The sequence below is a fragment of the Terrapene carolina genome, unplaced genomic scaffold (assembly GCF_002925995.2).
Source record: "Terrapene carolina triunguis isolate 2854851 unplaced genomic scaffold, T_m_triunguis-2.0 Scaffold790, whole genome shotgun sequence".
Taxonomy (NCBI): domain Eukaryota; kingdom Metazoa; phylum Chordata; order Testudines; family Emydidae; genus Terrapene; species Terrapene triunguis.
Genome location: NW_020665141.1, coordinates 1,159,674 through 1,299,002, shown reverse-complemented (window position 1 = coordinate 1,299,002; position 139,329 = coordinate 1,159,674). Strand labels below are relative to the sequence as shown.

Here is a 139,329-nt window from a genome sequence, read left to right as displayed (position 1 = left end):
ACACACACACACACACACACACACACACACACACACACACACACACACACACACACACACACACACACACTCTCTCTCTCTCTCTCTCTCCATAAAATGACACTTGCACGTGAACGAAGTAACCGAACACAGTAAATGGGATAAATCTTTAAATGTCTTGACTATGTTCAAGGGCTCTTCCTAGAGCCTGTCTTACCAGGTATTTGCACTTTAACACCACCCGTCTTTTAGGAATTGCAACAATACTTCTTGTGTTGGCAAGAGATTGTTCCTTGCTGTGTGGGGCCTGCCATATGCAATTCACTCTCCCTTCCTAGCTGTATCAGTCCTCCCAACTGTTTAACATCTATAAACCTTCCATTTTCAAAGGTGCTTATTACTGTCACCCCATAGTTAGATGTCTCTTCCTCTTTATCCTCCACCTTGCTTAAAGGTCTTTTTTGGTCTTATTTCTTTGCCATTTTTTCAGAGGGACTTTATTATATGGTGCTTTTTGTGTGTTTGTAATTACTACAAGATTATGGTACAGTGCTCGGAGCACCTTAGTATTCATTAAATGAGCTTGTTTATTACCTGCAGAGTGTTTTCATTTAAGAAAGTTATTTTTTTAATATTCATGTATTTGCTTTGTGTTCATGCTAAGGAACGTATCTGTAGAGAAGAAGGATGGTCTTGTGGTTAAGGCTCTGGTCTAGGAGATCTGGGTTTAGTACTCAGCTGAGGTGTAAATCTACCCCACACTAATGTGCCGTGCACTAAGTATCCGGGTGGACCCTGCTGCTGCACACTTTGAAATGGGGTTAGATTAAAGCACATGGCAGCAGGATCCACACAGATAGTGCACTTAGACAAGCCCCCGTGACTGTACAGCATCTAATCCAATCATCTAATCCAAAGTACAAATAATAAAAATGTGAGAAAGTCTAATGTCCTGTGGTACACATGATCACAATGGTCCCTTCTGGCCTTAGAATCTATGAATGAGACATAAGTAGTATAGTTGCTTATTGAATGTCTGTATCTAAAACCTCTTAAAAGTAGGTAAAAATAAAGCTGCTTAATAGGAATGTTTCTTTGAGCCACAGAATGTAGAAACACCCTCTTTCTCCGTTGTTTTTCCTCTTAGGGTTGCCGAGAGAGAGAGCATCAACAAGATGTCCCTGCACAACCTGGCAACTGTCTTTGGACCAACGCTGCTCAGACCCTCAGAGAAGGACAGTAAGATTCCTGCTAACCCAACCCAGCCTATAACAATGACTGATAGCTGGTCACTAGAAGTCATGTCCCAGGTAAAAAACTAAATATTTTAATTAATCTGATAGAGACAATATCTTAGCCTCTTTGTCCAGAACTGGGCTACCTGCAGTCATTCCAAGAGGCTTTGGCAGAACCATCCTTAATAGTTGTTTTCCAAGTTGTGTGATGTAATATCTTTTATTGGACGAACTTCTGTTAGTGAGAGAGAAGCTTTTGAGCTATACAGAGCTCTCCTTCCGGCTTTCCAGCACAGTTTACCTAGAACAGCATGTTCAGTGTGAATGAGGATTATTTTTAAAAAATCATGGTAGCAAAATCAGTGCTATAAACTACCCTGCTAACAAGCCATAGGGTTAATCTACAGAGCAACTTTCAACCATGGGAGGCTCAACACCATCTTTAAACCAAGTCTGGCAGTGTTTGCTCAGACAGTTCAGCATATATCTGTACCAACTTGGTTGTCAGCACTAACATTTTGGTGCACCCACATCAACTGTGCATCCCAGCTCTGTGTGTACTTAGGTGACAAGAATCCCCATAACACACATCTCACAGTGGCTTAGTAACTGGTTCTAGGGCTAATGGATTATTGCTACAACTGGATGACATTTTTCAGGTAAATAGTTTATCTCATGAAAAATGCTGTTTGAATTGACCTGAAACTGTTTGCAAATTTGAGACAGATATTTTCACCCAGTCATAAAATGGTGACAGAAAGAAAACAAGAAGGGGGAGGAAGTGCTGTGGCAACTCCTTCTAACCTTTAGCTCGGTGGTTAGGACACTCCCCTGGGATGTGGGAGACCCAGGTTTGAATCCCGGCTCTGGAACAGACCCAAAATGGACTTTTTTGATTCACCAGAAATTCCAAAATATTTGATTTGGTTCAAACCAACTCAGATTTTATTTTCAATTTTTCAAAACTGCCACCAAACCAAAAAATCAGTTATTCAATCAGCTCTAATTGTTGGTGTTTTCCACGATGCTTCTTTTTCTTCCACTCTACCATGTGTACCAACCTTCAGAGAGACTTTTTGCTGGTTCCAGAATTTTGTCCACAGATACCTGCCAAAAGGCAGTGTCGGCATTTCCAGTATGCATGCTAGTTAAGCAGGTTACACTGTTGGATTCTCTGGCTTTGGTAAAGGTGAGTTAGTAATCAGAAAGATTTCAAAACTGGGCTGATCTGAAATATTGACAGCTTCACCGTACCTCAGTTTAACATGTAGGATGAAGAGAGAGCCATTGAAACATTGAAGTTGACTAAATATTCATGATCACGCTGTGCACTGCAATATAAGACTGATTTACGATTTCATCTCCCTTCCTTTTTCCAGGTTCAAGTTCTTCTTTACTTCCTGCAGTTGGAGACTATCCCCACCCCAGACAGCAAAAGGCAAAGCATCCTCTTTTCCACAGAGGTATAGGAGTCTGGTCACAACAAGGGGGCTTGTAGAACTGTTCTTGGTGTGAACCTGCCACTCTGAGAACAGGAGGACTGTTTCTTCTTCAGACATTACTGGCCTGCTCCTGTCATGAGGAAGCATAGCCTTCAGTGCTTCTGCTGTTTGTCAAACAGAGCTAAGCTGAAGAGAAAGGAGAAACTCCCTCTAGTTTTGATCTGTAGAATAGGGAAGAATTGGACTGGACATGGAGCTGTGCTGAAAGGCTCCACTAGAAGGAACAACAGACACTTTAACAAATGCAACACAGAGTGCGGTTGTTGCTCTTGGGAAGGTGAGAAGGTATTCCTCATTTTTATGGATGAAATTGATCATCAAGAAGCTTCAAGCTTTCTACACGAACACTTGTCAGAATGCCCTTCTGGGGTGAGAGGAGAATTAAAGGCTATATCACAAGTGTGTCTTTAATAACTGCTGTTTTAAAGTACTGTTCTGGGCCACAGAGAATAGTATCATTCAGCAAGGGGATCTTTGATTCCTCCACTGAGAAATTCAAGTCTTGATTTGAACAGGGTTTTTAAAAAATAAACTAGAAGTTTTGTGTACAACTGGACCTGTTGTTTTTTTGTCTCTCTCCTACCCCTTCCCTTGTAAATGTTTGTACAAACTCTAGGAAAGGGGGTATCCTTTTCTTGCCTCTTTGTTGCACTTCTGACCTTTTCTTTTGGTGTCAAAGGAGCCAGACCCACTTGCATTATACAACAAATAAGTACAGTACATGAAAGAAAAGCAGGGAGAACTAGGCTGAGCACTTTAATTCTATTATCTGAAACAAACAAGCTCACTTAGTTGTTTATAAAGCAGAGGCAGTGTTGTCCAAAAATGGTTGCTAAATTCTTTGGGACCTTCAAAATTGAAGGGAAACTCCTAGCTCTCCACACAAACAGATGTTAATACCTGTGCTAAAATAAGCACTACAAACATGTACTGAAGTATCTTCAAGTGTCTGGGGACAAAAAATCAACAGCTGTCTTTCTTGCTGGCTGCTTAATCGAAACTTTTATCAAAATGACATTTTTGATACTTGAATTTTTTGAAGCTTTGTATGTTGCTTCTACAAGAGTCTTTTTCTGATAGATACAAATACTTTGATAAGATGTGTCAGAATGTACTGTATGGACAATCTGCTAACAGGTAGCATTTTGTATTCTTCAGAAATTCCGACCCTGTTTGAATTAAGAGCAGTGCAGAAATTTCTATAAAGCTACACATAGCAGTACAAAAGGTGGGACCTAATACCCACTCCACTTACACCTGTGCAGCCACACTGATGTCAGTAGAGTTACATGGGTGTAAGTGGGAGCAGTATTTGCCTTGGGAATTGTAAGCATAAGCTAACTGCATGGTCTCACAACCAGAGGAGGCTATTCAGGTCATGAAACAGATGTGCCAAGCATCTGGGGAGAGATTTCAGCTGCATCAGAGTCTCCCTTAGCCTGTACTACCCACCTCACTATGCAGTATCCACTTTAGTTGCAACCATCCATCAACACCCTGGCTTGAAGAAAAGGGCAGTCTGAAGACAAGAGAAAGAAGGGGGAGAAAAGCAAATTTTAAAATTAACGATCTGCGTAGTTGAATCATAAGCAGCATTTGGGGGGTGGGAATACTAAAGAGAAAAAACAAATCTTGTTATGCCGAATTTTCTGAAGGTCTCCAAACTCTCCGCTCAGAAAAATAAGAGGAATCTTCCAAACAAGAGGGAGGAAAAAAAACAAAAATAAAAAAAAACAAGGGAAACTATTTAGCAGTCAACATAATTGACTGCTGCATAATAGATGTTGTTGTACTGTGAAGTGGGAAATTCAAAAGAAAAATATAAATTATTTCGATTTTGTGAGTATCTCAGCATTTTGCATGCTATTGTAAGGATTCTTATAGGCATTTACTATTGTTAGCACCCCTCTTTTCTTAGGTCTGGGAGCAAATCTCTGCGTGTTGTAATGTACAACTAGAAAATCTCTCGACTGTATTTCCGCTACATTCCAGTTTCCAAACCCCCTTGCTATTCGAACCCCTGAGACAGAAAAGTGTGTGTATTAGGAGGTGCTTGCAGGGGGAGGGTGAAGGGAAACAATAACTTGGTTTAAAAATGGTTGGTTTGTTTTTTTAATTTTTGGCCTTTTGTAAAACTAAAGGTAAAAACTAGGCAATCCTGAAAGATAGTGTCTCAAGAAAAGGTTACAGACCAGTAACACACTCCATCGTTTTCTGCTTTTATGTACTTGTTTTGGTTTTTAAATAGCAGCTCTGTAACAATCCTCTTAGTCAGCTGCACAACCACCCACTCCTTTACAAAATGCAAATGTATGTTTGATATTTTTGAGGCGGCAGCACTGCAGGTTTTTCTAGTTCAAAAATTCGACTCCAGTCAGTGGTGATCATTTGCCCCTTTTGGTGTTTGTAATCTGTGGGTGCAGTTTGCAGTGTTTAAACTGGAAAGCAATACCATAATGACTGTGCCAATTTACTTTTGCCTGACTTTTTTATTTTTATTTATATAGGAAGTATAATTTTAATATTAAGTTACCAATTTATATTGTGTAACAATAAGAAAATTGCTTCTGCTTTGGTTACTGTTACAGGTTGTTGCTTTTAGTTTTTCAGTACAATACAATGCTTGATTCTGCTGTAACCCTATCTAACATGCAGGCATGTGGATGAGAAGAATTTTTGTAGTTAATTTAACATAACACACAAATTATTTCGGTTGAGTATGAGTGTACGTTTTCCCCAAAGCTGGTAATTTTGGGCTGGAGAAATAGCACATCCTATGATGAGGGTGAGACCGTTGATTTATTTGAAATGTGAGAATGGAGTAGTTGAGCTTCCCCTAGAGTTGTAAGCTTTACAAATGGACGGTGCTTTCAGAAATTCAGAATTCACAAGAGGATTTTTATTTCCTCTGCCTAGTGATCCATTAAGATTCTTAAGCCACACTAAACAAAAAGTGATGGGCACAACCTAGCTTGGGCCAAAGTCCCTTCTGATTACCACAGCTTCATATTTCTGGCTGAACTTCTTGAGAAAACCAGGCTCTCCCATTTTACATTTAAGAAGATGCAACACAGATGGTGTGACCGAGAAAACTGGCAAGAATTTCCCCCTAAAGTTGATTGTGACACGTGTTGGGAACTAATACTTTTTTGGATATCAGCATATTTACCAGACCCTTCCAAGCCTGTAGCTTTCAGCTACTTTAATTTGAAACCTTAGAACATTCATGTAGGATTTTCCAGATGATTTGAGCATTGTCTGTATATCACCATTTGTTTAAAAAAAGCAACAGTCTCCTTTCATTCAGAAATAGCTTTGTTTTTGTTCCTTTCGATTTTATTTTATATGTTGAGTAGGCTTTTAAACCAGCAAAGTAAAGTAATATTGAGTAAAACGGGCAAATAAACCATGAAAAGTAGCTTTTGAGGATTGATAAAAATTACTTAGATCTGTTTCATCTTTGTGTTCGTGTGTCATTTTATATTGGGGAAAGTGTTTTAGTTGAAACCAAATTGAAACATATTCATTGAAATGCTGCTGGTGAATTTTACTCTTGCACAATTTAAAGAGGTGAGGTAGTGGTTAGGCTAAATCAGGCTGTACTTTTATATGCTGCTAACTTTCATGTATCAGCTAAGGGCAAAATACAGCAATGCTTGATTACCTTCACTGATGCTCGCTGCCTGCCTTCATTCTGAGCTTCAGTTGCTAAGTGAAGTACAGGGCAATCAATATGTAGCATGTGATGTGAAACTGCAACATTTCTGTAGGCCACTAGGTGGTGCAACCACGGAATCTGTTAATGGGAGATGCAGTATTTTTACACTACTTACTCATTTTAACTGTTCCCTAATCTGATCCACTGATATACTGTTATGTTCACTTTCTGTATAGGTTCATTTAAACAAATGTGATGTTCTGTAAAGTGTATAAAGGATCTCCTAACTTGCTCATTATCCACTGCAACACTTACAGGCATTATGGTATGTGTTCACTTCTCTCAACTGTGCCATTCCTTGAAAATGCATAAGTGTAAATTGATCACTATGGCCTTTGAAGGTGCTTAAAACCTGCATCTTAATAATGGGAAAATAACACCCTCCTATCCATCATTTATTTCAGTGCCTACTTATGTACTAAGGTGACATTATTTTGGGGGCAGCAGTCCTACTTTGGAAACTTTTTAAAAAAGAATTTGAAATGTTCAAATGAACTCTGCCCTTTCCTTTTTCCACTTGGAATTTCAAAGGAGGAAGAATTTTATTACAGGAAGACAGAAGCGTTCACACTGTGCTTATGTGCCTTGAAGAAATATGTCTTCTAAATCAGTTACTTAGCATTAAGACACTGATCCATACTAAGCTAGAATGAAAAGTGAGTGTTAAGGCTCAGTATATAAAAGTTCTCATTGAGTGTACCTAGGTTGACCTCAAAATCAAAGGGAATCTCCTTTAAAGGAAGCTCTTACAGCGGAATAATAATTAATATCCACCCTCACGCCCCACCGATTTTTGAGTAAGAAAAATAAAAATATGAAAGAAGCATGATTAGGAATCACACAAATCACATGGTCTGGCAAAAGAGAAAACAACCCCCTCTCCTTAAAAGTCATAGAAAAAGCCTATGCACCCAGATGTACGCTGAGCTAAGACTGTATTGTCAGTAAACTAAAACGTGATTGTATTCAGCACTTAGTCTGCCACTTATGATGTGCTGTAATCCTTTTTTCTCGCTACTGAAAGCTGTTACATTCCAATGATAGGTATTCTGTCAGGTCACTTGTCCTCAAATATGGTTTTCTTTTGTTGGGGGGGTGGAAGCTCTACACATTAGTGGTTGTAACAACAAAAAAGGAAGGGAGGAAAAAAGCTCATAAAACCCAGTCCAGAACTAGAAAATCCCCTGGAAGTTGATTTAAAAAAAAAAAAAAAGAGCCAACCTCAACACTGTGAGCATAAAATGTCACAATATAAAATAATTGTGAAGTGGTCACAGCAGTAGGACCAAAACAACCTTGATATGGAGGCTAACTGAAACATCCTGAGTCATCTTCTCTCCTGGGCACGTCTCTAGGAAGTCCAGTCTGCCTTTCTAGGGCACACAAACCATAGCAATGGAACTGCCAACAAGCAGAAAATATGGAAGTGACTCATGCTATTCCCCCCCATCCCTGTTGCTGAGTCTCTGTGCACTACTGTACTGTACTGAAATCTTAGGTGAGGCCATTGTAAAATAATGCCTATGCAGGTGATCTATGCCTATACTTTCCATGTCCTTGGCTTTCCTTCTACCCCGGAAGGAGAAAGAAGCATCTCTTTTCTAGCAGTAATCTGAGCGACTTAATGTCCATGTACAGTGTATAAACTGTCCTATTGGCAGACCCAGTTATAGTATGGCTGTTCCCGGATATGTCTGAGACAGTTTAGACTTTGAGTGTACACTGGACCAACTGTGCTACCGCTTTGGACTTGCAAGGCTGCACCATTGTTTAGAGACCTGATTAAAACAGTTTGGTTGCATTTACACCCTTAAGGATCCATGTTTTAAACATATCTGAAAATTACAGTACTTCAACAAAGTGCCCCAGCATAGGAGTAGTGTCTTAGGCCCTGTCTGCTCTACAGCTTGATATGTACTAACTACAGTTATGTTCAAATACTGTTGTCAAAAACATTCCACATGGATTTGCCAGTATGACGGCTGTTAGAACAGCTATAGCAGTTTCTCAGTCCAGTGGAGACAGGCTATTTTTTAAGTCATATTAGCCCAAGATGTGCTCCAGATTAACCATCTAGCTACTCCATAGCCCGGATTCTGAAAGCAGTTGTATCACAGGGCCTAGTCTTATCTCCTAATTTATGTGTGGAGGGGATCTTGTGTGTGTGGAACATACCTTCTTGCATGGAAGGGGAGTTGAGTTGTCTAAGTGGCAGGACCCCTCTGCTTATCCCAGATGCAATGGAAGATGCTCTGTGAGTCTGGGGTTCCTGCACGGATAATGGACAGGGCTTCCACGAATATTGATCGCCTATTGATTCCCCAGATCCCCACTGCTCCAAAGGGATGCATGGAGTTTAAGTGTGGGCCTCACCGCCTGTTCAGTAGAGGAGCAAATCCACCTCTTCCTCCACCCCCAGTGGAATCATCAAGCATCAATCTTTGCAAAGAGAACCTCACATTTCCTCCCTTTTAGGCCCATTGAGGAAGCAACTGGGCCTGCAGTAATGAATTTGGGTGCAGACATAAACTGTGTCAGTCATGGTAAACTAAAACCATATTTGAAAACGGTTTCAAATACTTAATGCAGAAAGAGCCATAACAAATCCTTCACCGCAGTACTTCCTAGCCTATCCCCTACCTGATCCCTTCTTAAGATACTCACAGCCTGATATCTTGGATTGGGCTTCTCATCAACTTTTAAATGCTTGGGGGCTTGTCTTCACTACCCGCCTGGATCGGCGGGTAGAAATCGATCTCTCGGGGATCGAATTATCGCGTCTCGTCGGGACGCGACAATCGATCCCCGAATCGACGCGCGTACTCCACCAGCCCAGGTAGGAGTAAGCGCCGTCGACAAGGGAGCCGCGGCGGTCAATTTGCCGCCGTCCTCACAGCGGGGTAAGTCGGATCGGATACGTCGAATTCAGCTACGCTATTTGCATAGCTGAATTTGCGTATCTTAAATCTATTTCCTCCCCCCCCCCCCCCCCCCCCAGTGTAGACCTAGACTGAGAATGCTGCACAACAACTGCAACTTGGGAGCATTGGGTAAAAACCAGAGTAGATGTTTCCAATTATGAGTATCCAAGCTAAGATCTTAATACTAAAAGTGACTATGAAATACTAAAACTGGAAAAGAAGGATGTTGGATAACTGAGGAAGTCCGAATGAAACAGTGAATTTAAAAAGAAAATCTCAGAATGGGACATTGTGAAATGTATGTCCTTTCTGTGTCTGTTTAGCAAAAAAATAAAATAAAAACCAAGCCTTCTCTTGCCTATGTAACTTGTGTAGTTTGTTCTTATCTCTACTGTTGCAAGTGTTTATAATCCATGCAGAGTTCAAAGGAAAGCAGATAATAAAACTATTTATTTAAATATAAATACAATTAAATTATATAATTAGTGCTAAAGTATGAGGTGTAGAAGAAACTTGTTCATTGTTGGTGGGTAATTTGAGTTTCACCGTAGAGCTAATATTGTCTGCATTGTTTAATACCACCATGTTTCATGTTAAAGACTCTGCTTTGACATTTTATACCGCTATTGTTAGTGCTTCAATACCCAATTAGTGCTCTGTTTTCAAAAATTGAATAAATGCCCTAATCCTAAAAGGTGGTGAGCACACGTAACTCCCATTGAAATTAATGAGACTTGCAGGGCTCAATAGCTCTCAGGATTAGGCCCAAAGAATGCAGCAGAGAAAAAGTTAAAAAATGGTCATGCTGGATTTTTTTAATTTTCTGAAGATAAATGGCATAAAAAAGGATCCAAAAACTGTATTTGGAAATAAAAATCTAAGGCTTTTTTAGCCGTTGTTTGTATACAAGGTTAAATAAAATCTCCTGTATCTGTGTTTGCCAGGTTCCATTGGTCTTATTCAAATACACACTGGGCCGTGGAGGCTGGACTGAATGCGTGAATGGCATTTGATAATGTGTGAATGGCATTTGTTAAAAGTTTATGACGTACAATTTAATCTTTGGATTTTTATCAAGTGCTATCTTGTGGACACTTCTTATCTGCAAGATGATAATAGGATGCTGGGTTAAATGAACTCCATGACCCAGGTTACAATTACTGCTGAGTTAAATGGAAGCTGCTGTGAGATGTACATGCAGACAGTGGCAGGTGCAGAAGAGTTTATTTTAGGGCGATGCCAATCTTGTTATAGATTGCCTCAAAACTAAACCAGCCATAAATTTCGTCATTTAACACTACTATGTAGAGCAGTTAGGTGCACGTGGTACTTTGCAGAGAGAATAAAGACGTGGTCCCTGACCTGAGGCTCTTGCACGTTACACTGAGACAGCCATGGTTTGTGGGCATACGGATGGCAATATTTAATCAAAGTGGAGGGATTTGCAGCTTGGCTGTACAGTGACTGAAGTACAATGAATCAGGAAGGGGAGCTCCCAACACACCAGTCAAGAAGGTGGGGAACTCTGGATGAGTACTGCTTGCTTACCTAAGCCAGGAAGAGGAGGGGAAACTCCCCTCTGCTTTTAATAAAGGAAGGGGATGTGCTCCCCCTTCCAGGTCTATCCTGTGTACAGGAATTGAAAGTACAGTTTTGACTGGGAATTCCTGTGCACTGACTGGCCCTGAGCCAATCAGAGAGCATCTCTTTGCAGTTCAGTAACCATAGAACAATGCTTCCCAAACTGTGCGCGATGGCTCCCTTGGGGAGCTATGAGTGTTTGGGGGGGGGGATTTAATCAATATGCCATTTCCCCCCCCCCATTTCTAGGCCTAAAAATCACCTATATCTTACCTGTAAGTCTGCATCTTATCCTGGTACTGGGGATGGGAGCATCTTGGTGCCCTCTGCTCCTGTAGGGGGCCTTCAACAAAGGAACTTCCTCTTGGGGGAAGCATTCAGCAGGAAGTCTCTCACCTGCAAGTCCTTGCTGGAGCAGAGGACAAAGAAAGGCTCCCAGTATTAGCAGCAGCACCAGGACTAGCAGATGGGGAGAGGGGGCTGAGGGAGAGACAGGTGCATCTTATCTTTATAATGGAAGAATTCTGACCAGGTGCTAAGCCTACATATAGCACAGATTCAGCGGAAGACGATACTGACTGGATTCTATACCCATTCTTGGTAACTGCTGCTGACTCCATTCCAAACTTAAGTATCTCAACACAAGAAAATCGCTTAGAATTGTCAAGTGATCACACACTAAAAACCACATTTCCAAATCTATCAAACCAGCCATTCTGTCTCTGTTAAAAGGAAGTGTAAAGAACTCAGAGATGAAGCTATGAAAATGCTGCTTTCATGTGCTTCCAGTTATTTCTGTGAGTCTGGGTTTTCAGAAATAATTTCTGTGAAAACTAAACACAGAAATAGTTAAACTTGGAAAACTATTTACATCTGGTGCTATTAGAAATTCAACCAAATACTGTACAACTATGGAGTCTGAAACAGGTCCATTCTTCTCACTAACATCTTAGGCTGTGAACACGCAAAAACATCCATATTTTCAAGTTACAGTTTTAAAAACCCAGCTTAGATCACATTATATAATTAAACAAACTGTATGCAGTTGAAAAGAAGTTGCAAAACCATTCAAACTCTAGTGTCCTGAATCAGTAAAAAACACAGAATTTGGTTGTGGGCTACCCCACAAATTTTAAAATATTCATAAGGGAGCAACAGTACTCAAAAGTTTGGGAATCACGGTCAAAGAGCATCCTCGTACTCTATGCCAGACCATTATATTTCAGTAGAATTTAAAATACACTAGTCAGCATTCTGGGACTAGTAAACCATCAAATATTCTTAGATTAGGTACAAACAATGTGGCATATGATGGGGTGTTTGGCATAACTGTGGAAAGATATGAAATACTTAATCTTAGATTTATAGTATATTTATATAAAAAAAGATTCTCAAGTACTTCCTTGTTTATCTCACAACTATGCCTCTAAATCCATTTCTGACGTGCTCTTTTGAAAAACTGGAGTTAACTTTTAACATCCTTTGCTGGTTTCTAACAGATTTCTAATGACTCTGGATATATTCTGCCTGCAAGACAACTGCAGGATTGAGCCCTGTTGTAACAATTGGACCTACGAATTTACCTGAATTGTGAGTTTAACTGTAAAAAGTATGTAAAAGTTCATAAGCTGTTACAATAACTTATAATAACCAATGTTAATGGGGAAAGTACAAAAGGGAGACAATAACTGAATTAGTCTAAACAAAAAAAGGCCATGTTAATATAATTAAAAGACTTAAAATTATGCTTGTTAAGAACAAAAAATGTAAAGCCAAAAGATATGTCAAATATTAAGCCTAATTAATAATTAAATAATGAGGGGACAGGCTATTCCACCTATCATTCCATTTGTGGATCCTTTAAAAGGAAAAGATTTTGTGGGGAAAGTATGAAAAAAAGAACAGACAAAGGCTACTAGAGCGAGCTTCACCATCACAGCTGTTACCCCCACTGTTTCCTGGGACTCCGGGCCTTCATCATCCTACTCTTGAGAAATGTCCTGACCAGACCGGGTGCGAGACAGGATGACAGATGGCATCGCCATCTCTACTGACTGCCGCTGAATCCCAAACACCACTTGGGATGCCAGTTATTACCATCTCTGATACCTCTAAGAAACTCAAACAAGGCCACTTTTCCATCTAAGATTGGACTTTAGCAGCAGCAGCAGCATCTCCTCCACCCCATCTCCACTAACTTCTTCTCCATTCCCAAAAAGGACAGTTATTGCCATAGTTGATACTGTTTTAAACTCTCCAGATAAAGGGAAAGGGCACAAGAAATGTTGTTAAAATGAAAGCCTGCGTTAAGAATTCACATTTCAAATGCTTTAACTGTTTTTTCCTTTTCGGTATCGTTAATAAAAAGTTTAAAAGATTTTTAAATAGTATCTTTGCCAAAATACTACGCAGGCCGAAGTCTCTGTATACCAAACCCCAGACCTCGTTTAATTAATACTGTTTAATTTAGGACAGTGACTGGGCTACATTAACACTTTTAGTTCATATACTCCATCTAAATTATTACAACAACCCTTTGTTAAGATTACCTCCAAGACCCTTTAATTCAACTGGAAAAGGATATGGCCTTGAGGGATTAGCTGAGTGGAAATAATAAAATTCCTATTGTTGTCAACAAAACAAGTATTTGGCTCTTAATGAATGCAAGCCTAGTCTTCTTAACTACTGATGCCTTTGATATTATTTACCTGTACCTTTTCCAGGCTTCTTCTATTATGGCACCAGAAATGGGCACACCTTTCCAGGTATGTTTAATAAATGCTCTGTACAAAGTAATTACAGGACATGATTCTCCACTGTCTTGCTCCTTGTATAGTAATTTATTCTTGTGCAAAGTGGGCGTAAAATATTGCTATTCTGGTTTGGTAACATTTTACACCCACTTCGCACAGATGTCTAGTTCTACACATGGGGCAAGGCCACCACACCACAATTTAATTAACTCAGTTGCCAGTTTGTTTTATAAGCATAAAAAAATTAAATGGCAAAAGGATATTAAACTCTAAGGAAATCCTATGAGCCAAGTTGAACAAACATTGGTTGAAAATCTAAATGACAGAAAATAAAATTCAAGTGTAAAACTCATTGTTACAAATGGATCAAAACTCAATGCCTAGATTATTGTATTGGTAAACAGAATTTAATAAGATTATATCTAAATATTTCAGATATATTGCTCTGAGATGTATGTGTTAGTGACATATTTTCCTTGCTTTGGGCATGATCTCTCTCTCTCTCTCTCTCTCTCTCATTGAAGGCAATGGAAAGACTCCCTTGATTTCAGCGAGAGTTTTGGATCAGGCCCTTTAGGAAGTTGTGATAAATAAAGTGGGGGGATAGCTCCCTTTGATGGACAGACAGACAGACAGCCAGTTAGCTTTAAAATTCCTCTTGGTAGCTGTTCTTTACTTGCTTTACCTGTAAAGGGTTAAAAAGTCCCCCAGGTAAAGGGGGGGAAAAAGTGGGCACCTGACCAAAAGAGCCAATGGGAAGGTAGAACTTTTTGAAATTGGGAAAGAAACTTTGCCTTTGTCTGTTATTCTCTGGGTTGGAGGGACAGAGCAGCCATGCTATAAACAGCTAAGTCAGGTATGATTATAAGTCATCAGATCATGCCTAGAACTACTTATCTGAACTCCAAATGTGTAAGTAGATCAGAATGTTTAGCTAGACGCGATTAGGGTTATTTCTTTTATTTCTTATTGGCTTGTGGACTCCTCTGTGCTAACGCCAGATGCTTTTGTTTGCTTGTAACCTTTAAGCTGAACCCCCAAGAAAGCTATTTTGGGGTGCTTGATTTTTGGAATTACTCTTTTAAAATCTAGCAAAATCCTAAGTTTCAGATGTATTTTCTTTCTTTTTGTTTTAAATAAAATTTACCTTTTTTAAGAACAGGATTGTCCACCTATACAGGGCCCCTTCACACGTGGGAGACAAAATCTGTGGGCTTTAATCCTGTCCATCCTACAATGGCCTAACCCCTCCCCCCCAAAAAAGAAGGATACAGCAGGACTCATAGATGGAACATCATCTCAGTATACTTGTCACTCTCCATGAGAATGTGCAAGTTGCGAGATGTGAGGCTAAAGCTCCATTTTCTGGCACAGTCCATGAAGGTTTCAGACCCTGGGGAGGCAAATTCCGGACTTCTACTAGCTTCATCCAGCATCCCACCTAGCAGACAAGCAACATTAAAGACCAGCACAAAATCCAGCACTGGCATCAAAGCCATCTTCAACATCATTGGCATCAAAGCTGGCACCAACACTTCTGGTATCAAAGAAGTATCTTCAAATACAGAGATTCCAGAGGGATCTCAGTTTCATCCCATAAGGACAGACGCCATAAAGCCTCCTGAGATAAATCCCACAATGACCCACATGGTGTCAAGGGTTGAGGAAAAGCAGCATACGATGTAGCAGACCACTCTAGCACCAACCCCAGCTACAATGACCCATTCACCGGAGTCAATGCTCACTTTGGAGGATGAGCCCAGAGAACCAAGACTGTCATCTGAGCTGAGACATTTATCGATTCTAATACCAAGAGTCCCATATACTTTGGCACAGCCCATGACAGTGGTCTACTCCTCACCATTACCAGGGCATACATTCTCCTCGTCTCCCAGTTAAGAACGCTCTCCTCTGAGGTCAGTTATTGACACTACGGATGTACCTCCCAGGTTACCCTACAGGGCTCAGCTGCCTCCAGTCTGTAAGGAATGGCAGTGGACTGGCCAATACCCAACAAGACAGCTGTATTCTTATGGCATGCCACAGTGTCCCTACTGGGGGTACAGGGGTCCACTATCTCAGGCACTGAGATGCCAGGCTCAACCACACTCAAGAGAAAGACGTCACTCCCCATTAGCATTCCTACACCAGACTACCAGGAAGAGCCAGATACAGGGACAGATCCAAAGCACCTTTTGTCTTTGTCACCTGATGAAGCAGTATCCCCAGCATTCAATACCAGCACCAGACATCATAACATTCCAGAAGTTCCTTGTGAGGATTGATTGGAGATAGAGATGTTAGTCATATCTGAGAAATCACACAAGCTATTTGTTGTCTTGTCAGCTTCTGATCCAGCCAGGATCATCTTCCCCATAAATGAGGGATTACTTGACCTCTCTAAGGCCCTATGGCATACACTGACCATGCTAACTTCCCCTGCAAAGTGAGTCAAGAAGAGGTACCAAGTACCTCCCTGGGGGTTTGACTACTTCTACATCCACCACAACCCAAGCTCCTTTTTCATATCAGCGATATACTAAAAGTTGAATATGAGTAAGGCAAGGGTCTGAGAAGGTTTGACCTTTTTGGATCATACTTCTCAGCTTCCCTACAACTGTGTGCGGCTAACTGCCTTCCTAACATAAGACAGAGTAACACGTACCTTGTGAAGATCCTGCAGCCAAGAGGAGCCTAAAGATATAAGGCTACATCTATGGCCACTGTGATAACAATGTGCCAGGCATCACAGCTACAGGCAGTGGGCATTCAGAGAAACATACAGGCCATGATTGAGAGTTTACTGCTTCAGGGCTCAGAGCTGCTCAGAAAGAGGACAGATGATACTCTGTACTCACCAAAGGACTCAAATACCACACTCCACTCTCTGGGTATTTCCTCATTTGAAAGAAGAAAGGAACCTACATCTGAGGAAACTAAACAAATACATATACTCTCTCAGATTCAGGATGGTAATACTTGCCTCCATCAGTCCATTTCTTCAAGCTCAAGGCTAGTTTGTAGCTCTTGACTTGCAGAATGCATACTTCCATGTAGCTATCCATCTGGCCCAGAGGAAATACCTGAGATTCACAGTGGGGCCCAACCATTACCAATACAGAGTTCTGCCTCTCATGCCATTGAGAGTATTCACTAAATGCCTGGCAGTGCATTTAAGGAAGCAGGGAATCTGTGTACCCACCTCACCTGGATGACTAGCTGATCAGAGGCAGGTCCCAATAAGAGACTGCAACAGCCTTAGAATAAGTCTTTTCCTTGTTCTCTCAACTAGTATTCACTGTGAACTATGAAAAATCATCACTCATGCCATCACAGACAATAGAGTTCATATGACTATGATTAACTCCCAATCAGCAAGGACCTACCACCTAGGAGACTGGTTCCAGTCTCTCCAGCATTGGCAAACAACCTAAGATTAAATCCCATATTCAGTCTTCATGAAGAAGAAAGAATGATTACTTGTCCTTCAGTAACTTTGATTCTTTGAGGTGTTGTAGAGTGTGCGTATCCCGTGACTTGCCCACTCTTCAGCCCTGTTTTTTGGAGTCCTCAGCAACACTGGCTTTGAATGGCAAGGGCACTGAGAAGCAGTCACAGATGATCCACCCTGTCTCCTTGTATGGTGCATAAGGAGCTACATGATGCACGCGCGGCCCAGCTAACAAAGCTTTCAAAAAAACTCTAATCTTGCATGCATGAGGTGCACGAGCATCTCAGTAGGATCCAGGCTGCCTATGACATCTTGAAGAACAATAGTTACTGTAGGATAAGTACCCATTCTTTTCTGACCAAGGATTATCACTTTACACTCATTGTTCCATATTATAATTCTGAGCTTCAGAATCAGCACCCATGATGGTGATTAATTTTTGTCATAAATGTAATGCTGAGTGGCATTTGAAGTGACCAAACTGAAGGATGCAAGAAAATGACAATAAATGTGAATGACAAATACTTTAGTAAAAGTGTGATGGCAACGATGTTCATCACATAGAAACAGATATACCTTTAGTAACAGAATGCTAAATTTCTGACTTTTGTATTGAAATTTTACACAGATTTTGCTTTGGTGACCTTTTTCATTTTTGAACTAGGACACTAGGCATTTGCATTGTCAGCTAGCAGCTTGCTCATTATTAATTTACTGAGCTGTACAATGTTGCTGTTGCTACAAACAGAAGGCACATTTCTCACCAGAACATTCCTCGACTAAAGTGAGAAATGTGTTATCTAAAATATTTTGCATTGCTATTAGATAACTTTAAAACAGTAACACAAATGCTGCTATTAGTTCATGTTGATGGAGCAGCAAATAGCTTGTTTTACTGAGATAATCATTGCCAGTTTTAAAAATCCATGTCCAAAATTAAAGCAAATTTATTTTCATTTTAATATAAAATTACCTTTTTGTAGAACATGATAGTGACTCAAAGTGGAGCTGGCAGAATACTACTAATAGTACTTTTACTAAGCTAACAATAAGGAATCTTGAGTGCAAGTATTGGATCTTACCAATACCAAACAGAGAACGTTTTTATGCTTGTATACAGACCTCTTGAGATTGCAAGTAGGGTACCATTTATGAGGGTGTTTCTTGTGATGTGGATACTTGGTATTGACACCTCATCAATTACTGGGAGTGGACTACATCCACTCTGATTGAATTGGCCCTGTCAACACTAGTTCTCCACTTGTAAGGTAACCCCTTCTCTTCATGTATAATAATGCCTGTATCTGTAATTTTCACTCCATGCCTCTGAAGAAATGGGTTATTTACCCACGGAAGCTTATGCCCAAATACATGAGTTAGTCTTTAAGATGCCACCGGACTCCTTGTTGTTTCTGTGGATACAGACTAACACAGCTACCCCGATACTGGACTCCATACAAACTCCCACTAATTTTTTTTTCCAATTCAAATGAAACATCCCTATGGATTACACCCTATAACCCTGCTCCTACTGAGCCCATCGCCAGGAGGGAAAGGACTGTAACCCAGCAAGGTTGTCAAGAACACATCAGCTTTTCCTTTCTCCTTCCCAGTAAGTGATGCTGTGGAGTTTGGCTGCTACTGGAGGTGGCACTGTAACCATTTCAAGGCGTCTCAGCGTGGGCTAGAGTGACCAGATAGGTACCAATTACCGCCTACTGCCTGACGTGATTTTTCACACTTGGGAGCTGGTCACCCCTGAATGAGCTGGCAGAGTAGGATGGGTCTCAGGACTACTCCCTCTCCTGTCTACCACTGGCTGACAAGCCCCCTTCAGTGCCTGCTGAGGGAGCTGGGGAGACGGGGGCGGAGGGTCATTTCCCGGTGCGATGGGATCAAGGACCCCGCTTGACCAGAGCAGCCGCCAAAACCGTTCTGCCATTTGCGGCAGTGGGTCCCCAGCGCAGCCGGGGCCCGAGCACGGCGGGGACCAGGCCAAACCGGTTCGAGGTCCTCGCTCGCCGGGCATCAGTAGGTGGGAGGAGCCAACACCATGGCGCCTTCTGTGGGCCTGGCTCCGCCCCTCACCGTGGACCAGAGAAACAGGCGGCGCGCGCTAACGTTCCAAGTGGTCCTCGCCGGACAGAGGGAGACGCCGCCGCCGCCGCCGCCGCGCATGCGCTTTTCCAACGCGCGTGCTGCGTAGTCTTGGCCTGGGCCCCGCCCCCATCCTAGCTCGGCGCTTGCGCAGTGTAGTGGCTCTGGTGAGGTGAGGGGAGGGCAGGGGAGGGGGAGTGACGACCGCCGTGACCACCCCTCCCTGCCCGGTCGCTGCTGTCGGGTCTCGGAGCGGCTTCCCCGGAGCCGGGCGTGTGACGAAGCGAGAGTGGAGGCGGCGCTGCCCGGTAAGGACCGAGCCCGGGAGCCACCCGCTTTCCCGGAGGGGGCTCCGCGCCGTGCCGGCCACAGGCCCTGCCAGGCCCCGGGCAACTGACCCCTTCTCTGTCCCGCCCGCCGCTGGGCTGGGGCCCCTCCGTGACCTCCCTCTTCTCTGCTCCCCGCCCCGCCGCCTCGCAGCCTGCGCCCCGCTCCGGGAGCCACCCGGCCGCCCCTCATCTTTGTCTCCTCGCTCTAGCATGTCCCCTCCCCCTCGGTCCGTGCCCAGCCCTCCCCCTAGGGCTGTCCTCCACCATGGCGCTGACAGGCGCCAGCCAGGGCTAAACCTGCCGCTGCCCGAGTTCCCTTCCTGCCGGCACCGGCCCCAGCACCCCCTGGCCCGCCCTAGCCTCACCGCCCCTGCCTGGCTGTCATCCTCACCTGGCCCGGCAGACACGCGGCGAGCTCCCGCTGCCCGGGACAGGCATTCTGCACCGGGTAGGGCGTAAATAAACCATGCACCGATTATTATAAACCATGCACCCATAAAGCCGGGTTCTCTACCTGTGGCAGTGCTTGTGTACACGGTCATGCCAGTCAAGGTAGTGAACTCTCCCCTTCCACTCTGTGCCCGACTTCCTCCCCCTAAACGCTCTCTGGCTGCCCTCGCTATTTCCTTACTCCTTCCACCCATCTCTTGTTTACTTTCTTCCCTCGAGATCTTTCCCTGTCCCCTTACTCCTTTTCCCTTATCTGTTTCTTCTCTGTCCTGTCCTTACTGCTCTTCCCTGTACCCCCCATGCCCGGGTATGACTCCTTTCCTTTCCATCTAGGGTGACCAGATGTCCCGATTTTATAGGGACAGTCCCGATTTTGGGGGCTTTTTCTTATATAGGCTCCCATTACCCCCCAACCCCGTCCTGATTTTTCACCCTTGCTATCTGGTCACCCTATTTCCATCTTCCCCTCGCCTCTTCTGTACAGCTATTCCCAGGGGACCTGCTGCCTAACAGCGTGTGGGCTCTAGAACACTTAACTCGCACATCACACTGTTTAAAAAAAAAAGGACATTAAATGAAAAAAGGTTCCTTAGTTATTAACTAAACAAAATTGACATACCCCATTGGCTACTTGTGACTTGATGGAAATAGTTATTACAGTTCTATTTAAATATTTTAATTAAGCAGCATTGTTTCCCCCAGGTATTGTTTTTCCCCCCAAAGAGGCAAAGTTAGCTGAATATGTTTCCAAGAAGAGCAGTATGTCCTAATTCTACCCTATTTGTAGTGGGATTACTGTGTAATGAAGTGAAATCATCACTACCAGGACTCTAATTTTGTGTGTGTGTGTGGCTGCCTTTGCATATTTTTGCAGATGGGGATTCCTAAACTTTTCATGCTGGCTGGGCAACAAATATAGAGAGCAGCCTTACACACACAAATGGCAAAGAACGTACACTCTAAAGCTCAGTCTCACTGTATTCTCTACTCCCGCCACATTATCAGAGAAGAAATCAAGATGGTGGGGATTCAGCACCTGCTAAGCACACTGCACTGAACTCCCTTCTCCTTACCAAAAAGCCTGGAACAGGTTGTGGATGAAGCATTCTGTCTGTGCTGGTGGTTGAAATGGTTGGCACCCTCAAAGAGAACCTTTCTGCTAGAATGGAACTAGTTATATTGTGAAGTGGTTTTACAGTGTGAATTTTGTTTGGACCGAACCCGGGAGCCACTCCCTTTCCCGGAAGGGGAAAAAGGCTAATGTAGTGCCCATCTCTTAAAAAAGGAAGGAGGAGGATCCAGGGAACTACAGGCCAGTCAGCCTCACCTCAGTCCCTGGAAAAATCATGGAGCAGGTCCTCAAGGAATCAATTATGAAGCACTTTGAGGAGAGGAAAGTGATCAGGAACAGTTAGCATGGATTCACCAAGGGCAAGTCATGCCTGACTAACCTAATTGCCTTCTATGATGAGATAACTGGCTCTGTGGATGAGGGGAAAGCAGTGGACGTGTTATTCCTTGATTTTAGCAAAGCTTTTGATGCGGTTTCCCACAGTATTCTTGCCAGCAACTTAAATAAGCATGGGCTGGAAGAACTGACTATAAGGTGGATAGAAAGCTGGCTAGATCATCGGGCTCAACGGGTAGTGATCAATGGCTCCATGTCTAGTTGGCAGCCGGTATCAAGCGGAGTGCCCCAAGGATCAGTCCTGGGGCTGGTTTTGTTCAATATCTTCATTAATGATCTGGAGGCAGGGCCTGCGCTTCCACTAGGCGACCCTAGGCGGTCGCCTAGGGCGGCAGGATTTGGGGGGCGGCATTTTGCCATCCTCGGCAGAAATTCGGCGGCGGGGGGTCCTTCCGCTCCGGGTCTTCGGCGGAAATTCGGCGATGGGTCCTTCACTCGCTCTGGGACCTGCCGCCGAAGTGCCCCAAAGACGCGGAGTAGAAGGACCCCCCGCCACCGAAGGCTCAGAGGAGTGCTGCTGCCTAGGGCGGCAAAAACCCTGGCGCCGCTCCTGTCTGGAGGATGGTGTGGATTGCACCCTCAGCAAGTTTGCAGATGACACTAAACTGAGAGGAGTGGTGGATAGGATACAGAGGGACCTAGACAAATTAGAGGATTGGGCCAAAAGAAATCTGATGAGGTTCAACAAGGACAAGTGCAGAGTCCTGCACTTAGGACGAAAGAATCCCTTGCACTGCTACAGACTAGGGACAGAGTGGCTAGGTAGCAGTTCTGCAGAAAAGGACCTAGGGGTTACAGTGGACAAGAAGCTAGATATGAGTCAACAGTGTGCCCTTGTTGCCAAGAAGGCTAACGGCATTTTGGGCTGTATAAGTAGAAGCATTGCCAGCAGATCGAGAGACGTGATCATTCGCCTCTATTCGACATTGGTGAGGCCTCATCTGGAGTACTGTGTCCAGTTTTGGGCCCCACAGTCAGGGCCAGCTCTAGGATTTTTGCCGCCCAAAGCAAAAACAATTTTGGCCGCCCCCCCTCCGTTTTTTAATTACCCCACCCCCGGCCCCGCCTCAACTCCTTCCCTTCCCCAAATCCCCAGCCCTGCCTCCTCCCCCCAGGCTCTCAAGCCTAGGAGGGAGGGAGGGGGAGAAGCGGCGCCCGCGCCGCGGCCACTCGGAGTCTCCCCCTCCCTCCCAGGATCTCAAGCCTGGGAGGGAGGGGGAGCAGCGGTGCGCGAATCGGCTGTTTCGCGCGCCGCGGCCGCTCGGGATCTCTCCCTCCCTCCCAGGTTTGAGAGCCTGGGAGGGAGGGCGAGTAGCGGCGCGCGAGCGGCAGCAGCAGCAGCGGAGGTGAGCTAGGGCGGCCGGGGCACATTTTTAGGGGCGGCATTCTGGCGCCGGCCATGCCGCCCCTAAAAATGTGCCGCCCCAAGCACCAGCTTGTTTTGCTGGTGCCTAGAGCCGGCCCTGCCCACAGTACAGGAAGGATGTGGAAAAATTGGAAAGAGTCTAGTGGAGGGCAACAAAAATGATTAGGGGGCTGGAGCACATGAGTTATGAGGAGAGGCTGAGGGAACTGGGATTATTTAGTCTGCAGAAGAGAAGAATGAGGGGGGATTTGATAGCTGCTTTCAACTATCTTAGAGGGAGTTCCAAAGAAGATGGATCTAGACTGTTCTCAGTGGTAGCAGATGACAGAACAAAGAGTAATGGTCTCAAGTTGCAGTGGGGGTGGTTTAGGTTGGATATTAGGGAAAAAAAATTCACTAGGAGGGTGGTGAATCACTGGAATGGGTTACCTAGGGAGGTGGTGGAATCTCCTTCCTTAGAGGTTTTTAAGGTCAGGCTTGACAAAGCCCTGGCTGGGATGATTTAATTGGTGTTGGTCCTGCTTTGAGCAGGGGGTTCGACTAGATGACCTCATGAGGTCCCTTCCAACCATGATATTCTATGATTAGGGCTCTTGAACATTTTTCTCTCCATGGTTGGTAACACCAGTTCTTCTTCACCAAAGTAAACAACTTTGGGAGACATAGTATAGACTGGCTATTGCTGGTGTTAACACCATGTTGATTATAAAATAGTCCTGAAAGTGGCTTCCCCACCCTTGCTTGTTTTTTTTTTTTTTTTTAACCTTAGCAACATAAGGAGTATCAAGTCTGGTCATCCTTGATTTTGTTGGAGGATCTTTGAGGTGTCTTGGGGATATTTGTGAATACCATAGGTGTTGTATCTCTAACAAAGTTTTCCTTTTTTCCAAAAAATTAATTATTGTAGATGTTAATAGAAAAACCCAAACCAGTTTTAAGTAGTTTGCCTAACAACCCCTCTCCTGCTCAGTTTTTACTCTCTTGGCTCTTGTAATGTCATCATTTCGTTATTTCTCCAGTCGCTTTAATCAGCAGCCTGGGATTTGAATTTCTGTGTAAAACAGAGTTGCATTGGGGTGCATTATATTTAAATTAATGGTTTTGGAATTATTATGAGACATGATTGCATGCAAATTTCCCAATTCTGGTTATGCAAAAACCCAGCCTTTTGAAGCAAATGCCCTGAGAAAAGGGTTTTTGCTGATTACCCGTTACCAAAAGCTAAGATCAAAGGCCCAAGCTGCATAAAGAAATGCCTGTTCTTCCCATCCTGTGTTCTGGATTTGAATCTGAGACAGTTATTAATTTATAACAATGGGAAAAACCCATTTGTGTGTTTTGAAGGACTGAAACCTACCAGAGCTAGGGGTTGCTGTTTGGGTGACCTCTGGTATGTATGTCTAAGGTTCTTTTATTGTTTTTAATGGTTCTCTGTAATGCATTAAGAATAAATGTGCTTGCTTATAAAGAGCTGTGTGATAACTTATATGTGAGGGTCACGATGCTGTTAGCCTTTGGAGAGAAAGTAAAGTGCAGATGCTGGCCTCTTTAGGCAGTCTGGCTTGCTGGGAACATCACAGTGTAGGCAGGGAACTGTGCAGACTGGAAATACCCAGGTCCGGAGGGAAAGAGACATGGGTCTCTAGCCAAGAGAGGTGATAGCTGGAGAGCCAGGAACCCAGAATGGGTGCCCTTGAGGGTCCATGGAGGGGGAATACAGGTTCAGTTACCGTGAACTGTGATGCCAGGATCTTTAATTTTTCATGGATTGCTTTTTGTGTTGTGCGGTGCTATTCACCTGCTCTGGAATTTATCCCCACCACTCCGGTGTGAAATAGCCCAAATTTTGTAATCTTCCAGGCACTTTGTAAAAGACATCTTTTTGATAGGGTTTGAGGAGAGGGCTGAAGGATGTGCTTCCCATAATGATGAAGGGTTGGAAATTAGTTTATGTATGTGCCTGGCAGGCCAAGTTCCTGTTGAAATGATTATTTTAGTTCTTCTGGAATTTCACTGTATTGTATAATGTGTTAGGGCACATAGAGCATTTTATAGGTCTCTGTTACCTTTTTAAGTTTAAATAAATAATAGTACTTGTAGGTGACCTGCTTTTTTGGCTGCTTTGTTTTCAAAAGAAGTTTTCAGGTTGCTTTTTACTTTTTAAAGCAAGGAATCCTTTACTATACTTCTGTTTAGAAATTCTGTTCTTTATTCGGCCTCTTGTTTGTACCTTTGGATTCTAACTAGCAAATATTGGCTCTAATCCTACAAATGCTTAAGCAAGTGTGTAACATTACTATTGTGAGTAAACCCATATGCTTCAATGGGAAAAAATCATGTGAATAATGTTAAGCATGTGCTTCAGTGTTTGTTTTTGATTACCCTAAAGATTTAATCTTTTTTAGTAATACACTTATAATGAAGAAAAAGATAATTGGCTGTAGAGATTGAATGAGTTTGAGGCTATGATTACGTGTATAGTCACAAGGAAAGTGTACTTATTTTGCTTTGATGGACTAATTTAAATTAAAATTACTTGAGAATTCACCATTGGGAGTACTTATTATTTAATACAACTTGCAGGTGGTGGTTGGCTGCTGCATCTGAGCAGACACTGCAAATAATGTGGTGTCTAAACTTTTTACACGCACACAATTACATTCCTCTTCATAAGTAAGAGGACAATTGTGTTAATCATATTTATTCTCCTATGTGGTAACAATAGTAACTTTGATTTTTATCTTTGTACCTAATGTCGGAATGCCTCAGAATTAATGTTGGTTATTTACAAGAAGTATGTTCCAAATAAACCACAGAGCAAACTACCCAGAAATTAAACAGGGAAAGAAATGTTGTATGGGTGTAAATTACAGGATCAGATCCTAGGTTTGCTCACTGCATAGAAAACAGGGAAGACTCTAGGATGAGGCACTTCTAACATCTTGTTAGGTGCTGTAAAGTAATCAGATCTTCTAGGAAGAATATTTAGGTGAAGCACACCCATGTTCCTTACATACTTCATCTTTTAAACTTGGCTTCATTGCTAAGACTTAGACAAAATTTACATCTGTTTTCATACTGAATATATGTCAATTTTGCAACTCTTCTTGCATCTTTTTGGAAAATTGCAGTCAAACTAGTGGACATCCTGGCACAAATTGGTGAGTGTGAGTGCATATAAATCAGCATGCACTCTTTTACTGTCCATTCCCTAGAGTTGAAATGCTAGATTGTCATATTTTGCTACATTCACATTTTTGATCATGTTAAAAAACCCTAGACATCTGAATAACTCTCAGAGGGGTAGCCGTGTTAGTCTGTATCCACAAAAACAACGAGGAGTCTGGTGTTAGTCATTAAGGTGTTACCGGACTTCTCGTTGTCTTTCTGAATAACTATGTATCTTGAAGCCAATTGAAATGGTTGTTGGTAATTTTGTAATTAGACATCAGTTATGTTAGTTTAATTTTCTTTGTGTTCCCTTTTTTAATCTAAAAGTTTACTTGACTTGGATCATTGCTTGAACCAATGTTCATTACAAATTAAGACATTCTGTAATCAATATAACATAGAGACTGATGGTTTCTTCATTAAACAATGAAAGGGAATTTATTTTTTCTTTCCTTTCTGCACTCTTGTACAGAGGAACTACTTTTTTGTCAGTGGAAAATAAACCTTGGCTGCTTGAAAACAGTCTTGAAAAGACTTTTGGCCAAGAGTTTGAAATTCTTAGAACTCTTTGTTTAAATGTATAGGAAAGTTTCATTCTTAATTAAAAGCAGACATTGGTGTTGACACATGGGGCATTCTTTAAAAACTGTGATATGGAATTTCCTCAGTATTTTGGGGGGGAATGGATGAGAGTCTTCAGCATATTTTCCTGTACAAAGGACAATGCTAAAACTTTGGCGATCTTAAAATTAACAAGCCTTAACTGAAATAGAAACGTCTGTAAAAATGATCCAGTAAAGTTTGACGTTTCTAGGGTTAGAGGTAACTGGTTTTACTTTTTCTTGCATTACTAAGTTCCAATGATCTTTTTTCAGCAAGCAGTCCCTGAAGTTTGACAGCAGTTACTTTAACTGTGTATCCATTGGGCAGGAGAATTCTCTTACCTTTTGTTCTTACCCTGTCAGCCGCACTCCCTTGCTCATTAGATATGGCTTTGCTTTTCCTAAACAAATATCCCTCTGTTTCTGTAATTCCCTACCTGTTGGACATCACAAAGTCATATGGTAAATATTGTCATCATATGGAGGGATTTGTTAGTGGAGTCCTTCAAGTTTTCTTTGGGAAAGCCCATGTGGTATGTTCTACTTTATGGGCATCATGGTCATGCTGTATTGCCACAAATTGATCAGAACAAGTTTGCTTGCTTGCTCTTCACTGTGATTTGAAGATGAAAAAAATAAGATGAGTTGACCTCTGTTTCTCCCTCTACCCCAAAAAAAAAGCAAATAGAATTTTACAAAGCAGCTTTATGTCTTGGCTTGATGAGAGTGGGTAAAGACTTAAATATGGGTCTTGAAGATGGTGTATTCGCTTTATTATGGATTCAGCTGTTGGAAGCTATACCATCAAATTCCCTTTGAACCATCTCATCTTAATGATGATGTAGCACTTAGACAAGATAAATATTAGATGGGGTGCACCTCTAGATTCTGTTATTCTTTTGCTCTTTTTGACAAAAATTAAGATATTACAATTGGCTTAATTCTCTTATGCACACCTTCCACTGCTGCCCCATTCTCTCCTGCTTATCTAGTACAGAATTAGCAGGGATGATTTTCTCAACTGTAAGGTCATCCTTTATTATTTCCTGTGAGAAGGATGAGCCTCCTTTTGGATTGAATAAAGTTTTAAAGGTGACCTTGCACTACTGCTGAAGAATGGAGGCATATATCATTATTCCACTTTACAAATGAAAACCAAAGCACAAAGAGATAGTGATTTGCCCAGGTTCTTAGAGAAACTCATAGCAGAGCTAGGAACAGAACCCTGTATTCTGCTGTAATAGTTTATATGTAACGATGGAATGCCTCATGTCTCATATGATAGTGCCTATGAGAAAAATTACTTCAATATATATGCTTAATTACACTAAATTTGGTCACTCAGGCCTACCCTCCTTTGTCCATTGCTTTGAATTTTACAGATGCGATAGTATAAAATATTAGGCCCATATTATAGAAAAGAGAATAGTCACTGAAAGGCTGACTGACTTGTCCTGTGGGATAGTGCATTTGGCCTCTGCCTATAAGCCAAAAGACATGTTCTACTCCTCAGTCTGGTGCTTACTTCCTGTATACTCTTGGGAACCTCTTACCCCATTTATAAAATGAAGATATTTTTATGAGCTGGATGAACCTTGTTAGTGGTTCTTAAAACCTTATTGAAGTTGATAAGTGTGAACTCGCCCTTCAATTAACTGTAAACATAAGCCCCACCTAGGACAAAAGGTGTGTGTGAACCTGCCTAGGAGCTTTTGGGCTGAGTATCATTTTGGGTAGGTGTGTTTGGGAATGTGAGAGAACACACAGATACTGAGGTCACAGACAAGAACAGAGAGAGAGGCATAGGAAAAAAGACAAGGAAAAGCCAAGCAGAAGTATGGAAGACACTAGGGAGAATGATTTTTGGGTCTGATGTTGGCTAAAGAGGCCTTGGGGGGCTGGTAATCTAAGAAACTGTTCTTCGTTGCTTCTGCATTCAGAGACTGAGGACTTTGAAATAGTCTTATATACAAGAACTGTACAAAGAAATACCTGGCTACCACCAATTTCTACACCTAACTGGAACATCCCCAGAGGCCCCAACTTTGACTAGCTGCTCAGGTCAAAATGGGTGTAACAATATTAATGCTTTACCAGGGTCTGAATATTAAATAGAAATATTTTATAGTTCTTAATAAATTCAGCAGTTACCTGCCCTCTACAGGTTGGAGGAGTACAGAACACCACATGGTATAGTACTGTACAAACATTCTTTAGCATGTCCTATGTCTGTTTCCTTCCACACAATCTGGAGGAGGTGGGAGATGTTTATGATACATAAATGAGAATAGATTAGGTTGCAGGAAGAGAGTGATTTTTTTTTTTTTTTAAGAAAATGAGAAGCTATCCATAGAAAAGGAGTGTTCAGGCCTTGTTGGAGGAGATTGTGTAGTGGTCTGAACATAAAGCTTGCAAAGCTACGGGGTTCCAAAGAGGATGGATCTAGACTGTTCTCGGTGGTAGCAGATGACAACAAGGAGTAATGGTCTCAAGTTGCAGTGGGGGTGGTTTAGGTTGGATATTAGGAAAAACTTTTTCACTAGGAGGGTGGTGAAGCACTGGAATGGGTTACCTAGGGAGGTGGTGGAATCTCCTTCCTTAGAGGTTTTTAAGGTCAGGCTTGACAAAGCCCTGGCTGGGATGCTTTAGTTGGGGATTGATCCTGCTTTGAGCAGAGGGTTGGACTAGGTGACCTCCTGAGGTCCCTTCAAACCCTGATATTCTACGATTCTAAATATTTACTCTCAATGAACCAGTCAATAAAGATATGATTTATGGGGATGCAAACTAAGCCCAGGAAGGGTTTACTTGCATTCTCAAGTTAGACACAGCAAGTTCCAGGCTGTTTACTATGTACATTTTTCAGATCAGGCTTTAAAATATGAAAGTCTGTTTGCTGTTTGTGAAGCATTCTGCAAGAATGGGGGGTTTGCTTTTGTCATTTCATGAAACTTTTTTCCTCTCCAACTGTTGTGTAGTATTCTGTGTGTCAGTTGCTGCTACTCCTAGAGTTTCATTGTACTGTATGTACACCTCTACCCCGATATAATGCGACCCGATATAACACGAATTCGAATAGAACGTGGTAAAGCAGTGCTCGGAGGGGGAGGGGCTGCGCACTCCAGCGGATCAAAGCAAGTTCGATATAACGCGGTTTCACCTATAACATGGTAAGATTTTTTGGCTCCCGAGGACAGCGTTCTATTGGGGTAGAGGTGTATATAACTTGTAAAGTGTTTTAGGAAGAAAGGTTCTATATATGTTTAAAATACACTTGCAGTATACTCCAGAAGAACAGAATACGTTAGGCAGCTGTTACAGCTTCTCCCCTCTCTCTCCAAGGAAACTCTTAGGCTAACGATAGTGATTAGTAATTACTAATTCTAAATTGGGGCAGTACTGGCATGAATGTAGCTAAAACAAAGCAAGTTACTGGTGAGTAACCAGACAAGGCCTGTGTCATGGGCAACTAGATTCCAGTGGCCTCGGTTAAGGATCATGTTCTTATGGAATCAGTAAAATAGTTCTAGAATATGGAATTCGCATACACTGTTGTCAGTTCTTTGCCAGCCAGAAATTCCAAAGTTCTGGAGACTGTGGCCTCTTCTTTTTTTTTTTTTTTTTTTTTTTTTAATGGAATTTCCTTTCACTTCCTTCTGCAGGGCAAGTTAGAGAGATGCTGGAGGAGGAGCTCAGTGGGTTTCTGTCAGCTCTGTAAGCAGCAGCAGGAGGGAGCAGGGAGCTCAGAGCTGGGTTCAGTAACCAATCTTGAGCCCCCCTACAGTGTTCACCCTCCCTTCTTTGCCATCTTTTTTTTTTTTTTTTGGGTGGTGGGTGTTTCTCCCCTATTCCCCAGTCTACACAAAAAATATACCTGCATGTCTGCATAGTGGTGGTGGTGATTTACAAATGCACCTTGCTAGACCTATTTCTCTCCCTTTCCCAATTCTGGGATGGGAGGAGATCATAGAATCATAGACTTTAAGGTCAGAAGGGACCATTATGATCATCTAGTCTGATCTCCTTCACAAAGCAAGCCACAGAATCTCACCCACCCACTCACTCCTGTAACAAACCCCTAACCTATGTCTGAGTTATTGAAGTCCTCAAATCGTGATTTAAAGACCTGAAGGTGCAGAGAATCCTCCAGCAAGTGACCCGTGCCCCACGCTTCCCATTCCCTCCAGACTGCTCCAGGTTTTGGGATTGGGGATGGCACAGGTTGTCCGTTTACCTGATAACTCTGTCACCTCTCCCTTGTCGCCCCTCTACAACCTGCATCAGATTATTTTTTTGGCACAGGTGCTCCTTTTACGTTGGCCTTAGGGCTGCAAAAGCCTGTTTAGGCAGCAATTGCTGCTCATGCTGGCTTTGCCCCTGCTGCTGATATAGGAGTCTGCCTGGATGGGGCTTCAGACTGGAGAAAGGAGAGATTCAGGTATGGGGCCCTTAAATACAGAAATAAAATTTCTTAAAAGTTAAACACTGGCCACTTACTCTGACCATTACTTTTGTGAGGAGTTATGTCAGTGAGTGAAAATCACACTGTAAAGGACATTGTCAGCTTGAAGTCTAGTCATTTAAAAAAACGAATTAAAGTTTTAGTTTTAAGTCCAGCACCTGCCCTTGAGTTATCCTGCCAGTTTTTGTGGTCTTACAATTGCATATTTTTATCTTTTAAAAAATGCTTCTCTTTCAGTTTTGCTGTGTAAAACACTCATACCTGCAGGGGGAACTGACAGCTGGTAAGTGGGGACATGACTATACACAAAGTGCAGTAAGCAATCAAATGAGCAAAAGTGGGGTGGGAGGGGGAGTACTTTTCTCTCTCCTGGTTACCTGATGCTCATCATCACTCATCTTAGGTGTTACTTGTAACAATAGAAAGAAAAAACATTTTCAGAGTGTAATTTTTAGGTTGACCAGGTCCTTTTATTAAATTAACAACTTTTGTAGCTAAAGCAGGCCAGTCAGTCATTGGTCAGATGTGTGTTAACATGCTAGAACTGGAACTCTTTTCTGCCCACCAGTGCTATTAACCCAGAAAACCCAGTCTTCAGAGTAATCATTGATTAATTTTCCATGAAAATACAGCCTAAGGCTCTTGCTGAGGACTACATTTTTTGTTGTCTGTGTAATACTTTTATGACCTGAAATGGAGCTGTAACTGATATTCTGAAACTGTGTGTATTATTTCAACTGCTGGCCCATGTTTGCTAGTTTGAATATAACTTAAATCTACCAATGGGATATGGAAAACAATAACATTAAACAGAGCCTTGTTTTGCTTGTTTAAGGTATGACAGAAACCTTAAAGGAGAAACATGCCGCACTTTACATTTCTTTCTTCTTGTTACTGTGGGTTTTTGACCGTTAAACTTTATTGTTTCAGTTTGCATTATAGTGGGCTTATATATGCATTCAAATACACCTACAAATCTGTATACTAGTATTGTACTGTGGACTGTATTCTAAGTCACTGGTGTAGCACTTTTGAGTAATAATTATTCCTTAGTTCCATTAACTTACTTGGAATTTTTTCCTCATCTCTAGTTTTAATTCCTGCAAGAAATGGATTTGTTAGTGTTCCCTATCAAATTTTCTTGGAAAATCCATTCAGAAACAAAAGGAAGCCTTCTGTAATAGTTTCTACTGGTGCACTTCCTATCTACAAAGGTGTTATAGGGATACAATCATCTTAAATTTGTTTTAAAATAATATACATTTGGAATCCTTGTGTGAGCATTCTGTATTTTGAAATTCAGTTTCCAGAAAAATTGGCTGAACTTTTTAATGGCAGTATTTGAGTTAACTAGAAGCAGTCACCGTTTTTTCTCCACAGTGTCTTGAAATACCTGCTAGTTAAATTATAATACCATCTTAAAAACAAGAATGAATTATTTTGTTTTATTAAAAGATAGAACACAGCTCATCATAAGCTAAGCAGTCCTTTTGTGAATGTTTCTATCACTTGTCTGGAATGCTAAGTATTAGCAGCCGTTAAACATTGCTCACAGCGACATGGGGCTTAAATTTTCTCCAAACAAGGAGTAGGGAAATCAGGATGCATAGCGTCTAGTTTTTGCGCAGTGATTATTCCACAATTTATAGAGAAATGTACTTTTTAGTTTGTGCCCCCAAAATAAGTAGGAATTCAGACACTTCATCCTTAATTTGTATTTTCTGAAGTCCTGGTTCCCTGTACAAACCCATTAAAAAGAAACTACATGAACTTCTAGGGAGCTCAGAAATGAGAGTTTCTTCCTTCCCTGTCTCTCTACCTAGAGGCAAGGTTCAAAGTACTTGTGGAGCTCATGGGCTGAAAATATAAGCTACATCTGCAACAGCACTAAAAGCTGGAATTCATTGCATCTGTGTGTAGTACATGCAGTCCTTGACTTTACTACATTCGATTTATGATGAACGGCACTTATGTTTCTGAATTGACCCCCTGATTCAACTTACAGCAATTGGTTTAGACCTTACAATGCTCGGTCCCAGATTGGAGTGTGTTGCAGTTCCAAGTTACAATGTTTCAACTTAAAACACAATTTTCAGGAACCAATTGTGTCATAAGTCCGAGGACTGCCTGTATATCAATTCACTGGGTAGCCCATAGTTTGCCCAGAAATTCCTGTCTATGCTCCTGCATGGGGAGTTTCAGCAGAATGTGGCTCTCTATTGTGAAGGGGGCTGCAAAACCTCCTGTGCCTAGACTTTCCTTCCCCCACCTCAGTGGCCTGCTGTGACTGCTCAGTTGGCCACAGTTTGTCCTTAATTGTTTATTTTGAAATTTTACACTGCTAGAGGTGAATGGCTTTTGGGGCAGGGAATGTGTGGATGTGCATATGAAATGACAATTACTCCTGGGGGAGTTCTGCGCCAGTGCACATATGCAGAATTCCTGTCCACTGCAGATTTCTTTGCTTCCCCGCAGAAAAATTACTTTCTGACGAGGAAACAAAGGGAAGCCGTAAGAGCGGTCACATGCCCCTCCCCAGCAGCGTGGGCAAGTCGTTTCAGGCACCTGAAGCAGCTGGCAGATAGGTAAATCACTGCTGGGCGGGCGGGGCTTGGGATGGCCCAGCCAGGGCTGAGTCAGACCCACTGGGAGCCAGGGCCAGGTCAGATCAATCCCTTTTCCCTCCTTGCCAACTTCCACCCCTTCATCGAGATCACCCCCTGCATCCGGACCTCCCCCTGCCGATTCCCACTGCCGCACCCAGGCCACCCTTGCTTAGCCTTCCGCACTCAAACTCCCACCCCGACGAGCCCTACCCCCTATGCATCTGGACCACCCCGATGAGCACCCTACTGAGCCCCAACCAGCTGCACCTGGACCCCCATCCCACCAAGCCCCACTCCCACAGCACCCAGACCCACCCCCGCTGAGTGAGTTCCCCCACACCCAGACCCCGCCCCCCATACTCAACCCTAACCACCTTCACCTGGACCCCCTGCAGATTCCCATTGCCCCTGTGCATCCAAATCGTCCCGGACTCCCCACTGAGCCACCTGCACCCAGATTGCCCCACATAGAACCCTCTCACCCCACACCTGGATCCTCCCCACACTTGGATCCTGCTGGGCTGAACCTGCCTGCCCACACCTGGTGTGCCTGGTGCAGAGAGCCAGGGCCCTGGGGTGTTTCTGGGGCAGGCCTGGCTCTTGCACTGTCAGGTGCAGCCTCACTGCTGAGTCTGTTTCGGGGGAGAGCAGGGAGCTGCAGGGTGATCTCCCACCTCCATGCAGCCAGTGGCCTGTGCTCCCCACTGCCATGCTGGAGCCTCCACATTTATTTATTGACAAAATTTGCAGAATTTTTATTTTTTTGGCGCAGATTTTTTTTGGCACAGAATTCCCTCAAGAGTCAACAGTATAGTGGGGCCAGCACCCTTAATGCCTTGGGAAGCTCTGTGACCCTTTGTATTTGGAGGTGTTTTATAATCTGTTTCTTCTTGGACTTTTCATAAGACACTGTTAATATAGTCACTGGAATTTGGGTGGTCTCTTTTTTTTTCTGCTGTGATTCATGGAATTCTCATGAAAAGGCCATTCTGCCCTTGTCTTAATGGTTCTTATGTAGCTAGAACTATTGTTCAATAACTTATTTCATTTCATACATAGAAGATGTGATATTTTGTTCACTAGGCAAAGGAATATCTCAGGCACTTTTTTCCAAGGTTCTCCTATAATGGCATGATTGACATGAGTAATCTTGTATAATAGAATGGATGAGATGTAGATTACGGCAGCAAAACCAAGAACTATTGAAATAAACCACTTGTTAAGCTATAAATAACATACTTTTAGTATTCATAGGGAAAGATGCCCCTCCCCTACTCATTTACAGATTTCTGGAATGGAACATTTTAATTGATGTCCAAACAGTAACTCTGAAAGAATCTCATGCTGTTGGGCAGCCTTACCATATCAGTTTGTAGTACAGAGTCGTGCCTTCTTATTGGGCAAAGCATTTTAAAAATGTTTCTGGAGTTTTATTTGCAGCTGATATAAAAGTGTAGAACTAACTGTTCTAGTGGAGACAGATGCAGAGAGAACACACTATTGGTTTTAGTTTTCTGCGGTATGTGTTCTGTTGAAAGAGAAAAGTCTGGCAAAGGGTACAGGTTAGAATGAATGTTCACATTCTGCTTATTGTGACTTGTTCTTTCCCTCTCTTGCTAACACTAACTTATTTGATGTGATTATTTTTGGCTTGTTTTAGTCCTCCTTTTTGTTGTGATTTATGCTCTAGTTCATAATTCATGCTTGGTGTTGACACTCTCTTAGTGCAACATTAACGAACAAACAAAAATCTCATCCTATAATGTCACTTTGGATTTAGCTATATACCTCTTGCCTCTCTCTCTCTCAGAGCATTTTTCATTCATTGCTAAATCCACACTAGATTCTCATTTACATCTAAAAGAATAAAAAATGGGTAAGTAGACATTTTTATTTTCAGTTCCCTTCATGAGAAGGGGATGTTACAAGTTTTGATCCTTAAAATATTGGCTATCTCTCTTACTTAATTCAAATCTAAAGCGAGTAAAAATAATTTCAGGTGCTTGTTTTAAGTATTTTTCTTTTTTTATGTTGAAAAAGGAATCTGTGCTTATCCAATGACATTTTTAATCTACATGCGATTTTTATCTACATAAAATGTTTTGAAACAGTTTTCATTAATACTCAGTGTTATAATAATAACCAGTGGTCCCAACTAGGACTGGGGCACCATTGTGCCATACACTGTATGATTATAGAAGCAGGCATGATCCCTGATCTGAAGGGTGTAATTTTTTGAGTCCTATCTGAAGGTATTTATTTTTTTGGGTGTAAAGTTCTCTTTCCAAATACTGTAGAAATATTTAGTTGCATTACCTTGGTCATGTGGTTGCTATTCTTGGAGCATATACTAGTAATTTTTTAATGAAAATTACAGCAATATGTTTTCTCTGAACTTCACTATGAATAAGGACCATCTGACGTTGAACAGATACTTTATTTTGTTATATTTGCTCTCATAGGGCTAGATCCTACGCCTATTGAAGTCAGTGACAAAGCTCCCATTTACTTTAGGGCAGGATTAAGCCATAATTCAAATTCAGAAAGTCTAAACTGCATCTTTCTGTGAAAATGTTTTGACAGCCTATATGCGTATCTTTTTTTAGTCTAGTCTGGTAACTTTATTTGCTATGTAATTATATACAAATAGTAAAATCCAGAAAGCTGTAAATCTGAAAGGGGCATTGGCTACAGAAAGACACACACAGTTTGGGATGGGAATACTAACACATTTTGAATAGGTATTCAAACTTTACATTTATTTTAATTTCAAAAGAGACTTCAGATTAACCAGGGTTTTTTTTAATAGATTAGCAGTCCCTTAAGGCTCATCCTGTCAGTTTCCTTGTTTTTAAATTGTTCACTTCTTCCTAACCATTCTTAGGAAAGGCTAATAACATGAAATTATATCTTTCACATGCTCTTTTGTTACCACCACAGAGGGTACTCTAGATTTCATTAGAGCAATGAGATATTGGCTGTATAAGGCGCTTGTCTTAAATCAAGATATAACTTGAATTTTGCCTGCAACCTGTTTTACAGGTACACAGGCGAAGCTTGTATGCTTCAGAACAGTAAACAAAATTATAAGAAGAGATCCCATACTTCATCATAATGCAAAAGCTTGCTCAAGAAATAATTATCCTCACACCTTGATTTTTGCCTGTGCCATATATTTTCCACAATTTAATAAAGCACAATCTTTTGTCATAAATGAAAGGATAAGAATATTTCTCATCTTGAATGTGTATATGTAGTTAATATTCGTCATATTTTAAATAGTTGCAAATTATTACTTGATAAATGACAAGTGTAGGTGTAATAACTTGATCTTAGCTCTGAGTATTTAAAGGGTAGGGTTTAATGCAGTCTGAGGAATTGGCAAGGTCCAAATGTCTTGGTTAACTTTGACTGTTGATTCAGATTAGTTTCAGTCTCCACCTACAGATCAAACAAGGCGCTTGTAGCAATTATAAATCACTGGTAAAAAATGTAAAGTTGAGAAGGCCGTAGTATCTGTAGGTTTTACCCTGAAATTGTAATTTTTAAAAAATATTTATGTCCCTTGAATTCTTCTATCTTGTGCATATTCATTCTGAAATGTCTTTCATTGATTACATAATGCTGTCTGTAAAACAGAGCAGAATTTGTGCACAAATGTGGTGGTAGTTGAAAGCTTTTTTGGCTTTCTGATCATTCAAAAATGGCCAAACTAAAATGTTCAAATTCAGGGATGGGAGAAGAATCTTGCTGTAATCAGCCATACCAAATAGTTGACCAGGAGGAAGCTTTAGTTTATAAACAACCATTTAGTTGCAAATTCCTCTTACTTTCTATTTGCTGATCACATGTAATTGCTATGGGAATAGAAGTACACTTCAGTCAGAATGGTCAGTTGTAGTAAATTTCAGTAGTTTAAAAATGAAAAGTGCTGCTGCTAACAGTATCTACAGATTTGAATGCATCCAAATAATATGTAAAGGTTTTTAAGTTGTAAGAAATTAAATTTAAAAAGTTGTTTGTGTGCATGTTGAGAGAGGGGAGTAGTGTAATGTTTTTAAACGTTGTTAGTAGTCCTGATCACTGTATTTATATGCAGCATTTCTCCACACTCTGAATCCCATCTAACCATTCATGTCTTTCAAATGCCCTTTTTTGTAGCAGGGGAGAAAGATGTTCTTGTTCCATATTTCCTGTAAGCACTAGATAATGAGACTCTGATAAATCTGAACACCTACTTCCCTTATTCCCTTGACTTTATGGCTGCCTGACGGGAGTGGAAGCTTTCTTTTCCTTCTCTTCTTCCATTCCAGAGTCTCTTGACTGGGAGAAATGAGTGGTAATAGCTATTTTTATCACTAATTGGCTCTTGAAAGAGTAAGAATGTTCCCTCCTTTTCTAATCCTCACCCAGCTCCCTGGCTGCTGAGAGTGGTGGATCTCCATTATTCTGCCTTTCCCTCTAGTCTCTATTTTGAGTTGTCAGCCCTTGTGAACAGCAGTAGTGCTCACCACCCCTGCTACTCATAGGTTTGTCATGCCCCAGAGGGTGAAATTGGAATTCTCATATGCTCTCAACGTATTGGGAATTGCAGTAGTGAAACTGATAGCTTTCACAAGCAACAAAAGACTATGAGCAGCGACAGAAGCATTGAAGTGGCCTATCTGTAAACTCAGGAAGACAGTAGTGCACTGTTTTATGTTTAGCTCCCATTCAGAAGGAATTCTTCCTAATCATAAGAGCTAGGAACATAATTTCTTCTAAATTCTACATGACTGGACCTCCACGCAAGCCAGAGACAACTTTCTCTTCACAACTGTTTAGAGGGAGAGTGGATTTTCAAGCACTGAATTTTATATATTAACACGTCTTTCCTCTCTAACTGCCAGAATTTTTGCAGCACTTTCCTTTCAGCTTGGCAGATAGAAAATTCTCTTTCCCTAAGGCCAGTGTTGGTAATCATTTATCAGGTGGTTGGTAGAGAGTACTCCTATTGTATTTTTCTTCCCTTCAGTCAGAGATCAAAAACATCACTATCCTGATGAGCCTTGTTTTTGCTGGTAAGGAGGCAGGATTATGTGGGTCATTTATAAAATGCCATCTGTTCAATGCTATTTGTGGGAAGAGACTTTGAAGATATTTTTTATATATAACCTGGGAGTCCAGTTGCTTTGAACACTTAATTTTTTGCAAAAATCTCTCTACTCTTCCTCAATCATGTGCATACCATTTGGCTCTGGCTTATGCTTGTTGTTATCATTGGGGTACTGATTTTAAACAAATCATTCAAAGAACTATATTACATCTTCCTTGTCTTGTATTTAACACTTCTCTAACTTGTTTTTGTGTTCACAGATTTGTTTGTAAATGCATCACAAAGAGGCAGCCCAGAATGAAGAAAGCAAGCAGGTCTGTTGGCTCAGTGCCCAAAGTGCCCGGGATAAATAAAACAATAGAAAAAATCAAACCAGAAAACGGCTCCTCAGTGTCTGCAGTAACAAAACTCTCAAAAACTGGAACATCAACATCCCTGCTGAAGGTAAGCTCTAATAGCCTTGATTTTTTTTGGACAGTAAAGGATTTGGAAGGATAGAATTTTAGAATAAGTATATTGATGCAGTGGAAAACTGGGATTCATAATCTCTCAGTGACTGAAGAGAATTTCAGTAGTTACACAATGCAGGACAGAATGAGAGATTACTAATGCTGTGGTCATTAAATATTGCTGCTTTTGATGTGTTTATATGTACCATGGTGGAAGGCAATGCACTTTGTGAAACTTAACTTTCCTGACTTCTCTGTAAAAAGGGCAGAGTGGGAACTGAGCTGCCTTCCACTGGGCGTCATTAATTGCTCTCTCAGACAGGGAGTGTCATGTGTTGCTCTTGAATGACTTTCTTTGACTGTGGTGGTAGGATGTGATAAGCTCTGTGTCAAGATTAAAAATTCCATCTGAAATTTCTCAAGAGGGATACTTCAGTGGGGAATTGAGACGACTATATTACTTTTAAGAGACTGCCTGATTGGCATACTTAACGTTGGTGACTGGTGTCCGATCCATGCAGCCACACGGTTCCTGTAGTTTTCCATGCTTTCTCCATTTTGTGTCTGGAGTGGAGCTTCAGCCCAACTGGTGTGTGCTGCTCCTACCTTCCATCTTCTTATTTGTCTTGTAGGTTTCTCCTTACTCTCAGCATAACAAGGCACCAGGCTTTGGAGCATATGTGCCCATCACATTGCACCTTTTACGTCCCCTGGGCCCTTTAAAATTGAATGGTGTAGTCTCAGGGAACATCACTGGGAGCAAGCATGTGACTTACAGGAAGCCAGGTATAATATTTCCTGCCTCTTAGATGGGTGGCAGACAGACGAGACCCATGATCAGGGAGATCCATGTCCAAGGGTCTCCAATTAACCAGACAGGATTACCAAAATCAAAGTGTGTTCCTCTCCCCTACCAGCTGATAGAAATTAGAAAAGTCTTGGATAGATACTACCCGGAATTTTGTGGTGTTTGTTTTGGGACGTTGTTTTGACAATAAAATGACCCTTGAATACAGGGACGTGTGAAGTGCCTTGTACTTGGGACTTTATTTTCTCTCCCCAGCTGGTGAATCTGCACATTATCTTATGTTTAGAAATAGATTCCTGACAAAACATTGTTTGTATCTTGCATCCTGTTTAATACAAAACCATCATGCCATACGCAACCATTCTGAGTAGTGTCCAGTGTCATCGACAACTGTCCTTTTAAGAGCTGACTGGCATGTACTTCTGACTGTGGTGTGTAGCTTACTCATCAAGAGTTTCCAGCTGTCATACCTCTAATGAAAACAAAGAAGAGAATGATCTATCTATCTCTGAAAGGATTTGGCCTACTGTGTGTTTACAGTTTTCTCTTTTTATCAGTAGCACTTCAGGCAACTCAAGTGTACAATTTTAAAAAGTATTATGTCAATTACACGCATCTTAGGCACAGCAAGAAATTCCCTTCTTAACTAGTAACTGAGAGTTGTCGCACCTTAAGGGTTTTAGCTAGCTTTTAGTGACATAGTTGAGTGACTCATTCTTGTGCGGTTGTCATCATGCCAGCTGTGTGAAATAAAACTACGTACATCTTTCAAGTGTTCCCATATGTAGGAGAAGTTGGAAGGGTGTAGTTTGTAGACTTAGGCACGCTGGCAATTTATATGTCTGAGGGAGTTAAAATATCAGTAAGCAACTGCCATTTTAAAAGGAACGTATCTATGTAATTTTATCATTTATGGTGTTGTCTATGAAGCCTCTGGCATGCTGTCGTCTTCACGTAGAAAATGTCATCTAACCTTTACATTTATTGGAGTCTGCTGTATTTTTTTGTGAATGTTAATACAGATTCCCAGACAAAAGTTGTTTAGCTGGACTTAAGATTGAGAACGTATCAGTAATTTAAGTTAAAGTTAGGGCTGTCAAGCAATTAAAAAAATTAATCATGTGATTAAAAAAATTAATTGCAATTAATTGCACAGTTAAACAATAATAGAATACCATAGTTAAATATTTTTGGATGTTTTCTACATTTTCAAATATATTGATTTCAGTTACAACACAGAATACAAAGTGTACAGTGGTCACTTTATATTTATTTTTGATTACAAGTATTTGCACTGTAAAAACACAAAAGAAATAGAATTTTTCAGTTCACCTAATACAAGTACTGTAGTGCAATCTCTTTATCATGAAAGTTGAACTTACAAATGTAGAATTAAGTAAAAATAAAAACTGCATTCAAAAATTAAATTTACATTAAAAAACTGCATTGAAAAATTGCTCAGACAAACAAGTTTGTTTACATTTGCAAGAGATAATGCTGCCCGCTTCTTGTTTACAATGTCACCAGAAAGTGAGAACAGGCGTTCTCATGGCACTGTTGTAGCCGGTGTCGCAAGATATTTACGTACCAGATGCGCTAAAGAGTCATATGTCCCTTCATGCTTCAACCACCATTCCAGGGGACGTGCGTCCATGCTGATGACAGGTTCTGCTTGATAATAATCCAGAGCAGTTCGGGCGACGCATGTTCATTTTCATCATCTGAGTCAGATGCCACCAGCAGAAGGTTGATTTTCTTTTTTGATAGTTCGGGTTCTGTAGTTTCCGCATCGAAGTGTTGCTCTTTTATGACTTCTGAAAGCATGCTCCACACCTCGTCCCTCTCAGATTTTGGAAGGCACTTCAGATTCTTATCTCTTGGGCCGGGTGCTGTAGCTATCTTTGTGTTTTGTCAAATCTGCAGTGAAAGTGTTCTTAAAATGAGCATGTGCTGAGTCATCAACTGAGATTGCTATAACATAAAATATATGGCAGAATGCAGGTAAAACAGAGCAGGAGACATACAATTCTCCCCCCAAGGAGTTCAGTCATAAATGTGATTAACACATTGTTTTTTTAATGAGCGTCATCAGCATGGAATCATGTCCTCTAGAATGGTGGCCGGAGCACGAAGGGGATACGAATGTTTAGCATATCTGACGCATAAATTCCTTGCAATGCCAGCTACAAAAGTGCCATGTTCTCACTTTCTGGTGACATTGTAAATAAGAAGAGGGCAGCATTATCTCCTGTAAATGTAAACAAACTTGTTTGTCTTAGCGATTGGCTGAACAAGAAGTAGGACTGAGTGGACTTGTAGGCTCTGACGTTTTACATTGTTTTGTTTTTGAGTGCAGTTACGTAACAAAAAAAAAAATCTACATTTGTAAGTTTCACTTTCACAACAAAGATTACACTACAGTACTTGTATTTTTCAATTCACCTCATACTATTTCTTTTATCATTTTTACAATGCAAATATTTATAATAAAAATAATATACACTTTGATTTCAATTACAACACAGAATACAATATATATGAAAATGTAGAAAAACATCTGAAATATTTAATAAATTTGCATTGATATTTGATTGCTTAATTATGTGATTAAAACTGCGCTTAATCGCGATTAATTTTTTGAGTTAATTGCATGAATTAACTGCGATTAATCGACAGCTCTAGTTAAAATACCTAAATAGAGGTGATTTAATTTATTATACATCATTATATAAACCCAGAACACTCAGTTAAAGTTAAACTTAAAGAAATCCAAACATATTAAGGTTTGGAAATGCACAGTTAGGGCACTAAAACACCAACCTGTAGTGACACCATGTAATTAATCATACAATTATTATGGTTCATAATTTTTTTGGTTCCAGATCAGACTGAACTCGTTAAGCTGATATTTAATGACACACCTCACCCACCTTGTGTCTCAAATAGTGGATTGACTAATAGTGCATGTTATCTAAGCAACAATGTATTGAATGTGTTTTTAGATCTTAAAATATATTTTGTTTAAAAATATTCACTTGTAATAACAGCAGCTTTGATTAGTTAACATTTCCGGTCCTGCACTTCATATCCAGTCATGTTAATATTCTTTTCCCTTTTCAGACAAAAAGTAATGATGACCTTTTAGCGGGAATGGCTGGTGGTGGGGTGACTATGACCAATGGTGTGAAGGCAAAGAAGAGCACCTGCACATCCACAGTATCTTCAGCTTCAGGGACCACCATGAACAACCTGGAGAATAAGCCCAAGACTATTACAGGTACAAGGAGATATTAGTCTCAAAGGGTTGTTTCCTTGGCTTTTTTTTGTTCTGTTAGGAAACCATTGCAACTCTTCCATAGGCAGGGTCCAAAGCACCTAACGAAGAGCTCAGCAAAGGCCAGGCCAAATAGAGCACTCTGCCAATGACCCGTCTCACACAGTTTGTATTGATAATCCTTCTATTGCAAATCCTTACATATACTATTTTTTATATTGGTCATTTAGCTTTTTCTGTAGTGGTATTCTCTGGGACCAACAGCTAGTGTAGACTTATGCTGCTAAAATAATCCCTACTTTGGGCATTAAAGGTTTTAGGTACGGGATGAATATCTTCAATACTGGGTGTTGTGTTAAAATAGTAATCTCTACTGATGTACGTAATTAAGGAGAGAGAATTTTGTAAAGCCTTCAGGCAGGTGTGACATTCCGTAGTGTTTATCACAACACAATTAGTAGAAATGTGTTTGTTATCCAATTGCTAGTTTTGGGACTTAGTAAAGTTAATAAAATTGTAAGTCACCTTGCAGTAAAGAAGTGATGATCCTGCTCTCTGCTTCAGCATTTCTGAGTGAGAATGGTGAGAAATTGAATTTGATGGTGAGAATATTTAAATACTCTGATTTCATTCTTGGATCAGAATATACATGTTTATAAAAAGTACTCAAATGGGAACTGTGTTCCCACACCTAAAAGTGAAGATGTATCTATGATCTGTGAACTTAGAGAGAATATCAAGTATCTTACATATAGTTACTCTTCATTTTTTATACAATTTATTAGAAACTTTGGGGGAGAATCTCTTTTCCTCTTGCAAACAGTAGGTTTTTTAATCCTTATTTTGAGGAGGGGACGGGGGGGGGGAGCTTAACACATCTTTAGACACTATAAAGAATGTTTAAACCTTATTTGAGACTCTCATAAATAGACTGTACATATTTCATTTTCAAAAGAGTGGTTTAGAATGGCAGCCATTTTATAATCATAGCAAAATATATAGTCTTATGTATGTAATTTCATACATGTACTCACTTTGCTGATTCTTTTAAATGAATTAAAATTAAATTTTTAAAAACATACAGGTACGAGCTCCACAGCCAAGCGTAGCACTTCATCTGGAAATAAAGAATCTAGCTCTTCTAGGGAAAGAATACGCGATCGTTCCCGTCTGAACCAAAGCAAAAAACTGCCTTTGACAGGACAGGGGACTAATGATACCATTCTGGCAAAACGCTCCCGTAGTCGTACTAATCCAGAGTCTGATGTTCGGATGAGTAAATCCAAATCGGACAATCAAATCAGTGACAAAGCTGCTTTGGAAGCTAAAGTGAAAGATCTTCTGACTTTAGCAAAAACTAAAGATGTGGAGATTTTACACTTGAGGAATGAACTCAGAGATATGCGTGCTCAGCTGGGCCTTAATGAAGATCAGCATGAGGGTGATGAGAAGTCTGAGGAAAAAGAGGCCATTATTGTTCACCAGCCAACTGATGTAGAGTCTACATTATTAGTGTTACAAGAGCAAAACACTGCCATCCGAGAAGAGCTCAACCAATTGAAGAATGAGAATCGAATGTTGAAGGACAGATTAAATGCATTGGGCTTTTCTTTGGAACAAAGGCTAGACAACTCTGAGAAACTCTTTGGCTACCAATCTTTGAGCCCAGAGATCACAACTGGTAACCACAGTGATGGTGGTGGCACTCTTACATCTTCAGTGGAAGGTTCTGCTCCTGGTTCAATGGAAGATTTGTTGAGTCAGGACGAAAACACCTTAATGGACAATCAGCATAGTAACTCCATGGATAATTTAGACAGTGAGTGCAGTGAAGTTTATCAGCCACTTACATCAAGTGATGATGCCTTAGATGCTCCATCGTCTTCAGAGTCTGAAGGAGTACCAAGCATAGAAAGATCTAGGAAAGGAAGCAGTGGCAATGCAAGTGAAGTTTCTGTAGCTTGTCTGACAGAACGGATACACCAGATGGAAGAGAACCAGCATAGTACAGCTGAGGAGCTTCAAGCAACACTTCAGGAACTTGCAGACTTACAACAAATAACTCAAGAGCTGAACAGTGAGAATGAAAGACTTGGAGAAGAAAAAGTAATTCTTATGGAATCCTTGTGCCAGCAGAGTGACAAGTTAGAACACTTCAGCCGACAGATTGAATATTTTCGCTCCCTTTTAGATGAACATCACATCTCATATGTTATTGATGAAGATATGAAAAGTGGGAGGTATATGGAGTTAGAGCAACGTTATATGGACCTTGCTGAGAATGCTCGTTTTGAACGAGAGCAACTGCTGGGTGTCCAGCAGCATCTGAGCAACACTTTGAAGATGGCAGAGCAAGATAACAAGGAGGCCCAAGAAATTATAGGGGCACTGAAAGAACGGAACCACCACATGGAACGAATTATTGAGTCAGAGCAGAAAAGTAAGGCAGCATTAGCAGCCACCTTAGAGGAGTACAAAGCCACAGTAGCCAGTGACCAGATTGAGATGAACAGGCTAAAGGCTCAGCTGGAGCATGAAAAGCAAAAAGTGGCTGAACTGTACTCTATACACAACTCTGGAGATAAATCAGATATACAAGATTTGCTGGAGAGTGTCAGGCTGGACAAGGAAAAAGCAGAGACTTTGGCCAGCAGTCTGCAGGAAGAGCTGGCTCTCACTCGCAATGATGCCAATCGATTGCAGGATGCCATTGCTAAGGTAGTGTTCAAACAATTATCATTCTGTATCTTATACGTATAAGCCTCCAAGCCTCCCTCTACTTGTTCATTACAGTTTTTCAATTTGTTCCTTGGAGGTATGTGACCAGTTATGAGCTTTGCCAGAATGTGCCTGTATTCAAGATTTTTCTATTGGAACTCATGTTCAAAAAAAGTGTATCCTTTTATGAAGCTTTTTACACCTAAACTCAGTTGTACCGGTTTACTCGTATAAATGACATGTTTTTAAGGGGAAAAAACCTTAGTTGGAATTAAGCAAATCATTGGTTTTTAAATATTGCTATTGTGGGACATCCTTAAGCAGGTGTAAATAATTTATAGCTGATTTACCGAGGCGGTGCCTCATGTATTGTACTATAATATTCTTTCTCAATAATTGGCATAAAATGATGAAAAGATTAGCTCAGGGCTTAAACCTTGTTCTTGCAATCACGTTTGTGTGTCGGGGGGGGGGTTGGGGAATATTACTCTTTTTTGGCTGCTTCTCATTTCAGCTTGTGATTCAGTATTATTCTGTTACTGCTTCACTTGTCATGTGGTGGGATGCTTGGTAGATTCTGAAATAAATTCAGCTCAGAAATAAGAGCTTAACTGTGAAAGTGGTCCAACTTGATAGTTGCAGTGCAGCCAAAAGTTACATATCACACCTTGGTCCAGATATAGCAACTTCTAATAAATTCACATAGAGCTGCTCAATTCACATAACACTTCTTGATATTAAATTTAGTTCTTATGAGATTTTAAAAAATATTTTAAGGATGATGGCTGTGGCAGTGAAATGCAACCAATTTTTATTTTGAGTTCATCTTTGTCCTGAATTCATTATGGTCATGTAATGATTTTTCTTCAGGTTGAAGATGAATACAGAGTCTTCCAAGAAGAAGCCAAGAAGCAAATTGAGGATCTCAATTTGACTCTAGAAAAGCTTCGGGCAGAGCTGGAAGAAAAAGAGACTGAAAGAAGTGACATGAAAGAAACCATCTTCGAGTTGGAAGATGAAGTAGAGCAGCATCGAGCTGTGAAACTTCATGACAACCTCATCATATCTGACTTAGAGAGTAAGTGATATGAGTTCCTCTTGATGCATCATATTTTAACTTGAAAACAGCTGAAACAGGATAGTAAAAGTATTTTAATTGTGGTTTGCACATGTGTGATTTGAAATCAGAATAAACTTTCAGAAAGAAAGAATGAATCTTAGAAAGAATGCACTCAGCTTGACTTTGGGCTTGCAGGACTAGTAGTTGGGGATGGGGCCGGACACACATAAATTAAGAAAATATGAACTGGCAATCTTGAGAATAAATACGAAGCCTCAATGCCATTTTGAGTCAATTTTCAAGCAGAACTGCATGTAGTTATAGATTCAGATTATGGCATATTACCTGTGATACACCTCTACCCTGATATAACGCTGTCCTCGGGAGCCAAAAAATCTTACCGCGTTATAGGTGAAACCGTGTTATATCGAACTTGCTTTGATCCGCCGGAGCGCGCAGCCCTGCCCCCCCTCCCCCGGAGCGCTGCTTTACCGCGTTATATCCAAATTCGTGTTATATCGGTTCGCGTTATATCGGAGTAGAGGTGTATTTGATTTAATTCTGTCTGGGAGAACCCAAGTTGTCTTATCTCTCCAGTACAGCAAAGCTATATAAACTTCCAAAAGTTAAATATATCTACATCTGTGGATAATTTGGTTGTTCCTAGACCAAGAAAAGTCTCCCTGTTGAAGAAAATGTATTTTCAATGGAGAAATTGGACAGGGACCCTAAATAATTTTGCATATACTGTTGTCTTCGTGGTCACCATCCATGTGTACTTGCTCAAACTGTGAAACTGAAAATGAATTTGGCAGCTCTGGTTGGGGAATTTGGCAGCTCTGGTTGGGAAAACTCAAGCAGGTTGGGAAAACTTTCTATCCTGCTGTCTCTTAGCGTCCATTTCCTGAATAGCGTGGCTCAAGACTCACTTGAAGCATCCAGCAAAAATCATGCCTGCCAGTCTTGCCTAGTAGTTCAGTGGGCAGTGTGTCTGTCTGAAAATCAGAATATAGACTGTCATGGTTACAGAGCTGCACCTCTGTCCCTCTTCTGGTCTTCCACAGTGCATTGCCGCAAGTGTCAGGCTTCATGCCTTTTACATATCTTGGTATGGAAGTCAGCATTTGCCCCACTCTGAGTCCAAGCCCTGGGCTACAGTACCTTGTGGATTAACCATGCTTACCTAGCACATCTGACTGAGTTCAGAGACCTGCAATTCTTCCCTTTGGGAGCCTGTGACCAGTAGTATACAGTGACAAAACATCCTTCTTAGCATCAAAATATATTTTGCTTCAACAGTAGGGACAAAGCACTTAAAGAATAAGGATTTTAAAATCAACATTCTATATGCATGTCTGTCTTACCTAAAGACTTAGTCTTGCGAGTGTAACATCAGCAGGCATAACATCTTTAGATGCCCCGGCAGGTATCTTCATATCAGTCTACTTTCCCTGAACTGCCATAGTTTTTTATTCTTCTGTGTTCTTGGTCTTTGGTCTTTCTGGATTAAATCAGTCCAGTAGGCTTAGCAGAAGATCATGCCAGAGTTCTCGCAGCCAATGGCTCGGCTGTTGTCACTTAACGTCCCTGAAATATTTCCTTAGTGGTAGCTTATCTTGAGCCATTCTTTATTTTCCTTCTTGTTTTGTCTTTACAGTCCCGCATTAAGCAAAATCGTATGGTAAACACTCCAATAATCAGGTTAATATACAGTATCCATATAATATTACCAAGCAGTTCCAATTTTGTCACACAGACCTGTCTCAAAAGGGCTGTGTGCAGTCATGAGGCTGCATACCTCAATTCAGTAAGTTAGCAGACCTATATCTTACTAGGCTCAAAGCTCCATGAGAAATTCCATATCTTCTTTGATCTGTCGTCTAGATACTAATCTGTTGTAGTTGAATTTTATGGATAGTAATCTGATGTAATAGCTTCAGGAAGCAACATGTATTGTAAGTATAGGCAGGAAGGAGAGTGACACCTTGAGGTAGCTGTAAAGTGTGGTAACCAAATAATAGTATAATTAAAACTTGCCTTTTTGTTAATATTCTTCTCATAAATCAGTACCTTTAAAAACTCTCAACTCTTCATGGCTTCAAAACTAAAATTCTTACAGTAGTTCTTTGGTGTCACTGCTTCCCATAGAAAAAAAAGAGCAACACCTTGAAGAGGAGGAACAAATCTCTTTAGGACTTGTGCTCAGAGCACGGATCTAGAACCTAAAAAATTTAACAGAGATGGTATTAAAGTGATAGAAAAATGCATCACAACAGCAAATTCTCTAATACTGATAGATTAAGCAATTCCTTTGGCCTTGAATTAGTCTGAGATGCATGGCCAGATACATGGTGTCCATGTTAATGGTTTTTAAATGTAGAGAATTCTCCATTACATGTTTCTGTATATAGCACCATTCAGAAAAAGCATGGTTCTCCACATTAAAACAACTAAACCATAGTAAAGAGTAATAAGAAAGAAAAGTCTTTGGTTTAGAATTAAAAAATAGGATAGAGTGACTGCTGTAGCTCTTTCAGGAGAGAATGTGCTGAGTGTCGAGCTAACTGTAAATGAAGGGGATGATGTGAGAAGCAATAAATAGTGGCAGAATATTAATGAACAATTGGAGAATTCACAGAAACAAGTCCATAAAAGTAGGAGGGTGTACTTCATAACTGAAATTAGTAGTAAGACCTTGAAATGAATTCAGTTTAATGAGTAGCCAGAATAAATAATGGAGTGACATATGAGGAAGCTCAAATGCAGGAAGTTAGGTGTCATTGCTTTGAATAGCTTCTAGAGACTAGAAAGACGAAACTGGGAATATAGCAAGAAGTGTATTACAACAGTCTGGGCATGAAATTCAAGCTTAGTTGCATGAGGAATTTAATTGTAGATAATGTTCAATAGCTTGCGAAACTAAATGATCTAATCAATATGAGCAGTAAAATTCAAATCGCTGTTGAAAAGGATTCTTACTATCCGTTCTTGTTTGAGAGGACCAAAGTTAGCACTAGGAGAAAGTGAGGACAAGGAAAAAGTCCCATGCCATCCTGTCTTTAAAAAACAAACTGTGTTTAATCATTGTGACATGACTTTTCCCTTCAACTTAAAAAAAAAAAAAAAAAAAAAAATCCTATTGTATAAATTACTTCAAAAGAATGTTAAGGTTCCCAGGTCACGCACTAAAACGTTAATAAATTTCAGAATAAAGATTGCATGTGTGTTTTTTTACACCAGTGCAGCACGTTTATACTAGGTGCAAAAATTCCCAGTATAGCTAAGCCTGTATTTTTAAGAAACATTACACTAGGTGGCGTTTTTGCTCTGGTTTTGGATGCTGGCTTTGAAAAATCAACTGAACTGAACTGAAAGACTTTTGGTAAAATAAGTATGCTAAATTGTCTAGTAGCCATTTGTTTTTAATGTAAAAAACAACCCCCCTATCTCTCTAAAACCCAGCCAATAAATGTTGAATGAACACTTGAAACACACGCTCTTGGTGAATTTTGTCTTTGTAACAGAGATTAACTATTTAAATTAGCACGTCAGTTGTCAGATTTTCTTCTTAAAATCAAGATGTTTGTATATACATTTAATGCAAGATATTTTGAAACACAGATGATGATGATCTCTAAAATCTCAGTGGAATTCAGTCTTCTTAACCCTTGCTGATGTTGGGTTATTTATACCACCTTTATTGTATGGCACACAAAATGATTCAATTCATTCAGCGCAAGTGAGTTTTACTAATAGTCACCTGTGTTAAAATCTCAAATTTTACTTTCTACTAAAATTTGACACTGAAAGTGTTAATCTCTGCCCAGTAAGACTGATCACATGGATTTAACACCTTTGTGTGACAATAACAGAAACTCAGACACAAAATGGATAAACAAAAAGCCTGTGCTTTGATGTATTTGTGATCCAACCCGTTTTCCTACTCTGGAAAGCTGTATTATTTAAACCATTATTTTATTATTATTTGTATTAATTTAGCACGTAGGAGTCCTGGTCTTGGATCTAGAAACCCATTGGGCTAGGCGCTGTTCAAACACAGAACAAAAGATTGACACACTTTGGACAGGCACTATCTTAGAATAAGACAAAAGACAGCAGATGGATACAGGCAGAGTACAAGGAAACAATAAGACCGTTTTGGTGAGCATAATAGACAAGTGGTCTTTGAACAACAGTGTTACAACTATTGTCAGGTTCACCAATATACCAACATAATTATACTGGTATAACTCTGCTAGTGTGATTGCAGTTATACTGGTATAAAGATACTCTATTTTAAGGGAAATAGCTATCCCAGTAAAAGGCTCCTTTATACTAGTATAATGCATGCACACTAGGCTTGTAGCAGTGTAAATATATTGGTAAAAAATCATATAACAGGCAGTTTCACCAGTACAACTTTCAAATATAGACCAAGCCTACACTGAACATCCACAATTCAAGAAAGCTGAAAAGCTTCAACCATGCTGTACTCCTCTGTCAGGGTTTGTGTTGACTGTATATCTTCTCTTGAAACACTTAGGCCTTGTCTACACTACAGGAGGGAGATTGATCTAAGTTGCCCAACTTCAGCTACATGAATAATGTAGCTGAAGTCGTTGTACTTAGATCTACTTACTGCGGGTTCCAAACTACGCTATGTCAACTGGAGATGCTCTCCTGTCGACTCGCCTTGCACTTCTCATTCAGGTGGAGTACAGGAGTCGACGGGAGAGCGATCGGCGGTCAATTTAGTGAGTCTTCAGTAGACCCACTAAATCGACCACCGATGCATCGATCACCTCACGTCAACCCCCCGGTAAGTGTAGATAAGCCCTAAATCTAGAAGACTACAGTCAGGTCTACAGTACAGACTTCTGCTGGTATAGCTATATCACTCAGGAGCTTGAAGAGGTATGGTCCCTGATTGACATAGCTGTGCCAGCAGAAGGCCCTAGTAGAGATGCAGTTATACTGGCAAATCTGCACTTTTGTTTCCTGTGTGGAGGGTGTATTTGCTATGTTGGTACTTGGCTGGTATAATCTGCTTCCACACTAGGAGCACTGTTCTAGTGTAATATTCTGGTGCTTCTATTGTAGGCATAGCATATGTGTCTTCAGAAACTGAGTGCCTGTGTGTGACTATAGAGGTGTGGTTTAAGTTTAACAGCAAGCCTACACTAGAACCTCATGAATTGAGGTTGTTTGTAACTCAGAAATGTTCATAACTTCGAACAAAACATTATGGTTATTCTTTCAAAAGTTTAGAACTGAACATTAACTTAATACAGCTTTGAAACTTTACTATGCAGAAGAAAAATGCTGCTTTCTCTTTATTTTTTTAATAGTTTACATTTAACACAGTACAGTATTTGCTTTTTTTGTTTGTTTGGTCTGTGTTGCTGCCTGATTGTGTACTTCTGGTTCCAAGTGAGGTGTGTGGTTGACTGGTCACTTCATAACTCTGAGGTTCTACTGTATTGTGTTACAGTAGCTACTGAGGGAAGTAATGTTTACTTGTGGGACAAGCATTTATCTTCAGTTGTTCATATTCATCTGTTCTACAATTGCTAGTGTTTCTCAAAGAGTGAGAGGAAGTAAATGCCATGTAATTTATTTTGTGATAAACAATGCAGCCAATATGGCTAAGATTAGGAAAGTTTTGCAAGAAAATACGTGACACATAACTGCACATATTTTAAAATTATTGTCAAAAGACTTGAAAAGAGCGAATATCATGACCCAAGAAGAAAGATGGAATGCTTTTGCAGATTGCCTATAAGATTTTGTTTTAGATTGGCCCAAGGGAATAAGAATAATTGACGCATACACAAGATATAGATGTGACCAGTTCCCCCCTCCTTGCCCCCTCAGGGTGCCACCTGATGTACTGACGTACCACTGAGCCCGCCTGTTCCACCAGCCTGGGCTCCCTTACACTGTCCTGCCGAGCCAGGCCCTCAAGGCTCCTCCAGCACACACACAGGTAGGGACACACCCAGCTGCAGAAAGACACAGACACTGAAATCAGCTCTGCCTGGGTAGGCTTCAGCTAGGGAATTGCCAGCACTCCAGTGTACACCCCCTCTGGAGTGTAAACCCAAAATTGTATTGTCTGGCGCTGCACAGAGAACTGTACAGTGTACGCTCGTGACATTCACCTCCTCCCCGAATGTGGAGGAAGATATGCACAGCTTTTGCCCCCCCAGTTATGAATTACACAAACTGGCTTTAGAGAAAACAAAAACAAGCTTATTAACTATAAAAGATAGATTTTAAGTGATTAAAAGGTTAGCAAACAGATCAAAGCAGATTACCTACAGGGCCGATTCCCCCAATTCCCCCGAATCGGGCCCCGCGCCCTAATTTTCTTTCTAATTTTTTTACTCACCTGGCAGCGGTCCGGGACTTCGGCGACGGATCCTTCACTCGCTCCGGGTCTTCGGCGGCATTTCGGCGGCGGGTCCTTCAGTGCCGCGGAAGACCCGGAGCGAGTGAAGGATCCGCCGCCGAAGTGCCGCCAAAGACCCGAACCGCCGCCGGGTATTCGAATCAGGCCTCACACTTCCTAAAGCCAGCCCTGTATCAAATGAAACAAACACGCAAACTAAGCTTAAGATACTAAAGAAACTGGTTACAAGTAGTAATTTCTCACCCTAAATGTTGTTTTAGGCAAATTGCACTGGTTCTTGAAGGCAAGCTGCTCTTGTTTGCAGATTAAAACTCCAGGTATTTTTCACAGGCCAGACACCTTTCCAGCCTGGGCTCAGCTCTTCTCCTCTCCTCTCCCCTCCCCTCCCCCTCCACCCCCCTTTGTTTCTTAGATGTTTCCAGCAGTCATCCTGGGCGGGGATTCAGTGAAGAATGAACGCTCTTTGTCACTCCCCTGCCTTAAATAGGTTTGGCATATGGCGGGAATCCTTTGTTTTCCGGTATCGGAGGGGTAGCCCTGTTAGTCTGTATCCACAAAAACAACAAGGAGTCCGGTGGCACCTTAAAGACTAACCGATTTATTTGGGCATAAGCTTTCGTGGGTAAAAACCCCCACTTCTTCAGATGCATGGAGTGAAAATTACAGATATTTATGCCTGCAATTGTAATTTTCACTCCATGCATCTGAAGAAATGGGAGTTTTTACCCACGAAAGCTTATGGCCAAATAAATTTATTAGTCTTTAAGGTGCCACCAGACTCCTCTTAGTTTTTGTTTTCCAGTGTGGTTCTTTCCCCCTCCCCCCTCCTCCCCCAGTGTAAAAATACTGGTATTCTGTTATGGAGTCCAGTACAGGCGACTTGATCACATGATCCTGCAGTGTCAAAGCATCCCTGGAAAGCTTCTCAGGAAGGTGGGAGCATCTTCAAAGACCTATTGTTCTCCCTAATGGTCCATTCATTGACTTGTTCACAGCTAGCTAGCCAGATAGACTGATTGCATTCTGTCTGGTGGGCAAATATATCAATTTCAATTACAACATAGAATACAAAGTGTACAGTGCTCACTTTATATTTGATTACAAATATATGCACTGTAAAAAACAAAATAAATAGTATTTTTCAATTCACATCATAAAAGTACTGTAGTGCAATCTCTTTATCATGAAAGTGCAACTTACAAATGTTGATTATTTTTGATATATAACTGCACTCCAAAACAAAACAGTGTAAAACTTTAGAACCTACAAGTCCACTCAGTCCTGCTTCTTGTTCAGCCAGTCACTAAGAGAAACAAGTTTGTTTACATTTACGGGAAATAATGCTGCCCACTTCTTAATTACAATGTCATCTGAAAGTAAGAACAGGTGTTCGCATGGCACTATTGTAGCTGGCATTGCAAGATACTTACATGCCAGATGTGCTAAAGATTCATATGCCTCTTCATGCTTCAGCCATCATTCCAGAGGACATGTTTCCATGCTGATACCACTCGTTAAAAAAATAATGCATTAATTAAATTTGTGACTGAACTCCTTGGGGGTGAACTGTATGTCTCCTGCTCTGTTTTACCTGCATTCTGCCATATATTTCATGTTATAGCAGTCTCGGATGATGACCCAGCACATGTTGTTTGTTTTAAGATTACTTTCACTGCAAATTTGACAACATGCAAAGAAGATACCAATGTGAAATTTCTAAAGATAACTAGTGTACTCGACCCAAGATATAAGAATCTGAAGTGCCTTCCAAAATCTGAGAGGGATGAGGTGTGGCGCCTGCTTTCAGAAGCCTTAAAAGAGCAACACTCTGATGCGGAAACTACAGAACCCAAACAACCAAAAAAGAAAATCAACCTTCTGCTGGTGGCATCTGACTCAGATGATGAAAATGAACATGCGTCGGTCTGCACTTCTTTGGATCATTATCAAGCAGAACACACCATCAGAATGGACACACCTTCTGGAATGATGGTTGAAGCATTAAGGGACATATGAATCTTTAGCGCATCTGGCATATAAATATCTTGCGACACCAGCTACAATAGTGCCATGCAAACACCTGTTCTCACTTTCAGGTGACATTGTGAACAAGAAGCGGGCAGCATTATCTCCTGCAAATGTAAACACTTGTTTGTCTGAGCGATTGTCTGAACAAGAAATAGGACTGAATGGACTTGTAGGCTCTAAAGTTTTACAGTGTTTTGTTTTGGAGTGCATTTTTTTGTACATGAATTCTACATTTGTAAGTTCGACTTTCATGATAAAGAGATTGCGCTACAGAACTTGTATTACGTGAATTGAAAAATGCTACAGGTGTATTTGTTTTTTACAGTGCAAATATTTGTAATAAAAATAAATATAAAGTGAGCACTGTACACTTTGTATTCTGTTATAATTGAAATCAATATATTTGAAAATGTAGAAAACATCCAAAAATATTTAAATAAATAGTATTCTATTATTGTTTAACAGTGCGATTAATTGCGATTAATTTTTTTAATCACTTGACAGCCCTAATTATGACACAATCATATCCTAATATTACTATAAAAATATGGGAAGCAGTGTCAATAGACTCCATGGTTTGTTAGAAGATGACAAATTGGTTTGAAGAAGCTTATTGAGTAATTGCTCCATATATCAAAGCCAGTAAAATAACCTTTGATTCTGAATTCATGTTGAAGCTGGTGAGGACTTAAAAAAAACAAATAAAAAAAACAACAACCCTGATTTGAAATTGCAGTTAAATGATGGCAAAATTGATGTTGAGAAAGCATTAGCTGGACATTATACCATGTCATTTTCCAGCATGTGATCAGTCATCACATGCTAGTTTCCAGTCACAACAGAGGAATCCGTACTTATTCTTCAATATGCAGAAGTTTATGTTGAAAGGGGGTTCTGCCATCAGTAATTCATCTGCAAGCCTTGTTTCCATTATTTCAAAGTCTTGTTTTCCAATGAAACACTGAAAAATGTAACCACTATTTAGTAGTGGAAATCTCAAGTAAACGTCCTGGGAGAAAACAAGGTTATGATCGTGACAATAGCTGGTGTAGAATTACTGTTTTCATCATGTGGCTTGGGGCATTCAAAACCTAGAAACCTGTATGCAAACAGATAAAACTTCAGAATTAGTTTCTTCAGCATCTTAATTTAGAAAGTCTTGAAAGTATCCTCGGTGGATCTGAATAGTTGGATTCGGTGGTAACTGAATTGTGATTGTTGTTCACAGATTGTAATTTGTTTAAAATGATGTATTATGAAATAATATGGATGTCTTAACACTGTAATATTTTTAACAAATTTGAAATGTATTAATGTATTGAAATTAATCAGATTGGGTGTTAACATTAAAAAACTTTGTTTATAGTGACAGTTTTTGTGCCAATTTGGATTTATAAAAGATTATAGATAAAAATACAGTTACGTATTTTTCAGTATTTTGTTCTTTACCTTCCACAGTTTTGTAAAATTCAAGTGAAATACTCTTAACACTGAAATAAGTCAATTCAAAACCCAGCATCTATAACCTAGTTCGTTAGAAATTGTAATCTAAAATTGCAATAGCACTTAATTTCCAGTTACATCATATCCTTGTACAACTGACTTACATATTTATTTATTAAAGCAAGTAATTAAAAATAGAAATAACCATCTCACATAGCGAAAAACGCAGGCAGCTCAGGAAGTTTGAGTGATCCAACTCCGGTTTCCCTTTTCTACCTCTAGAAGCTATAGCCGCTGCCTGCGTTATCACGAGGTCCCTATACTGCAGTAGTCCCTTTTTTGAGCTTGGCGGCAGCAGCAGCCTCACTCTCTCAAACCCTGGAGATTGTTGGGGGTCAGGGTGGGCTCTGGATAGTGCCTGGGGACAGAAGGGGGTTAGCCCAGAGTAGGTACACAGGGAAGTTGGTGCCTGTATATTTTATGTATTTAAATGATGCGCACGCATTTGGGATAGCTAAGGGGAGTACAAAAACCATGATTTTCTTTTCTTAAATTGCATGGTGTTTTAGAGTGCTCACTCCTGATTTTTGAATTTTGGGTGTTGGCAATTCTATGTTCTTCTCCCATCCCTTGATAGAATTTAGAAAAAACTGTTTATAGTAGCTGGAGAATATTCAGGCCATTGTTTTGAACTTCAAAGCACAAATGTACTAACATTTAATGGTGTGTCTCATATCTCACAAACAGCTCAAAACAATGGCATTACCCAACCTTTAACTCTAGGACGCATTTAGGTTTTCTGGTTTGTTGTGATTATTTTTCTATTTTTTGTTTATTTTTAGACAAATTATGACTCATTTTTAGGAGTAAAAAAACAATTGTTTTTAAAAATGAAACCCATTTCCCTTGAGTTGTCTAAAAAAATAAATGGCCCCCCACTGGAGTTCCACGCTCCTGGAATGTGCTGCAAACAAGTGTGGGGAGCTTGGTAGGGCTTGCTGGCTCCCTCAGTAGGCAACTTTCAATATTGAAGAAATTGTACATTTTAAGTAATCTTGAAAATTCTGTTCTCAAATTCTTCAGTTGTACTTTGTCACTTTTAACCTAAAACAGGCAACCTTGCATGTTAGCTTCAGCCTAATAAAAGAGTATCAATGCTAATTCCTCCTTTTGTACTAAGACTAGCAAAGGTTTCCATTTTTTTGTAGCTTAAGTAACATGGTACCATGTGATTTGAGTCACCCTCACTGTTAATTAGCTTACCACATCCAATGTTAAAAGGTCAGCTAGATGTGAATCTTAGAATATGTAGTCCTGTGAGATAACTATAGATGTAGAAAAATGTCTGGTTTGAAGTGTTTGAACTTTTCCAAGCCTGAAATATTGTTTTTCAAGCCACTTAGGGGCTTATGTCATTCTTACAAAGAAATTAGCTGTGGCATTAAAAGGGTCTGTAGTTAGGACTATTGGCATAACAAAGCTGATGAATCCAAAGTTGTCAGCCTCCAGAAGAACTATAGATCAATCTGTCTTTGCTCAAATAGTGTCTCCAAATTAGTATCCAGTTTAAATGATGTGAAATGGAATATCCTCATGTGAATAAGTGTGTGGTTTTGCTTGGCATTTTGATTTAGTCTACCGTACGCTATTTTAAAAATATCTCGTAATGTTAGAAAACAGCTCTCCGCCAAGAAATCAAGGGGATTGTTCTGGGTACCAAAATATAGCGTTCAATTTTAAAAATGGGGGGGAAGCAGGCAAGAGCATTGTTAGAATTTAAGGTTCTAAAAAGAATCCCGTGTTGCATAATTATCCCTGAAACTAATTGTAACTTATAACCAAATAAACACATTAGAAAGTTCAGTTTTACAACAGAACAAGAACCACACAATTTTACCTTCTGTCAATTTAGTTGTTTAAATTAATGTACATTAAGTGTTTGAATAATCAGAAAGCATGTGCCTACTACTCTGTAGTTTATGCCAAGGTTTTGGATTTTAAGCAGCTTAATACATTGGGTACCTGCAGCCTTCATGTGAGAAAAGTGCTGCCAATATACACAGAAGATATTTGCTTCACAACTGCTCCTAGTATAATGAACCTGAACTAAAAAACATAATTTATCACAGTTGGCCCTACAAATCAAGAGACCCTGAATCTTTACAGTTTACATATGCATACAGTACCATAGAAGTAGAATGCACCTAAGAGCCAAGGATCAGTGATGTGGTACTGAATGAGAAATGTATTCCATGTGCGTCTTCATCAGTTACTCAGTTATAGGAATGGAATAATCAATCATGCTGTTCTCTTGTGCATTGAATAATAATCACAGGAGTCAGTCTGTCAGGCGCCAGATTAGGAGTTGGTAGTGGTCAAGCTGCTGACCTATTTAAATGAACATCTTACTTCCATATTATGATCTCATTGAATATACTGTAATGTTTGCCCCTCATGCTTTAAATACGGCTTATCTCAAACAGTGCTGTGATACACAAGAATCGGAGCTTTTTCAGGGCTAGAATAGGAATCTTATTCCTGTTGAAATAACAAAGAAGGGAATCATTCCTGATGGCAGCTATCTTGGAGCAGGGAAGTGAAGTGTGAATCCGTAGGTGTGGTAACACAGCTTTTATTTTTATTTTTAAATGGGAAAATCCATTTAAACGCTGATGGCATCAAAACTTGTATTCAGCATCCTCTGATGTCACTGTGCTTACCTTGCAGGTAACATTTTAGTGACTAAGGTTTTTTTTGTTTTTTAATGTTGTGCATGGTAAGGCAGAGACTGGAATCCTAATACCCATCAAGTTAGTTTACACTAATTTCCCACTTTCAGGAGTGTGTGCTTTGTTAAATAACTTCATGCTTAGACATTCATTTAATAATTATATAATAAGTATAATTTGAAAAATATAAGTGGTGGTTTCAGGAAGTCTTAAAATTGCACAAGTGGCTTCAGTTGCTCTTTCGTAGACAAATCACTGAGTAAGATGTTATCTTAAAGTGGATTTGACTTATCTTTCCAGATACAGTTAAAAAACTTCAGGACCAAAAGCATGACATGGAAAGAGAAATAAAGACTCTTCACAGGAGGCTACGGGTAGGTTAACACCTACAACCCAGTGTGCAACTAAGCACTAAAAGAGGTGGGGGACACACCGTAAGAGTGGTACATGAGACATCACCCAGCAATAAAAATATATAGTACAGTCTGCCTGTCTTTCCCTGCACACTGCTCTAAAAATATTCCAGAAATGTTTCAAGGCTGTATAAGAGTGTTGGGATTTCAATATGTAGAGGTAGAAACTGGTCTTACTGGGCATTATTGGTGGTGTTAGATACCAAAGACAAAGCACATGGCAGACTTACTAATGGGCGGGAAAGTGAATATTACTGTGTTTAAAAGCGTTAGAATAATTCTGGGGAGAGGGGCATCAGCTCAAGGATGAAGTTAAATGCTTCATCTTGGGATAAATTTACTAAACCATTAAAGAATTAACTATATCTTTTCTTTTTTTAGAGAAAAGGAAATTTTAGGACCTCCCCAATGCTCCTGCTCCAAAACCCCAAAGCTGATTACTGATGAAATTATCTTCATATTTAAGATTTGTAACTTTAGTGTTTTACTTTTGGACTGTCAAATATGAGTACTTTTACCACCCACTTAAATCTTCCACTCTGAGAGTTCAGTGGAACTTTGCATCAGGATAATTCTTTGATTTCAAACTCCTTGTTGCTGCTGTTTACAGTTTTGGTTATTTATAGGAGGAGTCCGCAGAATGGCGTCAGTTCCAAGCTGATCTACAGACTGCCGTGGTCATAGCAAATGATATCAAATCTGAGGCCCAGGAGGAGATAGGGGACCTAAAGCGTAGACTGCATGAGTCTCAGGAGAAAAATGAAAAGCTCACTAAAGAGCTGGAAGAAATAAAGTCACGCAAGTATGTTAATGAAAACGGAGTTATGTATTTTTGTTGCTTTTACACAATTTGAGACGTTAATTTCTTAACTGTCACTGTTGAGACTCATGGAAAGTCACAGAGCGAGACTGTCATTTTGAGGCAAGATCATTTCAGCCTAAGATCTCTCTGCATACTTCTAGGAACAATTCTGAAAGAATGGGCAAACCTATAAGAGAGGGGTTTTTTTCATAGCTGGCTTTTTAATTTTCTGCAATGGAGGAAATGTACCTGTTTTGGCACTTTCGCACAGACACAAAAAGGAAAGTCATTTGTCTGTTTTTAGTCCCAAATAAGAGTCCATGACTTGGGCTTAGCTTCCCTGAGTATAGCATGGAAAGCAAGCAATGAATGTCTCTCTTCTGTGCTGTTGCAAGTATATTTTGCTTAGCTGCCAGGCTCTTTAGAGGGGAGCAAAACACAAGCTTATCTTACTATGGAGAAGAGAGGGTTTGTTTCTTGACAACTAGGCTACTCAGATAAAAGATGTTAGATTCTCACTTGTGACCTGTTATAGCTTGAATTGAGACAGAAGTCCCTACTTAAACCGGGGCATTCTTGCAACTGGTATTTGATTTCTACTTATGGCCTTGATTTTTTTGAGGCTAGAGTTTACAAATGACTATGATCAGTCAGTTTCAAAGGAAAGGAGTTTGTCCCAGTCAGATACGTCCCAGTCAGATACGTAGTGCTTAGTTTCTTTGGAGCAGGGGATAGTCTTTTTGCTGACTTTATACAGTGACTAGCACAGTGGTGCCTGTAGTTGCTACTGCAATACTTAATTACTGCAGTAATTAATTTTTTTTCCAAAAATACCATCAGAAAATAATCTTAGTATTACTGCATAGCTCATTCCATGAACTTCCAGCAGTGTGCTATTTAATATAATGAGAAACCAATCACTAAAAGCCTCACCTATAAAAGGGACTTTCCTATATATTGAACAGAAGCCGAAACAGTATGCTTCTTATCTAAAATTAAATTATGCTTACGGCACTTTGGAAAACAGGCAACTAGGATTTTCTGCAGTTGCTGTCAGCTTTCTTCAATAATAAGCCTTTGCCTCATAATCAACTGGTTGTGGAGGTTTTTCTGTAGTAGTGATTTTTCAGTGATCCCAATTACATCAGTCGGGCATCTTCCAAAAAAACACAAAATTCAGTCTTCAATGAATCCCTAGCACATACAGCATACAGCTCAGACACAATCCATGTTTTTCCCAGTCCTGCCAATCTACCTGAATCCTGACGACTAGTTCTCTCTAGGAGTTGAAGAGTTGTTTGGTCTCCATGGCTATTTGGTCCTTTTGATTCAGACTGGAGACTCAGCAGTTACAATTACGATGTTTGTGATGTGTATACATGTTCCCATTATTAAAACCTTCGATAAAGTGCCAAGTAAATTAACACTGATAAACACTTCGTAAATACAGATATAAATCTTTGAGGCAGGGAACACCTGAACACCAGAGTGGGCTGAGAGAAATTATTTTTGCAGTGGAATTTTGCACAGGCTGCATATGTGAGATGTAGAGAGCAGACTGGAGGAGGATATAATTGAAAATAAGAGATGACCTGGATGGTGAGGGTAAAGCAGATTAATCTGAAGTGAAGCTACCAATTTGAATAGGCTGTCAGGTAGTAAAACTCCTGATTACTATTGGCCTAGGAGATACTCATACCAGGAGTTTAGAGAGATTAATGCCTTAAGTCAAAATGTCGTAGCACCCACATTTGATAGGAATGTCTAACCTAATCTGTGAATTTTCAAAATAAGAAGTTTGCAATTTATGCTTTGCATTACAGGGATCCGGCATCTCTAGAAAATCTGTTCATTAAGTTGAAATGAATCAGACTAATTGTGAGGTGTTTGAATCCCCTTGTTGAAGCTAAGGCTTGACTTTGCAATATCAATTCACTACCCTGGTGGGTAAAATATATTGGAATAATAAATGTACTGGCTGCAAATCAGCTAGAATCGATTTTTCCTTGGAATCAGTGTTAACAATGTAACAGAATCATCTACCAAATGTCAACTTGAAAACAAGTCTTTTATGCAGTAGTCACGCTTTCGGATGTCGGAAGCCTATTGCTTGGTTTGTTCTGATACTGATTCCAGAAGGGCTTTCTAAATCCATGTAACTTGCAGATAAATAGGTAAAGGAGGTAAAATAATCTACCGGTAATTGATTTCCTAAGAACAAAGAACTCAAAGGTAACTGAAAATGATTCTTTAAAAACTTGTTGTAAGATTCCAAAAGAAGAGAGACGGTATAGCTGCTGTTGAAAAATGTAGTTAGCATGGTATTTGATCTGAAACTGAGGCAATGAATAACCCCTCAGATCCGCGGAGGGGGGAAAAGGGGGAAGGCAGCTTTCTCCAGACAGAAGGATGGTTCCTCCATCAGAGTGACAGTGAATGTCATAACCAACATAAACTTAGGTTGAAAGGGCCCTTCCATTCTAAAACCTGTGTCCTTTGGGTTGCAACTAGAGTTTAGTCTCAATTCAAAGCTGAACTTTAAAAATATATTCCTCCCCCGCCTCCCCAAAAAAGGCATAAAAAAGTTTGTCCCTTTCAAAAATAATTGTAAAGGTGTTTCTTATTTTGATGATTTCAGTGGATTAGTTTTTAATCTATGGCAAATTTGAAGTTTAACTCACTAGAAAACACAAGACCCTAAACTTGACTCTTGATAGGTAAAAAGCCTTTCAGTTCACTTAGGGTCTCTTGTTGACAGATACTAAAGAAGTTGACTGGTATTTAAGGCTGTTAATCTAAACCTAAATTACAACAAATAGCAAAATAGGTTAATATAATGAGTAGAGTTATGAGCTCAATTCCTGTGTTTACATTTAAGCCTTTTGACATAAAGAAAATATTTTTCTGATGTGGCTAAGATGGCCTAGCTTTTGTTTACAGGCAGGAAGAGGAACGTGGCCGGGTATACAATTACATGAATGCTGTAGAGAGGGATTTGGCAGCTCTGAGACAAGGAATGGGGCTGAGTCGCAGGTCATCCACTTCCTCGGAGCCAACTCCCACCGTAAAAACACTAATCAAATCCTTCGACAGTGCTTCACAAGGTAATTACTTCTAGCCAGTGTAGTAGCTATACAAAGTTAGAGGTTTGTGTATGTTAACATGTATGCTTCTGATGTTCTGGCTGATTCAAAATTCAGCTGGATGACACTACAATAGCAAGATCTGAAACAAACCCACGTACACTAAATTACATTACTTGGGTACATTACTGTTAAGTAATTATCCTTTCTCTTCCTCTTTTCTCCTCAACCCCAGGGGTTGAATGTTCTCTATCCCTCACTGTCACTTACCTAGTGATTTGGACACTAGAGGCTTTGTGATTCAGCACTGTCACTCAACAGGAATATAATACCAATTGTACACTCAGCTGTGTCCCCAGCTTAAGAATATATTCAGTACTCCCATTAAGACACTGACATTAATACATGCCCCCAAATGAGCGTCCTAGAAGCTATATAATGACTAGCACCAAGTTTTTAAAAAAAAAGCCTGAGCTCCTAAAATCCATATTTTAGTGCCTGTCAGAGAACTGTCGACCCTACTTCTCCCATTTACCTCAGTGGGAACTATTGGGCACTCAGCACTTTAGGAAATGAGACGTGTAGATTTAGAGCCTGACTTTAAGGTCCTGTTTGTGAAGTTCTTATACAAATTTAGGGCTTATCTACATGGTGAAATGCATTTTCTGGGCTTGTGATTTCCAAATCACACTAATGCATTGCGCATTAATTAGTCTGTGTAGCTCCTGCTGGTATGTACTACCTAGTGCACTATACCAGTGCTTGAAACAGTATTACATTAAATTGTACTAGGGAACCTTCAGTATGCACCAGTAGGGTCTACACAGACCAATTAACGTACAACGCATTAGTGTGCTTTAGAAATCACATCCCCTGTAGAGAACATTACCCCAATGTGTAGACAAGCCCTTAGTCTCATTTACATTAAGACAGCTTTACGTTGCTCTGGTAGTATAAAGGGGCCTTAATGTGGGTGTAAATTACATTTTAAATTACATTTACATGCACTTTAAGGTCCCTTAGCGGTACCAGAGTGATATAAGCAGCCGTAATGTAAATGGCAACCCACTTTTATGCTCACCGCCTGAAGACCTGTCATATGATTCAGTATAATCTATAAATTGTATGGAGATTCTGTAGATTGTCATATTTCTACATTTGTGTTCTCCCTGTTAGTGTTTGTCTTTGTCGCTTTCAACCTCCTCAGTTCTAATTTGAGGGCTGTTCATGTTTTTGTTCATAATAATTGTGCAAAAAATTCTAGTAAAAGGAGGAAGTAACATGAGTGAATCAGCAGAAAACTTGCTGATCTGTGGCTTTGGATAAGGATCCGATTGCTCAGACAAATAAAAACTATCCTTCTGGTAAGAAATTTACATCATTTGCTAGTCATGCAATTAGGGAATCAGCTGACTGGCTTGGCAAAATGAGGTTTATACACAAGTTGATGGCACTTCTATCTGAAATTTGGAAAATTTGGAGGGGGGAGATGAAGGGGACTCTCAGTTCCTTGCATCTGGTTAGCAGACCCAGCAACTACAACTACCTCTGTGATAGTTTGTAGATGAAATAACTGGTTGGTGGCAGCCGTTAACATCTTCCAGCAGAACAGTATCCCTTATCTTAGCTCTAGCCTTTTTCCCAATATAGTGTGAAAATGCTAACTCCCTGAATGCTTCTCCAGAACAGAAAGAAAGGAAATTAGAATGGTGGAGTGGTAATAGGTGGCATGGTGGGTGCAATGGAGGTGTTCACAGAGCTCCTACCATGTAGGGAGAGGAAATAGGGTTCCCTGGTGGTGGAAAATGGGAGACCCTGATATGGGGGTTAGTAGGGAATGAGGGGGGCACACAGCCCTTGGCATGGGTGGTGAAATGGGGGTGATGGTATGTGGGGAGGATGACATGGGGGATAATCCAACCCCCTGAAATGCGGCAGAGAGGTTAATGAGTGGGGAATGGAGGACCCTAGCATGGGTGAATGTGAGTTAGAGGCTCTGGCATGAAGGCTGGTTGCAGGGAGTATCTGAAATAAAGATGGATGGGTGGGTGTCACACAGACAATTTGTGGGGGAAAGGGAGGAAAGTATGGAGCCCCGATATGTGCAATGTACACTGCCTAGAGATGCAACGAATAATGTAACCCGCTAAATTAGAAAACCAAAGCCACTTTTGGTATGTAAAACTTCCAGTTAAGTGTGTGGGGGGGGGGGGGATTTTTTTTGTGAACAGCTAGATACTGTAAATAGTTTTATATGGTTTCTATTTTTGATATAGTGCAGGCTCATGTTAGGAGGTGACCAACATAGTACTCGAGCATTTTTGAAACTTTCAAAGTTGCTTTCCAAAAAATGAGCACTGCACAATGTAAGCAAACAAAACACTTGTCAGGTTCTCCCCTTAAACAGTTGTCTTGACATGTGGCTATATGGCCACTTCTCCATTTGACTGAAAACCATGGTGCATTTGGGATAGCTTCCTTTTTATTTTTCCATTAGTTCCAAGCCCTGCCACAGCCACAATTCCTCGCACTCCTCTCAGTCCAAGCCCGATGAAAACACCCCCAGCAGCTGCAGTGTCTCCTATGCAGGTAAGTGCATGTGATGGTATTTAATCCTTTGTTTGTCAAAGAAATCATGCAAAAGGTGATGATGGTATTATACAGACACTGATTGACTTTGTTGGCAACTGTAGTAAAATATTGCCTCAGGTAAATAGTTTCTGAAATGTAGAGTTGGACAAAGGGACTGATACAGCCTAAGGGCATTTTTAAAAAAATTATTGCCCTTAAAGCCCAATTCTGTTAGGGTGAAACAACTTCTCCCCCATATCTTACTGTTGATACAGAGGCAGTCTGTCTCTCCTCCCTCCCCATTTCCAAGGATGTTGTCAGGGCCAACTTTGCTTCCCATGTCGACAAATCACTTCTGACTGCCCCTTTAAGTAATAAGGTATTTTCTTTGGGGGTATATTATAATGAAGGAACATCTTATTGCACGCACTGTTTGGTTATGTGCCATCTTTAACCAACTGGAGTACTAAAAAAATTATCAAAGGTTTGTTTAATGCATGTGTAACTTGTAGAGGTTTTTTTGGGGGGGGATGGTGAGGGTGGGTCATTGAGTAAGAAACACTGAAAAACAAAATTCTATAGTCGGATACTAAGTATTCCTGTGCTACTGTGAATTGATATTCTTGTAACATGGAAGGCTAACTTCAATGTTCCTGAACCCATCTGTCAGTTTTCAGTCCTTTGTCTCCTTTGGGCGATAGTCATGCATCTGTGTGGGATTGGTCATCAGCCTTTGATACAAATTTATCAGTGTTGCGGGCCTCACTATAGGACCTGTATTAGAGGGATGAAGTCATAAGTTGGCTATTTTTATTCATTATATAGGGATACAGAGAGTTATGTTCAACGTGTTGATGTACCCTAGATTCTCTGTCCCCTTTCCAGCCTCCCACCCCTTCGTTCATCTGCAGGGGAGAACATCAAGTATCACAGGATTGCATAGTTATCAGTATACTGAGCATGTTGCTCGGTCTTGCTTTCTATGAACCTGGACACCATTGTTTTGTTTTCTCAGTATCAGGATGAGGTGTGGACGTGGACGAAAGCCAACAGGGTTAGGCTCAGAACAGATAAGAGTAAAGGTAGCAGTTGCTGGCAGGATGAAGCATTTTGAGGAACTGGCAGTGCTCATTTCCTTCAGTGACAGTGTATGCTCACTTATCAGTACTTCTTCTATTAGATTCAGAGTATCGCAGGCCAGAAATGCTACCAATTTATTGTAATATGTGGTGGCACAATTTTACAATTGTTGACGTGAGAGGAAGCACCTTTTTGAACCCTGGCTTGTGGCAGTGAAAGAATAATGTTTGAAACCTGTTGTCCAAACATGGCAGCATTTTATAGTGCAGATATTGATAAGTCATATCCCTTCACACTGAGACTCAAATAGCTTCACAACAAAAGGGGAGAAATTAGATGTTTTAATCAGAAAATTTGTTGTTTTCTGTGGTGAAGTCAGCAGTGAGAGTGTTTTCAGAAGACAGCTGGATCTGACTAGCTTTGTGTCAGCTGGGGGTTCAGTCGGCATTGATCTGCCTTTATATTTTTTTTCTTTGTTCATGAAATGAGCACTCTTAATCTCACATTCTGAAAGGCTAGACTCGAGGTTTGGCAACACCAAAGTCTTTTCACAGTAGCCTGAGGCTTATTTGCTTTATTTATTCATAAATTAACCATGAACCTCAGTTCTTTGTAACCAAAATAACATCTTAAACTAGTGGGGAGCTAGCGCATGCTGCTTGCTACTCTTCATTTGAGGTTCTTTGTCTGCCATAATTTGAATCTTGAATTGCACTTCTGGTGCACAAGCAGAATGTCAGAAGTGGGATGTTCTCTGGAGTGGAAGTAACTCCCTGAAAAAGGGACGTAATAGTGTAACAGAGCAACTTTGCCTCTAATTTCTTTTGAAAATATGTGGTTTTACTGAATGTGTGTAACTATGCAAAGAGAATTTTCTGTGTTGACCTTATTTATGTTGCATTATATCTAAACAGCCAATTATAGTGAAGGAATGGTGTAATGAGGTTCAGAGAATTTCCGTCATGTTACCACATTGATTTCTACTGTCTTCCCCTTCAAGGCACTAAATAATTCAGTTCAGCCTACTTCTTAGAATTTGTCTTCTATCAAGTCTCCCCTACCAGTGATGTCAGCCTTCATATTCTGTTCATTATTCCTTCTTTAGTTACAGTGGAAAAGCAAGATTTAAGAGTGTGACTGCCTGGGACAGTTCCAAGGTTGTCATCGTGGCCGTGAGATCTGAGTTAAGCTAGAAGAGTTGTCCACTGCCCGAGTACTGAAATCCTTTAGAACAAGTAACCTTGAGCTAGCACGCTAAAGATATTGGTGTGGCTGCAGTGGCACAAGCAGTAGCTTGGGCTAGCTGCCTCAGCACAATCACGCCTGACCCCCTGGTTCATACTTGGGTACCTCGCCTGAGTCACTGCCCATGCTGCTGCAGCCGCGCTGCTATTTTTAGTGACCTAGCTTGAGCAGAGCTACCACATATCTACGTGCTGTGGAAAGCATGTTCTGTGTGGCAGGGTAGACATCCATACCCTTGTGGACTCGGTTTCTTTGTGGTAACTGATCAAGCGGAGACTCTGGGTCAGTGTGACAATCTGTATGCCAACACAAATCCCATTTATACCCATCCTGGTATTCCGGTAAGATGGACAGACTGTCGAAACCAGGTTTTGGAGTGAGACCCATCTGCATTTATGACCAGATGCAAACATAGGCATACCTCCCTTAACCTCCCTTGATGATCCAAGTCAGTATCATTGTGTGATAGAACATCACAGCCCAATCATAGCATGTTGCTGTTTAATATTTTCAATGCAATATCTTACTGCACTCTTCCAGATCAGAAAAGGAAAGCGTTAAAGTGTCTCTCTTGTTCTTACTCGTATTCTCTCTTCAGTCCAGTCTTGGCTGTTGGGAGAGGTATTTCTCCTCTTTTCCTTCTTCTGCTGAGCTCCTCATTTCCCTAGACTACTGGTGTCTGTGATTTGATCCATTTTATCAGCACTCAAACTATCTTACATGTGTCAGGCATCCCTGGCAAATCTAATGTGTGAATATTAAACATTTTGTATAATTTAACATTTTTAATCTTACTTTATGCACCTATAAGGATTACAAAGCATAGTAATAACTGCAGCATATCTAGGAATCGTTATGACCTCCACTAAAATGCAGTCTACATGGTGGTGGAGTAGAGCAGCTGTTTAGCAGTGCATACCTAAGTTGCAAAACACTTTAGGAAAAGAGGCATCTATCTATACTTCAGTGTCACTTCAGTAGGAGGATGTCACCAACGTTGGGCTTAAATGCCAGTGTCATATTTAACTTTGCTGAGCAAACTGGGGTTATGTTTAATCTAGTATTTTAAATTACTTTTGACTCAACGGCAACATTCAAGTCTTACATGCATTTTCCTGCTCTGTGCTGATAAGTGACATCGGCAAGTGCAGCGCAGCCTGGTGTTTCATCCCTCCATTTTCACCTCAGCCGAAAGCACATAGGCAGAACGATAAGATTTAGTCAAAGTGGAGTATTTCTGTGATTGTCACTGTTTCTCCTTAAACTGTGATAACAAAAATTCCTCAGTTTCTAACTTTTCCCTCGCTCTACTGGTGTTTGCGACAATGGGAGCCCTAGAGTTGACTTGCTACTTATATTGTAATCATTGCCATCTAGCTCAAAGCAGGTCTAGTTGACAGCTGGCAGCCCTGTTACACTAAGGCTCCTACCATTGATTTATCTGAACTGGTGTTGACAATAATGGGGAATTTTTGCAAAATTTCCCATGTATAGATGAGGGTTCATCTGAATGTCTGAGTGAGGCACTCAATGTAAAAGTACAAAAGATATCTCCTTCAATGGGGAATTAAGTGTAGTATATTTCCCTCCCAGTAGCTAGAAAACTGATTAAACAGGGTTAAGAGAAAAAGTGAATACATAGTTTTTTCTTTTTTTCTTCCTGGAAAGCGCTATTTTTAAAAATGTATATTTAATTCTCGTGAACCTGGACTAATAGCATTAGGGTCTTAGAGTGTAAGTTCTTCATTGCAGGGACCATGTCTGCCTCTGTTTGTACAGCATCTAGCAAAATGGGACCCAGTCCTGATTAGGCCCTCTGTAATTAGGCTTTACTGTAATATAAATATATAATAACTTACAGATAAGCAGACAGAGATTGGTAATGTGTGCTGGCTTCCCCACACACTTTTTACAGCTAACCTCAGGTACTCAGGATTATGGTTTAGCGATGTTTACCAGTGTCCACCAGGGACTTAAAATACGATTTTTGGAGGTTAATGGTCTAACTCAGTCCATCACCATTCTGCCTCTCAAATTGAAAAAACTTTGTACATGCAGATTACTTTCCTTTTTTAAAAGGATCGGGTATGTTTCTATTTCTCTTTATGAATTGATTAGTAACTCCCATTGTTCTAGCCTGGGTGATTTCCAGGAAGCCTAACTTAATCAAATTGTTTTCTGCATGATGGATTTCTGTATTAACCTAAGAAAGTACCAACACCATAACATTTAAAATTAGATTTTTGATGTCTGAAACTGTTAACTTAATTATTTATGCTAACAGATAATAAGCAGGAGATCCTTACTATCTAGCAGAACTTTTGCCTTCAGCTTGGAAATGGCAGTGAGAAAAAAGTAACTGACACTAAATGTTCTTATTGTTAGTGAGATTGTGCACTTGCTGTTCCTCTCTTAGCATAGTAAATCTTATTTGTAATTCTGAGACCACTTTTTTGTTGTTAAACATATTAGGCCAGATTCATCCTTACTCCAGGGGTAAATTAATCTGTACTTATATTTGAAAGTAAATATCAATAATACTTTCCCCCCCACTGTTAGTGTTTCTAGGTATTTTTAGTTTTGTTTTTAGCTCTCCACTGTGGTTTAGAATAAGCCTGCACCCTCGCTGGCAAACAGCAATGTACATTTTTCTGACTCCCATATAGTATCTGGTATATTTATATCAAACTTATTTTTTATATAAAGAGCAAGTATAATTTTACTTCTTATAAATTACCTTTACTTTTTGGGAACAGCACTGAATGGAAAGTCCAGTTTATTTAAGACCGTGGACATCTTTCATTATACAGTTCATTCAAATGAGCCTGACTTTAATGCCCCCACCCCTTTCCTCCTGCCAGTTCTTAATGTGGTTTGAAAAGTGACCAATAGGAGCTACAGAATACAGATTGCGAATAGTCTTTAATATCAATATTTAACATTATGGCTCACATCTGTGCGCCCTTCATTGTCTATATTGAAGACGTGTGTATCCCTTTTGTCCTTTTGATAACATTTTGTTTTCGGTATTGTGGGCTTTGACTATTGACGTGTCCAGTTCCTCAGAACTGGCTTGTAGGAGACAGTTAACGTTACACTTAAAGCGCAGTTCTTGTGACAAATCTAGTCCCAACAGTGACTGGTGGGTTTTCTTTCGTTTTTTTTAAAGTCGGGTTCCGTACTGGTGTCTGATTCTATATCAAACAAGTGTAATTTACAAGTGTGTAACACCATCCCTTATGCTCATCATAGTCTCAGTCAAGCAAAATTGTTTCTTGCACCTCATCATGTGTAATTAAGGTTCTGCAGGGCAGATTATTCCCTTTGTGACACCTATGCTGCATAGAATCATAGATAGAATCATAGAATATCAGGGTTGGAAGGGACCTCAGGAGGTCATCTAGTCCAACCCCCTGCTCAAAGCAGGACCAAACCCCAGACAGATTAATTTTACCCCAGTTCCCTAAATGGCCCCCTCAAGGATTGAACTCACAACCCTGGGTTTAGCAGGCCAATGCTCAAACCACTGAGCTATCCCTCCCCCCAGGCATGTCACTGTCTTAGTAGGCTAGTACAGATGTTGCTGGTTGGAACTCAGTAAATAATTCAGTTGATCCATTTCCCCCTAAAATTTCCCAGAATATCTGTGGCCTGTCTCCATTAGTGCAAACACTGGTGGGATGAATGATTGAAAATTCTAGGGGAAATTGGCTAGAGTAGACATGGCTGGATATAATGGTATTGGCTCTGAAGTACCAACAGAAGTAAAAAGCAGAAAACCTAACAAACCTGTTTTATGACCAGTAGAAATGACAAACATACCGAAAGTTACCAGCTGAGTAAGACAGTCACTTTTCTGACCCTATCTCAAAGAATGTTTGTTTTTAAAGTACTGTACGTAGGAGAACATGGGGGTTGGGGAAGTAGTACTGAAACATGGGTAGGTGGAGGTGTGGAGCTGTGTTCCCTTGCTTCCAGGCTAGGAGTACTGTGGAGGCTCCATGTTTATATAGGCTTTAGCAGGAGCTTTCTCCTGGAGGTGGGGGAGGTGTCCACTAATGTGGAGTCTTTAAGAATGGTAGAATTGGAAAGGGAGGTCTTCCTTCATCCTCTATGCCAGTGGTTTTCAAACTTTTTAGGCTGCGTACCCCTTTCCAAATAATATAGTCTAATACGTTCCCTCATCTGAAATAGGGTCATAATATGCCTATGCTTAGATTGCCAAGTCTTACTAAATAAAATGTATTATCCACCATGACAGGATTTTTCTCACATACCCCCTGACAAGAGCTCGCATAACCCAGTTTGAAAACCACTGCTGTATGCTAAGAGGGCTGGAGTGCTCACAGGGCTAGCCCAAAGATAGGCAATGCAGCAGGTGATTGCCTGATGATCCTTGGTAGAGGAAAGTGTTTAAAAACAAGCCCTAAGAGGGTTTTTTTTTCTTTCTTTTTGTTTGTTGTTTTTTTTAAAGACGGTGAGGGGTGGCAGATCGTAGAGAAATAAGGGACAGGTTTAGGTTTAAATCTTACAACCCTTACTGCTGTACCGCCAAGAGTTTTGGCTTCTCAATTTTGGCAGGCCAGATACAATTATGTTTAATATTTGGGAGGGGCATAGCCCCCAGGACATCAGTGGGAAGCCTTGATTGAGTTGAGACTGTGTGTGATCTGAGTACACAGTGCCTAGCCAAATTAAAATGTATTTATTCCTCTTTGAATTTTATCCTTTTCTTTCAGTTATAGCTGTTATTTCCTTTGTAAAATAGGGAAATTCACTCTGACGTGGTGGTTAAAGTTTCTGAATAAGTGGAGAACATTAGCTTTTAAAATGAGCCATCAGAAGCAATTTCATGCATGGATTAGAACTAGCTCTCCCAGGGCTTACTTGATCTGCAGTTGACAGCATGTTTAAACGAAGAAATATCCATCTTTATAGCATTTAGGATCCCATAGATAATCTGATAATGAAGTGATGAAATACAATTCCTCTTGCTGTATTATGGGGGTTAGACTCCTGGACACTGGCAGTTTTCTCATTTTCTTGCCAATGCAAAAAGGTTGTTATATATGAGAGCCACGCTAGAGTCAATAGCCTGGTAATCCTGTGTATGCAAGCACATGTTGCGAACTCTATACTTAAGGTTTAATTTTTTTTATCATATCTTTGAGTTTAGCTTGTCTATATGACTTGGCATGAGAAGCACCTGAGCCTTTAATCTCCTGAAGATAAGGGGGCCGGCTCATTTAGCCATCTTATCTTAGCATGGGCCAGATGGGAAACTGACAGGATGTTCATTCAAGCACAGTCTCCTGGATACCATCTTTGAGGAACTACAGCAACTACTTTCCTAGTATTTTTCTTTGTAAACATTTACATATTTTTAGCTGTAATGAATCTTTACTCTCTGAAAAGAAGGAAAGCCAGCATTGTGTGATCCGATAGTGTTCCACCGATCGCATGCAAATCATGTGTGGACTATTGTTTTGGAACCAATAGGCTATATTGTGGAAATACATATTTATTCTGAAATCTGGATTTTGCATGCAGCATGTTGTCATTCCGCCACTACAGGTCTGAATCTGCCTTGTTTACAGAAGTGTCAATCTGCAGTATTTTCCAATGAAGTCATACACACCCACTGGATGCACACACTATTCTTTCAGTAGTTGAACAGTTTGATAATCATTCTCTACATTCACTGAGACCAGCTGGTAGTCTTTCCTGATTCTCTCTGTAAATTATTTGCATTATTTCCTGGAAAATTATATTTGGTTTCAAAATATCTAATGCAAGTTATAGTATACCTTCATTATTTACTTACTTTGTCCCTCTTACATTTAACTATCTGATCAGCCCACTAAAGAGTTTAAAATGAACATCCTGTCAGTTGAAACCTAACTCATTCTGAATAAAAATCACTCTTTCATTCAGGTTTCAATTCCTTGGTACCTGGAATGTCAAACCTACTATCGTTTGGTAAATAAGACTTAGGGCTTGTCTACACATAGAAGTTGCACCGGTTTAACTAAAGTTGCAATATTAAACCCGTGCAGCTTTGCGTGGACTCTTTTCACGTTTTATACACACAGCTGCATGGGTTTAATATTGTGACTTTAGTTAAACTGGTGCAATGTCTGTGTGTAGATCAGGTCTCAGGTAAAAAGTAACATTCAGGCCTTCTTTATATATCTCACAGAAGCAAAAATGAGCATGAATTCTCTTTGCATGTTGCCTTATACCAACCTGAACATATTTATGCCACATTCTGACACTACAATAAGGCCTGGTCTACACTGGGGGGGGATCGATCTAAGATACGCAACTTCAGCTATGAGAATAGCGTAGCTGAAGTCAACGTATCTTAGATCGACTTAGATTGACTTACTTCGCGTCCTCGCAGCGCAGGATCGACGGCCGCCGCTCCCCCGTCAACTCCGCTTCCGCCTCTCGCAGCGGTGGAGTTCTGGAGTCGACGGGGAGTGCGTTCAGGGATCGGTTTATCGTGTCTAGACGAGACGCGATAAATCGATCCCCAATAGATCGATCACTACCCGCCGATCCGGGTAGATCTAGAGGTTACTTGCTTTACAGTCCATTTTGATGGTTCCTCTTTATCTTCAAATTAAATATGTTGTTATATGATATCTTGCTATTTCAGAGGCATTCTATAAGTGGACCAATATCCTCCTCCAAACCCCTTACACCTTTGTCAGACAAAAGACCAAGCTATGCAGAAATCCCTGTTCAAGGTATGTATTCTACTTCATTAGCTTTACTTCTTGTAAAACTTATGCTACTATTGGCTTGTAATTGGTATCTTTAATATAAAGAGTAAAGTGGGTAGTAGTGCTTTCACCTTTTTTTTTTTATTGAGAAAAAATACAAATACCGAGCATGACTTGGACCCACAAAAACTAGGAATTTCAAGAGGCTGAAACACAAAACCTTGGTTCATTTCAGTATATATGTTTGTTATCAAAAAGATGCATGTATGATGAGGAGAGAGGCTAATTCTCATGAAATGTACATTTTTCCACTGGAGTTCAAGAATTGCTATCCCGAAGCAAATAATTCCTGGTACTTTTCTGAATATAGTAGCTATTTGCACAGTTAATCTGTCTTTAAAAAATTGCTGCCAAAGTTTATTAAACATATTCCATAGATAAGCCCAGTTCAAAAGGTTGAGGGTATCCTGAGCATCTGTATATTTTTCTTTACTTTCCCTTATAAAGACCCTTGAAAGGATTCAGTTTTTGTTTGTATGGATTTCAATAGCTACCTGTTTTGTTTCAGAGTGTTTTTAATTAAATTGAAATTATATTAATTATTCAGAACAGATTCATAAACGAAATCCTAATAGTCATATTTCATCATGACTTTTTATTGTTAATTTGACATTAAAAGAATTGTTAGCTTTTTCTACAAGTGCAACATGTAATTAACAGCAAATTGATTTGTGTGGAATGAACATTTACTGACCTTGGCCAGTTTTACATGCAACTCTTCCAGATCTAACTCGTGACAGTCGATGGCCTTTTTTATGAGCCACCTCGTTTCTGTCTCCTGAATGTGCAGCAATCCGCATTTAGAAACTCTTCACTTATGCAGCTTGCGCCTGCTATTAAATTGTGATCATTCCTTTCATTTTCATTCTAACAACTTTAGCTTGTAATATATCAGAATTCTAATGTTTCACTATCAACAGCCTTGTCAATTACTGTAAGTACAATTCATTTTTATAGACTAGTACCACACACAGGCTAGTACAGTGCGATTGGTTACCTCAACCATTCCCAGCAGTGCATTCTTCACCATAAACACTGGCTTCCTCCCATCAAATATTTGACACACTATATAATTAATATTTAAACGAAATTTCCAGGTGTGTATCTTCACTCATTAATTGTCTCATGGGTTATATAGTTCAGGCTAAGATTTTGTCATGGTTATTTTTAGTAAAAGTCACGGACATGTCATGGGCAATAAACAAAAATGCATGGAAGCTGTGACCTGTCTGTGACTTTTGCTGCTGCGGCTCCATGGTTTTCAGTGGCAGTGAGCTGTGGGGTTCCCCCTCTGCCTGTGGCAGCTGGAAGCTGCATGGGGGCCTCCCTCCACCCAAGGCAGCTGGGAGCTGAAGAGAGAAAACCGGACACTCCCAGCCAGTCTCCCGAACTTTTGATCTCTGTTAGTGGAACACAGAGCTCCAATGTTCCCATGTGTCTCTTTGGTAAATTGCTAAAAAAAAATATTTTAACAGGTTGTGTCTCCCATGTATGAATTCTGTAGAGTTGATGCTCATCTGGATTTTTGACAGAGCCATCCCATGTCCTGCTATCAGGATATGCATGCCTTTAAAGTGCCAAAATGTATTGAAGTCAAATGCAAAGCCAGACCAACATGGCACTCATGACATGAAGTCATGCTACTTTGTCCCAGAGGACTATCCAAAGTCTTAAAAAGAGGACGTTTATATGTACTTATTCTATTATTGTCCATGGTTTCAAGATTAAAAATACAGGGTACGCCATCACATGCAAATGAATTACATTTTCTTTGCTATGTTATCAGTATTCAAGAAATGCTGCTTTGACAGCAAGACAGAAAACTGAATTAAGTTAACAAGTGTTGATATCTCTATTTCCTAATAGTTCCCTGTTCTGGTAACTCTGTTTTGTCTGTCAAACTCTGTTCACAATGTGCCCTTCCTGTAAGAATGAATTGTTTTCGTATGCTGGGTGTAGCTGTCTGATTTATGCCTGTTTGGGAGCTTTTTTGTAGATGTTTTCTCAAGATAATCCCCATATGACTCCAAGCAGTATATTTCCTCTTTAACGATGTTTATATGCCAGACTTCTTTCTGTACTTTTGTTGAATGCATATTGGGGTTATTTGCTCAGTAAAGTGGGGGGGTTCATTTTAGAATACTTTGATTTTTTTTTTTTTTTTAAGTAAAATTGAAATGCCTTACCAAGTAAATGATTTAGCATCTTAAATTGTTGTAACAGAATACATGGGTAGAGATAAGCATTAGAAATATATACATTCTCAAAGTAATCCGAAAGGCTTGTTTCACTGCCAGGACCTGTGTTCAGAGTTCTTTGTTTCTCCTGTAAGAGTTAATAACCTTAATATATTAAGTGCTCATAAAGACAGCTGCATTCTTTACATTGTTTTATGCGTATAATATAATCAGCTTGTACCAGAGAGAGACAAAATTCTGAACACTAGGCATGGTAGGTAAGAAATCTGTTTACTTTTTAAATGTATATATTTGTATTTTTTACATCTGTCTATGTTGCTCATATACCAATTTCTGTTAATGAATTAGGTTCATTGATATTTTTTAAGCATTTCTGTTCATTTTTCTTCAAAAAAATTACTGCCTCTTTGGATTTTATGTACTTATTAACTAGATATTGCTGTATAACTCTTTAAGCAGGTGTCTTTTGTATACTCATTATTTTAAAGAATTTGATTTAAAAATTATTTTTTAATCTAAAAATTAGATCAAAATAGGTCTTATGTTTATACAAAATCCCATTTTATTGCTAGATTTATCTTAAGAAATTAATTTTTCATTGACTTCCAGTGTGCAGAAGTAATCTTTCATCATTTTAACATTTAAAGCAGTTTCTTGCTATTATGCATGGAATGATAAAAGACTGTTACAACAACAATGGATTTGAACTCCATAGATAGGGCCCTACCAAATTCACAGTCCATTTTAGTCAATTTCGTGGTAAGAAGATTTTAAAAATCGCAAATTTCATTATTTCAGATATTTAAATCTGAAATTTCAGTGTTGTAATTGTAGGGGTCCTGACCCAAAAAGGAATTGGGGGGGGGGGGGTCACAAGGTTACTGTAGGGGGGTTGTGATACTGCTACCCTTACTTCTGCACTGCTGTTGGTGGGCGCTGCTTTCAGAGCTGGGCGCCTGGCCAACAGCGACAACCCTCTGGTTGCCCAGCTCTGAAGGCAGCTCAGAAGTAAGGGTGGCAATACAGTGACCCCCCCCCCCCCAATAACCCTGCAAACCCTCCCTTCCCCCCACGCAATCCCTTTTTGGGTCAGGACCCCCAGTTTGAGAAATGCTGGTCTCCCCCATGAAATCTGTGTAGGGCAGGGTAAAAGCACACAAAAGACCAGATTTCATGGTCCGTGACGTGTTTTTCATGCCCGTGAATTTGGTAGGGCCCTATCCATAGAGGATGACAACAATCTACTTTAGTAGCACCTCCAACTTCCTGACTTATGGAGTAGTTTTGGCGTGTACTAAGACGGAGTTTCTTGCCCAGCCTTGTGTTTACAAGCTTCATTATAACAAATCATGGCAGCAGTCTACTAAGGGGTGTTGTGGGGGGATGGGTAGGATGGCTCCATGGTGAACTCTATAGTAACGGACAACCTTCGGCCTCCTTCTAGGCAGACATATCAATTATCTGTCACGGTAAGCTAGATGAACCGACTCTATCATTCATAAATGACGATCACAGTCTCCGCACTAATCACATCCCTACAACTGAAATCTGCATTAGTGTCGCATCTGTTTTTTTTCTCCTGAGCAGAACATTTGTTGAGAACTTCCTCTACCAGCAGACCAGCCTCATTGCCAAGAGTACCTGCCATGGAAAGTGCCAAATCTATTTCAGGTAATAACATGTATCTAGTTGCCTGATAAAAGCAGGAACCCTCAGTTTTCAGTGCTGTAGTTACATGCCCAATCTACTATTTTTAAAGAGAATTTCTGTCTTCTGACTGATAGATTCTACAACCACTTATCAATTGATGTATGCAAGCACCACTTGTTTGTTTGGAATTGTTTACTTTTAAATGTCAAAATGTAATCTTGCCTTTATACTTGAAAATAACATAAAAGCCCTTGATAAAACATTCTGACCTATTAGATTAAACAGAACTGAGCAGCTAAACTCTGTGGAACAATTTCCTCCTATGGCATATTGTAATAGTTGTATGTATACACTAGAACCAAGATTCATGCATGACTCATCTTCAGCCATCCAGGAAATGGGTATTGCTCTATAACCTTTCTTCTCAATGTTGCACAGAATTTTGACTTGCAAGGTACACAGAAATGTGTGTTACGAGTTTTTAGCTTTTATCTTTTGGATACAGGTTTTTTAAGTGATAAAACAATGGCAATACACTCAGACTTCTGCCTTATCTAGCTAATTTAATAGATAGCAGTTTAATATGCCTTTCATTATTCTTTTTCAGTTATATACAGGTCTTCTCCCATTGCAAAAAATTCCATCCAGCTTATTTGTTTTAAAAATGAGACTGCTAGGTTTTGTGGTAGCATATTATCATACATTAATACATGAAATGGTTACTATAAAGCATTTAAACATACTCCTTTATATGTCACTCCACAAAATTTGTGCTAACCATATAGCGGAAGTGAATGTGTTTGTAATTATTTTTAAAATGTGCTTCCAAAACTGAAAATATTTACATGAGCCACCAGTATCAGTGTCATTTAGTTTATATAGAAAGTCGAGTCCATGCTAATTTGAAGTTAAAAAAAAAAAAGGGCAAAAAAACCCCAAACCCTAGATTTAATAAAAACAAACCTAAGTAAAATATAAAACCATGAACCTATTTCTAAATCCAATGGATATTTTCAAACAAACCTTCCCATGCAATATGTGCAGCACATACATTGCAGCACTGAGAATCTGGAAATGGTTCAGAATACAAACAAAAAGTGGGTCTGAATATGTTCTTTTTACCATCCAAGTTGAGAGAGAGATGTTGAAAATCAAGTAAATAGTATAAATGGTGAAAAGTACATAGTATTTTTAAAGCTTTCAATCTTCTGACATAGGTAAGAAAATGTATTTAAATCAGGATTTTCAGATGTCTTTTAACCATCCAAAAGAGTGATATTTTGTAATTTTTATTTTAATGTCTTCCTAATTTACTGTGTAAGGTATTTATAAATTAACATAGTCCCTGATACGAGTAGAAATTAAATCTCTCTGGAAGTATTTGGAGCATTTTGTATTTTTCGGTCTTGCACAGATGCAATCAGTAGCTTGTTTGCAGGTTTAGGAAGCAAAACTCAGCTTACCTACATTTATTTAACTAGAAAGTACTCTATATAGAGGAAGAACATGCTACTACACAGCCATTCTGAGTTTTGACATACAGTCAGGTTGTGGTGTTGGCACCAGCAGGTGAAACGCAAACTGTTTGCCCTGTGGTAAATCACTATAGCTTTTTTCTGTGTAAAGTCACGGATTGTCTTGGTCACTTTGTAATTAAAATCTTCATTAGGCAAACTTAATGGCAGTCCATACTGTTCCAGGGTGTTACATGTGTACTTTTCATTGTTAATAAGAATCTCCCTCTGACTACTGATAAGGTCAGCTGTCAAGCTAATAGGATTCCTTCTTCACATCATCTGACAACTTTCACTCAGGTGCCTGTTCTATTTTACTGAACTTTTAATATTTGAACAAATTATAAAAAAAAAACAAAATTCTAACATCATAACTACTTTTGCATGGACCGTAAGAAAATATAATAGTTTGGTTTTATGTAATGTCTCCCCTACTCAAGACATTCCAAGACTGTTAAAGAGATGGCATAAAGGCATCCACTCAGCAAATTGCCCTTGCTTCAGGTAAAATTTAAGCATACAAAACTTTGGTAATTTTATCAATTTACCCCTTTCCTAAAACTCTTCACTAAGGGTGAAATATCAAGAATTACATGATATAGGCTTGTGTTTTTCTTCCTTTATGTGAGGTTATATATTTGGTTCTAGAGCGTTTGAATGTTCCCCCATTCAGTGTCTAGACGAAGTAGTGAAGAAATCAAACGGGACATTAGTGCACCTGACGGAGCATCTCCAGCCTCTCTCATGGCAATGGGAACCACCTCACCACAACTCTCTCTCTCCTCCTCTCCTACAGCGTCTGTCACCCCTACAACACGAAATCGAATAAGGTACAACCCATTATTACACAGTATGTTTTTAAACCAGTATTAATTTCAGAGCTGTGAAACACCATATTATGCAAGCATAGAATTTAGTCCTAGTATTAAACACCAACGTTTGACTGTTATCTTTGCAATAATGCTCTTCAGTAACCTCTGGAACTTTGCATAGACCGTTTGTAGCACCATAAGGCACGGTGTCTTGGGAAGACAGGTCCCAGGCCACTTACGGCTTAATGGGTCAATATCCACACCTTAAAAACTCCACCAGGAAACCAACAGACAGCCAGGACAGATCACTGAGCTTTGAAGTCGTGTGTTTGTAGTGAGAAACTACATTTAACAAGTGACCTGTAACATTCTGAACCAGCCTCAGTTTTGCGTTAATTTAAGATATGGCAATTTTGGCTCCATGTAGAACGTGTGGCAAAGGTATAATTCATTCTACTGATGCTGATATTTTAATATGCTAGAAAGAACAGCAGTCTTCTTTTATATGGTGGGATATCATGGGGGAAATATTCTTCACTTTTATAGTGTCTTCTATACAAGGACTCTAAACATTTTATAAATATCAAGTCTTACAACACACATGTGAGCTAAGTACATTTCACAGGTTGGGAAACTTGTCCACAGAGGTTAAATGACTTTCCCAGGATCACCTGACAGTAAAACTTCTCATCGACAAATAAATAAATAAATACATTATAACCCTGAGAAATTGTTTGCAGCTCTGGACGTTATCCAGAGCAATGATTTCACTGAGATTAGTTGAGGCGTACTTCAGCAGGCCAGACTTAGTCATTCATTGTGTGAAGTTCTATGCCTATGTACAGTTTGTCCATTTAATTGACAGGTAATTTACAAATAACACTAAAGAAACACAGTTTATTGGCAATCCCACATTTCGATTTTGAGTAAGGGTAAAAATGTCACTAAGATTCGTGTAGAAACATTAAAGTCTGAAGATTTACACCTGCACTGTTTGCAGACCAAAGGTTGCAATGAAAGCATGCAATTATGAATAAGGTATAGATGGAGAATGGCCGTCACAATAGCACAACTGCTCTGTGTGAGTATGAAGTAGAGTGGTAGGCCCTATAGGAAGAAAACCTGCTGCTATTAGAGCAGTGGAGGGGCAGTACAGTAACTCCTCACTTAACATTGTAGTTATGTTCCTGAAAAATACAACTTTGAATGAAACGATGTAAAGTGAATCCAATTTCCCCATAAGAATTAATGTAAATGGGGGGGGGGGGTTAGGTTCCAGGGCAACTTCCCCTACTCTGCAAGCACCAGGAGCGGGGGTTCAACCCTCATCCCGCCCACTCCACTCCTTCCCTCAAGCCCCCACCCTTGACCCGCCTCTTCTTCCCCCCCCCACCACCACCTCCCCCTTTACTTCGCACGCTGCATCCTGGCTCCTCCCCCCTCCCTTCTAAACGCCACAAGCCAGCTGATTGCCGGGTGATGGAGGGAGGGGGGAGGCGCGCCGAGTCCTCACTCCTCCCCCCTCCCTCCTACCAGGGCAATCAGCTGGCTTGCCGCATTCAGGAGGCAGGGGAGGGAGGGGGAGCCTGCGCGCCGAGTCCTCGCTCCTCCCCCATCCCTCCTGCCTCCAGAACGCCGCAAGCCAGCTGATTGCTACCAGCAGGGGAGGGAGGGGGGAGACGCACCGAGTCCTCGCTCCTCCCCCCTCCCTCCTGCCTGGGGCAATCAGCTGGCTTGCGTGTTTAGGAGGCAGGGGAGGGAGGGGGAGCCTGCGCGCCGAGTCCTCGCTCCTCCCCCCTCCCTACTGCCTCCAGAATGCCGCAAGCTAGCTGATTGCCGTGGGCAGGAGGCAGGGGGAGGAGGGGGAAGGCGCTGATCTGTGGGGTCTTCTGGCGGGCGGGGGGCGTAGGGAGGCTGCCAGCTGTGGAGAAAGCAGGCAGCCAAACAACGCAAGAGTGGCACATTGCACAACTTTAAATGAGTATGTTCCCTAATTGATCAGCAACATAACACTGTTAAGCAGGACGACTTTAAGTGAGGAGTTACTGTATAATGAAAAATAGTTGCCCCATGGGAATCCTCTTCAGAAGAGAACTACTGTTGGGTTTTTAATATATTGTGTGTAGCTTGCAAAATTTTATTATAGGATGTAAAATAAGGATTTTAAGAAAATAAACCTTTGCAAATATACACAATAACTGTGGGCACACCCCTGGGCTCCAACTTGAAACCATAAATCAATTCTTTGATTTGGAATACCGTTGGCCTAAAATATTCATTTTAAAATTTATAACAATCACAGTCCATTTCTTTTTGTCTCCCTACAATTAATTTTCATGTGTTTCCTTCCACACTGTTTTCATAACAGTAAGAACTTGATATAAACCATGTGCCTTACTGGAATTTGGGAACAGGCTGTACAGTTCACTCATGGCTACCCAGCACGTTTAACATGAAAAGAGAATTTTGACTCAGGTTTCTTATGTTGTCACAAATCTTATAAGGAGTTATCTCCATTCTTTTCTTAAATTATAGTGGCATTGCATAATCTTCATTCTAGTGTGAAAACACAAACTCCAAATTAATTAACTTAAGCAAGAATGTGGGTTGCTAAAGCATGTGCTGATCTGGAGATATAAGAGAAAAGTTAATTCCTTAACGCCCCAGTCTCGGAGCATAGAGTCATAGAAATGTAGGGCTGGAAGAGATCTCGAGAAGTAAAGCCTAGCCCCCTGCTTGCACTGAGGCAGGACCAAGTAAACCTAGACCATCCCTGACAGGTGTTTGTTTAACCTGTTCTTAAAAACCTCCAATGATGGGTATTCCATAGTCTCCCTTGGAAACCTATTCTAGAGTTTAACTACCCTGCTAGTTAGAAGGGTTTTCCTAATATCTAACCTGAATCTGCAGATTAAGCCCATTACTTCTTATCCCACCTCCAGTGGATATGGAGAACAATTGATCACAGTCCTCTTTATAACAGCCCTCAACATATTTGAAGACTGTTAGTGGGTCCCCCCTCAGTCTGCTTTTCTCAAGACTAAACATGCTCAGTGGTTTAACCTTACCTCATAGGTCAGGTTTTCTAAACCTTTTATATTTTTGTTGCTCTCCTCTGGACTCCATCAATATGTCCACATCTTTCCTAAAGTATGGCGCCTAGAATTGGACACAGTACTCTGTCTGTGGCCTCATCAGTGCAGAATAGAGTGAGACAATTACCTTCTGTCTCTTTTGACAGGTTTCAGAGTAGCAGCCGTGTTAGTCTGTATCCGCAAAAAGAATAGGAGTACTTGTGGCACCTTAGAGACTAACAAATTGCATCCGAAGAAGTGGGCTGTAGCCCTCTAAAGCTTATGCTCAAATAAATTTGTTAGTCTCTAAGGTGCCACAAGTACTCCTGTTCTTCTGTCTCTTGTACATAACACTTCTGTTAATATAACCCAGAATGATATTGGCCTTTTTCACAACTTCATCACATTGTTGCCTCATATTCAATTTGTGATCCACTGTAACCCCCCAGTACTACCACCTCACCAGTTATTCCCCATTTTGTAATTGGGCATTTGATTTTTCCTTCCTTAGTGAAGTACTTTGCACTTGTCTTTATTGAATTTCATCTTGTTGATTTCAGACCAGTTCTCCAATTGGTCAAGGTTGTTTTCAATTCTAATCCTGTCTTCTAAAGTGCTTGCAACCCCTCCCAGCTTGGTGTCATATGCAAGTTTTATAAGCATACTCTCCACTCTTATCCAAGTCACTAATGAAAATATTGAATAGTACCAGACCCAGGACTGACCCCTGTGAGACTCCACTAGGTATGTCCTCCCAGTTTGACACTGAACCACTGATAACTGCACTTTGAGTATGGTCTTTCAGCCAGTTGTACAACCATTTTACAGTAATTCAGCTAGACCACTTTTCCTTAGTTTGCCTATCCAGTTAAATATGACCCAGTATTTGAGTCTGATTCTGTTTTGTCTTTTAGTTCTAAAATAGTGTATATAAGAAAGTTGATTTCTTTAGTATAACTCTTTGTGAGATTGGCATTTATGTCTAAATATACTTATTTCTTTTCTTGTTTAGCATAAGTAGCTAACACGTTTCAAGGCACCATTCACTTTTCAAGGGGCCAGTTCACCTTGAATGGTCCCTTGAAATGTGTTAACTACTTGTGCTAAACAATCTGTTCCACCTTGTATTTAGCTGTGACACTGAGTACCTTTCCCAAACCTGAAGAAGAGCTCTGTGTAAGCTTGAAAGATTGTCTCTCTCTCACCAACAGAAGTTGGTCCAATAAAAGATATGTCTCACTCATCTTGTCTCTCTAATACCAATGTCTGTCATTTGAGTTGCCTGGTTCTGAACAACTTTGCATTAGGACTTGATATTACGCTGACTATTCTAAGAAACTCTGATTTTCTTAAATATTTAATTTGACATTGGAACATAATCTTGTTTCATCTGAAGCCAGAGTTCATTGAACTATTACACAAAGTACGTGGCATCTGGAATTAAATTAGATAGTCAAGTCATGTAGAATAGTCATTTGTACTGAGGTATCAGTGCACTTATGCAAAGAAATTCTGTGAAATTCAGATTTCAAGATTTTTTTTTTCCAGCAATGCTTGCGAAATAGTTACATTTCAGGGGCTTGTCTACTGTAGCACTTCAGTGTAGATACTATGTCAATGAAAGAATTTGTCGATCTACCTCATGCTGTTTACACCAGGGATTTAGGTCAGTATAGCTACTTCTCTCAGGGATGTGGATTCTTCACACCACTGAGAGATGTAACTGTACTGATGTAAAATTCTAGTGTAAACTAGGCCTATGTCTGCAGAAGTTCCACTGGAACACTATTTCTTGCTGGGGTTGAAATGGCTGGTCCTAAAGAACACAGAGCCAAGTATTAAGTAATTAGTATGAACTAGCTGTGTTTGGAAGGCGGGTGTCTGAAGGGGTAATTTTTTGTAGTACTGATGTGGGGATCTGAGAATCTTATTTAAATATGCATAGAATTATTTAAAAATAATCCTACTTTACCATGCAGAATACTAGATAGCCATAGCGTTATTTTTCTTCCAAATAGGGAACATTAGGATTAACTGCAAAATCTTTTGAAATATCCCTACCTCTGCTCATTAAGCTACTTAGAATGCATAACACCTCAGAGAATCATAGAAAATTAGGGTTGGAAGAGACCTCAGGAGGTCATCTAGTCCAACCCCCTGCTCAAAGCAGGACCAACCCCAACTAAATCATCCCAGCCATGGCTTTGTCAAGCCAGGTCTTAAAAACCTCTAAGGATGGAGATTCTACCATCTCCCTAGGTAACCCATTATAGTGCTTCACCACCTTCCAAGTGAAAAAGTTTTTCCTAATATCTAACCTAGAACTCCCCCACTGCAACTTGAGACCATTGCTCCTTGTTCTGTCATTTGCCACCACTGAGAACAGCTTAGCTCCATCCTCTTTGAAACCCCCTTCAGGTTGTTGAAGGCTGCTATCAAATCCCCCCTCACTTTTCTCTTCTGCAGACTAAATAAGCCCAGTTCCCTCATCCTCTCCTCATAAATCATGTGCCCCAGTCCCCTAGTCATTTTTTGTTGCCCTCCACTGAACTCTCTCCAATTTGTCCACATCCTTTCTGTAGTGGAGGGCCCAAAACTGGATGCAATACTCCAGATGTGGCCTCACCAGTGCTGAATAGAGGGGAATAATCACTTCCCTCAATCTGCTGGCAATGCTCCTACTAATACAGCACGATATGCCGTTAGCCTTCTTGACAACAAGGGCACACTGCTGACTCATATCCAGCTTGTCGTCCACTGTAATCTCCAGGTTCTTTTCTGCAGAACTGCTGCTTAGCCAGTCTGTCGTCAGCCTGTAGCCGTACATGGGATTCTTCCGTCCTAAGTGCACTTGTCCTTGTTGAACCTCATCAGATTTCTTTTGGCCCAATCCTCCAATTTGTCTAGGTCACTTGGGACCCTATCCCTACCCTCTTGCATATCTACCTCTCCCCCCAGCTTAGTGTCATCTGCAAACTTGCTGAGGATGCAGTCCATCCCGTCATCCAGATCATTAATGAAGATGTTGAACAAAACCGGCCCCAGGACAAACCCCTGGGGCACTCTGCTTGATACCTGCTGCCAACTAGACATCAAGCCGTTGAGCCTGACGAGCTAGCCAGCTTTCTATCCACTTTATAGTCCATTCATCCAATCCATACTTTTTTAACTTGCTGACAAGAATACTGTGGAAGACAGTATCAAAAGCTTTGCTAAAGTCAAGATATATCACATCCACCGCTTTCCCCATATCCACAGAGCCAGTTATCTTATCATAGAAGGCAAAGAGGTTGATCAGGCATGACTTGCCCTTGCCCTTGGTGAATCCATGTTGACTGTTCCTGATCACCTTCCTCTCCTCCAAGTGCTTCAAAATGGATTCCTTGAGGACCTGCTCTATGATTTTTCTACCTCGCCCTTTTAGTTACATAAGAAACCCTTTATTACAGAAAGACTTACTGCAACTACAGAAATGTTAATTTCAGTTATAATACTATTAATGTAGCAGTTTTTATTTTGAGCAAAGTGATTTTTAGTCTAATAAAACTGATATTTATAATTCAAAATTGTTATGAAAACATACCAGCCCAGGAACAGTTTTCCCTCCTGACCTTTATCGTAAGGAAAAAATGAATATTTCCTTTCCCCCAAAAAAACCCTCCCTCTTTCTGGGTGAATGGGCAAACTCAATTTTTCAAGGCTTTCGGTATCCTTATTTGTCTTATTCATAAATATACCAAAAATTATGCATTACTTATGGATACTTATGGGCCTATATCTATAATAGCGCTTATTGGGAATTGGACACCATTCCATTACAAGTAAGGTAAATAATAAAGATTGTCTGCATATAAAGTAGACCAGTGAGCATGTTCTTCCTACTGAAAGGTCCAGATCTTGGGACAAACAGTCTGTTAGCAGTAACTGAGTGCTATTAATATTCAAATTTCTTGCTGTTTCAAGGTTACATTCCTAATCAGCCATGAGATGCAAAAGAGATACCATCAGTTTGTTTTAAAACACAAATTAAAGTTGTTTAAATTAGCTTATAGTTCAGGTGGGTTGTAGTGTAGTCTAGCACATTAGCTTAATATTATGAACTCTTAGAAAAAAATCTTGTTTGTATATACAGGTCTAGAAAGGAGGCTTTAATTTAAAATAAATTAATCCTAAAGTAAGTGGTAACTGACTAACACCAGTGGTGAAAACGCCAAAAGGTCTTAATACAGTCACAGTCAGTGTTTTTGTCTGATCAATATGCACAGTGATTGCCAGTGGAACAATTGATTTGATCCCACTTAACAGGGAAAATTTTGCAGGCTTAACTGGGTATATTCCTCCTTCAGACAGCATTTTGAGCCTCATTCTTCTCACTGGGATGAGTACTCACTTTCCTAACAGTTATTGCAAAAAGTGGCATGATATCAAAACTTTACTGTTTTTCCTCTACTCTCAGGGAAGAAAGGAAAGACCCTTTATCTGCTCTTGCAAGAGAATATGGAGGTTCCAAAAGAAATGCCTTGCTGAAGTGGTGTCAGAAGAAAACCGAAGGATATCAGGTAACTGCAAAGTTGTTTAATACTGCACACTCTTAACTACAACACATGAAAATCTGCCAAAGGCACAAACCAGACTGCTCCACAGTTCACTGCATAGATCGCAATGAAACTGGCATGTGCTGTACTTTCTTACAGGAACACACGCTACAAGTCCTAACCTAGCTAGCATGAATAGTTAATTAGTCACTTTTCAGCACAGTGCAAATGTTTTGTTTTGTTTTTTAGAGAGGCATCTGACCTTCCATTAAGGCACTTTTAAACAGCTATCATACATATTACACATTTGAAACTCAGATAAAGGAGTAATAATAATCCAGCTATTCAGAGTTCACTCTAGATTTTCATCTGACAAATACAGCTAATGTAACACTTTTGAGTTTAAAAGTAAATTATTAGTAAGTAAATAGTGAGGTTCTATGGGCTTGTCTACACTTAAAATGCACTCTGCTATAGTGCTTCATTGTAGACACTACCTATGCCAATGGGAGAGGTTCTCCATTGCGGTAGGTGATCCACCTCCCTGAGAGGCAGTAGTTATGTCAACAGAAGAATTCTTCTGTCAACCTTGCGCTGTTTACATGGGGACTTGGATCAGCTTAATAATGCCGCTCGGGTGGACTTTTCACACCCCTGAGTGACATAGCTAAACCAACCTAATTTTCTAGTGTAGGATGGGCCTAGGTGAATCTTTCAGGATCTTTCATTTAATATCACTGTTCACAGTGACAGATGTTGCTTATTTTTTGGAGATTGCATTGTTTCACGTACACACTGGATTTGGTTTTCTACTGCATTTTCAGCTTTCTGATCAATTAGTCCTAATGTTGTCAGAACCTGAAAGAACTAACAAGATAGTTCCCCACATTTCTCCCATGATTACATAATTTTTCAGAACAATAGAGGCTTCAGCAAATTGAACCAGGATGTTAAGAGTCTAGCCATGATGTATTTGTTTGGTTAATTGTATTGAAAGTGTTTTGAATTCCCAGCACAGGCCTCAGTTTAAACACTTCACTCTTTCAGTGACTTGAAATTCACAACACAGGAGGAAGCTGAAAGCCACGTAACAGGATGGTTGACCATCCATAGGAAGAGTCGTCTTTCAGTACAATAGAGAGTCTTGTGCTATAAACCCAAGGTGCCCCTCTCCCACTTCCTGTGGCACGTCTGTGATACCAAATTGTGCTATTTCTGAGTGTAAGTTTCTTTATGGAAATGGTCCTTCCTCCTCACTTTTTTTTAAAAGGCAGGATGTTAGATCTTTTTCTTTAAAGCCTGTAAGTCTAAATGGAAAAATATCTGAAGCTTGTTATCTCTAAATGAAAGATGCATCTGACAGCTTCCTTAATTTATCAGGACAAAGTTATAAAGTACTCAAGACCTTTCCTTCTCTGGCTGTGCACACAGACAAGGCCATCCTCTTGTTCACATTGACTAGCTGCTTATAGTCAATCTACATGGACTCTTGTAACCACTAACAGAAGGAGGGAGGGATGACACCTCATGTACTTGCCCTGACAGCTATTACGTGACTCTCTGCATGTGCTGCTGCTGCAGGACTGTATCATCTCATGTCTCTGAGCTATATAAGCCTCTTTCTGAAGGAGCCAGACTAGTACTATTGGAATATATTAAGTTAACTATCGCAGAAGAATGTATTTTGTTTAGACATCCACATTTATCATTTCTCTTTAAATTGTTGTACTGTATTAAATTTGTTTTTCAAGATCCCCCTGAAATTCAATTCTGGTGTACATGTGGGGTGTTGCTGCTGTGCTTTTTGTAATGCTATAAATGTATCCTGAATTGTGCTCACTCTGGGTAGAGATTATCCAGACATCTCAGCCCCATTATCAATACCTTATAAGTATTAGGGTCTCTCTGGGAAACAAAACCTTAAACTTTTACACCACCACCCCTTATGGAGAAAAGACCATTACATAGTAACTTAAAGATAAATAATGGATGGAGAGAATAAAAATAGTCTTTAAAAAACCTCCTAAAGAATAATACTTCGAATATTAGGACTGTAATATTAGCCCCACTTCTGAGCAAAAATTCCTTTCCCTCTATTGGGTCTGTTTCTTTTTTGTCCCTAAAGAAAACCCCAGCCTGATTTCACATCTTCTAAAAAGGGGGTATTATCAAGTATTTACAAGAATTTTTTGTAAAGTTGTCAGTTAGTGGGAGACTTTTAATAACAAGCCTAACCAAAAAAAAAAAAAAAAAAGTTGGGAGGGATTTGAAAGGTGGGGGGTAATAAAGCACAGAAATCAGTACAGCCATACGTCTACCCAAAAAAGGTAAAAAATTGTATTTAGGAAGGAGAAGCTCTGGAGGTCCTGAAGAAATTTAAAATGAATAGCACGTACACCGCTACCTCAATATAACGCCACCTGATATAACACGAATTCGGATATAACGCGGTAAAGCAGTGCTCTGGGTGGGCGGGGCTGCGCACTCCGGTGGATCAAAGCAAGTTCAATATAACACGCTTTCACCTATAACACGGTAAGATTTTTTGGCTCCCGAGGACAGCGTTATATCGAGGTAGAGGTGTATAAAGAGGGGATGTTCTAGTGAAGCCAAACAGCAAATGAGGCATTGACTTAGTGTGCGTGCTTCCACAGGAACATGAGGATCATCAATTTATTTTCCTGATTCTCCCAACTATAATATAAAAAATATATATTCCACATCAGGAATTTCCAGATTTGTCCAGAGACTGGTAATTTTGTCAAGGATACAGATCCCAAAGGTTTATAACCCCCAGGTTGAAGAGGGGGGGGACTCTTAATTAGGTGTTCAGAAATGTTAAAAATCACTGTCTAGCATAATTAAAGTTGAAACAATTTTCAGTAACACATATACTCTAGGTTAAAAGAATAAAACTTTCAAATATGATCCAATTTAGCTTCTAAATTGTGCTGAAGGTTTTAAACTATGATTTATAATGAAACAAAAACCCTTCTAGATCTCTTATCATGCTGTATAATTATTATTGCTTTCATCCTAACTGCATTATCTCAGTTTATAAGATTCCTTATTGCAGTGTCAAAGATCATGGTAGCACAGTATAATTAAACCAGACCATACTTTATCTGAAAACTGCTGCTGTTTCTGATTATGATGGAAAAATTAGAATGTTAGGCATAGTCTCTTCTGATTTAATTTTCATTTGTGTTGAATTAGTTATTGTGATAATGTAAAAGAGGGACTTTTAGTTCTTTTGTGTTCAATTAAAAGTATTAGCATAAGAGTAAAAGTGATTATTCAGACCCTATAAATCTGCATTTTCTTATTCTGTCACTGCTAACTTTAGGAGAGGTTTGTTCAGTCCAGCATCATAATGGTCAACAAAAATCTGCTTCTCCAATTTCATTCTCGCACCTTTTATACTTTTTCCCCTTTGAAACAGGTATAGTTTCTTCTATTAAATAAATATGGGCCAGAGCCCTCCAGGTTGTGAAGTTGATTGCCTGTAACTAGAGCAGGTATTGAAAGGGGATGTGTGTGTAAATATATAAATAAAATAACTGCAGCTGCTCATGTTTGGTAGAGAGCATAGATCCTGGCATAATTGTTGGGCATTTTTTGTTTTGGAAATATTTTATCTGTGAAGCCCCTGGGATGATTTGTCCCAGTAGAAGTGGAGAATAGTTGAGTTTGTGTATCTATAAACTGATGAACTAGACAAACTTAACCAGAAAAAAACAGCCAGATCCAGTCTTTATATTATTTTTTTATTTAAAGTGCCCATACAAAGGGTTCTAAGTCCCCTGCCAATTACAAAAAACAAAATCCAATGCAATCTGCTCGTCCTTTGTACCGAGCAGCAGCACATGGTCAGATACTAAAACCCTCACAGATCACTCTTCACATCCGCTCACCTCCCTCTCTTCAAAGGCCAGATGAAAGAACTAAGCCCTGCAGTATGCCCTGAAAGTATTCATAGAAAACAGGTTGGGCTGTTTCATACCAGGGCAGGAGAATGTTCGAGTCCTGTGACTCTTACAGCGAATGTCTTACTAATATAGTTCCAGTCTCTGAGTACAAAGAGTGGAGGAAAAAACTTTTTTGCCACTATGAAATTATTTTTGAGACTTTTAAAAAACATTTTTACTATCTTAGTAGAAGGCGGTAGAAACTTGCAGTTTGGTGGGATATAGTCCCTCATTTGCAGAGGTGCCTTTCTAATTTCAACCAAATCATAATAAATTTTCACCATAGAATAAAATGGTTTAAAAAACTTGTACATGCTGACACACTGTTTTGTGCCAGGAAGCGCATCATACTCCTATCTAGCAAGTAATTCCACATAATTTGTCTTAAATAAAAACACTGTAGAAAGTGATACATAGAAACTGTTAAAAGAACCTTTAGGGATCGAAAGGAAACACTCAAGTCAGGAAATGCCAATGTAAGATTGCCCTTCCAGTTTTAACTCTGCCTCTTTGTCAGTACATTGTTAGTTTTTGGTAGGATCACATACTATTTTATCCACGGTACCTCTATTTCATTCATTGTGCAGCTTGAGTAGTGTGCAGTAATGATGGAAGGAGTGACACATTGAACAGAATAAAAACAATAACTGAACAGCTCTTATTCACTAAATCTTTTTTTTTTCCCCAATAAAATTTGAATCCATTTCTTACTGTCAGTTTGTTTTTGGAGATGAAAGAATTTACCTCCAGAAACATAATACAAAAAGTGGCAACCACTAGATCCCTGCAAGTGTGCTGCTGGAGGGAGTCCTCTTTAAGATGAGATGTAAAAACAGATGACTTGGCCATTTGCTGTCACTCTAGAGTCTATATCACTTTAGCAAGTACCATTTACATGAAAATTCCAGCTCTGATAAATGCATTTTGTTTATCCATAGTTCCCCCATCAGTTTCAATTAGAAGAAATTTTTTTCCATTTGCAATGTTTTTAGTGGTTCACAGTTTACCCCAGAGCTGGCAGAAGTGATCAATAGAAGTGATTCCAGTGTATGGTTCAGGATGTTTCTTCTCATATGATCAGTAAAATACTTAATTGTTACACTTAAATCTTCATAAGTAGGTCTCAGAGTTAAGTCCTGTGGAGGAATGGGGCATTTTACAGCTCTCAGACCTGTTGTTCCAGGCTGCCTAAAGATTTTGGAAGACCACGTTCCATCTTATAATTTATTCACATTTAAAGTTTTCTTCAATTTTAAGGGCTAGAAATTGAATCTTTTTAATGAAAGCCTAGATTCTGGAGCACAGTTCTGGAGTGGATCTCTGACCTCAGAATACATGGAGCCTTGATAGCACACTTGTTAGCCAGTTACATGTCCAGATACTGAAAATGTGATCTTACTGTCTAATTCGGCCAAATAAGATAACAAAGGATAGCAGATGAGGTATGCAAGTCCAGAGATATCTGTAAGGAGGTCAACAATTACAGTGTGTGCAGTGCGCATAAGTTAATGTTACAATGAAGGCTTTAACTTCTAGCTTCCTTGACTGTTGTTTTTAAAAGCATAAATATTTATTAACATAATTTTATGTGGAAACTAGATACAAACTCTGTAATCCAGAAAGAGATTATAAACAACTTTAAGCACAAAAAACTACATGGTCAGCACTCCACGGTATCTTGGGCCTTGTGTGCATATGTCCCTGTCGCTACTAGCTTCTAAGGTACAGAAAATAATTAAGAATGTATGGATTCTTCAGTATTACTCTGTCACCAAAGCAGCTCAGATGCAGACAGAAGATGGCAGTCATTAACATTCCTTTATTTCCATTTTAGAAAAATAGCAACAGAAAAAGGCATACGAGTTTTCCCTCTAACTTCTATGACCCACATGTAAGAAGAAAGAAGAAAACATGTGCTTTCTCATCAAGATACTGTCTGTCTAGGTCAGGTGTTAGGACTCACAAGTAGAATTAACAATAAAGTTTCTTGGATGTTACAATGGAGTGAGCAAACTGTTTCCTGTTTGAAAGGAATTCCTTTTCATGCTTAACATAGCAGCTTGTTAAAAAGCTTTCCCAGAATCTTCTTTCACAAGATGTCCTGTGAATTTAGTGGTCTCCAAAATTTTGACAGCAAATTTCATATCTATTTTCAGGAGGCTTATGTCTTTAAAACTCATTTCTCAGCTGGTCATTCTTTGACATTTTAAAGAGCATGCTGATTAGCATTTATTGCTGGTTCCTTTCTGCTATAGTTGAGAGAGAAGCTGTGCTCTTGTATCTGATTTGATGCATACTATATCAACTATTCCGTCTCGTAACTCCTGTTAACTTTGACACAAGATAGTGCTTTCAATAATGTGACATTATGCAGCTCAGCAAAAAAAAATAAACAAATGGATATTCTTTCTGATTGTATATCTAGTTCTTACTACTACACGTAGCAAGTACCCCATCTAGACAAGCAAACAAATTTTAATTTTTAGGCTCCATGAGTATCAGTATTTATTAATATTGACAGTTTTCAGAGTAGCAGCCGTGTTAGTCTGTATCCGCAAAAAGAACAGTACTCCTTTTATTAATATTGACATATATTACTCAAGTATCAGAGGGGTAGCCATGTTAGTCTGGATCTTTAAAAGCAGCAGAGTCCTGTGGCACCTTATAGACTTATAGATACATCCGACGCAGTGGGTATTCACCCACGAAAGCTCATGCTCCAATACGTCGGTTAGTCTATAAGGTGCCACAGGACTCTTTGCTGCTTTTACATATATTACTGTAAGTATGCACACAATTGATTTAAATGCATATTCTCTTCCAAGAACTTTACTTAAATAACAAACATAAACCCAGGAAAGCAGTTAGTTCTATATTCAAACAGGGCACCCAGACTATATTTAATTTGCCCCAGTACAGACACCTACCATCTTCCCTTCTTTGCCTGTAGAGTTTCAAAAGATGTACAGGTCTGTCGCATCTTACGCGCATTTAACATGCGCAATTTCAGCTTTACGCGGTCGGCAAAAACAAAAAGAGAAAAATAACAATTTTAATACTGTACCTGTAGTGCGGTCGATTCCGCCCGCCATTGAACTCAATGTAATTTTGACTATACGCGGTTTTCGCTTTATGCGCTAACCGCGGAACGGAACCCCTGCGTAAGATGAGACAGACCTGTATTCCGTAATTATTAAATGTATTATCTTTCTGTGTGAGAGAGTTTGGCCCCAAGCGTGCTGCTTTGCCACACTAACCTTTGATCTTTTTTTGTTAATGTTCTAAATCCATGACACATGAAATTTGTTTATAGTAATACTAATTCTGTGTACTGACAATTGGATAATTGCCCGCAAAATGATGTTGGGTGCCATGAGAACCTTACAGGTTTGGGCTCTTAATAGGGTTTTGGGAATGATTGCTTCAGTATGCTATTTGTCTAATCAGGACACTGTAAAATTCTTCTCTGTGTATTGTGTGGACTGTAAAAAAAGGCTGCGGAGCAACTTGATCACTGTGCTATTCAGATTAAGGCATTCTAGGTTTTGTGGTCCGTGGTAAAATGAAGATGTGGCTAGAGAAGATAGTCTAAGATTCTGACTCAGGGCACTACTGCAGGGGCAGAGTTGAAATAGTTTTGTGTCTGGTATGACACCTAGAACACTGTGCATTAGAAACATGATGAAGTGGGGAGTGTAAACTAGTTGCGTTTATTTTTAAAACCTGTTTGTGTACAAGGAAAGTCTTTGGAACACTAAACTAGAATATAAAATAGGGAAGAATGAAATGGGCAAAATTCTCTGTCAACATAAGGCTTTATTCAAATAAAAATATTTTACGGTTTCACATAACTTTCCTTGGTCCTGGCTGGCTGAGTCATCAAAGTATTCAGACTGCCAAAACTCCACCCTCTGCATTTCCACTTACGATGTTCTAGCCAAAACCTTCTGAAAAAAGAGACGACTCCTAATGGGTCTTGTCTCACCCAACTGGAGTGTAATGAGTCTTCGGCATGAAAAGAAACACCAGTGGGGTAGTTGATATTGTAATGGGGAAAGATAAGACAGACAATGGCTCTGACTTGGAATTTGCCTTCTTTCAGACTGCCTATCTGCTGCTTACTTTCATGGCAGATGGGAATAAGGTGATAATTGGGACTGCTCTGGATCCCAACAGTAATTTCCAGAAATGTTTGTTTCTGCTCCCCCTATTGTCTGCTTTAATGTAGGGATTGGGAGCCAACCACTCCCAACCGAGTAGAGATTGGATAACGGTTTGCATTAACTGCAGACTGTCACCCTTGCAGTATCCCAGTGCAAGACTGGACATGGAAAACAGACAAACTCAGGGACAGTTGTGAGGACTGACAGGCAAAAGAATCACATCAAGGTTTAGCAGCAGGCACTCCTGGCTGGAGTCTGAAATAAAAGGGTCTGGTGGTGATAGTTGAATCTGATCCCAGCAATGGAGGGAGATGGTCCCAAGCATGAATAGCACCAGGTGGGAGAAGGGAGGAAGTTTTAGGGGTTGCAGCACCCAGGAGCCTAATGGATAATGTGCTGTTGGACCTGCAATGGGAACAGGTGGAAGCACAACTCAGAGGAATACAGGATTGATCAAGCTGTTGGTAAATGAAGTGTGGTGTCTTGCCTCCAGCATCTGTCATTCTGGATGTGTCCGAGGAAGTTGGAAAATAAATTAAAAACCATAATGTACCTACCTGGTTGTTTGGTATTAAACATTGGTGAAAGGCCAAAATTTACTTCCTAACCTCTCTGGAAATTGTTTATGCTGTGAAGCATGAGATTGGATTTTCCCTTATTTTAACATATCTTGCAAAACTATACATGTTGGTCATAAAATTATTGAGCTCAGGTGGCATTGCTGGCTAATGTAGTAATGGGGTTTCTTAGCCTGTGCAGAGTTGGGTGTATACCACTGGCAAAGCTGTCATTTTTAAAATGAATAATTGATTTCCAGTGCCCTATTACCAGCTGCCACAATGTGGGCAAAGGGGAATGGAGCCTTTGTCTTTTACTCATTCCCTTCCATCTCCTAAGTTAGGAGCCGAGTTCAGTTGGGTGTGGGAGTCTGGATGGTGCCTTGTCTCCCCTCGCCTATTGACACAGAGCTGGGTTCAGAAGACTAGCTGATGTGTAAGCATGTCCTCCCTCCTCTCCCCTCACCCCCCACACACACACACACACACTCACTCACTCACTCACTCAAAGTATAGTTAATATCTATAGTCAAGTGAGACTGAAGACAGCAGTGGATATGTACTGAGGAAATAGTTTACCACGTTTCCTACTTGGTTTGTAACTTGCAGCTATGAACTGTGTTGGATCCCCATGTTTTTTAGCCGTGGAGCTAGCCAAAAAGAGGCTATCACTGGATAACTTACTTAACATCAGTCTTTCATAAATAATGGTATTCTGCGCCTTAGAAGTTACACAAGATACTATTACTTTTAAGCATACATAGAGCCGAAGGAGAAATGTGAGTGAGACCGGTCGCTGATTGCCTTTGCTGCAAATTTTAGAATTAGCACTATGTTAATGTGGTATTTTGTACATGTAAGATGATGTAGTTTAAAAATAGTTCTGTTGCTCATTTAACCAGTAAAATGCATTTATCCACAGGTGACCACACATTTTGCTTTTCATTCTTGTCGGAACAGCTTCCGGTCTCTTTCTGTGTAAGTGTGCTGCAGAGCAATGTTTCGCTTCAGTCAGACTGCTGCTTTGCCTTGTACAGTTAAACAGGAATTTTGGCTCACAATGGAAATGCTTGAAATTTACTTACTTATGAGACCCATTGGTTAGAAGCTTTTCAAATGTGATGTGCTATAAGAACTGTGACCTGTTTGAAACGTTAACTCATATTTTCTCACATGGCCCTGCCCCCAGTAAAGATTTTACAAAACCAGAACTTAAGTATGTTCTTTCATCCCCATTTTATATATGCCTTCCACAGAAAGCCTGTTACGACATCTGTTTTTTGAAGGCTAATCCCTTTAGTAGAGTTGATTTTTTTTCATGAACAGTCTATCTCAAATACTAGAGATGATTTCACATAACTACTAAATATTACTTAAACTACAATACAGTAGCTAATTCTTAAAATGCCAACAATACTCCTACAGATGCTCTCCCCTCTTTTTGATGTAAATATACTCCAACCTCCCTGACACACTTTCCCTATAAAGAACATCCAGCTCTGAAAAGGCTTATTTCTCGATTGACAGCTTCCTTGAAACCCAGCTCTTTGTGGTTATTGCTTTAACTCTGTATGGTCTGAAACAGCATCCAGAAAAGTTCTGGATTGGATTTCAGTGGGAAAGACTCCTCTTAGTTTAGCCAGTGATACAAATCTACAACAAAGAGGAAGTTTTGTTGGAGGTCTTAAATTGACATCATTCTGTTATTGATTCCCTGAGGAATAGTTTAGTGCGAGTTAAATAGAAGAAAGTGGAGCTTTAAAGTAGATTGAGTTCATCATAACGAAGATTCTCCAACAATGCTACTATTAGGTGAAGGTATTTGAAAAAAATTCTGCTGTCTTTAAATATGCCAGTTTTGTATTCGTGCTTCCTGAAAATATAATTGTTTATGTTTTTCATTCAAATGATAACTTGTCCCTTTCGTGGATGTTCAGTCAGCCCATCAGGCCATGCTGTACCTCCTGTTAATTAGATGTAATAAAAACCATCCATAACCTACAAAGCAGCTGGTAAACAGAAGCAGGTCTCCTTAATTGTTTCCTTCCATTGTGGCTTTTTTCCCCTTCCATTTGGCTTTTCTGGCTCTGTTAACGTTCTTGAAAGATGGATTTGTTTTCTATGTGCTATTTAAGAGAAGCTGGAACTGACAGGAATGGTTTAGAGAGATGGGGATTGCTCTATATTTTTTCTGAACGTTGGTCTTACTCCTACATAAAGCTTTTGGAAACAGTCGCTTTCAGATTGACTTATACTTTGAACTTTCACTGTAAAATAATGAAACATTCCTAAAAGATTCAAAGTTGTGTGTATTGAAGGGAAGCCCTCCTCCTAAAGTTCACACATCTGTGTGAAAATTTTTACCTACTGTTGATACAATTGACATTTAAGTTTATTGTAACTACAATATTAAAGGGAAAAGTAGCTTTCTCCATTTTTTGCAGTTTTATTTGTGCTTCTGGTAGTGCTTTGCATGTAGTCAGTTTCCCCCTGTCTTTCGCATAGCAAGAAGGGACAGAAAAAGGCACTTGAAAGGAGAGGGAAAATATAATTATAAATCCATAAAAGTTTCCAGCGGGACTCAGACATGTGTAGGATCTGAAAGTAATTCTACCTTACATTTTGAAATTCACTAGATTTCAAATTGAGTGTTTCATCCCATGGAGAGCCAGAGCTAGTATAATATATTTCTCCTTCCCTTGATGAAAAAACATTTCATAATTAATCCCTGGTTTGGATTCTGGCACATTCAGTGATCTGGTTTGTGTTAGCATAAGTGAAGTTGGCTCTTTGTGTATCGGAATGAATAAGAGAAAGGTAGTGCATTTGACACCACGTTCATAATTTTTGGTTAACAATAGGGTCCCTCCTTTTGCCTCTACCTTAGCCCTATAATTCTGTGATGTTTAGCACTAGAGGCCGTACAGTTATTGGAGTAAAATAGTGTGTGTGCAATACACTTTCATTTGAGCAGCTTGTTACTAGTAGACTAGAAGCCAGTGGTTCCAATTAGAATGGAAATTTTTTTTCCTGAAATAAAACTACTTTTAGAATTGCATTTATAGACAAGAATAAGCAAAGGTTAAATAATGTGCACTGTTTTTAAGACTAATATGAAGGTAAATATTGTGTCATATTCCATTAGGAATTCATTTTGTTATCAGAATAATTTTATATACTACAAACATTCTAGAAGGGATTAATGTTTCAGAAACAGGGCCAGCTCCAGGCACCAGGCACCCAAGCTGGTGCTTGGGGCGGCACCTGGAGGGGGGCGGCGGCGCAGCGCTCTGGAAGCCGGGGAGGGGGAGGGCCGAGCCCAAGCCGGGGCTCGCCGCCCTCCCCCCCCCGGCGCCCTGCCCCCGGCGCTCTGGCCGCGGGGGGGGGGGAGAGCCGAGTCCCCCACGGCGCTCTGGCCGCCCTCCCCCCCGGCGCCCTGCCCCCGGCGCTCTGGCCGCCCTCCCCCCCGGCGCTCTGGCCTGGGGCGGCGAAAAAGCCAGAGCTGGCCCTGTTCAGAAAAATATGAGAGCAGCATGGCTGAAACAGGGCTGAGAGACTAGAAAACTTGTTGTATGTTTCCAACTCTTAACAGTTGCTGTTTGTGTTTTTAGATGAAGTATTTAACTTATGCCTCAGTTTTTTTATCTGTAGAATGGGGATACTGCTTGCCCTCACAAAGGTGCAGAAGATTAATTAATATTGGCGCTCAGAAGATGAAAATACTGCATGTGATAAATATTTATCTTAATATTTATATTTAAATAAATCACGTTTACATTTATTCTTTGGGAAACTATGGCATCAGAAGGCTTCTTCTATTTTAAACTTTATTATAGTGACAGTTTAATCAGCCAGAATTGGAGACTGCATGCATTGCTCTGGGTATATTTATTGTTACCAGAGAGCACATAGAGGCAATAAAAATTAAGGCAAAAAAATCTGTCCATAAATCTTAATTGTGGCTTCATAAATGATTATTGGCTTATTGCCCAATGTACATAAAAATAATGCATTGTCTCTCTTCAAATTAACCTGGTGCTTTTGTAAATATATAAAGACCAGGTGTGTGCATTTAGTTGCCCTTGAAACCAGTGAAAAATATTGATTTTTCTATTTAAGGTTTCATTTTTATTCAGTTGATTCATATTCAAAGGAAAATATAGCATGCAACTTGTAGAAAACACTGATAGCAGCAGTTTCAACTCAAGTAATAGAAATAGGATCTGGATCCTGTTTCTTTTAATAGTCATATGACACTTCTCAAGAATATTTATTTTCTGATTTATTCAAATCTGCTTATCTGATAACCTTAAAACATGTTAACAAAAACTAAAACAAATTCCATCCTCATCAAAATAACTCCCTACAATCCCCATGCATCGCAGTCTCTCAAAACCCCAAATAAATAGGAGAACTTTGCCGGGTAATCTGAAGGTAATCAGACTTGGTTTCTGATGGGCCATTTGGGGTAGTATATTCTGAGGGCTTAGCTCTTTTAGAATTTAGCAGTTTCTAGTTACTTTCTGTGTCAGGATTTCTTGGTTGGGATTCAGAATGGCTGGTGACCCATTTATAGTTTAAGACCCCTCAGAGAGTTGCATTTTGGAGTGTTCTGGAGAGAGAGAGAGCAGCTGTATTGCACCCATAACTGATTTGCAGAACTGAGATTTATCACGGTTCACGACAGGGAGACAGCCAGGAGGGAAACAGGCATCTGCATTCTGCACTGGTTGACATTTCTCAGTGTTTTTTCAAAAGCAGCCTCATGTAAAGGTGCACTGATTTGAGGTCACAAAGACACTACACACAGATCGAAAGAAGGTGCTCATGGCTACTTACGCAATCTTGCACTCCAGAAATTATCAGTGATTTAGACGCAATCCCGTATTGTGGAACTAACGCACCTAGTCATAGGGTCAGACATCACCCCTGCTGCCCTCTCCAAATTGTCCCCCTATCAGTATCATTTCAGTTTTGTAGTGCTGATCATCAACCAACTTGAACTCATTTGAGCCCCAACTTCTGGCAAGCACTGGGAGAGTCAAGAGACCTTTCGTGTGGATGTAACAAAAAGCTGTGTCATTTGCATACTTGGCATGGCAGCCAGAATTGTAGCGTCGGAGGGGTGGAGTTGATTTAAATCACTAGTCAGAAAGACTCGATTTAATCATGGTTTTCTACATAAGAGTGCATTCTTGTTGGTTGTTATAACCTTAATACATATTCTTCACAACTCAGAGATAGATGTAGGTTTCATTTTTAGAAGGTACACACTCTACATTTTTAAACAGTGATTTATTTTTAAAACTTTTCAGATTAGTTTTACAGCTATATCAGAAAATGAATGATTGTTTGGTTATTTCATTTACCAAAGGTAATTGAAGCAGATATTTATGAAGTCATTGGGAGGTGAGCTATCTCCTAATGATTAACCTGTTGAATTGTATTTGGAGGATTTTCTTGCCATGCTGTATTAGGAGGAGAACATCACCAGACAGACATTGAAATTGTTTTATTTAACTAAAACAACAACATTAAGTATTCTGGATTTTTTTCTTCAACAGCAAACATATAATATTTTAACAAAACAAGCATATGTCCCTCGCTTCTCACATTTATCTCCAGACTTCTTCTCCTTGTCCAGATCTATTCCGCCCCCAACAATCTTCTATTCATTGAACTTTTTGAAACGTTGCACTTTTAGAGACGTAAGGGATTGACTCTGTGTACACAAATTTGCAGAGGGACAATAGGGTTGAGGTCTGTTATTTCTCACCTCTATAATTTATTTATTTAAAAACATTTTTGTTATTAACAAGCATGTTACCTCTGAAGACACAAATCCACAGTTTGAGAACTGCAAAACTAAGCATCTCTGATGGTATTTTCTAGACTGAGCACTGAGTCCCATTGGGTAGATAGAAAGATTAACCTAAATAATCTATACGGAAGCCCGTGGAACCCCATAAGATTGGGTCCCTAATCCATGAACTATTGGAACTCATTTACAAAACTTTTCTTAAACGTTACATGAATATATTGTCTCATACTATAGAATTAGAATTTATAATCCCTATTCTATGATGAGAGATCTTTGAGCTATAATGTATCTTAGGTAAAACTATCTTTAGATAGGTTTTTCCTCAAAAAGCATTTTATCAAAAAAATCCAATTTAAATTTAAAAATCCGATTTTATTTATTTTTTAAATCGTTGATTTTTATCCACCCCGAGCGTCAGTCTCATCTAGTGGCCTCCCATATTGAACAGGAAGGATGAGAGCGCAGCACCCTGCAAAACAGGAGAACCTTTGAGATAGATGAGTCCAATACTACCCTTTGGGATCTCTGAGAGGAAAGAATGAACCACTCCAGCAATACCATCTACCACAATCGGAGTTCAGTAGTATATGATTGTTGAGAGATCTTTAAAAAAAAAAAAAAAAAGTGTGGACAACTGACCATTCATTTCTAGAAGACAATTTTCAGGAGATGAGACAGACATGGTTTTCTTTCCATATTCAGGCCTAAACTCAGATTGAGAAGGAAGTCTAAGAAGTCAAGAGAATTTCAGAAAAGAGTTGCCTCTTCACAAACAATACATATCTTTTCCCCAAAAAGCAGTGTGAGACAGGGAAATGTGTGCTTGGGAAGACTGGGGTGCTGATTTGGAGGGGAGGCTAGTTACATAGTCAATATTCATAACTTCATATACAAAAACGATACATGCGTACAACATGCAAAACAAATAGAATAATCATATTCAGCAAAGCAATTCAGCAAAAAAAAATTTTTCCAATGACACCTCACATGACTTATCTTGCATAAAATACATCATAATTATGTCATAATCATATAATAATATCACTGTGAAGAATGAGGTGCAGTGTCACAGTGGTAGTAAGATTTTTTTTTTTTTTTTTTCAAAATCTGATGTAGTGAGCACGTTCATCATGTAAATTGAATCTTTTCATTGATCTGTTTTCATGAGTCACTATCTGGTTATTGGGGAGCTAGTTCAATTTGTTCTGCTTGAAAAGAAGCTTTAACAAAGAAGACAATTGCGTTTTCTTTTTGGCTGACACCTTTCTCTGAGTAACATTAGGAAACTTCTCTCAGCTGTGCAACCAAAAGTACAGATCTGTGTTTTGTTATACACCTTTTGGTGCATATGGGAACATGGGTATTGCGATACTAAATCAGACCTGAGGTTCATCTAGTCCAATATCCTATCTCTGGTGGTAGCCAGCATCCAGCATATCAGAGGAAGGTATAGGAACCCCACAGCAGGCAGATGTGGGATAATCTAACCCTCCAGCCCACCTCCTCCAGCGCCTACATATTAAGCCACATCCTAATCTCTAATAGTTAGAGTGGTTTAAGATCTGAAGCATGAGGTTTAATATTCCTTCCAAAACTTTTGTTTTGGAATTATAATTCTGGATGATATTGTTATCCAGGTAGTACCTGTCAATTTTATGAATGTACTGCTGGCCAGGTCCTGGATCAAAAGTTAAGGATACCCCCAAAGAAGAGGATCTATAGTTACATTTCCTTTGAGCATATTATAGATCAGTTGTTTCTCCAGAAATCATTTTGAGGGTGCAATTTCCCAAGGTCACTATTCCTACTTTCCATTTGTTTAAGTGTACTTGGTGTGCAGTAGAAATATAGGGGAGATAAGAAAAAGCTTTGTTTTTTTAGAGAGACTTTGTCAATAAGTATGTCTCACTGTGTTCTAAGGTAATATGTCTCACTGGTAGTTTTTAAACTTTCCCTGTTAACAAATAGTAACATGGTCACTTCTTCAATTGGCAAAATAAGATTCAATTCCTGTTGGTAACCAATGAGACTTCATTTAGAATACAACCTCTGTATTAGTGAGTTAGCCAGCAGAACTCTTCCTTCTGTAATAATTTAGCTTTATTTAGGGAAAAAAACAAACATAAACCCCCCCAATTTAAGTCATAACGTTCAGGGGAGAGTCTTCATATCCTAGGGAAAAAACAAGAGCAAAGTTAATATATTGACTACTTCTCAGAGTAGTATTTTTGAAATAAGCCTGTTGCAAAGGGATATGACTATATAACCATATGTAACCATTATAAGCAAAGCGTGACTCCTTGTATATTTGACTTTTCAAATCTCTTTACAGAGTATTAAATGGTCTGTTTGTTGGACTTAACGATATATCTGAACACTTTCCTGAAAGCAGTCCAAAAAGGAATCGCTATTCTTATATATAAACGTTGATGCTGTTTTTTTGCTTCTTTTAATGCTTTTACTCTGAACCAATAAGATAATTTATTAGCTATAATGAGTGACTAGAATTTTCATGGTCTGATGTACACCCATATTATATTAATATTTAGTTAAGTCATAGAAGATAGAGTTCAGTGTGTTTTTGGATTGTCCATTCCCCTTCCAACACATGAAATAATACCTAAGATACACTCATCTGTTGTTAAACTGATATTACTCTTGGTCTTTATTTAAAAAAAAAAAAATTATCTTTTCATTTGTCTATCAAAAACACTGCCCAAGAGACGGTTTCCCCCAATAAAGGAATAAAAATCTTTCCTTAGTAGCAATAAAGATGAAATCTCCATCTCCATGTCAACCAGATCCTTTAGGTCCCTCTTGGGCTCCATGATGTAATTCCAGCCTTTGGGATCCCTGTTCACTCAAGTGAAGTGGTGAGCATGTGAGTCATCAGTTTCTACAAAATGTAAGTTTTCATTTAAAAATTGTGGCCTTTAGAGCTGCAAAGAAAAGTTGTTGTTTTTTTTTTTCAAATAAAAACCAAATCCAAACTGATGCCTAAATGGACAGATATATCAACCAAACCCATTTGGCTGAGTGTACGTACAAATAGCTGAATTTACTGCAATAACCACTTGAAGTGAACTTTAAAAGCAACTGGGAAGAGACTGCTTATCTGATTACCAGGCAACCTAATAGCAAAATGCTCACATTCTCTATATTTGAGCACTTTACAAAATAAGATAAGACCAGAGCACTTATTCAAAGCTGGTTTAATGAATCACAGTAAATGTTGAAGACTGTAGCAGGCTAACTTGTCTTATTTTTTTTACTGCTGTCATAAGCTACATAGTTATTTGAAACAGTCAAAGCTCCAACTTCAATACTAGGCTCTTGCAGCCAACTATCACTTATATCAACTAACTATGAGCTTGTGCTTATTAGGGATATTGGTTGAATGTTGCCAAACAATATTAAGTGGCTACTTTTTCTGTAATTCATTGCTAAGCGTCTCACTGGTTAGATAGAAATTCAAGACTATTCCATTCAGTGGTCTGGTTAAGTGAGGCATCCACAATGGCATTAATGGGGAAAAATGACACCCTGCAGTAAAAGGTGGGGGAGGGGAGAGGAATAGAGACATATGTTCTTACACAAAGCATCTGCATTCTTTAATTCTTCGATTGTACGTAACTTTCGTCTCCTCTTCGTATTGTACTTGTTTTTCTCAACGGTTGCCTCATAGACTTCACAAAAGGTGTGATTGGACCATTCTATGGCTAAGTCCAGGGTTAAGGAATTTTTAAAGCCATGTAACAGTTTGGCCTTATGCACACATGCCGGACCTTTTTTATCATCACTTGGTTTGGTGACCACCCTCTCCCCGAAAAAACCATGGCCCTTGGGGAGAGGTTTGAAGGATATTTATGCGTCTGGCCAGTCTTTTCTATTGTATTGTCTCTGTAGTTATGGGATGGGCACCTTTAGGGACTTTTATCAATTTTAAATGAACCTGGTTGTTTTGGGAGGATGGACAGGACTTACCATTGCTCTCTGCTGACTGTTTTGGGGGCGGAAATTAACATAAAGTAAACAGAACCACCAAGGGATATACACACACAAGTTAGAAGACCTCAACTTTGCAGATGACATCAGCTAGCTATCCTATACTCAGATACATGCAAGCCAAAATAAATGATCTCCGGGTCTGTGCACAGTTAGTACAGATTAAAATCAACAGTGAGAAAACTAAAACCGTGAGAATCAACACACAAGAAGCACCGATAACACTTTCTGGAACAGAAATAGAAGAGGTCTGATATTTCACGTAACTTGGCAGCATTGTAAATGCAGCAGATGGAACAGATGAAAATATTAAAGCCAGACTAGTGAAAGCCAGACACCCATTTGTAACAATAAAGCTAATCTGGAGAAACAGAAATCTTGCCCTCCCAAATTAAACTTTGAATATTTAATGCCATTGTAAACTTGGTCTTACTGGATGGTGCTGACACTTGGAGACTTATTAAAACATTGCTGTCTAAACTCCAACTGTTCATAAACAGCTGACTGAGACAAATCTTCAATAGCAGATGGCCAGAAAAAATCACAAACAAAGAAATCTGGAGGAGGACAAAACAGAAACTGATAGGACAGGATATTATGGAATGAAAATGGAGGTGACTAGTACATACATGGAGGAAAGACCCAAACAACATAACAAGACAGGCATTAGACGGGAACCCCCAGAGCAAGAGGCAACAAGGTAGATCAAGCTTAACATGGAAATGAACAATAGAAGCAGAATAGAAAGCTATCAAAATGACATTGGAAGACGCCAAGACTGCAGCAGGAGACTGGCAAAGATGGAAGGCAGCAGTGAGGGTCCTTATGTTCTGGCATAAGAGAGAGAGAATTCATTTTAAAGCTAGGCTACTTAGAAGCATTTTGACGAGGAGAGCCCCTCCCTGTAGCTTCATCTGTGTTCTATGCATAGATGTGATGGGGAAGGTGAGTTCCAGGGAGTGCATGTAACTTGGGGGGCTAGGGGGCTTGCGGGGCAGCAGGGCGATGGTCTCATAGAGCAGCTTAGAATAAATAGACGGCAAGGAATTTGTATTAGCTTTGACTGTGAGCTGTTTTGAAGTTTGGTGCTGTCTGTTGTATAAAATTTGCTCAATTATTTTTTTTTTTTGCTGAAATTGAAAGGACCCCTTCTTCTCTAATTCAAGTAGCGTTTAACTAGTTTTGACATCTCCTGAAAATAACCGGAATCAAATTAATTCAGTTGGATTCCAGCTTCCTGGTGGTTTGAGGGGCAAGAAGGGAGAGCTTTTTTTCCATTCTGTGTCTTGAGGAAGTTGAGACTATGTAAAGAACATATTCCCACAGCACTGAGGGGTTCAAACAAAGCTATTTCCGTTTGGAAGCAGGCTGCTGGATTGCAAAGCAAGGCACAGGCTACTGCCTGCAGGCATTGTGAGTCCAAGCACGTACACTTACATCACCATAGTTTGAACTTGCATTTTGTGGGGTTTGTATAAAAAGAGCTGACACCGGGTAGGAAATGAAGATTTGGGGGGGGGTCAGTAGGGCACGGAAAAGCAGCGTTTGTTACTTTGCATTTGTAATGCAAAATCTTCATTGGTTTGACAAGAAACTGTCTTGCATGATTTAAGTTGCATTGTCTTTAGTTTTTATCCTGTTTGGTATTGTACATTCTTTTCTGATCGAGATTAAATAAGAGGGAGTGATTAGAATGTCTTTTGTGAAGGGGTGTGATTGGTATTACTGTTGTGAGGAAAAAGGTTGATTTATCTGCTGTTTCTTGGATTCTGTGACTGCAGATTGTTTCAGTTTTAGTGTAATATCAAATATAAAGCAATAGCAGAGCTGTCTAGTCCAGTTAAGGGCGGGGTTCATTTGACATATAGAAGTTTACATTTCTTCATATAGGTCTCAAATGATAGGTCGGTAGATGCAGTTTCCAACTGGTTCTTAAATAAAAGAATCTAAACTCACTGCCATCCATTTGGGTGGCAGTAACCTCTTTACCGTTATTTTCCTGACAGCAGCCAAGTGCACAGTGATTTAGAAAGGTCACTCAGGCATCTTGTTCCTAACTTCCTTTGGCAGAGGCCATTGACTCTTTTCAACAACTTTGTGTACAAACTCTTGTGGAATAAAGGGAATTGTTTAATTGTTCCACTTAGCTCCTGATTGGGACAGAAAGATATGGGGTGTGTGGGATGGCAGAGTGCAGAAATAAGGATTTTACTTTTCAGTCTTACTCAAAGAACTGGTTCCCTGCCATGTTTCGTGTCCGGGTATTCCAGTGGCTCATCTTTGAACAAGAATTAGTATTGAGTTTGTATAATATTTTGTATCAGCTACCTCTAATGAAAATTATCACCTTATTTGGAAAGGAAATATCTGTGCTCATTGATTAGTCCTTTTGCGTAATTAGTAATACAGTAGAATATGAGAAAATCTGATCTTCCCATGCTTTGAAAACACATCATAGCAGCTTGGCATATTTTAGGAGTTCCAAAACGAGACCAGAAGTATGTATCTATAATTTGTTTCTGCTTGTGTCTTAACATGTTCTTCACTTAAACATTACTATCTAAAAGGAAGACAAAAGCATTCGCTAATGTGTATCATGTATCTTTTGTGGATAAGAAGGCAAATTAATTTCCAGAACTAATCTGTCTTTCCTGTGCTGGTCTATTTCTCACCCTCAGTAGTGTTGGATTCTGATCTCTGACCATTTCAGCACTGAAGCTGAAGTAGTTTTCAATTGCATCTCCATTTCTAAAGTGCTTTGGCATTCCTTTGGTAAAAGGTACAACATAAATAATATTATTTTTCTAATCACTTCAGTCAAATTCTAAAGCAGTATTAAATAGTAATCTACTATCATTTATAGACTCCTTTTTTCCCTTAAAGAATATTGACATCACAAACTTCAGCAGCAGTTGGAATGATGGGTTGGCCTTCTGTGCAGTCCTCCATACTTACCTCCCAGCTCACATTCCGTATCAAGAACTGAACAGCCAGGACAAGGTACAGTATTATAATATCCAGTTTAGCCTATGCAAACTGAAAATATAGTTAAGCTTAAAAAAAAAAAACTTAGGGCAGATACAAAAATACATAGAATGGATGGGCATGCAACAGGAGAGAGACAAAATTGGGATTACTTCCTTGCATTAAAATTTTAAAAGGGAGCATGACTATATTACTTAAATTAGGTAAGGGTGGTTATAAAATTAAGGTTTATCAATTATTTGAGGCCATTGGACGAACAAGAACTTTGGGACAAATGTAAGAAGACTTTAATGAGCGAACATAAATTTAAGGTGAGGAGATAACAAATGGTGGGTGGAAAGGGCTTTCAGTTGAGGTGATCGCATTCAGTAGTCTTTAACCAAAATGTTCCCTGTCATTTAATGTTAAAGGTCTGAAATTCAGGAACTTGTGTGCTTTGGAGTAGTTTATTCCCTTTTTTGGGTGATAGGAGGATATTTTTTTGTTGAACATGCTTCCATCCCATATTGCTCAGGGTGTTTATTGCGTTCCTCCAGAGCAAAATTTAAAATCAGTGTTTTAAAGGATAAAAAGTTAAAGATAAATTGGGAAAAAGAATAATCTCAATTTCTTCCAGTGTGTTGTAATTAGTACCCACAGAGACATCTTCCAGAGATGCATTGTTAATAATCTCCGTAACAAATGCAAAAAAAAATTCTTAACACACACACAAAGAGATAATGTATTACTTTTGCCATTTTTGTGGACAAATAACTAATTTTTTGCCTTAATGGATCCCCTGATTCTTATTGTTCAGTCTATTGGTATATATTAAATAATCATTGTTTCGTAATATCTTATGTTTTCCTTTTTTTCTCTTTAAATATCCTCTTTACAGTCCTCTATTTATTCTAAGACTTAGTGCTGCAGATTTTTACTTGTGTAGATCTATATTTTACTTGAAATTCAATTTAATGTTTATCACATATCCATATGGATATTAAAGTTATATCTTTGGTTTTACATGAACACTAAGGCTGGTAAGAGCTAAGAGAAGAATCCCCCATGAGGTGCATTGGACATTGGCATAAAGATTTATTTCACATGGTATCTGTTACTACTCTGAGGAGTGCTATAGGATTACCTAGAATAGATTAATAAAGGTATATACTTCCCCTGAATGCATCTCCACCACCTCTATAAAAGTGGCTACAAGGGCCTCTTATTGATTACCATTGCAAATCTATTGTACTTTTATCAAATGAAGTTTTAAAAGTTATAGTTACCTCTTATATGAACAGTTCCTCTAATGGTTGAAGTTTAGAATCTTATTAAACGTACTATTTCCCAAACTTTGCTCAATAGTCACTTATTCTCCTTATTTGATAACATTTAATTTAAAATGCAATCCCTTTTAGCGGCATCTTTCTTATACATACAGATGTAAAAACATATCCCTCTCCAGAATTAACAAAATCCTTTCCCTACTTATCATTTGATGCTTTGGCTTTTGGGTCTTTTTGTATTTTATCTGTGGCAAATTATAGTCCCCAGTTATCACTGTCTATTCTAGCATTGTTGAAAAATCTTTACGCCAATCCAGGAGGTAGTAAATACTTCCTACAGGCATTCATATATCCCTTGTACAGAATGATGCCTGAGACACATCTTTATAAATGTGGTTTAGTTCTAAACCGTAGCTGAAGTCAATACAGGGTTTTATTAGAAATGTTTTCAAGCAGCAAGTCCGTTTACATTTTAAGTAGTTTTCCTTCTGTTTTCATATAAATGTTGCCTTACATTTACAGAGAAGAAACTTCACTCTGGCCTTTCAGGCAGCTGAAAGTGTTGGCATCAAATCTACTCTGGTAAGTGTTAATTTAAGTGGATAATGTCCTGTTTATAAAATGTCTTTTATACCTTGCACCATGAAGTTCTGTGACAGAAAGATTACTGTGTTTTGGGCCTGAAGCAATACAATGAGGAAGGTTCATTTGCCCCAGAGTGATTTGAAAAATGGTTGTATATTTTGTATGAAGGCTACTTCTCCATGCAGACATTACTGCTCTCCTGAATTTTTTGTTGTATTTCTTGGCTTCTTCCTTGACAGGGCAGGTATTTTGTCTTGTGACAAACTATAGCATATAAAGAAACCATTAATATTCAAAACAATACAGCCAAGCTAAAGTAGAGTCCAGGTTAACTGCTCGCAGATATTCTGGCCTGGAAAGTCTGCAGGGCAGACATACCAGGCTTTTTACACAGCCTGGTATGTGTCTGTGCGGGTGGCTTAAGGAACTGTGGGTACAACGTACATTCTAGATTTGTGTTTACATTTCAGATGGTTTGAATTTATTAGAATTCTGAAGCTACAAATCAAACCCATGGAAGTTGGTTTCTTATTCAATAAAGTGTGAAGGTCATGATTTCTGTGGTCCATCTGTTAGACCAGCAAATGGTCCAAAATATTGTTGGATAGAGAGGCTTTCTTTTTCTTCATAATTGAGCACTGGCAACATTAATAGAAAATTTGATACTAGCTCTGTAATGAATTAAGTTTTTAACTGTGAAACTGTTTCTCTAACTAACAATAGTTAAGAGGCTTTGTAATTCCTACAAGAAGAAATTCCTGAGCAGAGTTGAAAAGAATTACTAATTGTCATTATGAACATAATTACCAGAAAAGGAAGACTTTTCTGAAGCCATGGAATTGGAAGAAACCCAAGCCCTGGTAGATGTCTGCAGCAATTCAGCTAGAATTGCCAGGACCAGAAAAAGGATTTAAATAACTAATTAGGACTTGTGTAACTTGAATTCTAGCAAAGCCGCCATTGAGTTAGCGACTCACAATGCTATATAGTCAGACATTTAAAAATAACACTTTCCTTGATCCTTATCAAAACCTCTGACCAACCATTGTATTTGTTCACAATGGAGATACAACTGCTGAGTATTTTTAAATACCTCAGAAGCTAGTGATTTTGAAATGTGAAGTTTTTTACCAAATGCAGATGTAAAAATAGACTATTGAGAGCAGCTGTAGAAATGCCTACATGCAGTTAGCTCCAGTAAAATGGCAGTTTCCTCTCCTTTGACATTACAGTACATAACAGTACTAGAAAGAGGACTTTACAAGATACCTGGAACTGGCTGACCAAAAACTGTCTTAAAATTTAATCACTACACATGCAGACACTTTCATAGGCTCAGGTACTTCCAAACTGAATTAAATCTTATAAGAGGAAATCGTATCTTTCATAGGGAAAGTTTATTAGCAGTACATGCAGTATACACTGTGTGTTTTGTGTGGCAAATGGTCATTGTGTATAGAAATGTTAATGAGGGTAACATTAGGGGAAATTATTTCAGCTGTTCCTTGACCATAGTGTTTTGACTACTCACAGCTTCTTTCATAAAGTGAACTCTATCACAATAATTGCTGCCTCTGTTTGAACTCTCTATTAAAAATGAATGTAGGTAAGGTTTAAGAAATAGTCACAAAAAATAAGGAAGGTTTAAAAAACATATATTGAATTCTTTCCCTTCCTTTGTGTATAGGTTCCATGCGTAGATTGTGCAGCAAGATACATCCATTTTACTTGTTTGTAAATCCGGTTACGCACTTACGGTGCAATATAAATAATTAGAATAGGTAGAGATCAGTTCATAGCTTTGTTAGGTAGGCATTAACTCCTCACATTTTGCCTCTCCTTCAGAGTACATATTTTACTAGATTTGGTAATAAATGCTAATTTTTCCTAGTTAAATGTCTACCTTGGAAATCACTAGCGGTGGGCAACCTAACGGGCCGGGTGCTCCCGCAGGTTGCCCACCACTGCACGATACTGTTGTAAAGTGACACTTGACCATGCCAAGTAAAACGGTTGACTGTTAAAGAGCAAGTTTATGCAGTGATGTTTCAGTTACAAAGCTAGACCTTGATCCTGTTGTGGAAAGTGCATGTGCAGAGTGGAAGTCTGCATGCATGCCATTCACTGCAGCACTTGGGCTCTAGTCTTTCAATACTTGACTGTTTCTATTGTTAGCATTAAATGAGAAGAAAGCTGAGGTATACTCTGATATTGGACTCATTAACTGCAGGTCACAAAATTAATGTTGCTTTTCACTGAGATGGTAGCCCTTAGCAGATGGCCCAGAAATAACTGTTTTTAAACTTTTAAGTTGTGAAGTACCTTTCACCGTCTGAACTTGGCAAATGACATGCTGAGCAAAATGGAGATCTTTCCTTAAGCCTTTCTCAGAGTGGGAGCTTTACAGCTTTGATGAGCACTACATTGACATGAACTTGCAAGGTGGTCATTTTTAATTTTGATCTTCTTTTTGTGACAGGACATCAATGAAATGGTGCGAACTGAGCGTCCAGACTGGCAGAATGTCATGCTGTATGTTACAGCAATTTACAAATACTTTGAAACTTGAAACCTTGTTAATCCAAAAGATTTGCAGAGTGGAATCATCACTAGCTGCCAGACAGAAACGTGACTGAAATGCTAATCCCAGATTCACTGAAATCTGGCAACATTCATGTCCCTCAACCTTCAGTGACGCTATCATGGATTGTCTCAAACTGTTTCAGCCAACAAACCTTGGAACACAGGTTAGAAGCAAGAACTTTTTACCAGTGTGCTAGGTATATCCCATGGTATTGAGTTATCCAAATTAATTACGTAGCCTAATAAGACTGGCCTTCTAGGAACTGCCTTTACATCCAGACTTCCTGAAGTTTTTGTATTTCCTTAAGAGAGACTGAGGTGTATAATGCTGTAGCATATACAAAATTGAATGTACAGCTAAAACTATGAGAAGGGAAAGGATGAAACAGCATCAAAATGAATTTTCTCTACTATCAGAAACCACAGAGTCTGGGTGAATATTCTACCCACTACACCCCAATACAGTAAAAATCTTAATAGTAACTGAAGTTACTGCCTTAATTATTTTTCCTCCTCTCTAATGTGCACAATATTCAAGGGAAAGGAGCTTTTATTCTGTCAGGCTTACTTGACTGCAGAGTGCTCTCAACACCTGGACAAACCTGGCGCAGAAGAACTCTTCAGTGTAAAGCTCTGTTTAAGCCTACCTCTGACACACAGTAACGTGGCTTCCAACTTTATCTAATGGATTATAAGGACTAGCACATACAATTCCTGGCTTGAAGAGTATACTGTACTTACATGGAGTTATATTTCATATAATTTTCTGTGCTTCCATTATAACTAATGAGATTAATCAAGAATTTATCCTTGTAGAACTTGTCTCTATCCTCTTCTTCCTTTGCCTGCATAGCACACGGAGAAATGCCGACCTTTCCTTTACAGCAATACAAGCATACAGTATCTCTGATTACAATGGTGGAATTATGCCAGTGGGATATCTCCCTCTACAGAGAAGATAATTGTCAGTAATGGGATGTCCAGTTTTGCAGTGTTCCGTGTACACTTTTCTTTGGATCTTGCAGATACTGGTCTGACTGAAAGAAAGCAAAACACGCTACGAAGAGAACTGCAGTGGGATTTATTTTTATGTAATCCTGTTCCAATCTGGAATATTGTATCACAAAGACTAATGCTCCTGAGGAAAGAATGAAAAGCTTTGGTCTGCTCAGATTGTATTCTCCTAAAATGCACCTCAGTTCATGTGGCAAAACTCTCTGGGCAAAAGAGCTCAAGCAAGTGCCTTAAATATCCTTGAGTTGGTAGACCCTGGAGCTCCAGGGCACTGTGCAAAACAGTAGGAACTCAGAAGGATTTCTAGTGGCAAACAGACATGTATTGTTAAAATGATTTTTGTAATCCTGTACTTGTCAAACCAAGGGAAGGCTTTCACCCTACCATTGTGTTCCTGCCTCTTACTTCCCTACATAGTTAGCAACAGGAAAGAGCCTCTCTTTAATGTTGAGCTGAAGCTTTCATTTAATGACCACCTTTATAAATACACTTAACCTACCAACAGCCCTGTTCGAAACAATGATTCTGTTATTCCTATTGTGTGCCTATAACTCTTATGGACAGTTTGAATGAATAGATGTTAACAGCTCAGTGAATGCAACTGTGCTTGGCAACTATTAGTGCTATCAGGAATGAAAAAAACACTGATTCAGATCAAAACTATATAGCCAGTCAGAATAGCTAGCGTCCTGAAGAATGTAACCAATCTGAAGAGGGGGCATTTCAGCATGCCTCTGGCATTTAAACAAACCTCGCACCTCTTAACTCCGATATTATAAAGCTCAACTAACTCTTAAATTCTGATCAGTGTCTGTAGTGGAAGGAATAAAACAAATGTCTTGAGTGACGGGGGCAAAGGGAAGGGTTTATTAAATGTCTGGTAAATAACCATTTAGTCCATAGAGAGGACACTTGGAGAAGTTTCCAGAGAAGCTGTTTCTGGTGACTACTTCCTCTCTGATTGGGAGGCTAATGTTAGGCAAGTAGCTAAAAATTCTCAGGCTGTGAGTAAACAGGCTTGAAGATCCTCGGCAACCAAGAGAAAACGGTTGCAGAAGAGACTTCAAATAAAAAAATCTTCATAAGATTTGAATAGAAAGAAGTGGGAAATGTACACTATCACTTTCACAAACTGCTGAAATCCCATTTCTGCACATTTATGCTACGGGAGGCTGTTCTCTTTTCCTTATGAATTTAAGTTGTCTATTTACAGTTGCATCATTTTATTTATTACATTAAGATTGAAAAAAAATTATAATTAAAAAGATAGCACTCCTCATTCTAAATTCACTAGTAACCTATTTCTTTAACATAGTTTGAGCCAAGGGCTCATTTTAGCTATTTTTCTGCAAAGTGGTGTCTGAACTTTACTTGCCTGGAAATCTGTCTGTCATTAATTGTAATAATATTGATCATGTAAACATCCATAAAGAAGGAACTCCAGTTTTTTCAAATATATCTAATTAGGCAACATGACAGAACCATTAAGAATCTGCAGAGATGGAAGTTTTAAAATAATAAACACAGACCTTCATTAGAAATGAAGAAATCTACAGATTGCTTCTTGGCGCGATCTGTCTGTTTTGGTGGGTTTTGTTTTTTTGGTTATTTGGTTGTTTTTTGTTTTTGTTTTTTATCTGAAGTTTTACTTGGTGTTGATGGTACACAAGTATTGGAGTCAGATCTGGAAAGAGGTATGAGGCTCCATAAAGAAATTTCCTAGAGACACATCTGAGCCTTTACAAATAAAATACTGTTCTTCTGACACAATGAAAGGATATTCAAGAAAGGGATGCAAGAAATAAAACAAACTGAACCCTGGTACACAGTAACAGAATGTTCAGAAAGGCGGAAACAACAAATCTCTCCTTTTGCTAATTGGAAGAATGACTTATGTAACCTTTCTGGATAGAAATAATACACTTCAGTATGGTTCCAAGTCATACTTCACCCTGAAAGGGCCAGTTCTGTTACACATTGTAGAGCGCAAGCTTCTTGCTGTTTGACTTGATTTTTTTGTTCTGTTTAGTATATCTAAATGTACTCCAAATGCCAAACAATGTATGGTAGATTTATTTGTATTGCATTTTAGTATGTGCCTTGCAAATGCCTGTGTTTTAGTAGGTCAGTGTTATTCATGTCCATCTCTATAAGAGGTGCACATAACCAAAACAGCTTGGACATGTTTATGCAGATTTGGCTCTGTTGCTGTCTGGATAATGTTAAGTGAAACACATTCCACTGAATGTAAAGATGTCAGTATCCAGTCAGGTGTGTGTCAGATTTGTTTAATGTTCATAGTACATCAGCAGCGAACTGAATGAACAGTTGAAGCTTTTTCTTTACCTTCAAGTAGCATCAAAGGAGGAATAACTTATTTTTTAATATTCAGACAGACGGTCTCCAGAATTCTTTGATGTCCAGAGTAACAATAAAAACGTGATGTGAACCTTCAGAATCGATGAGATACAACTGATTGGGTTTTCAGGTATTTAATATGTTTAACTGAAAACACTTATCCATTAGTTTGGGCCATGTAACTCAATGGACCTCATAATGACCTTTCACTACAGCAATATCTGCTAGAAATTCTAAGCAGAAGCTTCTAATTGAAACTGGAGCCATGGAGAGGCAACCCAGAATGCTGTATTAATAATTACATGATATCCTGGTTAAAGAATAAAATGTCATTCTTTGCCTTATTTATATTAAACATTGTTTCTGCCAGTTATATATTGCATTTATCAGAGAGTGATAGATGTCTTCAGATTAATAATATGTTGTCCCTACCTTTCTGTGCTCCTGAAAAGTCAGCCAACCTGCTTTGAGAGGTCTCTAACTTGCCAGGGCGATGAAACCAAATTCAGCTGTTACACGGGTGTAAATCCATATGAACCCCATTGACTTCAGTAGTTATTCCTGTTTTACACCTATGAAGAGAGCAGAATTTTGCCCACTCAGTCTAATATGGTGATGCGTGCACAGCTGTGGTTTAAATAGTTGTAATAAAGATGTGCCTCAGGAGTTGTCAAAGTGACAGCAAAATCTCTATGGTGTTTCGTATTTGTTCCCTGTCAATGACCTCAACATCAAATCTCATCTGCCCCCGCCCCACCACTCATTCTACCTCTGACATTATCAACCATTCCAGACAATAAAGAACCTGGTAGTGACAGCAATTTTGTTGATCGTATGGAAGGTAGAACAGAATGTTTTATTGCTGCATCTCTTGTTTCTGTACAATTCTGACAAAGGTATAAAATGTTCTGACCATAAACTCTGCTTTAAACTAACAAATAGGAGTATATGCTTTTTCAAGATTTTGTTTTACCAGCTGTGTTCTGCTCATGGTTGTCTTAAGAGCACTGCTTGCCTGTCCATTGACAAGCTGACGTCCCTTTCACAGCTTGCTCCAAGAATGTCAAAACCGTAGTCCATTTCTGCCCTGATTCAATACACAGCCCCAAGTAAGCTACCTGTGGAAAAGGGCATTATAGTCATCATATATCTGCACAAATTGCTTGTCCCTAAGTTTTTTATGATCTTCCTAACTTGATGTGATCAATGATTTTTAACTTTGAGTCCTATTTTTATTTCATGTCCCTCCAAACCACATTGTTGACTACTGCTACAGTGCCTTGCCTCAGCTGAATGGCTAATGTATGAATCCCTGGGAAAGTGGACACCAACCTGAATTTTAAAGTAATTGTCATCTCTGTGCCCCAGAGATGACACCATTCATTGTGCTTCCTCTTGCCCGTTTACATTGATTGGCCAAATATAAGTCAGATCATTTCAGCTCTTCAATTGACACCTATTTCCCCCTCACATCAAGAAATGTAGTACATAGAGCTTACATCTCACTGTAATGCTTGTCTGCTGCTTTTGCATTTAAATCCTTAACTCTTCAATAAATGAAAATAGTGTTAGACATTTCTAATTTAATGGCCCCAATTAAAAAAGTGTATCTACTACTGAGTGTGCCCCTCAGTAGTTTTTCTGCTTGTTTCTCAATGAGAGTTCCTATGCTCAAAGGATGAGTTGCTTGCTGTAGTAGAAAGGGTTATGAACTGCTATGTTTAATTTAAAATAAAAAATCTGTTGTTAGGGTTCAGCTGGGTTTGCTGGACATTTCTAAGAATTTATTCAGCTCTGTCTGCTCTTAATTTTATCCTGTAATAACTAGGTCAGTGTTGAGTACATTTGGTAACTGTCAAAAGGTCAGTGTGCTCGGGTCTGGGAACATTTGACTAGTTCATTCTGGTGACTAAGTGGTTTAAAAGATCTTTTTTTTAATATGTGATTTTGTATGAAGGGCTTGGCCATTAAGCAGAATACTGAAGTGGGTCTCTTATTTCTTGTGTATTCCATGCTTCCCAGCTTTTACAGTTGGAAGATCTTCAACTGTTTCAGCTTGACAGGATTACTCTCCTGGTCTGTGTGAATTAATTACCAGTATATGTAATTCTTTTCCTTCCACTAGAAGTTGTTTCCCTACGCCTAAACTTGCATAATACTTAGCTATGGAAGCCGGGTGCCTTTGCATTTTTCTCCAGTTGGAAGTGCTTTATTTTTCACTTAAAAGGTTCCTGACCCTAATTGATACAGGGCTGTATCTGCCATTGAGTTGCACGCAGATTTCCTAGTGACTTCAATGAGAGTTCTGAGTGCAGAACAATAGTAGGACAAGTCGCTTACAGAATATTTTGTGGCACCCTTACTGTGGTTAAATTTATTTCCCATTGTCATCCCCATTTTCAGAGATTTGTAGTGTGGCCAAAATCATTCAGTCTAGGCTGAAACTTGGTATATAAGCTCTCACCTGGGGAGTATCCTTCGGTTTAATAGTATTTTTGAAGAAATAGTTTGTATTTGTTATAGAAACTAAAGGAAATGTCATGGGTTTAGAATCGTTGTGCTTTTCTAATGCTTTTGAATTTTAAACTGAGAATTTTGCATATAGTGCTAGAATATGAACAGATTTTTTTGGAGGGAAAAGATTAAAAAATGACTCGCTGTGACTCCACTGTGGATAAGCAACATGTTAAGTTATGTGCATTTCCTCTTTCCAGTGAATAATATGTGTAATTTTAATCGTGTGCACTTCGTGTGTTTGTTTGGTAGCTAGAATGCCACAACAGACAGTTATTGCTGCAAAAGAGCCCTAACAAGTCTATCATATACACAGGTCATGAACCAAGATTTTAAAGGATAGACTGAATTGGCAACAAAGGAACAGTTAATGTTTGGTCAAAACTCCACTTCACAAAATCTCTCTCTCTCTCTCTCTCTCTGCTTCACTTCTTTCAGGTAAATATGTATTTACATTAAGGTGAATTTCAGGAAATGGGGACATATGCATGACAACATACCCAAGTAACTTATACATGTAAAAATTACATAGTGTTTCATGAGTGTTTCCAAACTATTTTAAAATGTGTATCATTAAATATTCAGTTTGTTACAACCTATTCTTACTAGTTTAATGTAGATTTGCTTTTAAAACCTGCACCTCTTCCATGTTTCATCTGCTAAAGTTTGCTTGAACAAAAAAAAAGCCTTTGTTTTCCCATTGGTTAATACAAATGAAAAGTATGAAACTGCTAACTGGGATATGGAGCATTTCCCCTCTAGATTGCCAGTTCAAATCCAGCTTAGGCCAATCATGACTATCTGAAGGTTGTTCGGTCAACATGAAATGAATTGGTGATCCAGTTAATAGTGGGCAGGTGTCAACATCAGGAAGTCACAGAATGACACTAATTTGCACCACCCAAAAGGATGGACACTGAACTGTCTTCTGACCCTTAGAAGTGGTACCTTCAATTCCAGTTTGAGGTAACTGGCAGAGCAGTGTGGGAAGCTTGTCCCATCCCCACCCGCTCTACCCCCTGTGTTGAGAAAGAATAAGATAATTTTATTGCCATCTCTTTCAGTCTGGCATCACAAGCATTATATTTGCTTACAAAGTGGCCCACAACTTTGATAATGACACCACTGCTTGGAATATTATCACTTGGCATAACTGCTCTAGAGAGAATTGGAATGTTCCATAGCTTTTAACAATCAGGAAAACAGAAAACTGATTTTAAAAAGGCCTTTCCATGCATTCTTCCTAAATTTTATTTATTTCTGTGTGCATTTGAAACATGACTGATCACCCTAGCAGTGATTGGGTTGAATGAGAGTAACAGTTCTAGTTCTATGCAAAAAGCCCTTTCCCTTCGTACTTAACCACATATTCTATTGTTAAAATGGAAAAGGCTTCAAGAAATGTCTGAGTTTTAAGTGCATAGTTGTGTCATAGATTTGACTTTACAGTCTGAGTAGGGGGAAAATAGTATCTTTTCTCAGCTTCCCTTCCAGTTGGATCTGAGCCTTGGAAGCAGAGGAGGAATCCAAAATTGTGTTTCAATTAGACTGACGCCTGGTTCCAGTTTGAAAGGCAAAAATCAGTAATCAGTGGGACTTCCGAGGCTGGCAATCCGACATTAATTTAAAGCCTTTGGAGAAATAATGTGCTTTTAGTTTTGCAAGTTCCACAAAGGATCTGGGCATTTGCTTTATACAAAACAATGTATTCTGCATTTGTATTTAGTATATATGCCTTCAATTTGCCAATGTTACCATGTTTTCTTCTTAAGTTTGTGAAATAAAGATTTATAGATATTAAAATGTGTACTGTATTGACTGAGATGGGCCGTACTACAAACTGAGATCGGTTAGCTTTTAGTACCATTCTGTCACCATTACTGACTTTCAGGAGCAATATTTAGAAGCGGTAGTTTACAGCCGTGTGTGTGGCATGTACGTAATACGTGGGGGGTGGGAAGGTGTAACTAATTCCTGATTTCTGTATGTGAATTTGTCTCCAAATTTTAGCACTAGCAGCACAACTTAAAGCACTTTATATACTATAGTGATGGGTATCCTTAGATATTATGATACAAGTGTATACTTGATGTATTGTCTTTACATTGGATTGTTCTGGTCTTGAATATTCAATTGATAGAGAATGGAATTGCTGTTTTTTCTTGTTATAGGCTATTGTTATTATCCATTCCTATCCTTGCTATGATCCTCTCCTCCCTAATGAGGATTAGTGTGGAGTTGTGATTATCTTAGGACAGCTGCACAGAAGAAGATTCAGTGCTTTACAGAAACAAGGTGGGTGAGGTGATATCTTCTATTGGACCCACTTCTGTTGGTGAGAGACAAGCTTTTGAACTTACACAGAGCTCTTCTTCAGCCTGTCTCACCAACAGCAGTTGGTTCAATAAAAGATATTACCTGTTCCACCTTGTCTCTAATATCCTGGGACCAACAAGGCTACGAAAACACTGCATTGTTTTACAGATTTTGCTATAGAGGAGTGTCATTGCACAGCTGTATGCAAAAAGATTACAACAGCTAAAGATAAGATTGAAATTTATAAAATTGGTTGGGCAAAAAAATTTTTGTTAAGGGATGTTGTTGAGTCTGGGACTAATTAAGTGTGGTCAGTGCTTGGATAACCTGGTGATAAGGTGTATTAGAAATGCATGTTAGATATTCTCTACCATGAAAAACAAACATGTGGCTTAATGTGATGTGGAGAAGTGCAGCCTGGAGTGTATAATATGTTTTAAGATGGATTAAAACAGAAATCAGTTCACTTTTCCAAGTCCCCAGATTTGCTTTTTTAGAGAGAAGTAAAATTTAGTACCTGCATGAGTTGATTGACCACGTTCCTGCATTTTTTTTGTTGAACTATAGGCATTCTTTTCTCTATGCTTAAATTTTCATAGCGGATCTGAGCTCTGGTTTTTTTTTAAGATTGGCTTGTTTTATTATTAAATGCTTATATTGTGGAGCACCAAAAGGACATAACCAGTTCTGCTGGGCCTTGTACAAACATAGATGACAATTCCTATCCCCAAGATCTTCTAGTATACAAGACAAGACATAATAGGTGAATGAGACAAATAAGCAGAGTAGGGTGGGTAGTGTGACCATAAGATCAGTTGTTTAAATGACATTAGTGTTCACTGCCACATAAATGCAGGGACCAAATTTTTTAATTTACTACTGTAAATGGATGGTCATTGTGAAGGAGGCAAACTGTTAGAACTATATTTTAAAATCATGTTCTAGCCTAGACCTAAGCAAACTCACTCCAGTTGAAACCATAGGCTGGAACATGATTTGGCCTCATTCATACTAGCTGATAACTGAGTTGCTGTTTTATCGGGAACATGTATAAACAGCTGAAGTTTGGCTCAATTGTTCCAAGGTTTGTAGGTGCTGGAATTTAGGGGTTTGGTTGGGCCCATCTTTACTGCAAATGTGGTTCCCAATTTGTGTATAGACCAATATAGATGGATATTTGGAGTCCCATCTGATTCCCCTTGGAGTTAGAGGAAAGGCTGGCTCAGGGCTTGTCTAAACTACCGCTTAAATTGACGTAACGTATGTCGTTCAGGGTTGTGAAAAAACTACCACTTTTTGTTTTCAGAATAAGAAATTTAGAAAAAAAATTAAATGGGCTTTTAAAAAAAAATTTCGAAACCATCACACAACAAAACTGATCAGTCAAAAGTTCATCATGAACTATCCCAAAGGTATGTGGCTTGGCCGCCACTTGGATCGATCTGTGGCCTAGGTCCCTATGCGGGAGGGGAGGGGTCTACCTGTATATTCAATTAATGTCCATTCTTGGCAATCTTCAGTCACAAGTTACATAAATAAGAAAAAAATGGAATAAAGATGGAGCAGGGCCAAAAAATGTAAACTTTTTGTTTTGACTGGGTAGTTTAGTTTCATGGTGAGATTAAATCGTAAATTTTATTTTTAAAAATCTATTTTGAAAAAACAATAAGTAAAATGTTGGAAAGACTTTTTGACAGCTTGTTGCAAACTTTAGGTCAAATCTTTTTCGAAATAAACTTTTCATTCGAAATTTTTTAGCCAGGTCTACTTGTCTTTTCACTAGTACAGTGACATCAAAATTAATAATGATAATAAAAATTTAATAAATACCCGTGTACAAGATTATGCTTGGCTGACCAAATTGTGAGGACACACTTCCTGTCATTGTCTTGGGTATCAGTTTGTGTTTCTGGACCAACAGACGATCATAACGAGGTACCAACCTGTATGTAACTTCTCAAACAGCCACATCTGCAGGCTTACATATTTTGGGGAGGGGAGGCAGCTGAGGAAAGGAACACAAACATGCCTCCATAAACCTTACAAATGTCAGAGTAGCCAAATCTGAATGAAGGGCTTTGTAAGGGGGAATAAGCTGAGTATGCAAGATGGATGAAATGGAGGTCCTTAAGCTCTCCAATTTATTTTAAACCAGGGATCAGTAGCACAATGTGTTAATACACAAGCTATCAACTTGGACATGCATTCCTGTCTTATATCAGAAGTAAGATGTTCGGCTGTCTCAGCCTGGTCCCTAGTAGATGTTTATCAACATAACAAAACCAGCCTCAGCTGTGGCATAGTTGGAGGGCCAGGACAGAAATAGCAAGTTGACTGCACATCAAGAGTGAGGTACGTTGATACGTTGAAAACTTGCACATCACATCCTTTGCCTAGCTCCAGCCAGTGTTTCTATTCTTTTTTTCTTTGAGCATATTAGATAAAATAAGTGTTTTAAATATAGTTTTGTTCCTGATCTGGTGGATTCCTATCCAAGATGAAGACAGAGGGCAAGCTTTCATTTAAAAAAAAAAAAGTCTGTAAACATTTTGGTATTTTTATTTGTTTTAAAACTCTTTTAATTTCAGTTCACTTAAGCAGTTGTGATGCTAGGGTGAAGTAGTATTGAAAAATCTTACCACTAATGTCAGGTGAAAGGTCTGCAATAGGAAACAAAAAACAAGAAATTTCAACAATACTTTTCTCTGTTATATTTTGGGGGTGGACATTATTTTAGTGGTGGTGGGAATTAAGTTTTGTGATTAGATTAGGATTTTTATATAGGAACCAGTTTAACAGAGCTTTCTACTAAATCCTTATTAAAGGAGGAGCTCCCAACTAAATCTTGATCAAAGGTGCAGATAGTTTAATGTATTACATTGTATATGTCTTGGGCTCTGATCCGGCCAGTAGCTCTATGAATAGGGTTCCTTGCAGGATCAGAGCCTTAGTTTGTTATGAAAACTGACTTTCTTCCCTGGGTAGAAAGCGTTATTCCCAACACTTCCTTGCAATTGCATTGTAACTTAGTCTAGCCTCTTGTAGCTCTCTCCCCGGTGCACTGCTTAATTTATGTTTCCAACGGTATCTTCATGTAGGCCCAGCATATGATTTCTGCCTGGTTTCACCAGTCTACTCCCCACATCTTAAACTGATTTTTATTTTGTCTTTTTTTTTCTCCAGTCCAAAGTGGAATATGATACAAAATTTCTCCTTTAATTAGACTGTGAAAGGAAGTGGCCCTGTCTGGAGGGCTCTTAAACTGTCCATGTAAACTAGGGCTTGCTGTGTGAACCATATACTAAAAAGGGGAAATCTACTGATTTATAATCCCAGTGCCCCTTCTTGTTAAAGATCAGAAGAGTGTTTATTTCCAGCTGAATGGCTTTGTTTTCTTCATTTCTTTTCTCACAAATAAATTCATTCTAAGACTTATCCCACAGATGTCCTTGCTTATAAAAGTCCCTGGTTTCCATTCAGACTTCCAAAAACGAAGATAAAGAGCAACTTGATGCCACCAGTCTAGTCCAAGCTAATAAGGTTTTTATTTGCTCTTATACCTTCAATTGCCATCCTTGTCACTATGGTTTAATTAAATTCTGTTTATAGAACTTAATTTCTGCATATGAAATAGATTTTTTTTTAAATGGTCTCCATCTTATTTTTCTGAAATCTTATTCCTTCCATCTTCAGGGTGTCCTATCTTCAGAGGCCTCCTTAATCGCCTTACAAAACTAAAATTAATCAAACAAACCAGTGGGGTGTATATCTAAATTGCCCAACTAGAATTTTGTACTGAATAGATATTGTGGAGAAATATTTGTGCTTCTATACATTGCTGTGGATAGCTCATTCCTCAGTTGTTTATGCCTCCTTTTTGCAAGTAATGTTAGGCTCTCTTGACACCAGAAGACTGAAAGTTAAGCCTTCTAAAATGAAAAAAACTCGAGTCCTGAGAGTCTGGAGACAGCTTCGCAAGGCTGTTGACAAGATCATATTTTTCAAAAATAAATAATCTGCAGTGCACTAAAACTTTTTCCTATTCCTGCCCCCCCCCCCCCCCCCAGTGTAGACCAGCCCTTTGTGACAGAGGATGCTGTAAACCTTACAAGTCATGCAGGAATGGACTAAATTTCTTTCCAGTTTTCTTGCTCCTTTCATCAGACATCTTCTCCAACATGTGGCTCTTTTTTTCATTCTCTACCCAAAGTGGATCTTCCTGCACCATGACGGACCACATCCAAGCCATGCACATTTATGGAGATGCAGCAAGTGGATGCATGCATAATACACACACTGGAAGTGTGTATAATACACAAATCTTAAATGCATTTATCGGTGTTTGATATGTGGCTATCAAAATGAGGTTTTGTATAAATAATTGCTTCCTGAACTGCCTCAAAAAGTAGTGAAAGGCACTTCTTTTGTTAAGCATGACAGGAGCAGTGAATTTTGTCTCAGAGATACGATGAACTAAGAAAGTGACAGGAAAATATTTGGAATATGAACAACGCAGATCATTAAAAAACCTCATCACATAATGAGTTTTGGGGGATATTTGGCACAAATTCTCCACAAAAATTCTACCCTAGGATGAGATGTGAAATCTGAAATTTCAGGTGGATTGGTTTGGTTTTGGGGAAGCCTGGGGGAAGGTGGCCTTACAACAAGAAATGTACTCATTCTTCCAAAGGGAAGGTAAAATCTCTTAAAAGTTTTTAATCAATCTTTTGAAACTTCGTGCATTCTTCTGTCCATTGCCATTCCACCTGCAATGACCCCCAACAGTAAGCTCCCTCTGCCCCCCACTTACAGAGATGCTCCTGGACCTCCCCTGCATTTCTCCCCCACTTCTACTGGCTCCCCTGCACAAACACATTCTGCTTTTTGTCCCTCCCCCTCCTGCATTTCTTTTGTTAGGCTTGTGTTACGCTATCCTTCAAGATATACCCCCGTCTGCTACTGCTTCTTCATTGTACTCCCCAATGTGTTCCCCATCACTCACCCTTGTAAGTATGCCTGGGGAGTCCCTTAAATCCTCTGTGGCAAGGACCTTTCCCCTCATTTCCCATCAACCAGGAGAAAGCCTCATTTAAAAATATACTGGAATAAAAGTTAGGAGATGCAGGATTTTGCTCTTCTCTCTTTCTGATATTCAGGATTTGAACATTACAGTAAATACTTGTAAGTAATGTTGGGTCAACCGTTTAAAACTTAAGTGAGACTATCAAATAAGAAGTAGGTCCTTAAGTTACATATACAAAATGCTTGGAGGAGTGCTTAACACAGGCTTTTGTGTTGCACAACATGGCTATAGTGACAAACCACCCAAAGGAAATTGTCTAAGTCTAAAGACTTTGACATTCATAGAAGCCATTTAAGACTAGGAGAAAAGATGACCGTATTTACATAATCTATTACAAACAAAGAGTGTAAGCCAGGGTCAAGGAGGACATCAGACATTTGTTGCAGATGTTCTCAGACAAGAATTCCCAAACACTGAGCCATCTCACTGTATCTATCCTACCCTATACCTCATGGCTTAGGCATTGGGGATAAGATTTTCTAAAGCCCCTAAATCACTTAGGCATTTCTGAAAATCCCATGCCTGGTGTTAAGGTTTCTTCTCAGCTATTTTGTTACTTAATCTTTCCTACTGCCCTCTGGCACGTAGTAAATTGGAAAGATGTCGTTCAACAGTAAGTTTAGGTGCTGTTTGTGTACTATTAATAGAAAACTAGTTTGAATTACCATATGCATGTCACGGAGCAATAATTGTTTGTGCTCTCACAGTACCCAGAATTCACTTTTGCACAATAACAGCTGTTGAAGTTGCCGTGCCCCAGCAGGATGATGTTAGCAAGGATCAGATTTTTTTCATACACACTATTTCCATTTTGTTTTCAAGAGCAATGAGAGGGCATCACTTATTAACTAGGATAAGTTCAACATTATGACTGGCGCTTGGCAACACAAATTCATAGATACAGAAGACAAAACAAAGCCACCCACCTTAACTATTGACCCCCTATCCCACTAGGGATGATTGTGGTCTCCAAATACTGGGAATGTTGATGCGAGATGATGGAATTTTATTAGTTCATAAAGTTTTAGTGTCTGGGCAGCTTGTTCCAACATATTATCATCACCCCTTGCCAGCAACAACACTGCCTCAGACCACCCCCAATGTGTTTTATTTTGTTTTCTGGCCTGAGTCTGTGACTCAGCTTTCACCATTTCCAAGAAAAGAACAAAGTCTGATTTTCAGAAACTCTGTGCACCCAACACCTTTGACTTAAGTTAATTGGAGCTGTGGGTACTCAGTACCTCTGAGAATCAGATCCTACAGTGGGATGTGCCTGGTTCTTTGTGGCCCCCTGTTGGAGGCCCTGCAGTCCTACTACACCCATCCCAGAAAGGAGCAGCAAAGGTTGGTCCTCCAGGTCTGGCTATTTCCATGAAGTGCCTCTAGGAAATGAGACCCCAGCTGGCTCAGCTAAAATGAGCTGCAGGGCCTGAGCAGGTCAGTTCCTGGCTGGGACCAGAGGGTGGAAAAGGGTTCTCCTCTCTGGCCAAAGGAGCTTGACTAGCTGCATTTACTGGGGGAGAGAGGACCTGAGAAGTGTAACCCTAAGGTAACAGGTAAAAGGAAAGGGAGCAGGAGATAAGCTACCCAGGGAAAACAGCAGCAATTAATTCAAGGAGGGAGTGTGTGGCTGCTGTGGATAGGATCCCTGGGCTGGAACCAGGACCATTGGGTGGGCCCGGGTTCCTCCACTGGCAAAGGAGCCTAAGCCCTGAAAAGGGGACAAGGCTCTTTGGGAAGCCCAAGCTAAGGGCTGAATTTACAGGGCTCGGAGAGGGATGAATACCCTGGTGAGGACAGACAATTTGTTGAACTCTGTTACCCCAGAAGGGGTTCATTCATTTTTTTACTGACATACCTGGCTGGAGGGCTGAGCCACTGAAAAACCACCTAGCAAGGTTGGCAACCTATAGGGGGAGCCAGGAGTACCTGGATTAGGTGCCATAAGTGCATACAGAGCAACTTAATTACCTGGGGTCCACACGGCGCAGGATCAACGGCCGCGGCTCCCCCGTCAACTGCGCTACTGCCGCTTGCTCTGGTGGAGTTCCGGAGTTGACTGTGAGCGCGTTCGTGGATCGATACATCGTGTCTTAACAAGACGCGATATATCGATCCCGGATAAATCGATTGCTACCTGCCGATACGGCGGGTAGTGAAGACGTACCCAAAGCAACTCTAAAACACCCTGGTCCTATCTCTGATACAGGATGATTACAGTGAGAAGCTTGTTTTGGGCACTGATGTATATGAGACTCCAGACTGTAATGGAATGCTAAACTCTATTATACTGTTCAGCCATGAAGAAGGGAGGACAGCAGACTGAACCATACTGAACTTCAAAGACGGCATGATAATAGACATTTTGTAAATGGTTGAAATGAAGAACTTGAAGGGGGGGATGGAATGGAATGCTAAACTGTATTCTACTGTTGGCCACTGGGTGGTGCTGTGTCACATACCTTATTTAACCTAACTTAGCCATACCTGGCAGAGCATTAAAGGATCTTAGACTGAACACCTCTAGTGTGCATCTCTTTGAGATGGTAGCTCTATGGCCAGTCCATATTTGATACAGAAGCCTGATCTTCTAGCAGAACCCCTGCAGCCTACCATGTACAAGTTGTATGTGACATAGACCACAACCATTCAGTCCTTTGCCATTGTTGAGCCTTGCAATTGTAATATGAATACCTCTCCACTAGAAGCTGGATGTCAGAGCAAACTTTACCCAGAGCTGAGTTAGCTTGGTGGTTTAACTAGCAGGTTCACTTCCTGTGTCGACTAATATCTCTAACCGCTAGATAGCTCTGATACCTCCCGCCTGACTAAAGGTTATGTTAAGGCACAAACAGAAGTGTTTATCAATGCCACAAATATCTCTGGATCCACAGATGCAAGTCTGTTTATCAAAAGCACTATTCTGTTCAAGATGAACTGAGTGATCACACTTTCAGTAGGAGTCTATGCTCACTCCCATCTCACAGCAACTTCAACATTTTGCAAAAAGAGCTCGGAAGTGTCGTGTTTTTTTTTTTTTTTCCACCACCTTGCAGACGGAGTATCTGGAGTGATGCAACTTTGTTTGGCCGGAAGTAGCTGTTTTTTTATTGGAAAAAGTAGTACAAAATAATATAATAACTTACCCAAGCAAGACATTGTTATTGATGCATCAACTAAGCAGAGAGTACATCATAGAGAGTAGTTTGCATGGCACATTTCAAAGGTCAGTGTTTCTTTATACAGAGTTCACTGCTGTCTTGGAGGGAAACTTCTTCAAGATTCATGTTACACTGGTTTCCTCCAAACTTTAGTACTTTGGGTCAGTTGTTATGGCTGAAAGGTCTCTATTGTGATTTAAGAGTAGTGAGTAGGTTAACAGTAACATTTTATTCTAGAGTTATTATTCTTTTAGTTTTAGAGAGTAGAGTATCTTGAACTAAAAAATGAAGGTGTAACTGCTTGTGATCTAAATCCATTTTCTATGTTCTATCAGAATATAGTGCCTACCCCAGGAACATGCACAGGCATACACACACCAATTTCCCAAAGCTTAAAACAACGATGGGCAAAATTGAGGGAGAGTAAATATTTAAACAAAAAAATGTGAATGATAACTCAGTTATTTAAGAATGCTTTATTAGACGCTCAGGAAAACACAATTCTGTAGTCACAGAGGAAGGCTTAATCCTGATTTAAGAAGGCAAGTGAAGAAAACAGTATAAAAATTACAAATGGGGACGCTGATAGCAATTAATACCGATCTGCAGTTAGGAAATGCAGACACTTGATAAAAGAAGCTTATGGTCGATAGGGTGTAAGGGCTTCTTAAAATATATTGAGAACAAACAATGTCCTAACCATGGGATAGGTCTAGACAAGGATGATAAAATTAACAATCAGAAAAAGCAGAAATATTCAACAAATATTTCTTCTGTATTCAGAAAGAAACAAGAGAATCATATCTTAGTGATAATGAAATACTTTCTATTCCAGCAATAACTAAGAGGATGTTAAGCAGCAACTATTAAACCTTTGAATCTGTGGGGCTAGATAACTTGTGCCCAAGCGTATTAAAAGAATTGGATGATGAGCTGTCTGGACCATTGCAGTTGATTTTTAACAAACATTGCAACACTGGGGAAGTTCCAGAGGTCTGGAAAAAAGCCAATGCCCCACTATTTAAAAAGGGATAAAGGGGATGATGTGACAATCTATAGACCAGTTAGTCTGAGAACGATCCCAGGTAAAATCGTGAAAAGGCCAATATGGAATGCAAATAGTAAATAATTAAAAGATGTAGCATAATTTATGCCAATCAAGATGGTTTCATGGAAAATAGGTCTTGTCAAACAAATTTATTGTTGGTTCTTGAGATCACAGGCTTGGCTGCTAAAGGTAACTGTTGACATAATAGACTTTTGTAAGGCATTTGACTTAGTTCTGCATGAGATTCTGATTAAAAAAAAAACACCGTTCAAAATCAATGTAGTCACTAGTAAATGGATATTGCTAGATTACAAAAAGCAATTGTAAATGGGGAATAGTCATCCAATGGAGGTGTTTTTAGTGCAGTCCCCAGGGACCTGTTCTCAGCTCAATGCTGTTCAAGATCTTTATCAATTATCTGATAAAACTTGCGAATCACACATAAGTTTGTGGAGTGGTAATCATTGAGACAGGTCAGTTATATAGATCAACCTGGATTGCTTGGTAAAATGGGCTTATTTGGACATGGGTTTTAATACAGGCAGGTTCTATATTTAGGAACAAAGAATGTAAGTCACACAAGATGAGGAACTGCATCCTGGAAAGCAGCAACGGAAAAGGACTTGGAGTCATTGTGGATAAAGAGTTGAATATGAGCTCCCAGTATGATGTGTAGCTCAGAGGATGAACACAATCCCTGAATGAGATGGCATTACCTGTATATGGTATCAGTGAGACCCTTACTGGAATACTGTGTCCAGTTCCAGTGTCCATACTCCAAAAGGATTTTAACAAATTGGAAAGAGATCAACAAAGAACTACAATAATGATCTGAGGTCTGGAAAACATGCTCTATCGTGAGAGACTTAAGCTCAATCTCAATATAGTTTATCCAAAAAAAGACTGAGGTGACTCAATCATGGCCTACAAGTACCTACATGGAGAAGAGATTTCTAATAGTAGACAGCTCTTTAATCTAGTTGAAAAAGGCATCCAGTAGTTGGAAGCTGGAGATAGAGAAATTCAGACTAGAAATAAGACACATTGTTGTCACTGAGGGTCATCAACCATTGGAACAACTTACATCGGAATGCAGTGGATTCTCCATCACTCAGTCTTAGAATTAAGTTTCTAGAAGATATGGCATATCTCAAACAGAAACTCTGGGCTTAATGCAGAAATTGAGCGGTTCCTTGGCGTGTGTTATGCAGAAGGACAGGCTCTAGATGATCATAATGGTCCCTTCCAGTCTTAAACTCTATAGAGGTAAGAGTCTTGACTTTCTTGCTTCTGTGAATGTTCCCATATGATTTGATTTATTTGTGTTACCGCAAAATCCAGAGGCCTCAATCAGGATCAGGGTCTCCCTGTGCTGGGTGCTGTACAAACATAAAATGAAACGCTACCAAAGGGCGGCTGGATAAGCCAGCATCGGCCAGTGCTCCCTTGAGCACTGGGTATCTGGAAGTGGAAAGAAGGCAAAGAGGATACCAGCAAAGCCAGCACCAATGACTTTGATACCAACCTATCAATGTGGGTGAAGTTCCCAGTGCCAAAAACGCTGGTGCCGAAGCCCATCCCCCTCCCCCAGCCATACTGGCACTCCAGGCAGCAAAGCTGGCACCTGTGCCACATAAAGGTGACACTGAATCACTGAGCCAGACAGAGCTGCAGCATAGCTCCAAACATGAAGGAAAGTCTCAAAAAGAAGACATCAAACATCACTTCTCCAAGGATAGAGCCTCCACGTCCTCGATCAGAACTGGAGAGCCACAGGAGTGAGAAACCTGACACTTTCTAAAGGTCAGGCCATCTCTTCACGGAGGATGTTGAAATGGGTAACACAATGTATCTTGCTATGTTATCAGCTGGCTGATCTAGCTCTCTCTCATCCAACATTAGCAGAGTGAGCCTTAGCGCTCAAGTGGCGTCCTCTGCCTGCTTCAGGAATGTGCCTAGATCAGAAATCTGCCAAGCTGCGACCCACTGACATTTGGCAAGCATTACACTTGGGGCTGAGCAGCCACGTCCAATGCCAAGTTTGGGAGAGCAGTACTACAGTTGTTGAGCTGATGCAGATGGCACTCCTCATCCCAGGACCCATTCTCCATCCCCTCTTTCAGAATCCTCAGCAACATTGACTTGCAATGGTGAGGGAATTGAGGCCTGGTCTACACCTAAAACAAATCCACCTGCTACACCTGCCGGTTACTGTAGGGTGAGCAACCATTTTTTCCTGATAATTCTACTGTAAAGAACAAGCAGGAACAGAGAGAGAGACAACCTTTCATACCTTCTTTATCTATCATCAAGCAGCAAAAACACTTGATCCTAATTTACAAACAAACCGTTGCAGGTTGCCTTTAAGCCTCCCAAGAGCCAGTGAGGCTCTTTTCTGTCATCCATTTGGTTACTATTGACACTCTATTAATGATCTCTGGACAAAATCGATTTTCCCCTGCTTTTAGTACCTATATAATCAAATTGCCTCATTAGCAAAATGTAGGCATGTGTTGGCTAGATGGCTGAATAGAAGAGAGGAGGATATTAGAGCAGGCCAGTGACCACTGCATCCTATTTCAGATTTCCCATAATCAGGGTTTAAAGTGCCGTGTCTGCCTCCACCTTACTTAATCGAACAGTGTTAAGGTTCAGTTACCTTGTTAAATGTACATGTTATCGCTTCATTTGGAGCTGAGGAAGGGAACGGTAGCAGGCAGAGTTTAAAAAACAAAAACAAAAAAACCCACCACCACCAAAACTTGACAGCGGGCGTGACCTGGGTAACAAGGGGCTTGCTTTCCCAGGGTGAATGTGAGAAGTTGTTTTACAGCACCAGTTTCCAAGGCGAGCAGTGAAACATTGCTGTGAGATGGCATAGAGAAGGTAGAAGGCAGGGTGTTTACTTTTATGGAGAGAGTCCTAACCCGTCCAGAGGCTGTTTGGCACACCCCTTCGATGTTAACAGACAATGATATCCCGGCTTCAGAAAGGATGGCTCAAAACCGCCAGAAAAGTTAGCTCTAGGTTTTTAAGATGGAAGTCAATCTTCGACTCCAGTAGGTCCAACCCCCATTCAGATCTAGGCAGCTTTCCCTAGGTGGGCTCTACTCCCTGGGAGACTGGCATATTTGCAAACTGTATTTAAATAGCTAACATGTATTGGAGCATAAGCTTTCCTGGGTGAATACCCACTTCGGCAGACGCAGATCCAGACTACCCTCTGATACTTGTATTTAAATAGAATTCCTCGGGGTCCGTGTTTTTCCATCCTTCTCCTTTCCCCCCTCTTCTGTCAGTGAAATGAGTCCCAGCGGCGAGGGTGTGACTGAGCCGACAAAGCGGGCACTCCCCAGGAAGTCCGGCTCAGAGAGCGTGGTGTGCCTTAGCCAGCCGGGGCCAGTCCTTCCTTCAGCTTGGGCGAGCCCCAGCGCTTGGAACGTGGCTGCGGCGGGGAGAACTCGCCGGGCTCGCGTTCCTGGGGCGGTGATAACCTCCAGGGGGCGCCCTAGAGACCCCCGCCTGCGTCTCCCGGCCCCGCGGCGCCAGGGCTCAGTCCGTGGGTTTGAATTCCATCCAGGCACCAGCCTGCAGCGGGCGAGCGAGTGGCCGGCCACGCTCGCCGGCGAGAGGGGAGCGGCCAGTTCGCGCGCAGCTGCCGGCGCGGGAGCAGCCCCGGCCTTTGAGAAACTTTCTTGGCCGATCGGTGGCGAGCCCCAAAGCGGGCTGGGCAGGAGCTCGGAGCCTGGCTGGCGAGCCCCGGAGAGCCCGCCTGCAGCGCGTGGGGCGGGCGGAGGAAACACCCTCCCCAGGACAGGTGGGTGCTGTGCGGGGCGGACCCCCGGGCAGGGGAGAAGTACCCCCCCCCCGTCACTCACTCCCCGGGACTTTTCCATGCGTCCCCCCCACACCCCACCCGGCCCCGCGGGCATCGCTCTCCAAGCCGCCAGGGTGCTGGGGAATTGCAGAGACCGGGCAGGGGAGAGGAGCCTGCAGATGCACTGCGCGTGGGGTCGGGAGAGTGTGTGTGTCTGTGGGAGGGAGAGAGTGTGTGTCTCTTTGTGTGTGTCTGAGTGTGTGTCTCTGTCAGAGTGTGTCTGTCTGTCTGTCTGTCAGAGAGTGTGTGTCTGTGTCTGTTTGTCTGTCAGAGAGTGTGTGTGTGTCTGTCTGTCTGTCTGTCTGTCAGAGAGAGAGAGGCTGGATCCAAGAATCCTGATGCTATTTGGCCCCCAGCCCTCAAATTGTGCTATTACAATAGAGAACAAGTGCAGCCTCCCCTACTGCCCCACCGCAACCTGGATCCAGCCCCCCCCCCCCCAATGCCTAGACAACAATCGAAGGTGCTCCTCCTGCTCAAAAAATATTCTGGACTCTGGCACATCCTAGTAGGAGTGTCCCGAAAACCAAATCTGGCTCCTGGATCCTGCCAGATCCACCCAAGTTTTAGTCCTCTCCTTCTCAAGTCCATGTCATGAATAGAGCAGCAGAAACAGTCTAGACTCGGATGCTTCCCGGTGTGTAAGTGCCTCAAAAACTCTGGCCCTTTGGATCCAGCTGGACTGGTATTTTTTTGGCCCCAGACTCAAACCGAGCTATATGTCAGAGGCAGGGATTTTCTGGTCAAGTAGTAGCGGCACCTTGTTTGTTTTAACAATACAACTTGGGAGCCTGGAGCCAAAAATGCAAACTCCCGCAGAGTCCAGGTGCTGAATGTGTCTGTGATGCTGTTGAGCAGGGACGTATTGGGGTTTGGGATTTCGCGGTGGAAATGGAGTAGCTGCACTTCTTGTCTATTTAGCTGGTTTAAGTTTTGGGTTTGGGATAAAAAGCTCGCTGTCTCCAGAAAGACCCTGGTGCCAAACGCAATCGCTTTTCAGTGGGGCTGTCAGTTTGTAACAAGATCTGGTGAACTAGGATCTGCTGAGTTTTTTTCTTCTGTATTAAGATCAGTAGAATTTGGGGGCTTGGGGTTGAAAATTGGCCAAACCCAATAGGATCTAGGAGCTAGTTATGTATTTTCCCAGTTCTGTTGGGCTGAGATGCAGCCAGATCCTGATTTTTCCTGAGAAATAGGACGGCTAGATTTGTCTTCTGCTTAGACTGTACAAGGTGGGCTTGTGGACCAAAGCCTGCCAAGATCCAACTGCCAGATCCAGGATTTTGTGCAACTTAAGGCACTAGAATGGGTTCAAGTTGGGAACTGTCTGACAGGGTAGGAGCAGCTGCCCTTGTTCTCTGTTCGCCATGGAATTTGGGGGCAGAGGGTGGAAGTTGGACAGACTCAGGAGGTTCCATGCACTGGATCTGAGGTTTTGCCGCACTCATGTGCCAGCACCAGAATCCACACTCTTGTGGTGAAGTAGGAGTACCTCGACTTCTCTATATGGGTGTTGGAATTGGGGCTCTTGGGGCCAAAATTTGGCTAGTTCCAGCAGGATCCTGGTAGATACAGCTTTTACTTTCATCCCTCTGAGGGATACTGGTAGAGTTCGCGTGCTGGCTTCAGCCATGGCATGGGTGTTGAATCTGAATCTCTCCCTGTTCCCTTTGGGGTGTTAGTAATACAGTCAGGCATGCTCTTCCATTGACAGCCTTTGAACACTGGGGGAAAGGCAAACAACTAAGGTGACCAGACAGCAAATGTGAAAAATCGGGACAGGGGGTTGGGGGTAATAGGAGCCTGTATAAGAAAAAGACCCAAAAATTGGGACTGTCCCTATAAAATTGGGACATCTGGTCACCCTACAAACAACTGTCCACTCCCCCTTTTCACCTAAATCCCCAACTGCAAGACTGGGACAATTCTTTGTCATCAGAATTCCTAGATGTCCACAACTTTTGATTTCCCCCCCCCCCGCCGATTTCTCATGAGTTTGGAGTCTAAGATCTTCATCCTCTTTGTTCCCCCAGCCCTCTGACTTCTCACAGCCACTCAGTGCTCAAACTCTCAGCTTTTGTTCCCCCATCACCCTCAGACTTCTAGTCCTTAATTTTGTTCCCCTCAAACCCAGCACTGCTGCTGACTCCTTGAATGTACGTGCTCTTAGTCAACTGGAAACAGTGGTTTCCCCAGGAGTATCAGATACCAGTAAACGTGCATATAGCATTTAACGCTGGTGAGTTTCAGTTGTTTAACTTTGAAATCAAGGGATGTGACTAAATAAACAATGTAACCAGAAATAAATGAGGTAGTTCATTTTTCCTCAGTCATATTTACAGTAGGCTCAATGCTGTCCAGCGTTTCAACAATGTCTTTAACTGCTGAAAGTAGAGAGCTCTGAGCTTCGGTACATGGAAATGTTGTTAGTGAAGCTGTCACTAGAGGTGGCCAGTAACTCAGCAAGTGGGAGAGGATCATGACTGGGTGAGATCCAAGTTATGGTGGTTCTGAATGGACCATACTTCATGCTTTCTGAATCATCTGAAGT

At 40.0% G+C, this 139,329-nt stretch overlaps 3 protein-coding genes across 4 annotated transcripts in view; all 3 read left to right on the top strand.

Annotated features, from left to right (window-relative positions):
- BCR (BCR activator of RhoGEF and GTPase) overlaps nt 1-9,205 on the top strand; it is a 129,608-nt gene extending 120,403 nt beyond the window's left edge. For both annotated transcript variants that reach the window (XM_026660525.2, XM_024197972.3), the window contains 2 exons: nt 1,127-1,289; nt 2,594-9,205. In XM_026660525.2, coding sequence (XP_026516310.1) covers nt 1,127-1,289; nt 2,594-2,683 — 253 coding nt within the window. In that variant the 3' untranslated portion in view covers nt 2,684-9,205. The remainder of the gene's footprint in view (nt 1-1,126; nt 1,290-2,593) is intronic.
- A 10,219-nt stretch (nt 9,206-19,424) lies between these two features.
- On the top strand, nt 19,425-123,087 carry SPECC1L (sperm antigen with calponin homology and coiled-coil domains 1 like). Its single transcript, XM_024197969.1, has 16 exons — nt 19,425-19,545; nt 39,047-39,230; nt 43,164-43,320; nt 44,402-46,035; nt 46,906-47,113; nt 60,008-60,081; nt 60,747-60,922; nt 63,863-64,026; nt 66,503-66,594; nt 75,563-75,653; nt 79,475-79,558; nt 81,725-81,881; nt 89,394-89,496; nt 110,870-110,986; nt 112,759-112,818; nt 115,301-123,087. The coding sequence occupies exons 2-16, from the start codon at nt 39,084-39,086 to the stop codon at nt 115,388-115,390; spliced, it is 3,354 nt and encodes a 1,117-aa protein (XP_024053737.1). The 5' UTR covers nt 19,425-19,545; nt 39,047-39,083; the 3' UTR covers nt 115,391-123,087.
- Nucleotides 123,088-136,470: 13,383 nt separating this feature from the next.
- ADORA2A (adenosine A2a receptor) overlaps nt 136,471-139,329 on the top strand; it is a 35,315-nt gene continuing 32,456 nt past the window's right edge. The window contains exon 1 of the mRNA XM_026660541.2: nt 136,471-136,718. The gene's annotated coding sequence lies outside the window, so the exon portion shown is untranslated. The remainder of the gene's footprint in view (nt 136,719-139,329) is intronic.

What these genes read in the sequence shown, in the direction of transcription:
- SPECC1L (XM_024197969.1), top strand. Translation starts at nt 39,084, where the DNA reads ATGAAGAAAGCAAGCAGGTCTGTTGGCTCAGTGCCCAAAGTGCCCGGG. An exon ending in CTCTTCACAGGAGGCTACGG is followed by an intron (nt 60,082 to 60,746) that starts GTAGGTTAACAC and finishes GGTTATTTATAG; the next exon opens with GAGGAGTCCGCAGAATGGCG. An exon ending in ACAACACGAAATCGAATAAG is followed by an intron (nt 81,882 to 89,393) that starts GTACAACCCATT and finishes CTCTACTCTCAG; the next exon opens with GGAAGAAAGGAAAGACCCTT.